Source organism: Carya illinoinensis, chromosome 1, assembly GCF_018687715.1.
Source record: "Carya illinoinensis cultivar Pawnee chromosome 1, C.illinoinensisPawnee_v1, whole genome shotgun sequence".
NCBI classification, from domain to species: Eukaryota; Viridiplantae; Streptophyta; class Magnoliopsida; order Fagales; family Juglandaceae; genus Carya; species Carya illinoinensis.
The window spans coordinates 49,272,837-49,402,659 of NC_056752.1; the positions used below are offsets into that span (position 1 = coordinate 49,272,837).

The following is a 129,823-nucleotide window of genomic DNA, read 5'->3' on the forward strand; positions in this document are numbered from 1 at the left end:
TTTGAACCTTAGACCCAAGACTAAGGCCCTTACCAGTTGAGCCAACCCCTAGGGGTTTGATCTGTTTGTTATCAGAATTGATTTGTTTTGAATAACTAGATGCATAACTTCTCTTCAGGAATTGGAGTAGATGGAAAGAATGGAGGCAACATAGACAGCTGCAGCAACACAGACAGGCTGCAAGTAATGATGCGGCATCTCAGATTGCAGCTGAGGAGGAGACAGGAGATGTTCCGGATGGAGAGTTGTGTGTGATCTGTCTGATGAGGAGAAGGCGATCTGCATTCGATCCATGTGGGCACCTGGTGTGTTGCCAAAGCTGTGCCAACTCAGTTGAACGGGAATCCACACCCAAGTGTCCCGTCTGTAGGCAGGAAATACGCAAATCATTGCGGATATATGATTCTTGAGAGAGAGAGAGCTACTGTTTGTTCAATGTGTGGCTGAGACTTTTCTAGTCTTGGAAGAGAGTCGTCGCTGTATTTGTCAAAGTTTCTCTTTATTTAAGGGGATAGAGCTTTAAGGAGAGGTATAGTAAAATTTTGCTGGTGAAAATAATGTTATAGGGGGAATCTGTTGTGAATATATATTTCAAAGTGATTGCCGAATGCTTTTTTAATAGGTAGGGAGTCGTAACTTGTGTAAATTATAATTTGTGCTCCCTTTGTTTTCAACGTGTTAACAACCGACCAGCAATCTAAAGAATGGATGAAGGCTTTGGTACTTTTAATATTATTTTTTTCGTGTGATTGGGGTCATTTTATTGACGAAAGAAACAGTGATTTTGATGAAATTCCGCCGGACATATCGGTCTGCTGGTTTTGGTTTGGGATGGTTGGCCAATGGCCTGGCTGGATTGGAGAAACGTTCATCCCTTGATATGTCCCCTGTTCTGACCTCCTGATACAGCGTACAGCTCAAATCTATCTCTACAAAGTTACAAACACAGTGGACGTTGTAGAGCACCTCCATTGTTCTCAATGGCAATGCAATCTAGATTATACATCACCTCCCCTGTCATTTTCCTCCTTTCTCGTACCCCTATATGATAGGAGATCCAACCCCATGTTTTTGTTCTTACTATCTGAAGATTATGTCGACTATTTTGGCAATCATCAAGCTGCATTTTATAACAAAGTATAAAGTAAGGCAAATGAGAGAAGAAGCACATCTGTTGAATCACAAACAAAAAAGAGAAGCTCCTTAGTGGACACATTTATTTCGCGTTTTTGGATATGGAAATATACAAAAAAGGGTTAAACAAGAAGAAAAGCGTGCTACTTGTAACAGCCCGCTAGAAATTCAATTGTGAAATTTCTATTAACTTTAGGAACCTCGTGAAAACCCCATAAGTTTTCACGAATCCATTAATCGTATAGGTTTTTGTCTAACTATATAGTTAGTGTTATTATTTACAATGGTATCAGAAGTGTGTTTTTGATTATTGGAGATAGTTAGAAGTGTCAAAATGTATTATGGTTTGTGCCATTAGACTCGGAGGGTTATTTAAAGTCTTATGGCGCAATAACATTTTTTCATATTTTTAGACAAAATGTCTGTTCAAAACTGTAGATATTATTGGATAAAAAGAAATATCTTGAGGTAATTTTCATGAATATTATTGGGTAAAAATATCTTGAGTTGATTTTTGTAGATATTATTAGGTAAGAGAGTCCTACACTCCACTCTCACTCCGGTAAGAGAGTCCTACACTTAACTCTCACTTCGGGTAAGAGAGTCCTACACTTAACTCTCACTCCAGCCTCATCTCTTCCATATCTTATCCACAAGTATCTCCAGCCACTTCTCCCCACGAAATTATCTTCATTTATGCTTTCCATTGAAAGAATACCAAACACTCTCTCTCGGACAGCTTTTCGGAGTTGTTTTGCACATCCATTTCGAAGCTTTTGTAAGTGTTTTATCATAAAGTCTCCTTCATATAAGTTGTTCCTCTTTGAGTCTAGTTTCCGTAGATGTATTTTTCGTATCATTCCATGGTCATTTGGTCGGTCAAAAGTATTTTTAACCATGGAAAGGTCATTCTGGGCGTGAATCTGGAGAGTATGTTATAGTTTGGAGTTTTTGACCAAGCTAATGGATAGATATTAGTCCGAAATTTTTATGGAGTATTGTTAACATGTATATATGACTATTGGTTGAGGATTTTTGCATGATTAAAGGTTTTGATGAAAGATTTTCTTAGATTTAGAAACTTAGAAACTGGAAGAGGAAAAACAGTTTCTGTTTTGAGAAAGTTTAACTCTTTGGTGGTCTAAACCTATTCTAATGACTTTAATAATTTTATTGGAGGATACTAAGTATCTTATATACATGTTATATTATTATTTTGAAGATATTTGATGTTAGTTTCAAAGATATGAAATTTTATGCAAAGAGATATTCAGATAAGCCAAAGTGTGGATATTCTTGGCTAAATTTATGTTTTGATTAATTTCTAACCATGTGATCTTGAATTAGAAGCTTGTATATGTTTTAGGACATCTTTTTAAACCATGTAATGGTTTGGTTTGAAGATCATATATTTATAAGTCATAGATCAAGAGATTTATCAAAACTAGTTGAGGAAAAAGTTTCTGTTTTTGGACTAAGTGTAAAACCAAAAACTCCAAATTTTATTTTGTGATTTTGGTGACTTTAGTTTGATGATTTAAAGCATGGTTGATGTTAGGATGATATTATGAATATGTTAGAAGTAAGATTTGATTTTTGAAATTCTTGGAGATGTTTTGATTTAAGGTCAAAACTTGTGATTCAAGTGCTTGGATATTTTTACAAAAAAGTTTGGTGTTGATTATTAGCTTTTTCTAAATGGATGTTTTAAGTATGGTTTTGAACTTAGGATTGGAAGATGTTTGTTGCAAAATTTTGGTTTAAGCATGAGTTTTGAAGTTGGAAGGAATTGCAACAAAAATAAAGGGAAATGGCCTATGGATGTTTCAACCATAGTGTGTTCTTCATAGTTGTGTTTTGTTTTAAATTTTTCTGAGTTGATATTTAAGTTTAGGATAAAATTTACATGAGGAATGTAAATTTTAGAAACTTTTAGAGTTAGTATGCAAAATCCTTAAGTTATGGGTAAAACGGTCATTTTTCCACATGTAGAGAGTAAAATGAAAATTTTACTCTTTAAGTTAGTATTTTCCATATTTCAAATTATTAGTGATTTAGTTCTAACTTTTAGAATTACTAATTACAGTTCCTCGTGATCGCACTTGAAGTTTTATAAGAAACGCGGAGATCGAGGTAAGTTAGCTTTTAACTTACTAGCAGTCTACTGTGTATGTGTGCTAAGTAAAAGAATTACAGTGTATGTATGTATGTTATCATATATGTCATGCCATGCCAAGATATCATGTAATTGTCTATTATACAGAATTTATTTTGTCATCAATTTTTATCTGTTACATAATATATTCTGTTATGTATTACTGTACATTACAAGTACGTCATGCTAAGTATGTCATCTATTACATGTAAGTCAAGTCATGTAATATTCACTGTTGCAAGTATGTCATGCTAAATATGTTGTCTGTTATATGTTATGCCATGTTACGAAATGTTTCTATCTCAAGTTGGTCATGTATTCTAAGTTATGTTCAAGTCACGTTATGTTACGTCAGGACTTCAGTCCTTTCGTATTCCAGTCACATTTCATCTTGAGTACATTATGATGTGTAGAATACATGGGGCCACAACAACTGTGGAGTATGTATTTAACTACAATTGTGATGCGTAAAATACATGGGGCCACAACAACTGTGGAGTATGTATTTTTCATGTTAAGTCAAGTTTGTGTAGAATACATGGGGCCACAATAATTGTGGAGTATGTATTTTTAAATGTTAAGTCAAGTTGTGTAGAATACATGGGGCCACAACAACTGTGGAGTATGTATTTAACTACAAATATGATGCGTAAAATACATGGGGCCACAACAACTGTGGAGTATGTATTTTTCATGTTAAGTCAAGTTTGTGAAGAATACATGGGGCCACAACAACTGTGGAGTATGTATTTACACGTAGAATACATGGGTCCACAACAACTGTAGAGTATGTATTTTTCATGTTAATTCAAGTTTCAGAGCAAGTTCATGCTAAGTCCAGTTCACTTTATGATTCAATTTAAGCTATGTCAATTATGCTATGTTGTACGCTAAGTTATGCTTTAATTACTTATGAATTTGATTATGCATTTATGCTTTTACTGTCATACATGCATCATTAGTCTGTATGGAAGTTTTTTGTTAACTTGCTGAGATTTGTAATCAAATCTCACTGTGGTAGTCCCAACTACCATTCCCCCCGAATGGTAGATCTTGTTACAGGACCTGAAGGAGGATCAGGAGCTGACCAACTAGACACAGTCGACTGAACGACGGTGCGTCGTTAATGTTAATATAGTAGTTAAATTACTACTTGTACAATGGAGTTGCATCTCCAGTACTTTTGGATCATAACTATTTTGGAATAGTGCTGTGATCTTAGTTATTCAATGGATCTTTATGTATGAAGTATGTTTTAAGTATTGGGATATTTTCAGTTTGGTGCATAGTATTGCTAAAGAAAAAAAAATTATCCGCTGCGAATATTGCATAATGTTAGATGCATGTTAGGATTATTGCATCTTATATGTCATGAACGGGGGCAGGTAACCTTGTGTTGCATATCTCGACGCTTCAAATGTCCGTCCAATCCCAAACGGAATTTGGGGACGTCACACTACTACATGGAGACAGACTTCAACGCAATGCTCCCCACCTTTGTGACCTAATTTTAGATTGACGCAGCTCAATACTCTTACAGTTTACATGGAATGCAGGAAAGAGAGAACTGAAAGCTATAACTGTTTTAACTGCTATTAGTTTTCATATCCATCTTTGATCTTCCACAGAGAACAAAATGAAACTGGCTGCCCTTTCCACCACAATCCCACACAACCGTCTTTCTCCTCCGGTCTCATCTCCCAATTACTATCGTACTTCCTCAATAGAGCTCGAGCCCCGTCAATGGCATCCTCTCCTAAGATCTCTCCTACAAACCCCACCCCTCTCATTCTCTCACACCACTTCTCTTTCCTTTCATTCATCTCTCCCCAATTCGTCAAAGCCTTCGCCGCCTCTCCTTCCATCAGTCTCCTATCATCGCCCTCTAGCCCCTTGAAAGCCGAGCTTGTTGAGTCCAAAAACCTCCACAAGTAATCCACTCGTCGAGAGAACCCAGTTGCAAAATCCCCACAATTCTTGCAGCTACATTCCATGTTGTTTTCGCTTAAAATCACTCCCTTTGGCTCCATGCTCCTCAGTAGTCTCAAGAACTCGGTTCTTTCATCCGGGGATTTGTGATTCAGGTGGTGAAGCCTAAATTGCGCGCAGACTATTAAGGTTTGATCACGGGCTATGTTTATGACTTGCGCACTCAGGCTTTTCAAGGGATGATTATCGAGCCGGTTGATCTGTAAATTAACGTTCATGAACTTGGCGAAACTGAGAAGCCGAGAGGAAAGGTTCTCTCCGGGTGGTCCTACGGAAAATGGGGTCTCTTTGTTTTGATCATTTTCAACTGTGGCAGCGATGACTGTCATGCGGACTAGTGGAGGCGGCCCTCCTGGTCTGCGGCTCAAGGCCTCAAGCAGGGTTGGCCATTGCACGCCATGAGAGACCCCAATATCAAGAATATGAAGATTTTGCGAGCGGTCAGGCTCTTCCGCGAGAATTTGAAGGATCGAAGAGTTTGCTATGTTGTTGGGGAAGGCAAACCAGGGACTGACCTCGTAAAATTTGAGTAGCGATCGTTGGAAGAATCGGGCATCCGTGTAAGCAAAGGTCTGCCCCACTGAGGAGGAGGAAGTGGAGGCGTTGGATAGGTGTTGTGCCAGTGCTCGGAGTCCATGGAAGGCGAGACGGTGGTTGGCATCGCCGGTGTCGTTGGCGAGTTCGTGGAGAACGTAGCGAAGGTGATGTACGCGTGACATATTGCCCATGCTGATGGCAGCCGCACAAGGGTTTAGTAGCTGCTCAGCCCATCTGCCTTCCTTGTTACCGTTACTTCCTGTGGCCTTGTTAGTGCCTTTCTTATTTCCAACTGATTTCTTAACCGCCACAACCTCTTCAACTGCTGCATCCCCATCGTCAGCGTGTCTGGTTCGACGGCTTTGGTTCTTCCGCGGATTGTGGTGGTTTTGGGATGGTTTGGGAAGGGGGTGATCGGAGGCTTTCCTCTTCTTGGATGAATCGGGCGGCGATGGATGATTAAAAATGGTGGGGTAAGTGGGTGTTGTGCTCGTGGCGGTGGCAGTGGTGTTGAGAGAGGTGACACTCGAGTCAATCAGATCTTGGCTTTCATCCCACCACTGGTAGCCGTTAATATCATCCGAATTGTACGGGTCATTCAAGAAAGATGGAAAGCATGAAACAGAGTCTTCTATCCAGTCCAGGATGTGATCTGGGGTGGGGTTCGGCTCTGGTTCTTCCATGATCATATTTTTGGTTGCAGACATGAAATGTGTTGTTTTAAGAGCTCGAGAGTAAAGAGATGGTATATCTTTTGTAATACGAAATCTGAGGTGGGCTAATGCTTGATCATTGACCAAAGGGGGGAGGATAGAGGTTGCAGAACTCTCTCTCTCTTAAATATAATACAAAAATGTAATGCAGCAGTGTTTTTGGAAAGAGACAAGAAAGGGCATTTTCCTAATTGTAGGCGTGCTGTTTGGTTGGATGATGCGATGGCCTCTTGTTGTTTAATTTAAGGTGCTGGGAGAGTAGAAAATAGTAACTCCTCTGTCCTTGGGGAGGTAGGATTATTCTGTTTTATTCGCGGTGGTTGAAATCTATTTGAAAAAAATGAAGGCCTAGGAGTTGAATTCGAGTTGTCAAGAGACGGCAAACTCTATTTCACTAATATAATACTGAAGGTCCTTGTCTGCTGTCGCTCTGTGGCCTTTGAGAGTCTAATATGTCATTGGAGATTTATGATGGAAGATGAAAATTTTATAAATAATAATATGATAGTTTGTGGATAGTAGTAAAATAGTTTTAATTGAATATTTTTTTTTTAATTTTAGAAAAGAATAGAGAAAAAGTTGAATAAAAATAATTTAAAGTTAAAATATTATTAGAATATAATTTTATTATATTATTTTTATTTAGAGATTTGAAAAAATTGATTTTTTTTTTTATTTTTTGTTTGAAAGTTTGAGAAAGTTGTAATGATTAATTTGAAAAATTTATAATAATTAGTTTAAAAAATTTGTATTTAAATTATATTTGAGAATGAAATAAGATAAAAATTTTAGGATGAAATCTATTTTCAAATAAATCCTTTCTATTTTTTTAGATGGATTTATAATTCTTGCGTACTCGTAGGACAGGGTTGTCTGAATTAGAACAAAGAAATAAGAAAATGAATAAAGAAAGAATGAGAAAAAAGAGGTTTTGTAATTTTCATCTGAATTTAGCATCATTGAATGGTCAAGTAATTTGAACTCGCCTCTTCATTCAAAACTTGGCCCAGAAATTTAGCATAGTTTGTATGTTGAGCTAAGTCACATACGAGAAGTTTGTAAATAGTAATAAAATAATTTGAATTAAAATATTTTATAAAATTATAAGAAAGAAGAGTAAAAAAATTGAATAAAAATATTATAAAATTAAAATATTTTTAAAGTACAGTTTTTCAATATAATATTTATTTTGAGATTTGAAAAAAGTTGAATAATTTATTGTATTTTATTTGAAAGTTTGAAAAAATTATAATGGTTAGATAATGATTAGATGAAAAAGTTAAAAATTTGAAATAAAAGTATTTATATGTATTTGAATGTTGAGATGAGATAAAATGAAATGATATGAGATGAGACCGGTCACCATCTTGCAATCCAAATGGAGCCTATGTCTTTCCTTAAATCGGCAAATAAAATAGCCCTCTAAGAACTGGCTTGAATTCAGAAATAAGATGAGATGAGATGAGATGGTTTTAGAAGAAAGATGAAAGTGAAATAAAATATTATTATATTATTATTTTTTAATATTATTGTTATTTTAGAATTTAAAAAAAATTAAATTATTTATTATATTTTATGTAAAAATTTGAAAAAATTTCCAGCACAAGCTCCATCATCTCCCCAGCTTTTTCATGGGAAGGTACCTCTCCAACTCCAAGTGCTTTCCAGCATCGTGAAGATTAATGTTGTTAGAGAAACGCTTCCCGACGGTCGGGCTGAAAATCCCACAAAAGCAGCCCTCCATTCAGCTAACTCCACGTAAGAAAATTCACTGTAAAAAAAATACACTCACCACAGAGAGTCATAGTCGTATGTAGCGTAGCCTTTTTGTCTTCTCATTTGCACCGCCCGCCCCTCTCTTCCTCACTTCATCCCTTTGCACTGCCCTCAATCCGCTGGTTCTCCTCCTACTACTACTTCGACATCACCGAGATCGACAGAGTCAACATCAACGAGCTCTACAATGCCGTCCAGCTTTACCTCAGCTCTGGAAATGGATTAAACTGAGTAAATTAACTTTTTTGGTCCATTTTCATGGCTTTCCAGCCACAAATTCTATCAACTTTAATTGGATTTTTTTTTTCAATGCAAAGGTGAAGTTCTGGGTTTGAGTTCGAATCAATCTTGAGAACTCTACCCAGTAGAACCAAAATAAAATCCAGAAAAATGAAAATGAAACTGAACAGTCTCACCCATGAAAAATAAAACTAAGCCTGAAAGAAAAGTCTAAAATGAAGAAGAAGGAAAAACAGTGAAAGCCAAAAAAAATAAAATATAAAACTAGAGCCAAAACATCAAAAAAAAAAAAAAAAATCATCTAAAGAGTTACCCAGCGTCCGCCCAACAAGAAACCAACACTGAAAGCAAAGTCTCCGGCAAAAAAATGAAAACCGAAAGAAAAGGCTAATGAAAGAAAATGAAAATTGGAAAAAAAAAATGAAGCCGCCGCACCAATACTGGAAAAAAATAAAACTAAGGAAAACTAAAACTAATAAAACCAAAAAGAAAATGAATGGAATGAAAATAAAACTCTACCCAGCAGAACGAAAAAAATAAAAACTACCAAGTGAAAAAGAGAAAAAGAAGAGAAGACAGAAAATGAGTTTGTCCTTTTTTAATATAGTGCTGCTTCAGAATAACTGTGGTGGAAGACCTACGTGTTACCATGTGATTGGCAGGCTATTATTTGGCTAATAGCAGCCGGACCGATCCTAAGGATTTCCCATGTTGTTAATATCGTCACATCATTCTCATTTCCCTGATTGTCCCATTCTTTTAACTAGAAGACAATTTGGTTAGCTATTTCAGATAAAAGCTTAGATAAAACATTGGAAATGCTCTAGCACCGATCCCTTTTATCGTCGCGGTTCAATCATAGTAAAACTTTTTCTTTAATAATCTGTAAAATAATGCAGAAATGGAAGCTGACAGCAAATAATCTGGACGATAATTTCAAACGGCCACGACCCTTTGGCTAATAAAGGCCTCAATATGATTTTTTTTAAAGCATAAGAAATGCTACAAATATGTCTTAGATCACACAGATCTATCTAACTAATATGTAATTTTTCATATCTGTTATTCTGCTTAAACACACGTATTTAAACATTAAGATAAAAAGATAAAAATGATAAATTATATGTTAATTAAATAGAATTGTACGATGTAAGGCTTTCATATAGAATTTCTCTTAAAACATAGAACTTTCTTATTTGCATACTAAATTCATTTAGAACAACATGGCGATGAGTCCTATCACCCTTTTTTGTCTCAAGTGGCAAGAAGTTATTATTAAGTGGATTCAAAATATGAACATGCGATAAAATTATTATTTTTTAAGACCTTATTTGGATTATTATAGCTTCTCAATTTATATCATTTTATCTAATTATTATAATTTTTTTAAATTTTAAAATAAAAATAATATTCTAATAATATTTTATTCAACTTTCAACTTTATTTCATCTCATCTCAACTCACTAACCAAGTCTCTCCTAAGTGATCAATGTTTATTCATCTCGAAATAAAACGAGAGTACCACCTCATCCGTATTCTAGATTGCCTAACTCGTTTGTTTTCACAGCATATCTCATCTTATTTCATTTAATCATTACAACTTTTCTAAATTCTCACACAAAATAAAATAAATAATTCAACTTTTTCAAATTTTAAAATAATATTAATATTAAAAAAATATTTTCTAACAATATCTTATTTAATTTTTAACTTTTATCTCTACTCATCTCATCTATGAAAACAAACAGAGAGTATTATCAAGTACACATAATTATAATGCTCAATTTCCATAAACCATAGAAAATAAATTTTTTTTTATAAAAGGAAAAAAAAACCAAAAAAAAAAACAAACCAAACCAATGGAAAACATACGTCTGAATGTGTTACAAAATATCAATAAAGCTTAAAGCGAGGGAAGCACCACAAATGTTCATCACAACAAGGTTACATCACACTTGTAAAGCTAATAAAACCCATTGCCAAAGAAACTGCATTTCCAAGAAACAAGCATCTCTAACCAGATTCCAAATGAACAGGTGGCACTCCTCAACTAGCGAAACCAACAAGCTCCGAAAAAGGATGTGGAAGAGGGGTGAACTAATGCCCGATAACCCAAAAATTGCAGAGACATTAAGTGTGTCACGAAGATATCAAATATAAAAGTCTCAAGATCATTTTCAATACTCTCTTGATAAATTTGGAATTTATAGTTCCAGTACACAAGAATTTATCCCAATATTTTGCCTTTAAATACAAATATATAACGGCTGAATAAGTGAATATCCCCTTAGATTCAAAATGCAATTGTTGTGAAAGACCGAAGGCTGAATCCTCAGACCAGGCCGTTTGTTTTATTGAGGTAACTTTCGGTATTTGGCAACATTTTGCGGAGGTATTGGGTTTCAGAACTGATGCAAACCAACTTTGGAAAGATAAGGTCATATTGGGGTTGAACAGAGGCACATCTGTTTCGCGGTTGGGCCTGGCTATTGGTTGATTACCTTTTCTTATAACTTGGTGTCAATGGACTAGGCACTGCAAGGCACGTATATGGGGGTGGGGGTGGGGGGGGGGGGGGGTTCTGGGTCGGGGGGTGGTTTATAAAATAGGAGAGAACAGTTGTTTGCTCCAAGGTGAGAAGTGTGTTGCTGTCAACATGCTAAAAGTTTCGAAGGTCAAGGTCTTGTGCAGTATGGACAGACTTGTATTAAAGCAGTTGGGCATTCCTGGTGTTGCTGTGAAGTCTCCATATCAGTCATGAATCATCCCATTTCATCAAAGGAATAATATAGCACCTAATAGAGAAGTCAATGGCCATGAATTAGGACAAACAGACGTTTTGATGGTCACTCAGGTCGTTATGTTGGCAAATGATGACCTGTGGAAGGTGATGAGCCAATTCTTAGCTCAGGTTATTATGATGACATCTAATGCATTGTTGTGTTGTTACAATAGAGATTATTTGCTTGGTCTTGCATGGTAGTATACCATGTGTTATTAGTGGTTTGCTTTGTTTTTCATGGTATTTTGTTCTTCAAGTGATGTACAAAGACAACTAATTTGGTCAGTAAAATTCCAATGTTCACTGTTGACAGAGAGAGAGTACCCTGGCGGTGAGCCACATAATAGATTCCACAGGAAGAAAAAATCTGTACAAAAGTCCCGTTGTAACAAATTCCACAGGTTGTTTAAAGATGTACAAATAGTAGTTAAGTTAGTAAATGGAATTAAGAGAAAATAATAATAAAGAAATAATTGAAAAAGATTATTTTAACGTAATAAATAAATGATAGGGAATGAAATGTAGTAGGCTTTTAAAGATGAGAAAAATGAATGTGAATGCTCTTAGTTCCATTGTTCAGCATCCTAAACGGTCTCGCGTCTAGTAATGCTGTTGTTTCTTGGACTTGCCCACATTTGAAAGTGGTACAGATCAAATATTTACGAGTTTTGTTACTCATCATTTCCATACACTATACACCACATTTTTTTTTAAAAAAAATTGTTGAATTTATTCTTCTTAAATTAATTAAATCTATCTACTCGTTATTCATATATCAAATATTTGGTAAAAGAAAAAAAATATATATATGGTATATAGAGTGTGAATATGATAATTAGAATTTTTCAATATTTACCTATGCCTATATGTATGCGAAACTAGCCTTTACCTATATCTAAAGGACGCTGCTAGCGTGACCAAATTCTGTGCTTTTTTTTCAACCATATCGATCGGTGTATTTATCTATTTTTAAATATTTGTGTGTATGTGTTTTTTTAATATTAAAAAAAAGCAACAGATACAAATGCTTTAAAAATAAATACGAATATATTGATCGGTACACTTAGTAGCGATTCGGGAGCTAAGCATTATCCATCCGAGTTTTGTTAGGTACAAAGATACTTCATCCACCAATTCGCATACCGATAATCTATTTTATTTAAAAAAAATATAAAAAAAATAAAATCTCTTATCTTATAAAAATTATTTTTATTTTAAATTTATATCGTTTTATTAAATATATATCAATATTAATATACGAATTGATGAACAAAATATACTTGCACAAGATCTTTCCTATCATTTTTAAAAGTAAGCAAGCCTGATTGGTCAAGACAAGAGATGAAATGGCCACCTTCAGAGCCATCACTATTAGCCTTAAACTTGAGAGCTAGCAGCCTAGTCCATTTAGATATAAGAAGTGTTTTATTTTATTTTATTATTATAATTTTTTTAAATCTTTACATAAAATATAATAAATAATTTAACTTTTTTAAATTTTAAAATAATAATAATATTAAAAAATAATATTTTATTCAACTTTTAACTTTTATTTCAATTCATCTAATCTCAACTCGCTGTATAAATAGCACCTAAGTCATCTCCTCTCACCGTTGACATAGTAGAATATATGATAAAAAAACTAACAGACGTGCAGAAATATTGTAGTTGTTATATTAACCTTCTACTCGTGTCATCCAAATTGATTATATTAACGAAGTGCACGCGAGACTATTAATTAAAGCATTTGTCATGCCAGGCTATCAACGATGTCAAGCGAATATTGCCTGTCTTTCATATTGTCTTACAAGTAGAAAGACTACACAAAACCCTCCCTTTCCAAGTCATAATGGAATAAACTCACGAGGACTAGAGGCTAGGAGTTCTTGAAGTTTGGATTGGAGAGATTGATTTGGAGTGCACTACTTCAAAACAGCACCTGATCGAGGTTAGATATCCTCTTGTCACACTTCTTCTAATTTCATGAAGTTTTGTTTAAACTAAAAATCCGAGACATGAAGTTAGGAGGACCTCACCTTTAGATATATACATGTTGCATTTGTGGAGTTCTATAGTGTTTATATTTGCAAAATTCAGTCACTAATAACATCTGCTCAATTAATCTACCTGGGAAGGCTCGAGTGCCCTCTTCTTGTCTACGTACATTCATGCTAGACTACATCAGAGCACATCCTAGTATAAAACTCCTGCAAGTAAAATGACAGTCAGCAACAAGATGTCAATCCATCAAGATATCACAAGTAAATCCTATACACAGTAGTATTGTATTGAGTGAGTTCTCAAGCATTGAAGTACAGGTAGACAGTAGACTATCTTCCGGCCAGTCTTTATTTTGGCGAAACCCAACCTTTCATATATCGTTTTCATGTCCAAAAAAGGACCCAAAGCCACCCCCATTGACTCATTAAAGTATATGTCTCTGACGCTGACCCACTGTTCCAGACACAGTCAAAACCATTTGAGTCTTCTCGGGGTAAGCTTTTAGGCCCGGTGTATAACTGCACTCGATCTGCCAACTAATGCTTCACAATGAAAGATGACTAGGACTAATATGGAAAGAGGTGCTCTCAAAGAAATGATAGTGGAGGAAGTTTTTGTGGTTAAGTCTGAGTTAGTTTTTAGGCACAAGAAAGAAAGAAGTAGGGCATGTGTTTTGGGTCAGAGTTACAGTGGGAACAGTCCTCGTCTCAGAGTGCACTTCCCTGACACCATCCTGTCAACTTTCAAGAGACGAAGATAAGTGCTTTCAAGTGCTAAAAAACAAACTCAAACCTCCCTTTAACCAACAGTCTCTCACCAGTACTTCCCCTACATTATGATGAACTCAAGAGAACAAATAAAAGAAAGTACTGTTACAGTCCTTAGTAAATTTAGGTTTGATATATTTTAAAATAAATAAAAAAATCATTGTTACAGTACTAAGTAAATTGCAAATATAAATTTATAAATTCACATAATTAAAATAGATCTATTTTAAAATAAAAATAATTTTATAATATAATCTATTATATTAAATAATATCAGTTTATAAATTTATTGCTAAGCAACTAAAACATTTATCAATAAATAAATGTAAGGGTAATTAAAAGACTTCAGAAAGATAAATATGACACAGTATTACCATTTTAATAAATAATAAAAATTAGAAGTTTAGACCGAAAATTAATTCTTCAGGCAATAGAGTTTGATACCATTTTTTCCCTTCCCTCTTTATATATAACTTGAGTTATGTTTGGATCTTAGAAAATCTATGAGAGAAAAGGAGAGTAATTTTCAATGTGCTTAAGAAGTACTCTCTTAATTCCTTGCATTCAATGTGTCCAAGATCAAAGAATGTTCTGATTTCTATTCAGGAGCATCTTCAATATTTAGTACTGCAAAACACACAAAGTACGAACATGTGAAGGATGCCATCCTCGCATTACAACAACATAAATTAATCAAAATACCTCTTAAATCCATTAGATGTGTCAGCCACATCCTCCTCATTTTCTCATCAGAATTACTAATATAAAGACCCTAAAAAAAAATCAACGATTTTTTTTTTTTTTAAACTAATGGAATCCTAAATTACGATTGACTTTCGATCACTTTCATAAAACTTTTCATCTTATCTAATATAACAATTACAATTTTTTAAATTTTTACATAAAATAAAATAAATAATTCAATTTTTTTAAATTACAATAGAAACATAATATTAAAATATATTATTTTAATAATATTTTATTTAACTTTTAACTTTAATCTCAACTCATCTGAAAAAACAAACGAGTAATTGACATTGAGAAATAGTTAGTTCACACATAAATTTCATAAAATAAAATAATATGTATGGTATATTAAATTATAAAATTATTATTTTTTTCTAAATTAAATATAATATATTTAGCCCCCCATTAACTTGCAAGTTTTATCTGATGTCTAGGTACTAAGGTTGGGTTATTTTTTTCTTATAATGTTTGATATAATTTTAAGATGTGTAAATTTTATGTACTTTTTTTTTAAAAATGTAAAATTCACTATTAAAAAATAAATTTTTTACTTAAGCTAAAATATGCGACACTTGCAAGCACTAGAACTACATCTAATATTATTTTTAGCCTTTTACAACCAAATGATACGACTGGGAGAACATAAAAAGACAGAGTACTGCTAAGGCGTGCCCCTAAGCAAAATCTATTTTTTTTTCACATTTTTAAATATTTTAAAAAATAAGAAAATATATCAATATGCTAATAGGTATTTTCTTAATCAATAAATAAAAGAAAAGTTAAAAAAATAAATACATCAACAATAATAGAAAATAGAGACATACTATCATTGTACAAGAGATATTAAAACCACCCATCAGAACTAAAAAACAGGCTGAGCTCATCAGCAAAAGAAAATGACATCTCTTACTCCAAGTTCCAGTAGCACCAGTTCTGAAAAAAGTTTTATTAGCACTGCATCGCAGAAGGCAGAAGACATTGCTGTACCCACGTTACAGACTATTAAATATATATTTTCAAACAAAAAAAAGGGCTATTAAATATATTTTATAATTTCTTGATCGAACTATGTAATGTTACATACAGTTATTTTTACGTATTTTTTGCGCACTCTACTGATATGATTGGCTGGATTAAATTTTTTCTTAATATCCAACCAATCATATTACTGGAATACACAAAAAAAATATAAAAATGACTACACTTAAAATTTTTATTTATCATATGAAGAGAGTGAGAAACACTAATGTTATACTCTGCCAGTGAGTAGTATAAAATCCTCAAAATTTTCATTATTTTGTTTATATTTTTACCTACCACCTGTAAAAAATATTTGAACCCAGGAATTGAAAGAAATCTTGATTACGTGATGTCATGGCACTCTTTTCCAGACCATGATTTGGAGACAGCAAAAACGAAGGTGCATGGACTAAACTAGGTTTGAATTTAATTTTCTTATTGCTTATTCTGTACAGTTGTTTATGGATTTCCGTGATGATGTCAGGGAGCAACAGAGGCAGCTGCAGGGCAAAAGCAGTGGCAGAAGAAACAGAGATGCAGTAATAATAAGAACAGGCTCATCAGGAGAGAGAGGAGGTAGCAGCAATAACATCCGAGCCATTAGTTTTATCCATGTAGAGAAAGATTCTGAAACCAGTGGTGTCTGCAAAAATACCTTTTGAAACTATCAGCCCAACAGGAACAAAACCTCTTTTCTTTGTCTCTGAAATCTCCTTTAGTTGTTCTTCCCTCTTGTTCTTGTTATCCTTCCTGATCTTTCCAAGAATTTATTTGATTTTCTTCTTGTTCTATTTAAAAAATGATGAGTGCAAGTGCAAGAAATAGATCTCCTTTCACATCAACTCAGTGGCAAGAGCTTGAACACCAAGCTCTTATATTCAAATACATGGTCTCCGGAATACCTATCCCACCTGATCTCCTATATGGCATCAAAAGAAGCTTGGACTCTTCAATTCCTTCAGGGCTATTCCCTCATTGTCCTAGTAAGCATGTAACACATTCTCATAGTCGTATGCCTTTAGCTCGGTTTCGCATATATTAAATATGGTGATAATTTTAAAATATCTTAACTGATTTCTCTTTTCCTTTATGTGGGGGCGCAAATGAAAATTTTGGTGTCTGGGTGTGACTCTGTGGCTGCAGTTGCCTGGGGATGTTTTGAGATGGGAATTGGCAGAAAAGTAGACCCAGAGCCAGGAAGGTGCAGGAGAACAGATGGGAAGAAGTGGAGGTGCTCAAAGGAAGCATACCCAGATTCCAAGTACTGTGAGAGACACATGCATAGAGGCAGAAACCGTTCAAGAAAGCCTGTGGAAGTTACCTCAACTGCAACAACCACCACAAACCTTTCACCACCCATCGCATCAACCAACCGAAACCTTACCATAAACACCAGCCCTACTCCCACAACCTCTTCTTTCTGTGTCTCTCCCCTACCTTCTTCAGTGAGCTCGGAAATCCATCCCCATCACCATCCTTACCACGAGAGCACTCTTTATCCCTTCCTGTATTCACATTCCTCCTCTTCCACACCTCCAGTTTCTGGTCTGTTTTCTCAAGATAACACTACCCATCAACTATTTTTGAACTCCAGATCTTATTCTCGGGGTGATAAAGATTACAGGTTCGTGTAACATACAAGAAAAACTACTTTCCTCTCCACTTTTACATTTTTCTTTTTATATAGCTTTTGTTGTTAGTGACCGTTCATGCAAATAGTTTTTTTCATGGAGCAAGGGAGGGTGTGGATGAGAAAGCTTTCTTCCCAGAAGCTTCAGGGACGGACAGAAGCCTACCTGATTCATATCAGAGATATTTAACAGTGGACTCCTGTAAAGGTTACTCCCACACACAGTTTCAAAGTCCTACTGATAGTGCAAAGCAACAAGAGCAACATTGCTTTGTTCTGGGTGCAGATTTCAAGTCACCGGAACTAGTTAAAACTGAGAAGAAAACGGAAACCCATAAGCCACTGCACCAATTTTTTGGAGAGTGGCCACCAAAGAATACAGATTCCTGGCTTGATCTTGCATCTGATTCTAGAGTTCCAACAGGTAATTTCTTCTCAATATTATTTTCACTTTTTTATATGAATTTTACCTCTTATACCAGTATTTTACATTATATGTCACTTCTACAGTTTGATTTTTTATTAGTATTTTTTCTTGGAGCAGGTGATTGAAGTCTCAATACTGAATATTTTGATCATGCCAAAAGAGTCCTTGTTGGTGGGTCAATACCTTCTTGTGGCTAGGGGAGCTTTCTTTTGCTAAAGCTGTTTGAGATGAATAAAGTAGGGTCACAGGGAGGATTTGTGTCTTTTGCTTTCTTGGTAAATCTATCCTCCTTACACCTGCCTGGAGAAACCTTTCTGGGATTTGTAGACCTGCTTGTTTCAGTTTAAGCATCTTTATGCTTTGGGTTCTTTTACTTCTATGATGAGTAGTAAAATCAAGCATCTTTTCATATGGATCGTGCTTATGCAAAGTTCATAAGTGTAAACCCATTCGAATAGCTAGCATGAACAGTGACTTGGCTTAAACACCAGCATCAAGATGGAGCCCCCTTGTGTTTAGCAAAGGGTTAGCATAATTAATAAATCGCTCCAACACCAGTTGTTAATACCTACTCCAATCTACTGCTATTTTTGCTTTTTTTGGATGTGCTGCTAAACACACTGAATTCCTAGATTCTGTATCTGTTTATTGCTTTATATTAATGAGTCACATGACTCATTAATCCGCCAGTATCGCTAGCTAGTTTCATCCTCTAAACTTTCATTGCTTTTGAGAAAATGGCATTCAATTACTAGACATTCTGATGTCAAGATTTGCTTGCATCTGACAGACACAAGCTCCAAAGGATTTTTTGCACATGCAATCTCGTGATTATGTTGTTAAAGAGAACTCTTTTAGAAACATGGTATGTACCTGTACTTAAATTGATAAATTGTCCAGCATATTCGAAAAAAGAAAACATAAAATACTATATACTAAATAATTTTCAGCCATTCAATTATCCCATGTGAATGTATTTAAAAAGCTGAAAAAAGGGATAAGGTTTTCATGGAGATTACGCCCACATGAGTCATGACTGGTGATTTGAATTGCTCCGTGCCGTTCAAATTTTTTTTTTTTTAATAATTTTTGAGAAAAAGTGGGGATGATTTATAATGAAATGAGATGAAATAAGATAAGATGAGAATTTTATATATAGTAGTAAAATGGCTTGTGAATAAAGTAATGATATTTTTACATTTCATTTATTATTGTTTTACTATTTAATTATTTTTTTTTTCCTTTTGCTATTTGAATCTGGATTAAAAATTTTATAATATGACCTTACATAATCTAGAAAAAAATAAATTTAATCAACTAACATAATCACGTAAATTAATTCAAAATAAATTCAATTTTATAATAATTGACTCAAAGAGTTAAATTCAATTTGATAAGAATTGACATTCTTTTGCTCTTTGAGTCAATTTTTATAAAATTGAATTTATTTTGAATTAATTTACATTATTACATTGGTTAATTGAATTTATTTCTTCTAAATTATGTAAGAAGATTATATTATGGAAATTTTAATCTAGATTCAAATAGAAAAAATATAAAATGGTAGTAAAGTAGTTATAAAAGAGGTGTAAGAGGATTTTTTTTTTTCTCTCTCGGGCTGAAGGCCCAGAGCGTAGGCCCAAATACAGGAGTCCTATGCTAGTCGGGCGACCCATCGGCCTATTAGAGGCCCCCGGCCTTGGAACAGAGGTCAGCCCAAGACTCTAAATACAGGGGAAATCCCTCATAATGCAAGGAAAATGAGACACGCCACCTTAGCATTCCCTATGAAGCCTAGGTGGCGCAAAATGTAGAGAGCCTTTGATCATCTGACAGGTAGAAGAGTAAGAGTCTGACAACATGCACCCGTAGGCTAGAAGGGTGTGACGCCCCCAAATTCCGTTTGGAATCGAACAGACATTTGAAGTGTCGAGACATGCAATACAAGATTACCTGCCCCCGTTCATGACATATAATATGCAATATGCCTAACATGCATCTAACATTATGCAATATTCGCAGCGGATAAATTTTTTCTTTATCAATACTATGCACCAAACTGAAAATATCACAAATGTTTAAAACATACTTCATATATAAAGATCCATTGAATAACTAAGATCACAGCACTAGTCCAAAATAGTTATAATCCAAAAAGTACTGGAAATGCAACTCCATCGTATAAGTAGTAATTTAACTACTATATTAACATTAACGACGCATCGTTGTTCAGTCGACTGTGTCTAGTTGATCAGTTCCTGATCCTCCTTCAGGTCCTGTAACAAGATTTACCATTCGGGAGAATGGTAGTTGGAACTACCACAGTGAGATTTGATTACAAATCTCAGTAAGTTAACAAAACAAACTTCCACACAGGCTAATGATGCATGGATGACAGTAAAAGCATGAATGCATAATCAAATTCATAAGTAATTGAATCATAACTTGACGTACAATATAACATAATTGACATAACTTAAATTGAAACGTGAACTGAACTTGACTTGACATGAACTTGATCTGAAACTTGACTTAACATGAAAAAAATACATACTCCACAGTTGTTGTGACCCTATGTATTCTGCGTGTAAATACAAACTCTACAGTTGTTGTGGCCTCATGTATTCTACACGTCATAATGCAGTTAAATACATACTCCACAGTTGTTGTGACCCCATATATTCTACGTGTCACAATACAGTTAAATATATACTCTACAGTTGTTGTGGCCCCATGTATTCTACATGTCACAATTGTTGTATGTCATGTAGTGTATGCAACACAATTGCTGTGACCCTATACTTCGTGTGCCACAGTTGTTGTGGACCCCACGAAACTGAATGTAACTCAAGATGAAACATGACTGGAATATAAAAGGACTGAAGTCCTGATGTAACATAACGTGACTTAAACATAACTTGAAAGACATGACCAACTTGAGATAGAAACATTTTGTAACATGACATATAATAGACAACATATTTAATATGACATATTTGCAACAATAAATATTACATGACTTGACATACTTGTAATAGATGACATTCTTAACATGACGTACTTATAATGTATAGCAATACATGACAGAATATATTATGCAACAGTTTTCATATACATGACATAATATATTATGTAACAGATAAAAACCGATGATAGAATAAATTCTATGTAACAGACAATTATGTGATAACTTGACATGGCATGACATATATGATAACACACATATATATATACACTGTAGTTCCTTTACTTAGCACACATATATAGTAAACTGCTAGTAAGTTAAAAGCTAACTTATCTCGATCTCCACGTTTCTTATAAAACCTTAAGCGCGATCACGAGGAACTGTAATTAGTTTTTGTAAAAGTTAGAACTAAATCACTAATAATTTGAAATATGGAAAAATACTAACTTAAAGAGTAAAATTTCCATTTTACCCTCTACATGTAGAAAAATGACCGTTTTACCCATAACTTAAGGATTTTGTATGCTAACTCCAAAAGTCACTAAAATTTACATGCCTCATGTAAATTTTATCCTAAACTCAAATATTAATTTAGAAAAATTTAAAACTAATCACAACTATTAAAACTCCATAGGGTCAAAATTCTCATATGCTATTTCTATTGATTTTTGTTTCTAACTTGTTTTGATTAACCTTTTCGATCTATGACTTATAAAGATGTGATCTTCAAATCAAACCATCACATGATTTAAACAGATGTCCTAAAACATATATAAGCTTCTAATTCAAAATCACATGGTTAAACATTAACCAAAATATAAATTTCACCCACACTTTAGCCTATCCAAACATCTCTTTGCATAAAATTTCATATCTTTGAAACTAACATCAAATATCTTCAAAATAATATTATAATATGTATATAAGGGGATTAGAATCCTTCAATAAAATTATCAAAGCTATTGGAATAGGTTTAGACCACCAAAGAGTTAAACTTTCTCAAAACGCAAACTGTTTTTCCTCTTCCAGTTTCTAAGTTTCTAGATCTAAGAAAATATTTCATCACAACCTTTAATCATGCAACAAATCCTCAACCAATAATCATATAAATATGTTTAAAATACTCCATAAAAATTTCGGACCAAGATCTATCCATTAACTTGGTCAAAAATTCCAAAATATAACATATTCTCCAGTTTATCTCCCAGAACGACATTTTTAGAGTTTAAACAATATTTGACTGATCAAATGATTTTCAAATGGAACAAATAAGCTATCCACGTAAATTAGAATAAAAAAGGAACAACTTATATGAAGGAGACTTTATGATAAAACACTTACAAAAGCTTCGAAATTGGTGTGTAAAAGAACTCCTAAAAACTGTCCGAGAGATAGTGTTTGATATTGTTTTAATGGAAAGTGTAAATGAAGATAATTTCGTGAGGGGTGGCTGGAGATACTTATGGACGAGATATGGAAGAGGATGAGGCTGGAGTGAGAGTTGAGTGTAGGTTTCTCTTACATAAAAATATCTATAAAAATCAGCTCAAAATATTTCTATCCAATAATATATACAAAAATCAGCTTAAGATACTTTTATCTAATAATATCTATAAAAATCAGCTCAAGATATTTTTACCCAATAATATACACGAAAATTAGCTCAAGATATTTCTTTTTTTTATCGAATAATATCTACAAAATCAGCTTAGGCTATTTTCTAAAAGTGGAGAGTAGACTTGGAAGAGTAAGGTGGCTAAAATCTTTCCATGTGTCTAAATAAAACTTTCTAACTATCTCCAATAATAAAAAACATACTCCTGATATCACAGTGAGTAATAACATTAGTTATACGATTAATAGATTCGTGAAAACTTATAGGGTCTTTACGAGATTCCTAAAGTCAATAGAAATTTCACCGTTAAATTTCTATCAGGCTGTTACAAAAGGACAGGGAGCCACGCCCCATTAATTGCGTCATCCTAGGAGCCATATCGCATTAGGAATTTGACTTAAAAAGCTGTTGAAGGGATATATCCCTTTGACACGAGATATAGGCAGTTGACTCCCAAAAACCAGGTATAAAAGTCAATCTTAAGTACAAAGAACTTCCTCTAAACTCTCTATTCATTCGCACAAAATACTAAGAGGTTACTGACTTTGGCATCAGAAACTCCCCAACCTCCACTAAGACCCCCATCTCTTCGTGTTTTCTTAGTATTTGTAGACCCAAGACGGAAGACTCGAGTTGGTTAGAGCTAGGCACAAAGGTGTACAAAACACAATGTTAACAGGAGGTGTAAGGGTATCATCACCCTTTTGAATAATAGTGATATAATTTGAGTTAAGTAATTTTTAGATTTTGAGAAAGAATAGAGAAAATGTTGAATAAAAAATATTATAAAGTTAAAATATTGTTAGAGTATAATTTTTTAATACTATTTTTATTTTAGGATCTGAAAAGGTTGAATTATTATTATTATATTTTTTTAGTTTGAAAAACTTATAGTAATTAGTTTGAAGTTGTTTGTGTTTGAGTGATATTTAAAAAGTAAATGAGATGGGATGAGATTAAAATTATTTCCAAAAATCTCCTTAATGATCACCTCGTTCACTTGTGTCCATTCAATTATTCATTGCTGTAATTATCAAATTATGGAGGAACCTTTGCACTTAAATCTGTCCGCAGCAGTGGAATAAACTAGTAACTCGATCCTATGTCTTATCCTAAGGACAAGGGGCAACGTGTTCATTGGAACCTTCTTGGAGCAGGTTATTTCTATGAGTTTTGCTACATATAAGTACAGTCGCGTACTAATCTATATATTAATACTGATTTATTCATACTTAAAATTTAAATTAACATTGTTTTTAATAAAATCTACTTTTTGACCAATCACATCATATTGGTGTACAGATTAGTACACAATTGTACTTGTAACTATATTTTTCCTATTTCTATTCCATGACCAGGAAGAACCATATGAGCCATTAGAGGATCCTGCATTGCTAAGTTGTATAGCTCTGTCATGCGTGTGGACTATATGGTGAGTGAGAACTACGAACACTTAATTGGAATAAAAACCAAGACCTTTGAATTGATCGAGTCTTTATATTATTAAGCGATCGTAGGCTCGTTCGTGTATATTTCAAATGTCAGCCTGTATTGATCACCATTCCCTGCTGACACGAATGTTTCCATCTCTAAGCCATGCAACTGCTGCAAAAATAAAAAATCCCCTGCACGCCTACAGCTCCAAGAAAGACCAAGAGGGCTACAACGTAGCTCATCCCCAAGTGTGATGGCCAACAAATGCTTGAAAACTGTAGTTTTCCAATGAATACATAATTCTAACCATCCATTATACATAAAATTATGTCTAAATACAGGATCCATACTGTCAAACCGTCCAAGAGCAGTAAACATCCTAAAAAAGTGGAGAGATACTTCCTCTCCCACATACCTTTTTGATGTATGCCTTTTTCCTTTCAAGTTCTTTTACAACTGTTGTGAATATCTTCTCCTGGAGAATCGAGCCTACATGGCCAAGCAGCTAAGAGCATCGGCAATGGCCTCGCCATTGCCAATTGCAAGTCCAAAATAAAGGTTGTTGGAAGCGTTTTTGGTCTGCAATGGCCTAGCGAAAACCAAAAAGTTTGACATAAAGTGTACAGTAAATGTAAGGTGCTCTCCATGTCTGGCGAGCAACTGTTCTGAGTCTATGAATTTTTTTATTCTTTTTCTTTCACCCGCTCTCTCCCCTTTCCCTCGGTTTCTCATTTCTCCCCAACAGATTCACTTTTTCTTTCTTTCTCCCAAACTGCTGAGCATTCGCCCTTCTTCTTCAGCCGCCGCCTTGAATCAAGTCCAGCGATCGCCTCCTCCAGCAGACGCCGTCGTCTCCGAGCGCTAATGTAAGTCGCTCTTCATCTCTCTTCCTCGCTCTTCTCTCCCTCTTCTCTCCCTCTTCTCTGTTGAGTACTCCGAACGAAACTCCAAACTCTTCTCTCCCTCTTCTCCGATTGCTTCCTGAAATGTCTTGTTTTTTCATCCATTTCGTGCTCTTATTTTCCCAGCCAGGTCGAATCAAAAGCATCGGCTTTTGATACCCGTCCCACGCCGAAGTCTCTTCCTCCACGAATCTCCCACTACAGGTATCGTATGTTCGCATGAATGCAATGTTTTTGGTTTTTTTTTTTTTTTTGTAGATGAAATGGTAAACGGTTGGCATTATTGTTTTTATTTTTTCTTGCATTTGGGTGAGATTCTTGGTTATATGTAAAATCTGTTGGTGCTTGGACCCTGATGCCTCATCTTGACGTTGCTTGATCATAAGATTTGGGTTTGTTGCTTGACATTGTTGTAGATGGAGGCTTGTTTGTCTATTTTATTTTTCTTCAATGTGTTTATCAATTCTTGGTCTGTAGTTGGGGAAATCAAGTGTATTTGGTAGACCACAATCTTGAAATGGCAGTAGTCGAACTCTGCCACTTGGGAAAAAAAACTAATATTATTAAAATATATAATATTTTATTATTAATTGGACTTTAAGATAGCTAGTCCAATGTGGACTAATATATCTAGAAATGTATTTTAGACTTGCAAGTTACCATTCTAGCTAAATTATGGACTTGACAATGGCTAGGCCATTGTGAATGCTCTAAGGCCACACGGTTGTGCTAGGAAATTCTAAAGCCATCTCCCTAGTGGAGGATTGCTAGGTACTTGGATTTCCTTCATTATAACTCTCAAACAGTACGAGACAATAAAATTGATAACCATCGGTCCGAGATGGTGTGAGGAAATTTCATCCGATTACAAATTTTGTTGAAGTATGAATAAATATTACTAGAGGACTAATCACAGGCTAACAAAAACAATCCTTTTGATGGATCCACATGGTTTTAGAACAGTAAATGGTGTAAAAGCAATACAAACACTATTTAACATGAAACTTCACTCAAGCTATACAACATGACAATGATACCCTATTCTGATAAGTGATAAAAATAAGTGGTGTATAACATCCTACATTGTTTAGAAATGGAGAATTTCTTACTCTTTGTAATATTTTAATAGAGCTCTTATTGTATCATTGACTAGTTTTTTTAAAATACAGACCTTATGACTTGAGTCTTCTATTGGAGCGTTATAAATAGTATCAGAGTATATCTTAATCAGAAATATAGAACTTGAATCGTGCTACCGACAATAGACTGGCCTAACGCCGACCACCCTGAGACGTCGAAGAACCACAGTCAACACAGAAATCGCCGGCTAGTTCAATTTCAACGAACCCACTTCCTCCAGTAAGCCACTGTCATCGCACTCACTCTCCTCCCTCTCTGCTTCTTTTCAGTTTCAGCCAATCTCACTCTAACTCATTCATTTCTCTCACTTTGTCGCATCACCCACCCAGAGAAGCCCCATAATGTCGTCGGTCAAACCCAGCCATCAGGGTCTTTGTCGCAACTGGTCCCTTCTCTCAGTGAATTACCCCTCTCGATGCTTAAGGCTTCTCTCAGGAGCCTTTGTTTTCACTGCTCAGCCCATGTGTTTTCCACACACAGGGCTTCATTTATCTAAATAAAAAAGTAAAACAGGCCTTCAAGCCGGGGGCCTTAGGCCCATTCGGCCTAGAGCCTTTTATTATATGAGAAAGCTCGGATGGCCTTTCCATGTGATGGACTCAACTTCTCTTTTTAAAGCTAATAGTATACTAAGTGGGCTGGTTCTTTGTGTACTGAAACTGTTTTAGTAAGTTTGAATAAGTTATTTTCTTTAGTTGGGGCTATGCTAAATTTTAAATCAGACCAAGTTTTACAATTTACTTTTATTAGAGTATATTTAAGGAATTTAAAGTATGTCTTAAACTATATTTTACTGAATACTATGGAACCTATTATTTTAGTCAATATTATAATTGGCCGGTCAAATTGGATTGTGTAAATTTATTATTTTTCAAATATAAAACCAATGAATATGTTATGAGTTTTAAATAATATTATATATATTAATTTTAGTATAGCTGAATAATTGTTGAATTAATTTATGGTATGATTTTTAGTACTTAGAATGCTATGACATATTTTCCTAAAAATATTGGTAACGATTAGCACCTCGTGTAGGTAACGCGCTACAAATTGGAAATCATGAAACATTGCTAAGAGGTAAATGGTATGAGCATATGAATGCATGTGTACTGTAAATATTATTATTATGTATGAAATATGATGTGGTTATGATGATTATTTACGCTACGCTAAGAGCCAAGTCAATGTTAAATCTCTTTCATGATCTTCTATGAATTATGATTATTTACAAGAAAGTAAGCTTATATATATTATGCTATTATGGATTATTGATTGATGGAAATCATGAAATAAAATCACATGGAATCATGAAATGTTCATGTACAAATTTTAAGTCAAGTATGCTATATAATAAAATAACTAGATCATGTTTGCCATGTTTATGTAAGTACTTTGATCATGTATGTCATGTTCATGTAATACTTAGATCATGAATGCCGTGAAATGTCATAAGTGTTTAAATCATATTAGCTCACGTTATGCTACACTATGCCATGTACAAGAAATGTCATTTATAAGGATATATCATGTTATGCCATGCCATGTACAAGAATGTGCCATGCTAGAAAAGTCCATGAAGTCTAAGAAAGTTCTCATGTATTAAGAAAGATAAATATTTTAAAGTAACACAAACTCAAGCGTGTTTACCACAAGTTATACTAAGACGGTACCATGGACTCAAGCGTGATTACCATAAGTTAAGCAAAATGCAGACTCAAGTATGTCTCACTCCATGTCATGCAAGTTAAGTAAGCGTGTTTTACTCCATGTTATGCAAATTAAGTGAAACATAGACCCAAACGTGTTTCACTCCATGTTATGCAAGTTAAATGAAACACAGACCAGCGTGTTTCATTTTATGTTATGCAAGATAAGTGAAATACGGACTCAAGAATGTTTTACTCCATGCCATGCAAGTTAAGTGAAACACGAATTTAAGTGTGTTTCACTCCATAATATGCAAGTTAAGTGAAACACAGACTCAAGTGTGTTTCACTCCATATTATGCAAGTTAAGTGAAACACGGATTCAAACATATTTCACTATATGCTAAGTTATAGGGTGCCACAGACTCAAGCGTAGTTTACCATATGATAAATGAAACACAAGATAAACAAGTTATTCATGCATTTACGTTATATGTTTACCATGATTATGTATTTTTTTTCGCTCATGTTAATAATGAATAAATATACCATATGAATCTGTGACGATATATGCATGTATTAAATTAAGTTATGATTATAAATCTGTAATGATATATGTATGTTTTGTAGGGTCTCTTTCAAAACTTAAGTTTATGCTAAACTAAGTAATCTTTTACATTATGATGTGCTATCTACTGAGTATTCGACTCATTTTATTGTTGTTTGCCTTTCTGTTTTCTTTTATGTTTTATTGTCACGGATGGTGATTATGATGACACAGAGCTGAATGGCCAAGAATAGCTCTGGTATAAAATCTTAGAGAGGAATAAGCATCAATTACACAATGATTAGTTTCTTTTACGTCATTTTAATAAAAAGTTTTATTTAAGACAAGTTTATGTTTTGTTTTATTTTCAGTTTCGAGTTCAAAAGACTATTTAAGTTTTTTCAATTAATATTTTTAATAAATGAGGTATATTAGAATATTGAGTCTCTTTACCGGACATTATGTTATGTATGTTAGTAATGTCTCTATCTTACGGGAACGAGATGTTTTAACTCCACCACAAGTGAGGGTTTTAACAAAATTGAGGTATCTTGTCCACACAGAGAGAGAGAGAGAGAGAGAGAGAGAGAGAGAGAGAGAGAGTACAAAATAGGGAATAAAATACCGAAAAAGTCTACTTACAACCGACTTGAGAAACCCCCACGTAACCGGTTCCTACGAGGCACGTTTCAAAACGACGTTGTCATTGTTTTAACTCAAATTCAAACTTACCTCGTCATTGTGTTACTGCATTTCGACAATTCTCTCTACTTTCTCTTCCCTCCAAGACCCTCCCCTCTTCCTCATTCCCATCGTCTTCCCCAGAAAGCCAAAAGCAGCTTTCCATCCAAGTCAAAACCATTCCCAGTTGAAGAAAGAACCCACAAACCCACGTTTCAACCTTGTACCGAAGAGCCTCGTAATGGACCTAGGCGCAAATGTTTGTAGAGTTCGGTGAAGAGGTGAAATCATTAAGGGAATTACTCTGAGCAAATGAAAAGGAACCATATTAGATGTAAAAGAAAAATGAATACTTCACTATTCGTCCACGCAAATTGAGAACCATAATGGTTCATTCTTTGGAAATATCTCCCTGCTCCCTCCCTGGTCTCAGTTAAACTACAATCCAACCAAATCTGGATGGCTTTGAACAAAGGAACAAAATAATGTCCCGCTTCACATCTCATTTCTTTTTATACTTGCAGCACAAAACGGTAGGAGAGGAAAAGAAAGCTGCTTTGAATCAGTACAAGTGTGTTTGGTAGCAAAGAACATTTCTGTAGCTGACTCGAGGTTGTACCAGTCGAGTAGCTTATTGATTTATTATTGTTATTAGCATTGAAACCAAATCGCAAGATGTCTAAACCATAGCTGAGAAGCTATAGTTTGTAGCTATAATCGCAAGATGTTTAAAGCAAGTAAAAGGAAAGAATAAGAACCATAGCTGAGAAGAGAAAAAAAATATTTGCCTTTACCGAATCAGTGGAAGAACTAAGTCTCGTTTATCCAACCCACGACGACGACAAGAAATTCAGATCTGGAACCTCTGACGAACGGCGACTGCAATAACCAATTTTCTCCACGTCGGTGACCTCCAGACGAGATTCAACAGAGGTCTAGGCATTGTTGGTTTTCTCTCTCCTTCAAATCGCTCAGCTCAATATTGTGTCATCTATTTTATTTTATTTTCCTCCATTTTTCTGTCTTTTTTAAATAAATAAAATAAAATATCAACTGACGTGGCATCCGGTTTTCGCACGCCGGTTGTATATAGAAGAATCGTAAAATACCGCAGCCCAATTGTGAAATTAACAAAGGTGCAGAACGATTTGAATGGTTTTATGCTAAAGCTATACTAAAAACTTAAGCCATTTCGAAATTGGGCCGTGACAACAAAAGCATCTTTCATCTCTTTATGATTTGACTTAAATTAAATCTCAGATTTGTTGCCTTTTCCTACTCTTCTGTTATTTGAACTCTCATGGTAGCTCACTAGAAGACTAAAGTCTTAACAGAACCAGTGAACCACGCGGTCTTTGCAACATCAAATGGATGCTGAACTCAAAAGGCTATATAGTTCCGCGCTGCACACAGAAACTTTGACAATGAACGGACGTGAGGAAGTTTTTGTCAAACAAACTACAACATAAAGTGAACTACAACAACAATGTGAATTAAACAGATTTATTAGAGCATCCCAACGGGTACGGCAAATGATACTTTTCTCCATAATTTGATAGAAATTTTAAGAATTTGTTTAAATTCATGTCTACATCCGGATCTCTATTTTGGAACAAATTTGTAAAATGTACAGTAATTTTTTATATTTGAAAAATCACTGTACATCCTCATATTATTTTTTATTAATATTTTATTCTAATCATTTACACTTTCTATTATATTTATCTACTTTCAATCATCTATACTTTCTATTATACTTATATTTATTATAGTTTTAAATAATAATTTTAAAAATAATTTAAATAATTACGAAAATATAAAAAAATAATTATTTTAATATTATCGTACCCACAAAAAATAATTTAAATTTTTGTTTAAAATATTCACTAGAGTAATAATTCAAAAAATAAGAAAAAATATTGAATAGTTAAATTTATAAATAGAAGTGAAAGAAAAAAGTAATAAAATAATAATAAAGAAATATTATTTTAATAGAATAGAAAAATAATACGAAATGAGACGTAAAAAGTTTTGTAATATGAGAAAAATATAAAAAAAAATATATTTAGAGAATATACTTTATAAAAAATTATATGAGAAATGAGATGCGAATGGCCTTATTTGATATATCATCGTCCTTATAAAAAGGAAAGAACACTGAGAATCTTATTACAGTTTTTCCATGATTCATATCATTCACACGTTCACATGCTTCAGCAGATAATCGTAAGGAAACAAAAAAAAAAAAAAAAAACAAACAAACAAACAAACAAACAAACAAAAAATAAAAAATAGGCTCCTCTAATATCAATCATCAGCCGTGTAGTCTAAACCAAATAACAAAGTGATAAACAGGAACTCAGAGAGAAAAATATGTAAGTAAATTCTAATCAGCATTTACCACATTTACAAATGCCCGATGTTTTCCAATCAACCTGCAACTCATATCCTTCCACCACCCACCAAAGAATCTAAATCCGATAAATACCCCTCAACTATTTAAGCTGAACAAAGACTTCCAATCTGATGTAAAGTCCAAATCACAATGCGTGCCGCCGAAATAAGAATCGATGAGGAAACTGACATCACCTAAATTTCAATTCAAGAACTGGTCTCGTAACTGTCCCTGAGCTTCAGAAGCTGTCTTCTCTTGAAAGCCAAGAACCCCACCACACCAATTTGGAGGATCGCAGCGATAACCACGAACAAAAGCCCAATCTTCTTCCCTGTATTGATAGTTTTTTTCGGAGGCAAAGGTGGCAGCTTTCTTTGGCGATAATTGGACCCTTTATTGTCCTTTCTCCACCACCTATCTTGTGGTGGTGGAGATGGTGGTCGTAAACGAGGATACGGCGGAGGAGGCAGTGGAGCCGGTGGTTTTGAACGATTATTCGACACAGAAGTCGGTAAAATTGGCAAATGAGGTGATGGCGGCGGAGGCGACATTCGCGACACAAGTGAACGTATTGCGGGAATGTTTACGTCATTTTGTGGATGCGATTCAGCAAGGAGAGCAAGAATGCTTATGGCAGAGCCAAAGATTTGGAACACCAAGACTGATAGTGGTATTTCCATGGAATAACAACAAGAACAGAACTACGAAAAAAATGAGTTTTTCTTAATTGGGACTTGGATTAGGACTTCTAGAACCTTGTTCCATTTGGGTCCAATCCCAAACGACTAAATTTCTCCTATTCAGCTATGAATCCAGGAGCCTTGCCTACCAATTTACCAAAGAGGCTAAGGACTGAACATTGAAATTGTTTTTTGAATCTGGGTCAGTATGATTTTGTGTCTCAAAATCAACCAAATGGGTTTGGTCCTAAGTGGTTGATATCTTGTATCGGATGATTCTATAAAAATTGATCAAATGGGTCTGGTCTTGAATGACGGATTTCCGAACCAAACTTGGTGGAATTCGTGATACTAGGGACATGAAGGAATCTGGATAGGGTTTGTATATGGAATTTCCTTTTTTTATTTGTATTTTTGCGAGGAATCAGAAGAATGGGTCAAGCGGGGGGTTGCAAGGCATTGATTGAAATTTGAATGGAACGTGTAAAGAGGTGGTTGTTGGGGGGGTTGGTGGGGGTTGGGGGGGGGGGGGGGGGGGGGGGGGGGGGGGGGTGTGGGGGAGGTGTGGAGCATTGAGGAGGTTTCTTCTTCACCTTCCCACAGAGAGAGAGAGAGAGAGAGAGAGAGAGTCTACGCGGGCTTCAACGGTTGGGGCCAGGGCTAATTTGGGGGATGGTCGCCTAGAAAAAGAATCTTTTTTTTACGAGTTGTTCATAACGGAGAGGGAGAGAGTGCTGTTTCCATTGCATGACGACAAGAGCATGTATTCATCTTATATTCATTTTTAAATTTACATAATATTTTTTAAATTGATCTATATTACATTTTATATTTTTTAAATCTTAGGTAATTATAAATAGTATTTTTTTTAAATTTGAAGAAGTATTTTTCACTTTCTAAATATTATTTTATTATTTTTTTCTCTTTTATACTCAGTAAAATCAATTTTATAAAATTTTTATTAGATGATTTTGATATATAAAATTTATATTAAGTTAATGATATAAAGTGTTTTTAATATATATTAATATTTATTGATAAAATTGATCATTTTGATATATAAAATTGATAATATTTAGATATATGGAATTGATATTTTTTAATACATTGTGTTAATTATAAAATATATAAAAATAAAAATTTTAAGAAAAAATAAAAAAATAATAATATTTTATTATTATTTAGTTTAAAAATGCATAATTTAATGTAAGAATTTTTCTTAATATGTAAAATCAATCTTAAAAAAATATAATTTTAAATATGAATATAGAAAAATCAATACTAATGCTCTGAGTTACTAAAATGAAAGAAAAATATAAATTCAGTCGTAAAATATATAAATACCGTCTTTAAAATATAAAAGTCGTAAAATATATAAATATCGTCTTTAAAGTATAAAGTACAGTAAAGGATAGTCATATCGGCTCTAGAGATTCAATTTCAGGGATATTAGTTAGGGGTTATGCTACACAACACTCCACCTATTTTTTAATTTTTATTATTTTATTTTTTATCAAATATTTAATATATAAATAATAAATTAATTAATTCAAAAAAATAAATTCAAAAAAAAAATATTAAAAAAATATTAAAAAATAAAAAAGAGGTGGGGTGTTGGGGGGTTGGGGGGTTGGGGGGTTGGGAAGATTTATTCATTAGTTAGTAACAAGCAAAACAATATGCTTCCAAAAAAATACGAGCAAAACGAAAAAGGAAAACTCTCCCGAATTCTCACACACAGGGTAGTCATCGATTTTTTTAAAACATTTTCTAATTTTATTTAATTGTTAATAAATTATTTCTTATGAGTTGGGATTTTTATTTATTTTTTAAAAAAAATTAAGAGATTTAAAGAATATATTTTTAAAAAAATTGTACAATTGGTGAAAATTTTCGATGACTTTTATACCCAAACAAAAAAACTCCGCCACATTGTTATAGGATAAATGATATGTACACCTATAATTTTATTTATATAAACACATATGTTTATATAAATAAGTGCTTATATAAATAAAATTATATTGTTGTGTATAAAATTATAGGCTCGTGACACACATGTTTATGTGGATTTTTATTTTTATTTTTTATCTTTTTTTTTTTTTTTTCTCTCAATGTGTGTGCTGTAAAATTGCTAAATAGAATTTTTCTTTACAATAAATTGAAAACATGACTGGCTAATAATAAAACCCCGTGCCACGTATTATCTCAACATTTTAGAAATAATATTTGTAATCATTGAGTGTATAAGTATCGTATATTCTTTTATAAAAATGAGTAAATATGAAATATACATAAAAAATTAATTTTTAATAATAAATTTCACTTTTTTAAAAAAGATTACGCAATATTTATACAAATTATAACAGTATCTGGCATTAAGGGAAGAATTGGATTCAAAACTCATTACAATTTATTTAATCTAATCATTATAATTTTTACAAATTTTTATATAAAATATAATAAATAATTCAAATTTTTTAAATTTAAAAAATAAAATAATACTACTATACTTATCCATTTTGTCCTTTCATTTTGACCGCAACTCATGAATATAATTCTTTTTATTTGTGGATTAAGGAATGAATATTAGTGTATTATATATTTTTATATTTTTTAAAAATATTAATAATGTATAAATAAAAAAAATTAAAAAAATAAATTTTACCTAAAAAGATGCTCCGGAATCACTACTACACGACATCTTAACATATTTATAAAAATAATATTTTATTGGAGTTTCTAACTCCGGCCCTCCTAAGCAACTCCGGCCATCTTTCCTGGTAATTGCGTTCCCTCTTCTTCCATGTCCCAACGAAAAGGGACTATTGACCTGGACAAATCAATGAAAAATTAAAAAATATGTGGGTCAGAGAAGGTATGGAAGCTGACAAATCAACTCCCAGCTCGAAATTCTGTGTGTAATAATTCAGAATTATTTAATTATTTGAAGAGAGCTAGAAATTTCCTCAAATACAAAAGTCAATCTGGCAATGATAAAATCTGCTAGCCCCACACACAAAGAAAGACTAGCAAAGTTCCCCCCAAATGGGTCCCTCAGGATCATCATCTTGCACTGCAGCTTCTGGTCTTTATCAAAGTCCTGCTGAATTTTATGAGATTAATAATAGAGTAATAATACGTATAGTCGTGGAGTATATAAATATTATTTAATTATTTTAAAAATAAGTATAATTTATAATTAAAAAATTAATTTTTTTTTATGTAAATTTTATATTAATATATTTTTTTTAAAGAGATTGTGCGGCGCTTGCATAACTATAATTACAAATATTATTTTTCTTGATAATATATGAAAGATATATATATTTATAAATAAAGAAATGTATTGCAGACTGACTGTCCAAAGTTTAAAAAAAGAATAATGATAGTCTTACCACTCTTTTACCACTTTTTTTAATTTTTTTAAAAATTTTTCTTTTACTTAATGATTAAGTAAGTGACTATCACTAAAATTATATATTTTTAAAATTTTTTCTTAATAGCTAGGGATGTTAAAAAAATACTTAAAAGAAAATGATGAAAAAATAAATACATTATAAACGGTAAAATAGTGGTAAAAGAGTGGTAAGTGTATCATTACCCTTAAAAAAATGGGCACACTGAATCCTGCAAATCAAAACTGCATTACTCTTTGTAAAGGTCTAGTCTTCCTTCACGGTAACACAAATTCAAGATATTGTCGCTTAGATCTCTTGTTCATAGCCGAATGAGAAAGCCTCTAGAAATACACACCGAGGAACAAAGTTGCACAAAATCTGAACCGATCTAAACTGATATTATTTTATAAGTTATGTTAGTTGGCACTAAATTAGTGGATGGCCCAAAATAGATTAAGCTAAGTTCAGTTGGTATGATCTATATGGTTTAACTAGTGGGCTGGCCAAGGCTGATCAAGCCCACCAAAAGAGTGACATGTACCTAGAATTTACCGTGTATTGGACTTGGAAGGAAAAGCCTGCCCATTTAGATCCAAGAATGGACTGTGGCCATGAATGAATTACGGCCCAATAAAAAAACATGACTAAAGGAAGTCGTACAAGGTAATACCAATGGCCCCAAACAATATTTGCAGAAAATCCAACAATTTGCTGATCTGATATCACATGCCTACCTCAAAAGTTCATGATATAAAATTAAAACAAGAATTTCCCTTATAACATTTTAAAACGAAGAGTTGCAATCCATGAAGAATGTAATGATTAAGTTCACATTAATTTAGGTGATCTATTTCCCATACGACGCCACTTAAGGAACAAATCTGCTTGCAAATTTATTATAAGAAGAAGATGGACGAGCACTTTAGGTCCTTAGGAGATGATCTGAGATGTAAATTGATTGATGAGCTGCAAGGCATTAACTTTTTTTTTTTTTTTTTTTTAAATTTCCCTGCCAAGTTGAGAAAACTAGTCCTGGAGGAGGAGGAGGAGCAGCAACAAGGTCACATGGGGGTTAAGGCTGCAGACTTTACTACTACTTAGTGCAGTGCAGCTTACAGCAGGAAGCATGTTTGGCCGGATCCAGGGCACCAGCCGCAGCATCGCAGTCTCTTTTAGACTTTTACAGCGTCCTAAATATGTCAGCACAAAACTGTCCTCTAGCTCAGCCAAAGGATCTCAGAAATTGCTTTGCTCTTGTCCGGGTTGTCCCATCATACACAACCTTCTCACCTCTCTCTCTCTCTCTCAAAAGTCCCACGGTAAATAATAAAAATAAACAACCCCCATAAAGAGACTGAAAGTGATGTTAGGGGCAAAATGGTACTCCCATCCCAGGTTGATTGCTTGCTTTGTAGGGTGAGAGATAAGAGAAATGTTGGAATTCTAGAGACAGGAAAAGGATAATAAGGATAATAAATGTTTGTTGGGGGGGGGGGGGGGGGGGGGGGTGTGTTGGAATGGTCCCTTATTTACATGTTGATGATAGATACTTTATGTGTAACGCCCTATGCATGCCTTGGAAATTGATGTATGCATGTTTTCCTTTTAAACCTAGCAACAGTTTACAGGATAAGGGTACGCACAGTAACCATTAGAAGGTAGACTTATCCTGAAATACTACTGCGTTCATGCACGAGAATTAATGGCCATGTCTGAGAGACACTGAGAAATAGCTATTCATCTACCACTTGGACAAATTTCACAGACGTACGTATATTTCTCAAGGATAACTTTCGAGTAAAACATAACAAAAATCGATTACTCTTCTCTCATGTTCAAAACATAAAAATATCAATTCACTGATCATTTCTCGAGTACCCCCTCGTATTAATTTGTTTGATCTGCGGATAGCTAGGAAGGTTCAGTAGTTATTTTGTCGGTTAACAACTTTATTTGCTTTGTTTTAGAACGCGAACATGATCAAAATGGTAAGAACACATGAATTAACCTGAGATCGAAATCCAAAGTAAAAAACAAAAAACACAAAAAAACAAAAGGGCGGGAGGGGGGTATTGAATGTAACTTTTGGACTATAACTATGACCCGTCTGCATGAACTGTCTACCATCAAAGCAACCAAAGCACAGAGCAAGAAATACCTATAGCTGGTAAAAGGGCTTGGCAGTTTGCAGATGCTGCTTCATGACCACAATCCCAAATAATATAACTGAACAACCCTAGTCCTACACTTACAGAGAGGGTACCTATATAGCGATAGCCCTAAATGCTGAGGCTACAAGGCTTTACAAATCATTCATAGATTACATAGGTGTAAACAGGTCGCAAGCAGCAGCTGCAGCAGGAGTACTGATGATGGAGAAATGTCTCTGCATGAAGTATCTTGTTCCGTAGATATTGTCTCTTTCTCTGCGTGTATTTTAACTCATTCGTCTCTCTGCCAGGTTTATCTGCTAGATTTTTTTTTTCTTATTTATTTATATTTATTATATGGATGCCTCCTTCTGCCCCGAATCTATCACTATATTTTCTCCCTGTCAGCAATCTCTTAATCCGTACATATTCTCCAACAGCTAGGAGTCACGGATATCAAAATTTGTACGTGAATCACCTCCTTAATTAATTAGCTACAATTTAAAGACAAAACGAAAATGAATGTGTCATGGTACGTACTGCTTTTACTTCAGTTTAATATTTCTTCTGAAATGAATCCGACAATGAAGTCCAATTTATTAGCTATTTAAAGGCAGAATTCCTTTCACCCAAGGAAGTCTAATATTTTATATATTTAAGTTCAATTTAAAGTTTAAATTGAATTGAATCAGGGTTGTTAAAGCTTGATGGTGGAGCTCCAACCCCATTAAAATGAGCCGAAGACATTACCTAATCCTTCCTCTACCTTAATGATAATGACTCCAAGTTATCCAACATTATCACTACAATGTTGTCCGAGGAGGAGCAAAAAGACAGATCAACAGGGCGAGGGACCGGAGCTTGGAGACTTATTATATATAGAGTTATAAAGAGGAAGTAGATGAGGTCGATGAGAGGGAGGGAATGGGATCCAAGTTGGTACAGGCAGGGAGCAGAGGTACATAGGGATGATCTATGTCCTTCAGAGACAAGGGTTAGAAACATTGATTCTCTGTGTTTTTTCAGTGTCCAATGTGAAATTTCATGATCAATGGCTTTTAAATATATTTAATTTCTAGAAAAAAAGAATTTTAAAAAAACATTTATTTAAAGGTTAATTAATTGTAACGAGAATTCTCGGACTATGTCATCTCAGTTATACGTTCATTTTGCTCCATTAATAGAGGTGCCATATAGATGATTAAAAAGTTTAAAATACAAACATAAAATGAGTAGAGACAACTTATGTTAGACTTCTTTATTTTTTGTTTTTGGACACTATTTCACTTTGAATATATATTTTTATTTTTTTTAACAAAATTACGTAATAGTTAGTGCCACATCAATAAGAAAAATTTATAGTGCCACTTCAATGAAAAAATAAAATGAGAATATAACAAATGTTCGTATTAAAAAATGAGAAAAAATAGTACAGTAACTAGGCAAACTTTATTATAAAAATAAATTATAAACTGAAATAACTTAATTTAATATGTCATATTATAAATTTATTTTTATTATAAAATAAATATACTAAATCTCACAAAATTATGAAAATTTATAAATTTATTTTTTATCATCACTTTTGTGTCCGGCACTTAATGCCAAGGCACGAAGAATGTGTTTTTTACCACGCGCCGAGAATAAGAGTGGGCGGTGGCAAACTTGCTTTGGATGAAAAGTAACGAAAGATAATTTTAAAAGAAAAATAAAGAAACGAAAAGAAGAAGAAGGAGAAGGAGAATACTGCAAAAAGAGGGGATGCATAACGTTAAAGGGCACGCAATTTAAGGGTATTATTACGCAAAGCAACGCAACAAATACAGTGTAAGGGGCTGTCTTGGGGCAGCGTTTGATTCTTCTTTGCTTTACTTTTTACCAAGTCGTACATATACAAAGAGTCAAAGGGCCTGCCTTTGCCCTCTTCTTTGACTTCTTCCTTGTAAATGCGCGCATTCATTACGTACACGGCGTATCTTGGCGACCTGGTTTTGTTGCCCTGTACTAGCGGTGATTCCATGCTGCGGCTCCCCCTGGCCACTCGATGGTCCCCACTAGCCACTCGCCACAGCTGCTGGCATCATGTTTTTGTAAATTTTTTCTGCCGCTTGTTATTTTGCATGAAAATAAACAGCTTGCAGCAATTTTTATGTAATTTGAGTAGGCATTTTGTGATGGCCCACTTTTGTTGGAACTGGACATTAATGTAATGATTGTAATTTCATTAAGTTCGTATGAAATACAGACGTATACATGATTTAGTTAGGCTTTTTCCTTTACATTCTTATAAAGATTTCAGGAGCCGAGTTTGCAACACCACGTGAAACCAAGTTCAACCAAATTCAAGACTTGAAAAGCTTAACCATACAATTAAAACCAAGTTTTCGAGTGAATAATTTGCTTAACCCCATGAAAAGCAAATTTTCTGTAAGCTGCTAAACCAAAGACATGATCAGTCTTCCCCACTTTCTTTTGATATCATGTTGAAAGAAAACCTAAAAGCATACGCTGCAATATTGCATAATGGAGAATCCTACGTTCTATCTAGCTATACCATGTAACAATTTCTTTTCTCAAATCTTAGTACCCATTTTTTCCCTTGCCCATTCCCACGTGCAAATGCAAACATATGGGGCTGAATCTTCTGATGGACCAAAGCAAGGCCACATTTCATCCCATAGGCATTCCATGTTCATTCCCACCACTATTGCCCATTTCATACTTCGGCCCTTGCAGGGAAAAGTAGACATGAGAATAGTCACTTGCACCAATTCCAAAATCACTACTATTACTTGTTCCAAAAGAGCATCTTGCAGGGCTTGGTGGGTTTGAAGAACTCCTGCTGCTAGAAGCCACAAAGGTTGCATCAGTACTGTTTATGTTTGTATTCTCATGATGCTGTTGTTCAGGTACATGTTCCTCATTGTTGTTCGATGTCCACAACATGTCGCCCAAATCATCTGAGGGCTCGCTGCTTGTTATGGCCAAAAGGGGTTGGGGAGGGGAGGTGGATGAGGCACGAGAATTGATCAAGTCCTCAAGAGCCGCCGGTGTTGAGTCTTTTGGCGAACGTTTTGCAAGGTCACCGGCAATCAGCGTCGAGCTAGAGCAAATTCTCTTCACGTCATACCTACTCATATCAAAATTTGTAACAGCACTTGTTCCCCTAAACTTAATTGCTGCAATGTCGTAAGCCTCAGCCGCTTCCTCTTGTGTGCCTACATTTATTAATTACGTACAACTCTTATGTAATAAATAAAACAAGTGAGAGCCAATTAATCAGTTGATCATGATCTACTGAGACGATCGACTTAGCCCCGAAAGAGAAATATGTAATGATCAGTGATCACTTCAAATATATTGTATTCATTTGATGTAAAAAATGATACTTTGATCATTTCACATTAAGTTTGGAGGGAAAATAACCAAAATATATGGATAAACATCATTGTTCAAAAGTACGACGCAGAATCCTTGGAGTCAGATGTGAAACTTAAAAATTTGTAGCCGGAGAAATAAGTGAATGTAGTAAGAGTTGAAAAATGAACTGGCTGGCCTGGCATGATTTCACCAATTATTGGACCAGTTAATGGATTATTACTACGTATGTGTAAGTTATTAATGATCGGGAGTACTATCGTTCCAGTCCTAGCTATATAGTATTCATGATCGAACTCCTATAATTCCGACATGTAATATATAACATTGTTAAACTTTAATGACTGGTGGTTGAGTAATTTAACGCTATGATGGCTGCCCTAAATGATTCAGTAAATACATACTCCTGAGGGACACCAATATATGCATCTAGCTAGCTAATAAAGATGCTCATAAATTGAACCAAAAACCATTTGAAAAGGAGGTGAAACTCACTAAATGTTCCAAGGTACAAGTCTTTGTTACCCGCAACCCTTCCAATTCTAGCTTGCCACCTCCCGTGCTGATGGTGTCTGCCAAGAGAAAAGAAAATAAATAGCTACAAGAAGAAAAAAAGAAAAGAAAAGAAAAGATATTTAAGCGAAGGAAAGCATGCATATATGCTTAACAGATACGGAAAGGAATGATAGATATCTTCGCCAAATATATGCTTGTTGCCAAGGGAAAAGAGAAAAAATCATATGCATGGCATTCATGAAAGTACTGTTGCCTATTATTGCCGCCTATGATAATTGAAAGGCTGCAGACGCAGTAAATAATAGTAACTCTATTATTAAAGTTCTCTGATATCTGCCATACCTTGTCACTCCTCTATACACAGATGCTCCTCTTGAAAACCCACTGCTCTTCCTGTCATACGTTTAAAGAAATTAATCGAGAAAGAAGGGTACGAAAACGAACATACTGATCTACCTAGTTTATTTGGGGAAATGTAAAAAAGGCACCTTCTCAAGTTGGCAACAAATTCTTGCCTAGTCATGTTCTTCATTTCTTCAAGTTCTTTCTCGTAGGTGCTTAGCTGAGATTGAAAAAAGGGGATGGAACAGAAGATGGATTTCATGAATATAGTGTTCGAACTTCTAAATATAGAGGTTATAGATTTTCATAAAGTGAAACCCAACGAATTACTTACTGGGAAATTTATGTGAGTTGTTGGACCCCAATATTTGAGTGCAGCTAAATCATAAGCCCTTGCTGCCTTCTCTTCTTTGTCATAACCACCTGATCATCATATACGAAAATAATTAAAAGAGTAATACTATATACAGTCACTTTTGCGTACTCCCTAAGCACTCCACTGATATGATTGGCTGGATTAAATTTTTTTTTAATATCAACCAATCATATCACTAAAGTGCACAAAAGAATGCACAAAAATGACTGCAATTAGAATTTTTGTAATTAAAATATTTTTTTTCGAGGACATGCACATCTTCCAATTCATCACATTCTAAATATAATAAACATACATGGAATCTTTCATTATAATTATTTTATATTATAGTTCTGAAAGAAAAGCAGGTCCACAAAGAATTAACGATGTGGGAGATTCACCTACCCAGATAAACTGAACAAATTCCAAGCCATCAAGGTGAAGACCCAAAAAGGCAATGAAACAAATCGTCATTATATTTTCAAAACAAGAAAATAAGAAATCAAGTAAATATAAAGATATGATGGCACTTGAAAATCTAATTCTCACCTTGCCTTCCTTTCCTAGTCTGCCCCTCTTTTCTGCAGCTGTTATCCCACAGATGGGCCTCGTATCTCCCAGTCCATCTATGTCTATAACACCATCACATAAAAAATCCCACCGCTTAAGCTAGTTTATTCCAAAGTATGAGATATTCAAAATAAATCAAATTTAAAATTCAAATCGATTTTTTTTTAATGAATAATTCAAACCAGGACTTTCATCAAAGTAAAGCACAGAAAAGTCATAAGAATATCTTCTTTTTTTTTTGAGAGAGTCATAAGAATATCTTAGTACCTCGTAACGCCACGATACTGAGAGGTTCTCTGCCCAAAAGTATCTATAGATTTCCGAGGAACTGGTTCTCTGGCAAGAGTCTTTGCCACGGGTCGCTTGCGGCTATCAGTCACTTGCAAAGGTGAAATTGCATCCAATCCATTCTGTGCACTCGGGCTCATGGCGAGAGATAGTGACTGAAAACCGCACCCATTTGCCTCGGCAAAAGATTTTCCATCGGAAAATAGTGTTTGGCCCAACCAAGACTTGTACATACCATTACCAGTGAGTAGGGTTTGTGGATTTTCATTGTACGGGTAAGGATGGAGTAAGGAAGAAGAGTTTGAAAGATTCTCTCCCGGTTCTATTTCTCCGTTCGTGTTGAAGCTGGGGGCTATGTTCACATTGATTTTGGAGACATTGTTTTGGTCATGGTCCTCTCGGGTTTGGCAGTAAACTTTGGTTTCATCAGGAGGAGAGCTGGAGTAACAACAACCTAAGAAATCTTCAAGCTTTGGGCCCTCTTCATTTGGATTTGCTGCACCCATGGAATTCTCAAATCTCCAATCTACAAAATCAATCACCAATGAGATGAGAAAATCAATGGACTCAGTATATACGATATTCGAAAATACGCATAAGTGAAACTCTTTCTTTTATATATTTAATCCGCACATGAATATTTAACTGAAGCATTAAGAGAAAAAACCAGAAACATTTGCATTAGAAAGTATGCAAAAATCTAAGCAAAACGCACACAGATACACACAAAGATCGAGCGAAACTTAAAAGTAAATTTATCTAGACTTTGGGTTGGATATTTTATCCCAAGCCGAATAAAAATGCGGAGAAAAAGAATTATTTTAGCGTCGAAACATGCGAAGATAGAGATCAAAGGAAGCAGATGTTATATATGCTTAGAAATTATTATGCTTCCGGTAGAGTTGAAAGTTCACATGCAACAATACCATCAGAGCCATTGGAACGCCTGAAAGGATCAGCAGCACAAAGAGAGCCATCAGAGCGCAAGGGCATGACAGACAAGTGAGCAGGAAAACCTCCATGGTCTTGGGTTTCTCTCCCAAACCCTTCATCAATCCTAAGGTGTGGACTCAAAGAAAACCCCAGCCAATTACTCATGTTATCCACAAGCTTCCAGACCACTCTTCTCAAGAAACAATCAGTCAAACCCAAAAGATTTTTTAGAATGTTTATTTCTCTCTCACACACGAAACTTCGGGTTTTGAGCTCAAACTTCAAAGCTGGTAATGCTGGTGGCCTGGGTGGAGTTAGATCTTTTTACCTCTCAGTCATCATGGAAGCTTGATTTGTCGTGGTGGTGACTCTCGTATGCATACAGAAAAAAGATTTCGAAAAATTACAAGCTCTCCTCGTCTTTATATTCCCAACTCTGTCTCTCATTTCTGTTCAATGTCTTGGGCTCCGTGCCTCTCTTTCATTTCTTTCTCAGATTATGACAGAGGTGGCCATGAAATGAAGACGGAAAAAAACAAAAAAACAAAATACAAAGAGAGAGAAACTCAGAAAGAAATTGAAGGCCGAATTGAATTGGGCTGTGATTCTGTGTACAAGTGTGAAAGTATGACCTGTAGATTTACATCATTCGATGGCCCACAAAATAAAGGAATTTTGATTGTATAAAGTCCATTAACAAGACTGCAGGAGTAGCAAAGCATGGGAGCCTGGGGACAGACTGAGACATCACCCTTCTTTTTTTGTTTAATATTAGATTGTTTGCAGCCGATTGGTCAACATTTACGCAAAGCCCATGCAAGTTGTACGTGCTGGTGTGTAAGTTCTGGGTATATCATCGATCTTGGAATTTAGATGATAGAAAACTTCGAAAACTCCGCCCTGAATTATAAAAAAATATTTAATGCTTTTTGTCAGATTTATGGAATTATTCAAGGCCACATTAGCATGCTTAAACTAATGGAGCTTAGCTTCTCTGAGCATCTTACACAAAAGAGAGGAGACATTGAGATAGTAGGAAAGAGGAAATCAACTACCATTTCAATTGGAAAAGGATCAGGTCCTTTGGGGGCAATAAGTGCGATCAATTAAATATTAAATGTTTGATTTATTAAAAAATATATATTATTATATAAATTGATATTATCCATAATAAAGCCTCTTTGTCTTTTGCTTTGTTGATTTGGTTGGACTCGATTGATTGGGCTAATAGCTCGTTAGCGTCTAAGCCCTATCCCTCTAATGCTTGTATTGGGCAGTGGATAGGCACCATCGGCCCAAACCCTTGCTTGTGTCTGCTTTCAGAATTGAGGGTGAACTTTCGACCGTTGAAACGGATTGGATACTTCCCTAGGCAGATAAATAGCAGCACTTCTCTGAAATCAGTTGTGTTAAATATATTTAAATGAGAGTGCTAACAAAGCATATTGGCCTTTTGTTTTACTTTTCAAAAAAAAAAAAAAAAAAGTCAAAATCCGACGCACCTTTGGTTCGTGCATAGAATATATATTATATATATATATATGTATATATATTAGAGAGAGAGAAGGGTAATGGGTACGTGGATTAAAGTGCTGTTTGGCCATTAAAATTTCTCATTTTATTATTATAATTTTTCAAAATCTCCATATAAAATATAATAAATAATTCAACTTTTTCTTAATTTTTTTAAATCTTAAAATAATAATAATATTAAAATATAATATTTTAATATTTAATTTTAAAATTCAAAATTTTTATCTAAGAAATCTCAGTGGCCAAGCAAAACCTAAATGTTGATTTGATATTTCTTTTTTTTTCTGGTCTACATTCTTAAAAGAAAAATGTTTTAATTATAAAAAAATTTCTTAAAAATAAACAAACAAATTAATGTGAGTTAATGCGATAACTTCGATTATAATTTTTTTATAAAATAAATTGTTAATTTATGAATTTATTTTTATAAAATTTATTTATAAGTGTAACTAAAAACTAAATGTTTCAAAAGTCCTAAAAATAGTTCGTAAAATTATCATTTTTTGTTATATTTTAGTCCTTGGATCCTTTGTTATTGTCAATTCCAAAAAGAAGGTCGAAGTCTCGGAAGTTTCTGCAAAAATACTGGGAGTCCATTTAAAAATAAAAAAAAAATAAAGACGAAAGAAACAAAAGAGCCCCAAATCTTTATACTTGGCCAGTTTCCTAATGGTCAAATAAGTGTAGTGTGTGAAGTGTGAGGATGATAAAAAGAATTTTTCTATATATATATATATATAAGTTCATGTATCTGAAAAATCGATCTACTTGAACAATTTATTTAATAATAAAAAATAAAAACGCATGCATTTTGTTTGCATATATAGATGGGCATGAAACCTCAAGCTGCTAACACATTAACTGAGTTTGGTTCATGCATGCACCGTTGTCAAGCTGCAGCTTAATTCACTTTGTTAAAAAAGAGATTAGAAAGTTTTATTTACCGTTTAAATTAGATGAGATGAAATATTTTGAATAATAATAAATATAATATTATTATAATATAATATTTTTTTAATATTAATTTTATATTGAGATTTTAAAAAATTAAATTATTTATTATATTTTATATAAAAATATGAAAAAATTATAATAATTAAATAAAATAAGATAAAAAAATTATTTAATTTTTTATAACCAATCCGAAATTTGCATGTCCCCATGCGAGTCGTGTCTTTCCGATGCAACATGTTCATAATTTATATAATATTATTACGATATTGTAATAAACGTCCAAATCCACTACGGTACGATCAATTATTGACTAAACATTAATAAATACTTTATTTATTTATTTTTTGTTTGGTCAAGTTCGTGTATGCATATCACTGAGTCATCTTTTACTTTATATCACAACCATGAAATGGTACGTACGTGTGTTAAGGCCATTTTCATATTTAAAAGATTTTTATGGACGGGACGTCCTCCACATACAACGGTCCACACCATTGTTCGTTGTAAATATAAAATACAAAAAGATATGCATGATTTGATTTCTTTATATTTTTGACGTACATGCATGGGTGGCCTTTGCAATTATTTAATTATTATTATCCTTATTTTGTTTGATTGATATTGATTATTGTAAAGGTGTGTCTTATCACTAATCGTGATCATTAAATAATAAATCGTTAGGTAGGTAGTACTATATGTTTATAATAATTTCAATATTTAAGTTAATAATAAGTAATAAATAATAATTCAAGAACATTAAATCAAATGATTCGAAAGTTATATGTCACCTTTATATATAGGTGTTGAGACTCGTTGAATGAGTATCATAAACATATTAACTTAATGTAATGTTTAGCCATTAGGGAGCTTATCCTTGATGTATTAGAATCATTTAATCACCATGTCGTTCATATTCATAAACTGAGAGTTCATCCCTCATAATAAACAGGACGGTTGGATTTGTATTAGACTACTTGACCTCCTTGAATAGTTATCAATAATGGATGATGGGCCTTGGGCTCTGATTTGAGCCAAACTAATATTCAATAATATTAACCCCTCCAATCATGTTTATAAAAAATATTCAATAATATTGCAAAAACAATAATATACATACATACATACATACATGCATACATACATATATATATATTGCAGACCTTCTGTAACAGTCGCTAGAAATTCAATTGTGGAATTTCTATTGATTTTAGGAACCTCGTGAAAACTCCGTAAGTTTACACAAATTGATTAATCGCATAGGTTTTAGCATGTCAACATAATTAGTGTTATCACTCATTATGGTGCTAAAAATGCGATTTTAATTATTTGAGATAGTTAGAAGTGTCAGAATACATTATAGTCTACACCACTAAGTTTAATTGAATATTTAAGATTTTTCAGTACTAAGTTTGTTACGTTTATTTTTGGAGTGAATAGTAACCTCGGTAAACGTACTAAGCGCAGTGTTTTTCAAAATCACAGTGTGTAATGTCCAAATTAGGTTAGCGAAATTTTATTTGGACACATGAAAATATTTTAGCCACCTTACTCTACCAAGTCTACTCCACATTTGGAAAATATATTGAGCTGATTTTTGTAGACATTATTTGATAGAATATTTTGAGATAATCTTTTATAGATATTTTGGGTATGAGAAAACAACACTCAACTCTCAACTCCAGCCTTATCACCTCCCTTATCTTGTCCATAAGTATGTCCAGCCAGCACCCATGAACTTATCTTCAATTACACTTTCCAATAAAAGATTATCAAACACTCTCTCTCAGACAACTTTTAGGAGTTCTTTTGTAAGTCCATTTCGAAGCTGTTGTAAGTGTTTTATCATAAAATCTCATTCATATAAGTTGTTCTTTTTTTAGTCTAGTTTACATGAATATCTTATTTGCCCCATTTGAAGATCATTTGGTCAGTCAAATATTGTGTAAACTATAAAAAGGTCATTCTGGGAGATAAACTAGAGAATATGTTATAGTTTGGAGTTTTTGACAAAGCTAATGGATAGATATTGGTCCAAAATTTTTATGGAGTATTGTTAACATGTATATATGACTATTGATTGAGGATTTTTGCATGATTAAAGGTTTTGATGAAAGATTTTCTTAGATTTAGAAACTTAGAAACTGGAAGAGGAAAAACAGTTTCTGTTTTGAGAAAGTTGAACTCTTTGGTGGTCTAAACCTATTCTAATGACTTTGATAATTTTATTGGAGGATCCTAAGCATCTTATATACATGTTACATTATTATTTTGAAGATATTTGATGTTAGTTTCAAAGATATGAAATTTTATGTAAAGAGATATTCAGATAAGCCAAAGTGTGGATGTTCTTGGCTAAATTTATGTTTTGGTTAATTTTTAACCATGTGATCTTGAATTATAAGCTTATATATATTTTAGGATATCTTTTTAAACCATGTGATGGTTTGGTTTGAAGATCACATATTTATAAGTCATAGATCAAAAGGTTGATCAAAACAAGTTGGAAACAAAAATCAATAGAAATAGCATATGAGAATTTCGGCCTTATGGAGTTTTAATAGTTGTGATTAGTTTTAAATTTTTCTAAATTGATATTTGAATTGAGGATAAAATTTACATGAGGCATGTAAATTTTGGTGACTTTTGGAGTTAGTATGCAAAATCCTTAAGTTATGGGTAAAACGGTCATTTTCCTACATGCAGAGAGTAAAATTTATATTTTACTCTTTAAGTTAGTATTTTCCATATTTCAATTTATTAGTGATTTAGTACTAATTTTTAGAATCACTAATTACAGTTCCTTGTGATCGCGCTTAAGGTTTTGTAAGAAACGCGGAGATTGAGGTAAGTTTGGCTTTTAACTTACTAGCAGTCTATTGTGTATGTGTGCTAAGTAAAAGAACTACAGTGTATGTATGTATGTTATCATATATGTCATGCCATGCCAAGTTATTACGTAATTGTCTATTATACAGAATTTATTCTGTCATCAAATTTTATCTATTACATAATATATTCTGTCATGTATTACTATACATTACAAGTATGTCATGTTAAATATGTTGTCTGTTATATGTTATGCCATGTTACGAAATGTTTCTATCTCAAGTTGGTCATGTATTTCAAGTTATGTTCAAATTACGTTATGTTACGTCAGGGCTTCAGTCCTTTTGTATTCCAGTCACGTTTCATCTTGAGTACATTCAGTTTGTGTAGAATACATGGGGCCACAACAACTGTGGAGTATGTATTTAACTACAATTGTGATGCGTAGAATACATGAGGCTACAACAACTGTGGAGTATGTATTTACACGTAGAATACATGGGGCCACAACAACTGTGAAGTATGTATTTTTCATGTTAAGTCAAGTTTGCGTAGAATACATGGGGCCACAACAACTGTGGAGTATGTGTTTACACGTAGAATACATGGGGCCACAACAACTGTGGAGTATGTATTTTTCATGTTGATTCAAGTTTCAGAGCAAGTTCATGCTAAGTCAAGTTTCAGATCAAATTCATATCAAATCAAGTTCAGTTCATGTTTCAATTTAAGTTATGTCAATTATGCTATGTTGTACGCTAAGTTATGCTTTAATTATTTATGAATTTAATTATGCATTTATGCTTTTACTGTCATCCATGCATCATTAGTCTGTGTGGAAGTTTTTTTTGTTAACTTGCTGAGATTTGTAATCAAATCTCACTGTAGTAGTCCCAACTACCATTCCCCCCGAATGGTAGATCTTGTTACAGGATCTGAAGGAGGATAAAGAGCTGACCAACTAGACACAGTCGACTGAACGACGGTGCGTCGTTAATGTTAATATAATAGTTAAATTACTACTTGTACGATGGAGTTGCATCTCCAGTACTTTTGGATCATAACTATTTTGGACTAGTGCTGTGATCTTAGTTATTCAATGGATTTTTAGATATGAAGTATGTTTTAAGTATTTGGGATATTTTTAGTTTGGTGCATAGTATTGCTAAAAAAAAAAAAAAAAAATTATCCGCTGCGAATATTGCATAATGTTAGATGCATGTTAGGAATATTGCATCTTATATGTCATAAACGGGGGCAGGTAACCTTGTGTTGCATGTCTCGACGTTTCAAATGTCCGTCCGATCCCAAACGAAATTTGGAGGCGTCACACCTTCAATCGATAATATGGATCGATGCTTAATTAATTCATAGTCGTAATTAGTATGCATGCAACAGTTCGAGCAAAGGCAACCACCGATGGTGAAACCATAAATTTTGACAAATAAAGCACGAGTGACGAGTGATATTAACTGTTAAAGTTGAGTTGGGTTGTTAATGGTATATTTTATAGATTTAATTGAAATGAGTTTAATTTTTTTTTAAATTGAGACGAGTTTAACTTTTTAGATTTGAATGTATAAATTAAATTGAAATATGTTTAACTTTTTTATGAAAAATTAAAAAAAATAATAAATCTCATTGATAATTAATTTAAGTTGAGTTTAGTTTAGTTCAACAACTAGATACAACCTAAATATTTCACTTTCAAGGTAATAGACTTGCTTGAAGAGTTTGCGTAGTGGTTAGATTATTGGAAGAAAAAAGTTGCAAACTGATTTGTTGTCATGGAAAAATCATTAATCCTGTGTTTTAGGTAAAATGCATGCAAACTTCTTAGATGCTTCGTAGTTCATTCTAGTCTCAGAGTCTGTACTACCTCTTTGATTTGAAATCAAAGAATTTTCGTTACCTCCAGTTTTTCAAATTTTCCATTTAGAAACAAAACGAATTTTCAACGTCAAACCAAACATCTTTCAATTTCAAACGAACAATTATAATTCTTTGAGCTTCTTATGTAATCATTTGTCTAAATTTCAATGCAAAGCAAGAACACATAGACGAATACATACAACTATTTATAAAAATTAAACAAAAAGATCTTAAAATGATAAGTTTTGTTATATATAGTTATTTTTACATTTACTGATGTGATTAGTCAAAATAGTTATTTTATATTAAAAAAATGACAACAAATCACACAAGTAGAATGCACAAAGAATACATAAAAGTGACTGCACATAAAATTTTTGTAAAAAAATTATATTTAAACAACTTATTCCATCTACTTTTACAAATCTTATTGCAAAACATATTTTTTTAAAAATTATTTAGCTATCTTCAAAAAATCCAAAATAAACATCACAATCTTTTTCTAAAAAATAAGCACGGAAGTTTTGTACGCATTGAATGATCACGGGTCTGGGCCGAAAATGCCCGTACAGATGGATGGTTGCGACTCGCGAGGCCCGACCAAGCCCAACAAAGGCCCATTTATTATTCAAGCAATAATAATACATCAGCCATAACATTGTGACTAAATATCAACAGTATTATTCGTTTTTGGATATAAATTAATGCTTGAGTTATAAACTTGTAGTATTATCACTACCAAAATTTTTTTATGATGTAATTATATTTTTGAAGTGGATTAGTGCGATGCACATGATTTAGATAATCAGATAAATTTAAATTGAATTAAAGCTAACAAAATGGTAGATAAATAAAACTTGCAGTTATAAATGTGCAAGCGCCGCATAATCATTTTAAAATATATATATATATATATACGGGACTTACATGAAAATAAAATTTATTCTTTAATAGTAAATCTCAATATTTTAAAAATAATTATATAATACTTGCACACTTTACTATTGTATATAGTATTACTCAAAATATTATTTACGGTACGTTGGTTCTAACATCCTCGTTGAAATGATGCGATAATTTTTATTAATTTTTGAGTTTATTATTTGAAAAAACTTTTCCTGTGGCTACAAGTACTTTCTAGTCCTCCATTTATTTGCCAAGTTTTGAGAGGCCTTCATTTGCTCGAAAATAAAATGATATGCTTTATAGTCATTATTTATTTGATTAATGAATTTGAAAGAGACGTAGATTTTATTTAAAGTAGTGGTTCAGGAATCAGCAACAATTGTCATACACCTACATACATAGCATTTATTTTATAATTTTTTTTTAAAAAAAAATATTGCAATTTTGTTTTTTGGTTGACTCGTGATTCATACGTTTTATTTGGATTTTTTATTTTTATTTTTTATCAGTATTCTTCACTAGTCGAATTATCTCTTTTCTTTGGACTCGATTGTAACTTTTGTTTTTTATTTATATTTGAAAACAAACAAAAAAATGTCATCACAATACCAATGATAATAATTGTGAAAATATTGAATAATTGTAATATGATATCATGGTACTGACAGTGATAATTATAACGATGACAGTAATGATACGTGGCGAAATAAGATGAGGGTAATGGTGATGATAATAATAAAGGTACCAATATCTATAAGAGATAAAAATATGGCTGTAGTAGTTGGGAAATGACGACAACAAATATACATTATATTTGATCCTTAAAAATGAGATTTTCTAAAGAATTGAATGAGGCTACTTCTCTTAAAAGATATTGTGATAATACCACTTTAATAAGTTATAAGAGTATGTGGCTTATAAGATCCAAGCACATTGTTTAAAAAGAAAAAAATTTTGCTTTTTATAATGTTTTAATGATACTCTAATTATATCATTAGTTAATTTTTTAGAATACAGACCATGTGACCTAGGTTTTTGTTGGACCGTTACATATATATATATATATCTAATATAGAATAATGTTGCATACAGTTATGGAATGCACAAGCGTCATGCAGTGACTTTGAAAAAGAATAGTGTGACGCCCCCAAATTCCGTTTGGGATCGGACGGACATTTGAAGCGTCGAGACATGCAACACAAGGTTACCTGCCCCCGTTCATGACATATAAGATGCAATGTTCCTAACATGCATCTAACATTATGCAATATTCGCAGCGGATAATTTTTTTCTTTAACAATACTATGCACCAAATTGAAAATATCTCAAATGCTTAAAACATACTTCATACATAAAGACCCATTGAGTAGATCACAACACTAGTCCAAAATGGTTATGATCCAAAAAGTACTAAAGATGCAACTCCATTGTACAAATAGTAATTTACGTCAACTACTATATTAATATTGACGTCGCACCGTCGCTTAGTCAACTGTGTCTAGTTGATCAGCTCCTGATTCTCCTTCAGATCCTGTAACAAGATCTACCATTCGGGGGGAATGGTAGTTGGGACTACCAAAGTGAGATTTGATTACAAATCTCAGTAAGTTAACAAAAAAACTTCCACACAAGCTAATGATGCATGCATGACAGTAAAAGCATAAATGCATAATCAAATTCATAAATAATTAAAGCATAACTTAGCGTACAACATAACATAATTGACATAACTTAAATTGAAACAAGAACTGAACTTGACTTAATATGAATTTGATCTGAAACTTGATTTAGCATGAACTTGCTCTTAAACTTGAATTAACATGAAAAATACATACTCCACAGTTGTTGTGACCCCATGTATTATACGTGTAAATATATACTCCACAGTTGTTGTGGCCCCATGTATTCTACGCAAACTTGACTTAACATGAAAAATACATACTCCACAGTTGTTGTGACCCCATGTATTCTACGTATAAATACATACTCCACAGTTGTTGTAGCCCCATGTATTCTACACAAACTTGACTTAACATGAAAAATACATACTCCACAGTTGTTGTGGCCCCATGTATTCTACGTATAAATACATACTCCACAGTTGTTGTGGCCCCATGTATTCTACTTGTAAATACATACTCCACAGTTGTTGTGACCCTATGTATTCTACGCATCACAATTGTAGTTAAATACATACTCCACAGTTGTTGTGGCCCCATGTATTCTACACAAACATAATGTACTCAAGATGAAACGTGACTGGAATACAAAAGGACTGAAGCCCTGACGTAACATAACGTGACTTGAACATAACTTGAAATACATGACCAACTTGAGATAGAAACATTTCGTAACATAGCATAACATATAATAGACAACATATTTAACATGACATATTTGCAACAGTGAATATTATATGACTTGACATACATGTAATAGATGACATACTTAGCATGACGTACATGTAAGGTACAGTAATACATGACAGAATATATTATGTAACAGATAAAAATTGACGACAGAATAAATTCTGTATAATAGACAATTACGTGATAACTTGGTATGGCATGACATATATGATAACATACATACATACACTGTAGTTCCTTTACTTAGCACACATACACAGTAGACTGCTAGTAAGTTAAAAGCTAACTTACCTCGATCTCCGCGTTTCTTATAAAACCTCAAGTGCGATCACGAGAAACTGTAATTAGTGATTCTAAAAGTTAGAACTAAATCACTAAAAATTTGAAATATGAAAAATACTAACTTAAAGAGTAAAATTTTCATTTTACTCTCTACATGTGGGAAAATGACCGTTTTACCCATAACTTAAGGATTTTGCATACTAAATCCAAAAGTTTCTAAAATTTACATTTCTCATGTAAATTTTGTCCTAAATTTAAATATCAACTCAGAAAAATTTAAAACAAAACACAACTATGAAGAACACACTATGGCCGAAACATCCATATGCCATTTCCCTTGATTTTTGTTGCAATTCCTTCCAACTTCAAAACTCATGCTTAAACCAAAATTTTGCAACAAACATCTTCCAATCCTAAGTTCAAAACCATATTTAAAACATCTATTTAGAAAAAGCTAATAATTAACACCAAACCTTTTTTGTAAAAAGATCCAAGCACTTGAATCACAAGTTTTGACCTTAAATCAAAACATCTCCAAGAGTTTCAAAAAATCAAATCTTATTTCTAACATATTCATAATATCATCCTAACATCAACCATGCTTTAAATCATCAAACCAAAGTCACCAAAATCACAAAATAACATTTGAAGTTTTTGGTTTTACACTTAGTCCAAAAACAGAAACTTTTTCCTCAACTAATTTTGATAAATCTCTTGATCTATGACTTATAAATATATGATCTTCAAACTAAACCATCACATGGTTTAAAAAGATGTCCTAAAACATATATAAGCTTCTAATTCAAGATCACATGGTTAGAAATTAACCAAAACATAAATTTAGCCAAGAATATCCACACTTTGGCTTATTTGAATATCTATTTGCATAAAATTTCATATCTTTGACACTAACATCAAATATTTTCAAAATAATAGTATAACATGTATATAAGATACTTAAGATCCTCCAATAAAATTATTAAAGTCATTAGAACAGGTTTAGACCACCAAAGAGTTAAACTTTCTCAAAACAGAAACTGTTTTTCTTCTTCCAGTTTCTAAGTTTCTAAATCTAAGAAAATCTTTCATCAAAACCTTTAATCATGCAAAAATCCTCAACCAATAGTCACATATACATGTTAACAATACTCCATAAAAATTTTGGATCAATATCTATCCATTAGCTTGGTCAAAAATTCCAAACTATAATATATTCTCCAGTTTATCTCCCAGAATGACCTTTCTATAGTTTACACAATATTTGACTGACCAAATGATCTTCAAATGGGGCAAATAAGATATCCATGTAAACTAGACTAAAAAAGGAACAACTTATATGAATGAGACTTTATGATAAAACACTTACAAAAGCTTCGAAATGGGTATACAAAAGACCTCCTAAAAGCTGTTCGAGAGAGAGTGTTTGATATTCTTTCAATGGAAAGTGTAAATGAAGATAATTTCGTGAGGAGAGGTGGCTGAAGATACTTATGGATGAGATATGGAAGAGATGAGGCTGGAGTTGAGAGTTGAGTGTAGTTTTCTCCTACCAAAAAAAAATCTATAAATGATTATCTTATAATATTCTATCCAATAATATGTAAAAAAAAATCAACTTAAGATATTTTTATCTAATAATATCTATCAACTCAAAATATTTTTACCCAATAATATTCACGAAAATTACCTCAAGATATTTCTTTTTATCCAATAATATCTATAGTTTTGAACAGACGTTTTGTCCGAAAATATGAAAAAATGTTATTGCGCCATAAGACTTTAAATAACCCTCCGAGTCTAAGGGCACAAACCATAATACATTTTGACACTTCTAACTATCTCCAATAATCAAAAGCACACTTTTGATACCATAGTAAATAATAACACTAACTATATAGTTAGACAAAAACCTATACGATTAATGGATTCGTGAAAACTTATGGAGTTTTCACGAGGTTCCTAAAGTTAATAGAAATTTCACAATTGAATTTCTAGCGGGCTATTACAAATAGGATCTATTATTAAAAAATTAATTAATTTTTTCATGTGGGTCCCATATTTATTAACTTTTTTCAAAATGTTTATGTAACACTTATACACTCATGACTGCAACTATCATTTCTTATATATATATATATATATATATATATAATCTTATGTTTTTCTCGTCTGACATTATTCAAACGGAGCTGTCACAGCATTTTGTCTTCTAATTGCGATGGTTTTGCTAATAAATCGACATTACTTGGATATTTACAGTGTCATCCTACACAGCACGTGATCTTTCCCTTATTCAGTGTCAGAAAATCTGGTATCTAAAAATATGCATTACGATGGACATTAGCAGGGGATTTGGTAAGCAGCAAGATCGAAGGGTCAGAACAAGAAGAATATGTGCATAGAGATGGGTAACACCAAGATTATTCTACTCCAGAATACCCAGCATGACATGCAGTTCCAAACATTAAGCATTTCGAGAGATGCAAACCAAAGGAATCACAAAGCTGAACCCATTCAGTCTTCCTCTGTATAAATCGTTTCGGGTCCGGAATTTTATTCACCTAATCCTTGAATTAAAAATAAACTTCCAACCTAATTCCCAGTTTTTGTCAAACCTTTCTTCTTGTCTGATCTCATCAAGAAATCACATGGGATTAATAAGCAAATAAATAATACATTTAAATCATGTAAAAGGGGGGTTAAGTAGTAGTTTTCAGCAATTGACATTAACTTCTGCCCATTAAAAATGCAGTAAGATTGAAAGGACCCCAAGAATTAATGCTGCAGCCTGCATAATTGCAATTAAGGCAGACATCTTAGTCAAACAACTTCAACAACTACAAGTTTTACACTCTGTGAGATTGATTTAATAATGTCTAAACAGTAGCATTTAGAGGATAATATATATATATATATGTATGTATGTATGAAGGATTATACGGTCTACGATGTAGACAAATCAGACACCTCGGAGCCTTACTGCAATGTTAAGAAGACCAACCAATCAGTTTAGTTCTTCATGCACAGATGCACTCACAATAAGGTTCTCTCCCCTTTACGTGGCTCTGAAAACGTCTCTTTTTTAGGGACAGAACTGTTGCTTGCAGCTAAATATTGTATTGATCTCCTTGCCTATCCCTTAGCGTTCCCCTTTGTCACGAACCTTTTAGAATCAATCTGCATGCCCTCATTATAATATTTTGCACATGCTTAAAGGAAATTCTACTGATTGAAATCACTGAGTTTTTTTTTACCTACCATAGCCACTACATGACAAAGCTATCATACTCTGGGGATCTAATGTCTTTACCACAACCATCTGATCTGTTTATCTTTCCTCACAAATTATGATGCTTTTGTCCCCCTTTTTTTGTTTTTTCACAAAAAGCTGGTACATGCGCACTAAGTATATTATACTCTTTGCTTTAGCAGCCTTTGTAGCTAGCAGTATAGAGTATGTAAAAACTTTATAGCACCCTTATTGCTCAATCATCAGGCCCATGATCAGAGTGACTTTCCCTTTATTCACCGCGAAATTCAGGCCTCTTTTTCACACGCACATATATATATATATGTAAGCGTTAGTTGAGGCTCTTCTCCTCCACCAAGAAAGGTAGATAATAGAAAGAACCAGAGCATCACCCTCTACATAAGTAGCAAAGCTCCCCAATCTTAAGAATTCTCTCTCTCTCTCTCTCTCTCTCTCTCTCTCTCTCTCTCTCTCTCTCTCCCGTACATATCTCACTCTTTCTCCAACTTTATTCTTTAGATATCCACGGACATAAGCTAATGGCACCCATGACCGATATGTCTATTAAAAGAGAAGTGAACCAAATGAAAGCCAAGAATAATGTTTCCATTAAGAAGGAAGCCAATAAGGGAGCATGGACAGCGGAGGAAGATCGAAGACTGGCGGAGGTCATAGCAAGCCATGGTCCAAAAAGGTGGAAGACAATTGCGGCTAAAGCAGGTCTTTTTTCATTCCAGCAGAGAATCCTAAACTCTCAACTTCAGTATCTTTGATTAGAAAAAAAGAAATCTTTACAAAATTTGATCGCAAAGGCTTAACAGGTCTGTGCTTGTTATATATTGAAGGTCTTAATCGTTGCGGCAAGAGTTGCAGGCTAAGATGGTTGAATTACTTAAGACCCAACATCAAGAGAGGAAATATATCAGACCAAGAAGAAGATTTGATACTTAGGCTTCATAAACTACTTGGAAACAGGTTAATTCTCGTGTGAAAAAAATTACTTTGTATCTCTGATCGAATATGATCAAGTTTTCTTATTTTGATTTTCGCTTTCCGATTATTTCTCTTAGGTGGTCTCTGATTGCCGGAAGATTACCGGGTCGCACAGATAATGAGATAAAGAACTACTGGAATTCTCATTTGAGCAAGAAAATAAAGCAGGAAAAACAGAGGGGAGCTGCAACAAGAGAAGACTGTAATGCTCGGGAAAATAGAGCGGAAGAGAGAATAAATGTAGCAATGAGAGTAGACGAGGAAAATTCATACAAAGGACTTGAAGATTCAGAAATCAACTTTGATGTGAATGAGTTCTTTGATTTCTCCAATGAGAGTCCTTTAAATTTAGAGTGGATTAGCAAATTCCTTGAACTGGAGAAGGGATTCAGTGATGTATTGTAAACTGCATAGCAGCATAGCTATTTGTTTTCTCCCCTTGAACTCGGTGAATTTCTTGCCATTCAGAGTTGTATCTAGTTCTTTTCATAATTTATCACCTCCTTTTTTCATCCTTTTTTATTTTTTCCCCTCTTGGTTTTTCATGGATTTGTTAACATTCACGTAGTGTATCAGCTCTCTGGTATGCTGAAACTGTAAATCACTACCATTGACTGATCCAAGTCAGTTTTGAAGGGGAGCACTAAACTGCGAATTTTGTCGATCGGTGACACAGATTATTTGGTGATAGAAAGTAGAAACGACGGATGGTGTAGAGAGCAGAGAATGATGATAAAAGTGAGAGAGGACTTGTTGACATTATTATGGGCTTGATAGAGATGAGACAAGGCCATTTGTTCTTTACCAAGTTCATTTTCAAGGAGAGACTTTTTGGGGAAAAAAATAAAAATCAAATATTTTTTCTTTTTAAAATGGAGTTAATATTTAGATTATATTTAGATGTTAAGACAATCTCATATGATTTGAATTGATATATAAATAATATTATTTTATAAATCTCATTAAGATGTATTTAAATATAAATAAGTTTATATATAATAATAATAGATATTAATTTAAAATAAATTGAATTGATTTCAACTCTGGAAAAACACCCTTAACTTGCAACACTGGACAAATTTACTCTAGACATAAAATAAGATGAGATAATATGAGAGTTAAAAGTTGAATAAAATATTATTAATAAATTTTTTTAATATTATTTTTATTTTAAAATTAAAATATTTATTTTATTTTATATAAAAATTTTAAAAAATAATATTGATTAGATTAGATGAAATAATACGAGAAATAATGAATTGAAATGATACGAAGGCGGGAAAAATAGCATAAGCAGAATTTATAGGCAGTGGCACCTTTTCCTGTCGGCTAGCTTCAGAATAAAAAGCAATTGAAGAGACCCAGAAAACCACTCCTACCACCAGAAGGTTCCAGCATTGTACCTTCCGATGCCAGCCAGCTAAGGCATATGTCTTATGTTATTAAACTTCAAATAAGTGTTATGCTTATTTTTTATTTTTTCAAAGGGTTTACACATATTAGATTCGTACGAAAATATATGAATTTTTTATTTAAAGAAAACTGTTATAGTTATAAAAAAATTCTATAAAAATAAAATTATAAATTAATATAATTTGATATAGTAAGTTAGATTTATTTTATAATAAAAATAATTTTATAAATATGACGTTAAGTCATCTCAATTTATAAATTTATTTTTGTAAATTTTTTAGGTCCAATTTGGATGGGTAACACAAATGAAATGTTTATTGAAAAACATTTCTTTAAATAAACAGTATATAAACAATAAAAGTCTGGCAAGAATAGTACATAAACAGTATATAAACAATGTACAAACAGTACAATCTGATATAAATAGTTCATAAACATTATGTAAACAGTAGACAATTTGGCTACTCTTATTAAATAGTGAGACCCATATCTTTTTAAATTCTAAAAATTAAAAATTATCTCATCTCATCTCACTATTTAAATATATATTTAATTCAAAAATTTTATTATTATTCAAAATATCTAATCTCATTTCATCTGAACTGTATATCTAAATGGGATCTTATCTTTTCTAAATTTACACGAACTTGCATATTCTCTGCTTGGATGCATTTCACTAGCCGCGTTGAATAATAAGTGATCTTTTGAATTTATAACAAGATTTCTTTTTTGATTAGGAAAAATATAATTACAAGCACAATTATACTCTAATCTATGCATCAATGTGATGTGATTAATCAAAAAGTAAATTTTATTAAAAATAGTGTTAATTTAAATTTTAAATATAAATAAATAAGTATTGATATATAGATTAGTGTGTGACTGTACTTATACGTAACAAAATTCTTTTGATTAACTTACAGTTTACTTGAACTGAGGTTATTTTCACAATGAAGACCCAAACTAAAAGGCAAAAGCTTAACGCTGGACGGGTGTCTTCTCAAGTTTTACACTAGCCAATGAGGCGCTGCCGTGTAGGAGGTGTAGGAAACTCCATTCCACACCCACATGCATGATAAAACAAAAAATTCATTTCTCTCACCTCTCCCTCGCGCGGTATTCCCTCTCCTTTCTCCTCTCCTCGTGCCCATTTCCTCCCCCAGTAGCCATTTCCTCTCTTTTCTCCCTCTCCCCATAAGCCATTTCCTCTCCCCTTCTCCATTTCTCTCTCTCCCCAACACCCCTGCAATAAAACGTGAAACATTTTGATAGGAATTGTTCAAATGCTTCTTGTTAGTAGAAGACTATGAGAAAAATTCAAACCAGCAGCAATTAGCAAAATATTGCTTGTAGAATTGCAATAAGAAACTAGAGAGACAGAGATAAGAGAGTTGAACACTATAAACCGATTTATTTGGAAATTTATGGTTTTTAGAAAATTGTTTGCTTCTTATGAGAAATGTATAATAGAGAGTAGAGAAAGCTGAAATGAAAAAGCTTTCATTTTTTGTTTGTTTACATTCAATTCATTTTCTTATTTTCTTCTTCTTTCTTATTTATTTTTTTCCTCCTCCTTTTTGCATCTTCTTAAACTCCCTCCACTAACCATAACCGACTACTCTGAGTACTCTCCTTCCTCTCAATTTAATTGCTATTTTCAAAACCACTCTTTCTGGGTGCTATATGAGAGGAAATCTGGTATCGGGGGAGGAGAAAGTAGGTGACGTTTTCACCTTTAACAGGATTTTGTTCAGGAACTCTTGAAGTTGGAGAAGATCAAAAAACCAAGTTTTAAAGGGCTCCTTTCATGGCTTCCAATATTAAGGCCCCCAGCCAGTCAACCCAAGTAAAGCAATAGCAATTGTAGCAGCAACGTAGGCTTTTGAGAGAGAGAGAGAGAGAGAGAGATCGCGACTGGGGTGAGGAGAAAGAGCACAGACAACGGTGTGTTTGGGGGGGGGGGGGGAGGTCGAGAAAGAGGGGGAAGATGTTGAGAAATTTTTTTTTATCATACATGCAAGTGTATAATAAAGTTTTCTACACCTCTTAGGTGGCAGCGCATCATTGGTAGGTGTAAAAATGGGATAAACCCCCGACTGGCCTGTAGCTTCTCCCCTAACTAAAATCCACCGCTCCCGTCTTGCCATCTTGTTGTTTGTAACTTTGTGCATTATGTCTTTGAGTTTTTGGCATTTTGTTTTATAAAATATTGAGTGGCTCTTCTTGCTTTTTGTTTATTTTTTCTTTCTATCTCGTAAATGCATGGCAAAGTTTTTACATAAAATAATACTACGTATAATAATAAAATATATAAACGTCATATAATCGTTTAAAAAAAAAATTTATTATTAAAAAATTTTATTTTATATAAATTTTATCTTTATTTTATATTTTAAAAATAATTACACAATATATATATATATTCACAATTATAACTAAAATTTAACTGAGCTTAGGAAAGCGAAACAAAATAGACAAATCATTCGTCTTCGAGAAGGACACAAAAACCCCGAATGTCTACCACAAATATTATAAATTTATATCCAAACTACAAAGAGAAATACTTCCCTACGAAAATATGTCACCCATGATTAATAAACTGAATCACACGCAACCGTACCGTCTGATCTCATTAAAGCTCAACCTACCCGACCACCGTCGACTCTTATTTCGTGGGGCTTTGGCTGCCTTCTTCCGCACCAATTATTCAGATCTGGCAGATGAGTAGGATGCATGCATGCTGTATTACCTCTGAGTTGCCCGTACCATGCATGAACCATGTAGCTCAATAATTATCGAGTATTCTCGGAATATCTAATAATGTTTTTGAATATACATCATTTTTTTTTCTAGTGAAATCATTATTTACATTAAAAATATAAAATGATAAAAAAAAGTAAATTTAATTATTTATATTTGTTTTCGTATTCTTTCTTACGTCTCTCGTTCAATAAGTAGATCCAACTCATAAAATTTTTAATTAAACGTAACAGAATATAAAATTAAGGTTCAAACTCAAGGGAAGAGTCTAAAAAACTTATACTCAAGAGATAGATTTAATTTTATATTATCTTTATCTATGTATGGTCTCTGATTATGGACACCATGCATGCATCTCCTTACATTTAATTCATCTAACTTTCTACAGTGATGATGATGTAACTTCTGGGTTTAAGCATCTGCAAGCTGCCTGCAAGCTAGACTGCGGGTCCATCCTGACACAGTCTAATTAAGATTAAACAACCGTCCTGTTTGCATGAGCTCAGCTCCAACCATCAGAGGGCCAGAGAAGTACTACAACTTGCATTATAGTAAAAAACTTCCCAATAGCTAGATCAAAATAATGATAATAATAATAGCAATATCTTCCCAGTTGGAAACTTGTTAAATTCAGCCACTACTATTTTGTCTATTCTGTATCTAACTCTTTCTAAGAATGAGCGTACCAAAGTGAAACCCATGCAAAGAAACCAATGTAAATGAGGCTCCAAGACATTTCCATGAGTGCAACAAAGACCTGAGTTTTGTACGACGTGCTACAGAACACGTACATCTAATCAATGGGCGCTTCGAGTCAAACGTATCCACCTAACTAGAACGGAAACAAATAAATATATATGATTGATTGCATGTTTATCTTTAAACTGCCCGTTTCAATGTTTGCATAGAATTATAAGAAGATTACTTAGACTTGTGAATTGACAGGGAGCATTGGCTAATGAAAGTTATACATCGGTGTGTTCAAGCTCTTGGGGCGGCCAAGTTGAAATGTGTGAGCCTTAAAATTCTTCAATTGAAATGCAAGAGCCAGAAAATCCATTTCTTTAATTCTTCCAGGTACAGAAAAGGCATTTCAATGGGACAAAAGGCACGTTATGTAAGACAAGAAGTGCTCGTGGACAAGTAATCCAGTGATGCTTGTTTCTGAAAGAATTATCAAGCTGAATAATTTCTAGCAATGGCACGCTATAATATTTGTTGTTTAAATTCTTATGAATAGATCATCACAATATATTATATATATATATATATATATGAAGAGATTCAAAGGGGTTGATCCAAGTGGTGAAGACTTTGGTCTTATGATATCACTCACTTTAAAGTTCAAAGTTCAACATCTCATGAGTGCAAACAATCATTTGGAGTCACATCACCTGGAGTGATTTAACCAATTTTGTTGTGTAGAGAAATTTCCGAAGTGTGGTGCACAGGACCCTAGTTTAGTCTCTAGGGGTGAGTCTGGAAAGCCCTGTCTTGGAGAAGTTTCTTGACATTAATATATATATAGATTTTCACAAAGATACAAAGTTGGTTTATCATGATTTTTAAACAAAATTATACGAAACGATATAAGTTGTTAATTTTTTTTTTCCCTAGATTTTGTAAGCTTGAGAAGGAAAAACTCCAAATTTTTTTTTTGATGACGAGGTATTCAAGAACTTTCACTGTCCTAAATAAGGCTTTGGTTCTCGACTAATCCCCGAAGTAAAAAATGTCTCTGCCAACAAATTTGTCACCTTCACCGTAGTGCCTTATTCACAAGAATCAAAGATCAGCCAGCAGCAACCCACCTGTTAAGTCTCCTTTCAATGCCTTCCTCGCCCAAATTGGGATTTCTGGAGAGCCTTTTAACCTACTGCTCAGGAGGGATAACCTCAAATTTAAGTCTTCTTTGAAGAAAATTAAAGTTTGACTATCTACTACTTACTCGGACTCAACTTGGTACTCATTCAAACTCGGATTAGTACACGGCAAGGAAAAACCAGCCTTAATAATTAATATTCCAAAAGAAAGTGGAGGTAAGAGTTGGCATGGTAAATGGTACTGCAACTCTTCCGGCCATATATCAGAGTTTATTCGGCTGTTAGATGGCAATCAACAGAAAATTACAGCATTTTATAACCATATCTTACGCGGTAACAATTATTGCCCAACTCAAATCATCACGAACTTTAACTTTTCAGTTCCACTCTTCATATCATAATCATAACCTTCAACTTACCAGCAAATCCTGTTTCCTTGCATGTACGGAAGCAGCAATCCAAAATTCTGCAAACACATGTACCCTCTTAAAATCATTGATGAGGAGGAACAAAAATGAGCGCTCTCTTTTACTCTTTTTTTTTTTCCCCTTGTTTCGCTTTGCTCTCGGGGGCTCATCTGAATCATATTATATTCCTCACGCTCCATCAAATGAACAAGAAATCAGAGGCAGTTATATTGGATGCATTCTGCAAATATACTTACCATATGAACAATTTTACAACAGCAGACCCATCACCATGAGTTAACCCCATGCCATGGAACAAGCATAATTGACCACCAGTTTACCATCAAAAGTTCCAAAATTCTGCAATGTCCAAGAAGATAATTGACTCGTGGTGAAATGTAAACTAGCCACGAACATTTAATAGATAAGCCCATAAACTAAATTGGTCATTCACAGTCAAATGAGCAATCTCAGGGAAAGACAATATTACTAACATTACAAAAACAATATAAACAAATAACTAGGATTTCAGCTCCTTGCTTATTACGAAAAACAAACATTATCTCACCAGAAACTTGCACCTCCCTTTCCATCTCTCTCTCTCTCACACCGGACGGTCGACATCATTAGCACAGACAAAGTACACTAAAGTAGAAGGAAAACGGATTGACTGTTGACATTATACATGCCAGCAAACAGATTCGACCCCCATGGTGGACTGCCATTCAAACATTTGTGGTCACCCAAAATATGGCTATTTAAGCATGTTGTCTGCAAAGAAAACAACCTTTAGTGCAATGCACCAAATGCAGCTCCCTTTTCCTCTTCCTAAGTTTTATATGATGCCATGCAACAGGATAAGAGTGTTAAAATACTGCATGAACAAATTCCTCCTAAATCTAACAGACAGCAGAAATTAAAATCCACAAAATAGAGTACTTATATTATAAATCAATGCATTCACACTCATAAAATAAATAAATCAATACATTTATAATGCATTTGCGCTATCCTTCAACATTAGTGAAATATAGAATAGTAGATTTTACTTTGGTGAAGGAAAATATAAGAATGAAACACGATGAAGTAAAATCCCAATATAGAAAACATATATCCACCCACAATTAAAAAAAGGTAAATTTGATTAAAAAGATAATAATAAAGTTAAAGGACCTTACATTATACAGATCGATTACCAATTCATCTGGGTTTGGTGAGAACGAACTGTTGACATAAACAAACTAACAAAAGAAAAACATTACTCTGAAGCCCAAGGATCATAACAAATACAAGAAAACAACACCACAAACATTTACCAATGTATCCCGATGAAGCTGCCGCCGAAGAAAGTCAATCACTTTGGCAAACTTGTCAGTTCCAAGTATCTGCCATAGAAAGAATATTTGACATGTGAATACCAAGATTTCAAATTGTAATATACAAATTGAAGAAATATTCAAAAGGTAAAGTTTAGAATTTCTAAATGAGACAAGAACGAAAATAAACAAATATTTTGATGACAAGGAATCATGGAGACTGAGCAAACGCAGTGTCTTTTACATGGTTAAACCCTAGAGCCGTGTAACACGTTCCCATCACATGGATCAAGTACTTCATCAACTTTTCACTGATGGGTCGTGGCCCCTAAAGATTGTTTGCACCAAAGGATTTGAACCTTGGACCTAGAGGGAGCTTACCACTCAGATCAAGGCCCTTACCACTTAGTCAACCCCTAGGGGCTACCTATACAAATATTTTTTCATAAGATACTACAAAACAAAGAATAATAAAAGAAAAGAAAAGAACTCATATGCCTCAAATCAAGCCATTTTGAGATTTGTAAATTAAAGTGATATCAAGAAAAGGGTCCAGCACATACGGAAAAGTTTCTATCCATTGCTAACACATTTTCAAAAAGAATGTGAGAGCAAAGCCACACAGACGGGGGCACAAGTCCATATATGTGTATTTTATTTGCACATTATATCAATAGAATTAATTTAAATCCTATCGCGTGTAAATTACAAATAAAAAGTAAAAGTGATAAATGTATATGTATATACACCATAGTTTTCTTTGAATGAAAGCATGCTACCCTTTTGATACACTAGTGAAGCTGGTGAAGGTGGAAACTTGAACAGTTTCAAGTTTCTGAACATGGCACGCACATATGTAATGGTCACAAGTTTCTGACACATCAATTGTTACTTGTCAACAAGGATTGTAATAACCCGAATTAAAGATATTTTTTGGGGGGTGATGATTCGGATTCTACATTGGCTGGGAGGAAAAGTTCTTGCCCCTTGTAATGATTCCAGGAGACTGCAATTGTAGCGTTGATTATTTCTTTAGTATAGGCTCAGTTTACTTGGATCGTCACAAATAGTATCAACATTAGGATATTTAAAGCGAGGGACTGTAAGACCCACTTCAGTATATGAGGGTGGTAAATGGGATCGCATAGTGCCCGCGCAGGAGAAGTTCTTGCATTTTGTAATGATTTCGAGGAGTTCCAATTATGATATTGACTGATTTTTTTACAGCATAGACTTAGATATCTGCTTCATGGAATACGTCCAAATCGCCACCATATTATGTGGATAAAGTTTTGAGTAAAACAAAATCCTTTCAAGAAATACCTTAAATTTGGCTTGTTTGAGTATAGGGGCATCGCCTGTGGCTCTGAGATGAACAACGACTGCAGAAAATTGAAAACCCCACAAACAAAAAAAGAACGCCTTTAACAAAGCTCAAAACTAAAAACTATCAAAGCTTGAACAATCAAAACCCTAACTAAGAAGCAATTACCAACGTTTTTTTCATGAAGGGCTAGGCTGCTCACCTTTCCGCGCAAAACTTGGAGACTGGGACTCAGCGGCCATCGTTAATTTCTGAAACAAACAAACACCAAATTTGGGGTCGGAGATAACTGCAGTCTGCATTTACTGATGCTTCCACAGTTTCTGGGCTATTTACGGTTTTTATTTGGGCCGTACCGCGCCATGGTAGGATTCCTCGCTCCCTGTTTTTAGGGCAACGCTCTCTTTGATGAATTAGGACCAAATGGGGCTTCCACAAAATAAGATTCAGGTTGCATTTGAAAGTAAGTTGGGCTTTTCATGTAGGTCTTTTCTCTCTTTCTTCTCGGTTGGTTCGGTAATGGTTCCACAGGAAAAGTCGTGCTCTTTCTTTTTTGTTTGCTTCCATTTTTTAGTTGCTGAAAAATGGCGAAGGCATCGTAAAGGAGGGAAATATAAAACAGAACTGCTACATACCCCCGGGGAATAACCCCGCCGCGGCCCCGGGGCTAACATGGCAATTAAAATATTAATAAAAATAAAAAGAATAAAGAAAGAAAGAAAGAAAAGTGAAAGAAATATGGGAGATTAATGAAAAGCAAAAGAAATGAGGGAGACCAAAAAGCAGAGAGGTAGATCAATGAAAAATGAAAGCTGATGTTAGTTTGAAACCAGAGAGGGAGAAGCTGGATGCGTCTCTCCTTGCCGTCGTGCGTTGGAGGGAAATCGAATCAAAAGATCTACTTTGGGTTGGATGCTGTAAAGGGAAACCAGAGAGCGAAACTAGAGAGGGAGATCAAAACTTATTCAACTCTGTACCTCTGCTTTGTGGGTTTAGCCTGTGGAATGTAACGTGGTTGCAACGGGGTTTCCAAACTAACCTAGATGCTCAAGAACCCAGTATTTGTGTAGCTTGGAGCATATTATTCTATCTTTCCTGAAGATCTCTCCAAAGATTGAACTGAAAAATAGAACAAAGAAAAAGAGAGAGAGAGAAAAAAAAAAAAGATTCGGAGCTTTGATGATAAATCGGTCCTACCCACAACGACGACGCCACTTCCCTTACCCACAACGATGACCACAACCACTCTCTAGTTTCAAAAAAATACTACGAAGACACTCTAGTTTCCAACAATGCAACTCAGAATTGCAAAAACAGACTTCTCGTTTTTTTATTCCTTCCTTTCCTAAGTTCATTCGTATCTAGGAAACAATCTAAACATTTCAAGGGTTTCAATTTTTTTTATTTTATTTTTTTTTGCACAAACACTATATTTCAGATAAAGAAATTTGGGATCGTTTGGCTATGGAAAAATCCCCAAAAATTGGATCTCTGTGAAGCTTTTTTGATATACTTTTTTGGCAGAATCGTCATGCAAAGAAGAAGACTAAGGTTCTCTGGCAGAAGAAGGGAGGGAGGGGGCGTCTTCGTTTTCGGTGGAAGATCAAATTGAGGGAGGGAGAGTAATTGATTGGGGAAGACGAAGGAACAGATGTACTTATTGGATTTTGAGATGAAGAAGCTGTGTTGAAGTACTATGCTAAAACGAATCGAAAATGAGAAGGAACGGTTAAGAGATATGAAGAAAGAAACGGTGCCGTTTCCATTTAGTGCCACATAGGCCACGAGGCAGCAGCGGGGTTACTCCTCGGGGGCATACTGACTTTTCCAATATAAAATCATCAATACTGCTACGTACCCCCGGGGTAGTAACCCCGCCGCGTCCCCGTGACTGACGTGGCAGTTGCCACGTCAGTCGGTAATAATAAATTATTTAAAAAAAAAAAACAAAAAAGGCGGAAAGAAGGCTTAGTGAACTCAACGCGGGAGGGATTTGCATTTGACGTGATTTTGACCTCGCAGAGCCCAAAACAGAACCTCCCATAGCCGAAGAGCTTGAGCTGGGTTTTGCTGTGATTTCATCTGTATTACTCAAGTAAGCAAACGGTTGCTTTTGAAGAATATTGAGGAAAACTGTGCAAAAAATCAAAATCGGAAACAGAGAACTGCCAAGGAGCTTTAACTGGCTTTTTGCTTGTTATTTCATCTGCATTTGTGGGTAAGACTATGGTTTTAACTGAGATTTTCTTTAAACATTTGATCTGGGTTGTTGTTACACATTTTCTCATATATTTCTTTGTTTTACCTTTTTTTTTTTTGTGTGTATTTGCTATTGCTTAGTACTGGGTGGATTTTTTGATAGTAGGTTGGTATTTTCTATTACACATTTGATCTGGGTTTCCCTCTACTCTGTTTGCTTCAAAACCCTCGATTCCAGATGATGTCCTAACTAGGGCCTTCCAAGTAGAAGAAAAGGTTGTCAAATCTGTAAAGTCGAACCTCAGTTCTTGAGCTAAGACCATCCACTCCGGATAATCTCCCCTTTATGTGAAAATTGTGTTGTAGTAATGCTTTTGATTTGAGGTTGCATACCTCCTATTCTTGTGTTGTTATTCTTTGTATTGATTCACTGTGTTGATTTGAAGTTCAGTTCTTGTAATGCTTGTGTTGTTATTCAGGTTGTTTATCTTTATAGTCATGGTTGCTTACGATTACATAAGGAAATAAAGGCTTTACAGTAGGGAGATGACAGTACTCTGGGTACTCTTATGTAACTGTGAGGGAAAAAAGGTCCATCCATTAGAATCTAGAGGCACCGATTGGTAAAAAGAGTTGGCATAAATCTACACAATGAAAGCCAATGAAATAGAAAAAAAGAACAAAGAAAAATAAAAAGAACAAAGAAAAATAAAAAAATAGGTAGATGACGACAAACAAAACACAGAAATAGGTTCTTGAGGTTATGCATTTTTTTTGTTTTTTCTCTCTTGTAAGAGAGCTAGCTGGGAAGTCTCTAAACATGAAGGAAAGATCATGATCGACAGTACTATCTGTGAGCAACCTATGCAGCAATATTATTGTTGATAGTGATGCCAATGGCTCACTTTGCAAAGGGCCTTTAATTCATTTCATGCCTTTGTCTAAATGGTCGATAAGTCAACACAACGAGAAGCTAGCTAGGTAGATGAGAGAAATATCGATGGTTCAGGTGCCCAACTGCTCGCTCCAGCATGCATGTGTCCGAACCATTTATATATATGTGGATAGTGACCGATATTATAGAATTAGAAGATGATCATGCATGTGTGCTTCATATATATATGCTTATAAACTGATGATGTAGACAATGATGCAGACTTTGAATCAAGCTTACCTTTTCTCCTTCTTAGAAATTATTATTATTAATGCACTGCACTGTAGGGTAGGGTTTGATTTTGGCATGCACGGCTCCATGTGATGCCAATTGGGGGTGGTGGGGGTGGTGGTGGTGGTGGGGTACATGAGGAAAGATTCCATTTGGTGTCATTCCTTATTTATTCTCTTTGGTTGTTACTTGAGGTTGTAATTAATACGTTGTGTTCATTTGATTAAATGCTTTTAATCAAGTATTTAATTTTTCATATTTATGTTTCCATACTTAATTTGTGGCAGTTCTATAATATTTTCGTAGCATGGGAAACGAGAAAGAACAGCAAACTACGCAAACATCATCTAGTCAAGACATTCCATCAACTAGTCAAGACATTCCAAGTTACATGCCTGGTTACTTTGGACCAGCGCCTACGTGGTCACCAACTTTTCTACCATATCCGACTGGTAACCAATATGGCATCAACATACAGGTAGTGATAACTTGTAGCTCGAATTATTGGATTATAATTAGCTTTTTTGCAACTACTAAAAAATGTCAGAGTTGGCGATATTGCATGCTGGAATATTGATGACCTTTTATAATTTGTTGCAGAATGCTAGTTACTCTTTTGAACATGTCATGGAACCTCCGACTCATATCAGCAATACAAGCTCTGCCACGAGCAAATTCACTGGTTCAGATCTCGATAATAGAGCTGATGGTGGGGAATCTGAAGCGCCACTTGGTTCTCCTCTAGTTGAAGAACATACTGAGGAACGGCCAAATCCCTTAGAATCTAATACTGGCAATCCCTTGAAATCTCATAATAACAAAGTGGTTGATGATGATACGATTGAGGAGCCAAAGTCGGGAATGGAGTTTAATTCCCTTGAAGAGCTATTGTGTTATTATAAGGAATATGGTAAAAAATACGGGTTTGGGGTGATGACAAAACGGACTGATAGGGAAGAAAATGATAGTGTTAGATACATCACTCTTTGTTGTGCCCGTGGTGGGAAGGCCCGGAATAGGACGTTGAATGTTGCCAACCCACGTCCGACAGGAAAGACAGAATGTAAAGCAAGAATTAATGCCTTAAGGCAAGATGGAGTGCTGAGGTTGACGACAGTACATAATATCCATAATCATGGCCTCAGTCCAAAGAAATCCCGCTTCTTTCGATGTAATAGAGAAGTTAGCGATGCCGTAAAAAGGGTCCTAGATACCAATGATTTGGCTGGCATCTGAGCCAGTAAGAGTTACGGATCTCTCGTTGTTGGCACGGGTGGATTCGAGAATCTCCCATTTCTCGAAAAAGATTGTCGCAATTATATTGACAAAGCAAGACATCTACGACTTGGCGCAGGTGGTGCTGGAGCCCTCCAACAGTATTTTTTATGGATGCAATACAAAAATTTTGGATTTTTTTATATGATGGATATAGATGATAACGGGAGGTTAAAGAACGTCTTTTGGGCAGACCCCCGTAGTAGAGCTGCGTACCAATATTTCGGCGATGTTGTGACATTCGACACCACATACTTAACGAATCGATATGGTATGCCCTTTGCACCATTTGTTGGTGTAAACCACCATGGGCAATCAATTCTGTTGGGAGCTGGCTTGATTTCTAGTGAGGATACCGAGACATTTGTGTGGTTATTCCAGACATGGTTGCAATGTATGGATGGTATCGCTCCGAAAGCCATTATCACTGATCAAGATAGAGCGATGAAAAATGCAATCGCTCTTGTTTTTCCAAATACAAGACATAGTGATGTGAACCCCAATCGACTCACTTTGAGACCCAACAACAATATTGGAAAAACAAACCCAAGAACGCCAAACTCAAGTCTATGGATGGAGAATCTAGACCCGTTGAGATCTCGTTTCAAGAACCTAGATTATATTAAAATCTAGACCCAATGAAATCTCGTCTCAAGAACCCAAATTACAAGGAGGAACGCCACAAAGGTTGTGATTTACCTTTGATAAGTTCAAGAGTTCAATTAAGAACAAGAGGAGAAAACTCACTCACAATGAAAATTCAATAAAAAATGTCTTACCTCTCAAATGAGGCTACAAGTGTCTTAAATAAACAATTCCCAAAACCCTAAAGGAATAGTGCCGCGGGTACTGTAGCGTGAACAGTGCCGCGCTACAGTAACTTCTAAAACCCTAGTTCACATAAATTAATAACTTTCCAAATATGCCCTTGGCCAAAATACAAGGCCTTCCCAAAAACTCTAGTTCATTAGAAATAAGACATATGGGCTAGACATCTCCCAAGCTCAATTATTCTAGAATAATTCTTTTGACTAATAAAATAAGTCATTTCAATGAAATAAATAAGTCTATGGTCTTTAATAACAATCGGCTCAAGTCGTGTCTTCCATAGCTTGGATCAAGTGGATCAAAACTGGTTCTCATTCTTTCAAGCCCATCATGTGTGTTGGGCTCTTGCTAGTTTCATCCCAATTGGATTGCACCAATTCTTGCATTGCTCCCTTAATCTTCATGGCTCTTAATCTTGTAATTGATCCTTAAGACTTGATCTGCCTTGGGGCCCATCATTCCCCCTCCCCTCAAAAGGATTCGACCTCGAATCTCCACCTGGATCAAAGGGAAAAAGATTAGTAATATTGAAAATTGCAAACACATGATACATACCTCCAAGATCCACAAGATATGAAATATCATTAATTTTATCAAGAATTTGGAAATGTCCATCCAAGCTACTTCTGTCATCCACAAACAAAAGTATCAGAATTAAATAATTATATGGATTAAAATCATAAACAACTTCAAAAGGAGAATATGAAGTAGTAGTATGCAAGGTCCTATTATATGCAAACTCTTTAAATGGCAAACAATCCTCCCAAGTTTTTAAATTCTTATGAAGAACAGTGCATAAGAGCTGAGTATTAGAAACAATACTCCTAGGTACACCATGAAGTCGCACTATCCCCCTGAAAAATAAGTTAGCTATGTTTGTGGTATCATCAATTTTATGACATGGAATGAAATGTGACATTTTGCTAAATCTATGCACAACCACAAAAATAGAATCTCTACCCCTTTTAGTTGTACGCAGCCCCAAAACAAAGTCTATAGATATGCCTACCAATGGTTTACTAGGAACGGGTAAAGGTGTATACAACCAATGTGGCAAAACCTTAGACTTGGCCTTCCTACATGTAATGCACATGCCACAAATGCAATTGACGTCTCTTTTCATCTTAGGCCAAAAGAAATGTTCATCCAATAATTCAATGAAAGACAAATGATACTCCCACAAATGTTCATGAGACACATCTAAAGTTTTCTTTGCACCAAAATGACCATTCCAATTATATGCAAACTCAATGAATGGTAAGTAGTACTCCCACCAATGGTCATCCAACACGTCTAAAATTCCCTTTATATCAAAATTTCCCAACAGACCACATCCATGCACAAGCAACTCATGCATAAGACTAGTAGGCACACAAAGTATTTTCTCTCTAAACAAGTACCAATATAGTCTATATAAATAAGAAAACGATGCTTTCTTACGTACTCCATACACACTAGCCAAGCCATCATCATTAGCAAACAAGTTCTTATCATATTCAAGTTTCAATAACTTTGCATCCAAAATAAAGATAAGGACATACCTTCTTGATAATGCATCAAACAGAAGATTTTCCTTACCATATGTGTATTTGATTTCATGAGGAAAAGTCTCAATACATTCCTCCCACTTAGCATGCATTCTAGTCAACAACTTACCTTGTCCCTTCAAGTGTATCAAGGACTCATGTTCTTGAAAGAGAGGTCGGTTAGTAATTGTCGCACCCGGCACAAAATCAATATAATGCTCTATCTCTCTACTAGGTGGCAATCCACTAAACACACCAGTAGGAATCATGATCTTATATCCCTGCAACAAAGAAACAACAATACTAGACAAAGGTACGTTAAGTTCATTAGTATTAAAACTTGCCTTAGCATAAAAACTCACTTTTCTTTTTGTTTTCCTCTCATTTTCTGCACTATCTCTTCTCTTTTCACTCTCTCTTTTTTCTTCAGTCTCTTTACCCTTTTCACTCTCCTTTTTCTTTTCACTTTCTTTTTCCTTTTCACTCTCTATTTCCTTTTCACTCTCTGTTTTTTCTTCACTCTCTCCTTCTCTTGAAGTTTTGGCCTCACTATTTCTTCTTTTCTCAATCTCATTTTCACTCTTTCTTTTTTCATCAATCTCACTTTCTCTCTTTTTTTTTTTTATCAACTTCACTTTCTTTCTTTCTTTTTTGATCGACCTCACTTTTCAACTTGAGTTGGTCCTCATGGACCTGTGTTGGAGTTAAAGGAGCAAGTTTGATTCTTTTTCCATTCTTTTCAAAGCTGTACATGTTTCTAAACCCATCATAGATCACTCTCCTATCACACTGCCACGGCCTCCCCAACAAAATATGGCCAATATGCATAGGCACTACATCACAAAGTACCTCATCCTTGTACCTCCCAATTGAAAAAGAAACTAGCACTTGCTTATTTATTTTAACCTCCCCACAATCATTCAACCACTGCAACTTGTATGGTCTAGGGTGTTTCAAAGTAGGTAAATTCAATTTCTCAACTAAAGTAGTGCTAGCAACATTAGTACAACTCCCTCCATCAATAATCATACTACATACCTTGTTGTTGATGTGGCATCTAGTACGAAAAATGTTTTCTCTTTGCTGCTCTATACCATCCATCTTAAATTCTGTATTGAGAGCACGCCTAACAACAAGAGACTCGCCATACTCTTCATTCTTATTGTACCTATTCTCAATACTAGGCTTACGTCTCCTCCTATCTCTCCCACTTTGTAAATTTTTAATCAATGCACCTTGTTGTTCCATCTTATCCCTCACTTCCCCCAACTTCAAATTTAACCTTTCACATTTTTGTTGCATGGACTGCAACAAAAAGAATGAATTGTCTGACATCCCCTTTAGTTATGAGTCACTTTAATGAGACATCGTATGAGCTGCACAAAAAAGAATGTTAGTCGAAAAAGACCTCACACGCTCTCCCTCACGTGTTTACACTCAAATAATGACACTCCACTCGTGTTTCACTCTTAATTGGCTTTTTCCCGATAATGATCTCAAACTCTCTTGCCTTTTACCTCAAGAGTTTTCACACTCAAGTTCTAAAAGAACTAATTGAACAAAATCAAGACAAAGCAATCTTGTTTAATCCCAACTTGCAATTAGCTCCAAGAAACAAGAACAAGAGAAACACGGAAGGAACAACAATGACACGAGAATCAAGGAAATTATTCGAGGGAAAGAGTAATTACAAAACAAGACACCAACTAGAAAAAATGTATTCAGCCCCTTTAAAGATAACGCTCAATCAATGCCAAACGACTGAATTTCATATGGCAAAGTATTTCAAACAACTATACCCAAAATCATTTTCTTTCTCTTCTTTTTTTTCGAATTTTGGATTTTTTTTTTTTTGCCTTTTTTTTTCGATTTTTTTTCTTTCTTTTCTTTTCCTTTCTTTTCTCTTCTTTTCCTTTCCCTTTTTTTTTTCTTTTCTTTTCTCAACAATTCAACCACAAACAGAAATATTCAATTGTGATAATGAAACAATTGAATTCAAATACATACAAATTGATAAGGAAATAGAAGGGAATCAATGAAACCTTAGAAATTTCAAATCCTAGATGATGCAAATTTTGACAGCTCTCAAACAAGGAATTTAGCCACCCTATGATGATGAACATGAAACCCAAAAGATAGAATAATTTGGCAACCCTAGGAAATTCGAATTTCTGCACTTTTTTTTTTTTTGTGCAACCCTAGAACAATGAAGCTCTAGAATTAACGATACAATAAATAAAGATAGAATCAGACCTGATTGGAAACCTTGCTCTGATACCAAATGATGTGAACCCCAATCGACTCGCTTTGAGACCCAACAACAATATTGGAAAAACAAACCCAAGAACGCCAAACTCAAGTCTATGGATGGAGAATCTAGACCCGTTGAGATCTCGTTTCAAGAACCTAGATTATATTAAAATCTAGACCCAATGAAATCTCGTCTCAAGAACCCAAATTACAAGGAGGAACGCCACAAAGGTTGTGATTTACCTTTGATAAGTTCAAGAGTTCAATTAAGAACAAGAGGAGAAAACTCACTCACAATGAAAATTCAATAAAAAATGTCTTACCTCTCAAATGAGGCTACAAGTGCCTTAAATAAACAATTCCCAAAACCCTAAAGGAATAGTGCCGTGGGTACTGTAGCGTGAACAGTGCCGTACTACAGTAACTTCTAAAACCCTAGTTCACATAAATTAATAACTTTCCAAATATGCCTTTGGCCAAAATACAAGGTCTTCCCAAAAACCCTAGTTCATTAGAAATAAGACATATGGGCTAGACATCTCCCAAGCTCAATTATTCTAGAATAATTCATTTGACTAATAAAATAAGTCATTTCAATGAAATAAATAAGTCTATGGTCTTTAATAATAATCGGCTCAAGTCGTGTCTTCCATAGTTTGGATCAAGTGGATCAAAACTGGTTCTCATTCTTTCAAACCCATCATGTGTGTTGGGCTCTTGCTAGTTTCATCCCAATTGGATTGCACCAATTCTTGCATTACTCCCTTAATCTTCATGGCTCTTAATCTTGTAATTGATCCTTAAGACTTGATCTGCCTTGGGGCCCATCACATAGATTTTGTCTTTGGCATATACTTAAGAAAGTTCCCGAGAAACTTGGTTCATATGGTTCCTACAAAACTGGGATGAAAAGTGCCTTGATGAAAGTCGTATATGACACCCAACGTGTTGATGAGTTTGAGAAGTGTTGGGATGAGTTGCTTACCACTTACAACTTGCATGAGAATGTGTGGTTGCAGAGCCTATACGTTGAGCGTGAACATTGGGTCCCAGCATTTTTGAAGGAGTGTTTTTGGGCTGGAATGAGTACAACGCAGCGAAGCGAGAGCATGAATGCATTCTTTGAAGGTTATGTACATTCTAGAACAAACTTAAAGGAGTTTGTAGACCAATTTGATAACGCCTTGAAAAAAAAAATTGAGAATGAAAATCTCGCAGACTTCCAGTCATTTAATGTCACAATTCCCTGCATATCTAGATCTCCGATTGAAAAGAGGTTCCAAGAGTTGTACACGATTGCTAAGTTCAAGGAAGTTCAGCAACAAGTCAACGGTATCATTGACTTGAATCCGAAGTTAGCACCAAGTGATGGTGCAATAAAGACATATATGGTTGAGGATGAAGTAGCTTTGGAGGAGTTCACTAAGTTGGTTACGTATTTTGTGGACTTTAGTGAGGTTGATGCAGTTGCAAAGTGCTCTTGTGGATTATTTGAGATGAGGGGAATATTATGTCGGCACATTTTGGCTGTATTCCGATGTAACGATATTAGATATTTGCTGGAAATATACATTTTAGATCGATGGAGGAAGGATATTAAAAGGCGATACACATTAATCCACAGTAGCTATGATGAAGGGGACCAACGACCCGATGCTAATAGATATTCAAGTCTTTTGAGCATTTATTATCAGATGATTACTCATGCAGCTAGTTCGAGAAAGCATACTGAGGATGCGAGAAGTAAGTTACATGCGATGATTGAGCTCTATCGTGCCAATGAAGAACCCCCATCTTTCACTTAAATTGGTTCTAATGCTAATGACACGGCAAATGACACTACGGTCGGGTGTTCTGGGGAAGTACACAGCCCGCGTGTTGTGCGAGGCAAAGGCAGACCTCCATCTCTAAAAAGAGTATCCAGGATGGAGATAGACATGCGGAAAGCAAAAAAAAAAGTTGAAGAAAGCACCAGCAAAGGGGAAGCGTAAAGAGGTGAAAATATTTTATGTTATTCGAGTCTTCCAGTCATTTTATTAAAAGCTTAATAACGTATATTTGTTTGGTAATTAGCGGGATGGAGGCGATACCCGGTCCGTGAGTAAAGGACATACATCTGTTGTGGAAGTATGCAGGAGTTTATTTGGCCCTTCTGAGATCGATCGAACCAAATATGAACACATGCAAGTATATTAATTAGTTTATATTTATTAATAAGTTTAAAAAGGTGGTTGTATATTGACCTTAGACCAATTTGCAGCAGGCTATTTCAGGTGTGGGTATAGACATTACTACAACACAGGCCCGACAAAGTGTGATGCAGAGTCAAGAAAGCGTAAGTGGATTTGTGCAATTTATCTTTGCCTACTTTAATACTTATATTTATTAGTACGATTAATATTTATGTTTATTATTTACAGATGCAAGTTGAGTTGGATGGATCACAATTGGATCGATATGGGTTGGACGGCTCACAACCGTTGCAATGAGAATTATATTTTATGGCTGGAATATTTGTATTTGGATTTAATACAGGTATTTCCTTTATCTCTTTGCAATGGCTGTAAAATATGAGGGTGGTGGGCATCAGAAATCCATCATGTTGGCTAGGCTCTTTTTGGCATGTTGGTTAATGGAATTACTATTTTTGGCATGCATGGCATTTATTGCATTTATAGCTTGGAATTTGAAGGAAAAGTTCAATTGCAATCATCCCATAACCACCATGAATCCTTATTTGGTGGTGCTGGAGAAAAAGATTTTGTTATTTTATAGGTGGATGAAGGGGAAAATTTTCCTCAAAATGATGTGTTATTTTTTTTCCTCCCTATTTTTCACATCTTTGCCTCTCAGATCCATAAACTAATTCTTATCTTTGTTTATCAATTTTACAGCCTGCTGGTGGTCAGAGTAATATCATGTTTACTGAAGAACCAGATATGAAGAAAAAAAAGATTGATAAACAATTACCATGGTGCTGGAAAGTGCTGCACGATTTTACGTGCATTACCATGGTTGAGGATGAAGTCCTCCAGGATTTTACGTGCTTTGTTAAAGGCAGAGACATTTACGTGCTTTACATAATTTGATGTAAAATGACTGTTTGATTTATGACTAACACTAAATTAGTTAGCCGTATGTATCCTTCAAATGGAAAATAAACCTATTCTATCCATAGGTTACAACAGATTTTACGTGCTGCTAGTTATTGATGTTGCATGAGGATCAACTGATGGTTATGGTAATGGTCAATTTTTGAATTATTCTGTCAAAACAGATAGACCTATTTGCTGCTAGAAAATATTAGCAGCTGGAATCCGAACCCCCTTCTAAGTTCAAGCACTATATAACATAAGAGAATGCATTCTAATGCCTACCAAAAAGAACATCTCAACTCCCTATATCTTCCATCACAATATAAAAGAAATAATGATACATATCCATGACCATAAGGAAAATTCTAAACATCCCTGGGGTGCACAATTTCATTCCAACCAAGCATTTGGGCAGAGTTACATTTTCTATTCTCTACCACAGAAACAAGTACCCAGCAGACCAAGCATTACATTGTACGAATCAGAGTTACATAACTAGGATTTACGTCCACAAAATATCATGTTACTAGTTAACAACAATCCCAAATTCACTTATATAACACTAGGTAAAATGCATGTACAAATACAAAACAACAGTAAATCCAAAATAGCGTGCACAACCCCCTTCTTCTAGCTTCTTGTGCATTGAGCAGCAACTCCTTTTGCGTAACCTCGTCGCTTTTATTGGACAGCATCATGCTTACCCTCTCGAGGCGATCCACTATCTTATGGAGCTCAATCTCCCTCTTTTCCAGCATCTGAAGTATGTTCTCTACATCTTTCTCTTTCTTTAAAAGTTCATCAATTCTTTCTTGAACTTGTAGCTCCATCACTTCATTACCATCCAACCACTTGAAAAAGCCACAATATGGTAAGCCCTGCACATTTTCATGTTTATATTAGAAAAGAGGAACTGTGCAGTTTATTAATGCTTATATAAAATATTTTAGGCAACAAACATTTTACTTACCTGGGTATTATACTTTGAACACCCTAAGAAGGGTCTTCTTGGGTTTTTTGTAGTCGTTGACCATTTCAATGTGGCTTCCAGCTTGCAAAAGCACAATTCTTTTCCCAAACTACGTTTGGGAAAAGATGATGAAGATATTGATGGCGATGATTTTGACATTCTAATATGAACCCCCATAAATCAATTGAATAACAGTTGAATAATGATGGAATAATTAATGAAGAGCGGGAAGTTTTGACAGATTAATGAAGAGCAGCAAGTTTAGAAAGTATTATTCATAATATAATTAGTTAGTAATTTTCAACTTTTTTTAATGAAGATAAGTTAGTGAAAGGAGGCCCGGATTTCAGAAATACATAAAAGACCCAGGTGGTTACTTCTAGGGAAATACTTGGTTACTGAACGACCATTCAAGTGCACATTTATAATTGAGATTCAATAATCACTAAACAGAAAAATTCTGGATAAACAAACCAGAAAAACTAAGGATAAACAGACCAATCAACTACCTTGAAGCGTTGAAGTGCAACTAAGGAAAAACCAAGCACTTAACGACCATTCAAGTGCACATTTATAAATGAGATTCAATAATCACTAAACATAAAAACTTAGGATAAACAATCCAATCAACTACCTTCAAGCCTTGAAGTGCAACTAAGGAAAAACCAAGCACTTAACGACCATTCAACTGCACATTTATAATTGAGATTCAATAATCACTAAACAGAAAAACTAAGGATAAACCATCCAATCAACTACCTTGAAGCCTTGAAGTGCAACTAAGGAAAAACCAAGCACTTAACGACCATTCAACTGCACATTTATAATTGAGATTCAATAATCACTAAACAGAAAAACTAAGGATAAACCATCCAATCAACTACCTTGAAGCCTTGAAGTGCAACTAAGGAAAAACCAAGCACTTAACGACCATTCAACTGCACATTTATAATTGAGATTCAATAATCACTAAACATAAAAACTAAGGATAAACCATCCAATCAACTACCTTCAAGCCTTGAAGTGCAAGTAAGGAAAAACCAACAACTTAACGACCATTCAACTGCACATTTATAATTGAGATTCAATAATCACTAAACAGAAAATTATTGTGAAAAACCATCCAATCAACAACCTTGAAGCCTTGCTGTTGCTAGTAAAACTAAGGAAAAACATTGACTTGAAATCAATAATTAGTTTCAGGCATATGGTAGAAAGGGGCTTTTATTTTCCTAGTTCTCCCAAACCTCCCTAATTTCATTCCTACCCGATGCTATCCTTCACATCAATATTTTTTTTCTGTAATGTAACAAATTTTCCACAAATTTTCGCAGCAGCCATATGCAGTAAGTATTAAAACCACTCATCTCAAACAGATCAAATAAATGAGATAATAAAGCTATATGAAATTTCTGTGCACAAACCATAAAAACACAAACATCAGGCTCGAAGAAATGACAGTAGCACATTCGACAATATTCAAAAGACACAATGATAGTTGTTCCCTCTTTCCCACATTCTCTCAGCAACCAAACAGAGCTACAGCAGCTTCTAAGATCCCAGTCCGCCAATAATACCCAAAACTCAATCCAATCAAACCCAACCAAGCAGAAAATAAATTCTAGAAAAACGTTAAAACAAACCAAAACCATTTCAAAGAAGTACATAAATTCGTGCCTTGAGGGTTCTTTGGGAGAGATTCGTGCCTTGAGGGTCGTGGGTTCGTGTCCCGTCACGACCTCAGGTATCAAGACGACAGGGATGGAGGTTTGGGGGAGAGCACGGGGTGAAGACTGAGTGGGTTCTCTGGGAGGACGATGGGGAGAGGGAGGGCGAGTGGGTTCACGGGTTCGTGTGGGTTAGGGTTAGGGTTGAGAGGGATGATGAGAAATGAGAGATGAGAGGGAGAGATGCGAGGGAGATGAGAGGGTTAGGGTTCGGTAGGGAGATGAGAGGGAGCGATGCGAGGGAGATGAGAGGGTTAGGGTTCGGTCGGTAGGGAGATGCGAGGGTTAGGGTTCGGTTCGTGTGAGAAGAGAGGACGAGAGAGAAGAGAGAGACGAAAAGGACGAGAGAGAAGAGAGAGATGAGAACAAACATTTGAAGTATGGGAAAGGGAAAGCCACCGATGGGATTCGAAAACCAAAACGGCGTCGTTTACATTTAAGTTGCCACGTAGGCAACGGGGACGCAAAGGGGACGCACCGCGGGGATGTTTAGCATTTTCGTAAAATCATATACGCAATCATAAAGTACGGATGAATAAATATGCAATTCACTATAGGCGTACAAGACCCGGTTAGACTGGCTGTCACTCATGGGGGCTGGTGTAGAACCGGCGGCTGGCGGTAGTAGAAATATAATTCGTCTGATTTAATTCAATTTTGTATAAAACTTAAAAGGTAACACTGATTTTATATTTTTTAAAATTAATTATGCATCGATTACTTCTCTAAATCATACTTTCGATTTTACAGATTTGGTACCATTTTTCGGTTTTAATATATTAAATATATTAGTATTATTAATTATTTATAAAAAAAAATATGTTAAAAATTTATTAGGTAATAAAATATATATATTCATATGACTTATATATATTACCTAATAAATATATATATTTTTATATTTAAAACATATGATTAAATAAATATTTATGTTTAATATTAAAATGCTATGTTATAAATTATAATCCATTATTTCATACATAATTATATATCTAATATATAAAAAATTAAAAATTAATAAAATATATCTAATATGTTGACCGGTCTGGTCTGATGTTGGAAAACGTAAAACTAATTCTGGATTGGATTTGACCGGTTTTTAAAATGAAGAAATCGATTATGGACTGAATCGGTCGAAAACCGGACTGAACCAACTAGTCTGGTCCGGTCTGGGCCAATTTTTTGGTTTACTTTTACACCCGTAGGCGGTAGGAATTTGCTAACACCGACATCGGCCGATTTGATCCCGATTTGTACCAATGTCAAATCGTTGAACCAACCAATAGTATATATATATATTTCTTATATATATCTTACGTAAAATGACAATGTTTAATAGTAAGTCAAATGATGTCGTTTTACACTTGAGTTTTAGAAAAATAATAATAATAATACGCAACGATGCCATTTGGTTTAATACATAAAACGATGTCGTTTGAATTTAGGGTTTATTACCTCTTTTCCCACCCCTTCCTTCTCCTTATTCTCTTTTTCTCATTTTCTCTTTTAGACTCTCTCTCTTTCTCATTTGGTTTAATACAAGCTGGCAACGTAGTGCCGCACATCCTCTCTCCTCTTTCATGCTGCTGGTGAGACCCACATCACCTTAATATCATTTTTATAGCTCACATTCGATCACTCTTTCTGAATTTATATATCCATATGTCGGTATGATTTTTATTTTTTGAGTTTGTTTCAAATGAAAGTTTACAATATAAATCAATGAATATGTAGTATATTTTTTAAATTTTCCATATTTGTTGCTTCTGTTACCAATCGGGGATCATGATACATTGCCGATTGTTTTGGACCTAGGTCATTTTCTAGGTTTGTAACTTTAAGTTCGTGTTTGCATAACCGACTAGAAACCGGCGAATTGACCAAAATCACACCGAGACCGACATTGCCTATTTTCTCCCCCTTAACCAACCTATTTCGGCCAGTTTTAAGCATTTATAAAATTAGTCGGTCTTAACCCCTAGGATTTACATTCTTTTTCAAAATAAGTATACAATACTTCACAACACATTTCTAAGTATATTAGATAGACATTTTTAAATATATTAAAATTTTATAAAATTTTGCAAAGTATATGGGGATTTACATTTTTTTGGAAGGCCATTTTATATATTTATAAAATTATGATTACAAACTAGGGTATATTTTAATTTTTCAAAAAAATTTGAGGGGCTTAGATCAAAATCGGTCTGCCATTGATGCCATACCATTTAATCATTATAACTATAATCTCAATATAAATGTCTAAATTTATAAACAATTTATTGGAATATATTTATATACGGAGTTATTATATTCTCAAGTTAATATGTAGAGCATATCATTTATATCATCTAAATTATAATACTTGATTCATAATATTTAAATTTTAAAATTTATTTTTCAAATAAAATTATATTATATAAGAGCACTACTAGTGAGATAGATATAGTCAAATTGTGGCCAAAATTTAGCTAAATTGCTTAAAAACCAGCTACGCCAAATAATTTGGCCATTCCCTTTCATCGCCAAATAACTTTTCATGTATAAAAAATTGCTTTCCGCTTGTATGTTCATCGCGCATAAAAAGGCTCTTCCACCATAAAGCATCTCTTGGAAAAGGCTCCCAAACATGCTGAAGTCACCCAAAAATTGAAGAACAATCATAGCCTTCTTTCTTCAAAACAGCCGTTGTTAACCCAATGCTAAAGTGTCCATCGTCACCGCCTGCAACAGTCGCCGTTGTTTGCCTGTTCCAGTAAGCCCATGCAACCGCTAGCTCTCATTTTTTTTTCTTTTTCTGTTATTTTTTTAGGTTTTTTTCTATTTCTACATGTTTCTAGATTTTAGATTTTTTCAAGTCCTTGTGGTTGTTTTTTCTTTCTCGGTTCTACTTCCACCATCGACCCTGTTTTACCTTTTCGTTCCTGAGGTTCTATTGGTTATTTGAGATTTTTTTTTTTGGTGGTCCTTGAGCTTAATACGAGCATAATAAGTTCCTTCCTCTTTTAAGGTAGTGTCAACTTGAATGTTATACACTGATGGTCCGTGACTTGAATGTTCCTTCATAAAACTTTTTTTTTTTTTTTTGGTTTCTTTTGGTGGTCCTTTCTTTTGATTAATTGTTGGTGCAACTTGATCAATGTTGTGGATTATGGATTTGGGCTGTTTGGGGAGATTATGAAGAGGGTCTTTGAGCCGAATGTGGTGATAGTAGGTACTTTGGTTAATGGTTTGTGTAATTATGATAGGGTTCATTGTACGCTTCAACTGTTTGATAAACTGTGTGAGAAGAGACTTGGAGAGAGTGTGATCATATATGGGGCTCTTATTGATGGACTTTGTAAAACGAACGAGATTGGTCGAGCTTTGTATATGCATAGAAGGATGGTGAAGGCAGAGTGTAAGGTGAATGAGCTAACTTATGACATGATCATCGATGCTCAGATGGGTGTATATTGAAGGATTTTGTGCATGTTGTTTGAACACACGACATGAATTCTATTTTTTCGTTTTTTGGTTATGGTATTTGGATTGAAAGAATATTGGTTAGAGATTTGTTTTTTTGTTAGAATATGACCGTTAGAAAAAAAGAACCGTAAAAAAATTATATCCGTTAGAATAATATAAACGTTAAAAAATTAATATGTACTTTTTAATAATGAATAAATATTTTAATTACAATTGGAATTAAAATAAATGAAAATGATAGAATCAATATTTTAATAAAATAGTGATAGATTTGAGAGTTTATTATTTGATATTATTAAAAAGTTTGCTAGTTAAATTTTCAAAAGTGAATTTCCTATTTAAAATTTGGCCAAATTTTAGTTAGGTTGCTACTAGTGCTTTTAAGTATTTTATTAAATGTGCTCTACATACCGAATTAAAAATATAATTTCTTCTTATATAAATTCATAATCACTTGTGTATGAAGTTTCTCAAATAACTTTCGCAACTTCATTCATGATGACTTGAATATACCTAGTAACGTCATAATCTTAACATAATTAAGTAGTTCACATAAGCTTTTAATAACAAATCCCATCGATTTAAGAAATAAATAAAGTCATAAGATAGCTCGTGAACGAGTTCGATTAATAAAAATAAAATAAATAGAATTTGAACATATATAATCGATTGCATGCGGTAATACACACGATTATGGTGATGCTCAATGATTACTACAAACTATTGTTGATTTGCACCTGGCATTGATAGCTGGGTGATAAGAACATGTGCATGGGAATAGCCATGTGGAATCATTACAGGAAGAGTACTTTAGTGTACCGATCATCAGGATGGAAGATGGTGTCACTGTGACGACTTAAGGGGCACCGAGTCATGAAAGGAACATTACTTTTAAGAGACATGAAAGGTCCCGTTCTTGTCAATGTCAAATTAACCACTACGAGGTACGTAGGTCCCTGTTTATAATGGGCAAATGTTTTGCAGTTGGGCATAGTCTTTTTTGAAGAGGTGGGGTTGGTACCAAAGTTTTAAAATTCGTTCCGTTCTGGTCGGAATGGTCGGAATTTTTTGTGCCAGAACAGTGACCAGAATGGGATTGATATCTGTTCCGTTCCGGGTCAAATTCCGACCATTCCGGTTAAATTCCGGCCGTTCCGGTCAATTCCGGCCGGAATTCAAAAAAAAAAAAAAACTTTTAAATAAGTTAAAAAATAATGAATAAAATTGTACTTTAAGAATTCAAATACCCATTTCCGTGCATTAGAAGTATTGTTACTTTTAATAATTTTTCTATTCTTTAATTTTTTTCCTTTATTTTTATGTCTTAACTCAAGTTTGTGAATTTTTTCAATATATATTCATTTTATAAATCTTTAATTCTTCTATATATATACACATATACATATCACACACTTACATATATGTATTTATTTTATTAATTGTTAGTTTATATATACATATAAATATTTATATATAATATATAATTAATCCCGAAACGGTACACCGAAACGTACCGGTACCGAAATATTCCGTTCCAGTACCTCAACCGGAATGGTTTCCGGAACGGATTTCAAAACTTTGGTTGGTACTATTATCTCGCAATCTTTTCGACAATGAAAAGGAAAGCAATGGATATTGGAATTGTCTCGTAATTAAGGTGGAATTAATGGGCAAAAATGTTTTCTTTGTTTTTAAATATCTAGCATTCGTTTACTTTTCTTTTTTTTTGTTGTTAAAAAAATATTCTTTTGGAGAATGAATGAAATGAATAGGGGAGAAATCATGATCGGAAGTGTGCAAATTAATGTATCACCTCATATTAGATGTAAATTCATTCATTTTTTAATAATGATACACGTACATACCACTATTTTTACAACCCATTATATAATAATATTTTAAAATAAAGGTATATAAAGAAATTGATTTTTTTATAAATTATTTTATAAAAATACTCATAATTTAAAATATAGTTGTATAAAGAATGATTTAAAAGGTCGTGTATGTGTAGTTTTACTTCCTTTTATATTTAATTAACTATTCAGTAATTTTGTCCAAAAACACAGAGAAAAAAAGTCAAGAAAATTGAAGTAAATTGATCAGTGTTGATGTTTTATATTTTCATACTAAAAGATATATAGATAAAAAAAAAAGAAATAATTTATACAAATTTTAATTAAACCAATTTTTTATAAGTCTTTATAAAAAAAAAAAAAATTATTATTTTTTAATGAGACTTACTTTTTTACGAAAGAATTTATATCTTTACCGAATAATACTGTTCGAGAAAATAGAGTAGTACATAAAGTTGACATAGGTAGGAAAGTCACGTGAGAACGTAATTATCGTTTGAAATCAAAATGTGAATTATATCAACTTTTTAAACTCACAAAGTGAAATTCCGTTGTAGTCAATTATTATAAAATTATTGCCATTATCAATAATAATAAAAAAAAATGCTGGAAATTAATGAGATATAATATCTTTAAACATCATGTGATTGATTCATTGTAATAATTGGTGGAGCCCCAGGCCTGTTTTGTAAATTTGTATTTATCTTATGTCGCACTGAAATTAATTAAGAAAATATATAAATTCTTCCAGGTTTTCTTAACCTAATTAATCACGTGCTCATTGCAATTATTTATATATATATATATATTTCCGTCGTTTTATTCTCAAATTATTTTGTTTTAATTTTAGGTCGGGGTCGGAATGGAGATAACAAAACAAACAAATTCAATAATTATGGGATATTCCTCCGACGTGATTTTTTAAATTAATAAATTAGGAATATAATCTGTAATTGTCATTATCAAAGCAATTAATTACTCAAGGGGGCTGTAACGTGACTGGTGGTTGTTAACTAACGAGTTATTGATTTATTAATCAACATATTGTTATTTTAATTTATTTTCTCTGCTCTGCTGTAAGTGCCATGTATTTTTCAACCCTTGGACAAGGACCGAGATGAGAGGACGTCATCTACGGGGACTATTCGTATCTACCCCCGAGAAAGGAGGCACGTGTTTCCCCAAAAACAACCACCAACTCACACAGCTCTTGTCACGTGATTTACTATTCCAAATCCGAGACGGACAACGCATGTGGTTCAATTCATGAGACAACACACCATGTTCTAGGTACGAGAAACAATGCAAAGGAAACGATCGATCTCTAACTGGAATTTTGTTCGGGATTTGTTTCCTGAATGCTGGCTATGGTATTTGTGTAAAGACTATTGTATATTACGGTAGCTATTGTATATTACAGAAGCACCCGTCAAATATTCAACAGGGTTCAAGAATGTTCCATGAGGTGCATGGCAAAAGTGAATGTTTCCTTTCCCAACAGATACTCATGATCTTATTAGCAACGACCATTATTTGATAAGCAATGGCTGGTAGTTGGGTCTACTTTTGGAGCCAGCGGCAGATGATCTCTAGTGTATGTGTGCAGAAGACGCGTATGTACGTGGTCATACATTGTTGGAAAAAGCTATTCTTACCAATAATAGTTCCTTTTTTTTTTTAATTTTTATTTATTTTTACTTTATGATTAAGAATATTTCTTTTTTAATGATGTTGTAATTTTTTTTAATGCATGGATTAAGAATATTTCTTTTTTAATGATGTTGTAATTTTTTTTAATGCATGAAAAAAAGTAAAATAAAAAAAAGGATTACACATTTCGGGACCCATTGTCAGTAAAAGTAGCACTGCGCGCCCTACATTGTTAGACTCGAATTATATTTACTATATTGTATATTAACATAAATAAAAAAAAGTTAAAAAAATAATTTTTTTTTCATGTATATTTCGTATTAATTCATTTTTTTCTCCATGACTACACGCTGACTGTAAAAAATATTTCTCTTATAATATAGGAAGATGTTAGATTACACATTAGTGGCTTTGTAGATGAGAAATGTTTAGGATTTCCCTAATAATAGGTTTCGAGCATTTCTCTTTACTATTTTTTGTATTTTGTATTTTTATTTAATAATTAAATAAGTATTTTTTTTATTGATATTATAATTTTCTTTTAAAAAAATTAAAAATATAGACAAAATGTATAAAAATACAACAGTTTGCATTATCGGAAGAATCCCTCTCGACGTGGCTGTAGTGACACCTTTTGTAGATAAAAAAATGTCAGCAACCACCCATGCACGCGACAAGTTTTGAGTGTTGAATATATTTCGAAAAGAACTAAAGCAATTATGAAAGAGCAATGCTACATACAGTCACTTTTGTGTACTCTCTGCGCACTCCACTGAAATGATTGGCTGGATTAATTTTTTTTTAATATCCAACCAATCATATCACTGGAGTGTACAAAAGAGTGGATAAAAAAGACTGCACATAGAATTTTTGATTATGAAAACCGGTCCCTTCAATATCAGTTTTTGTCACCTTGTCACCATTATGGGTCCACCCCAATTATACACACACAAACACACACACACACACACATATATATATATATATGTATTAAGTAGGATAAAATAAATTATATCTTGCGTATACATATATACCTATATTATATGTTATTTATTTTATATATATATGTACGCGTGTTAAGAAATCTTTAGTAGAATTCAAAGCAAAATTTAAATTATAGGCCCCATTAATGTGTATATTGCATGCCAAAATAGGACGGCAGGACAATCTGAAAGTAACATAATTCCTTGCAGAATTGCTGGACTTGACTGGCATATATATATATATATATATGTTTGGAATGCACAGCGATTTATTTTGGACACCCAAGATTCACATGCCCAGTTCAGAACTACTTTTAAGGAGATTATGACAGATTAATTACATAGTTTACAAGCCCAATAGATGCAATTTTGAGCGCAGTACTCCAATTCGGATTATATATATATGCATGCCACCCGGCACTCGCTACGTACTAGATAATTAGCTTGGAGTACTAACGTTTCGTATGTGTCTTAGATCCAATCCAATTCAGACTCAGTCAGAGGAGCCATGGGCTGAAAATCCGAGCCATGCATCTTTTCTTCTTCAGGAACCAAAAGGGTAGTAGTAGTACTCTGATGATTACATGTTGGTGATGGCTGGTCTTTGTCACCGGTGTTAGTAATAATAGTGTCCCCCTCGTTATTTTCGAAACAAGGAAGCTGCGAGAAATCCATGTCGAGAAAATCTGATAGGAAATTTTCATCCATCTCAAAGTCCTCCAGGAAGTTTGACGAATTATTTTCCTCCAATTTGAATTTTGAAAAATCAGCTGAGTCGACATGATCACCTAAAGTGCTGCTGGGTTCAATCAAATCATGAAGCTTAATGTCAAGTTGATGATCATGATCGCCCGATTGATCTTGTGGTCCAGAGGTGAGGACAACTTTGGTACACCTTGTTGCCTTGGTACGTATGACATCTGAGCCCATAATTGCTTTAGGTGGAGCAGCTGAGCCAGATTCCTTAGCGGGAATTAGGTTTCCTTGTGCTTGATTTGATGGTCTCCGTTTGAAGGTGGGGTCTGAGTGACCTTGGACTTTCTTTCCAATGTTGGTGTTCCAGTAGTTTTTGATTTCATTGTCTGTTCGGCCTGGAAGCCGCCCAGCTATCAAAGACCATCTACAATATACATCAGCCACACATACATTTTCAGGATGGATGTTTCTGCCTACATGCTGTTTAAGATATGATCGCTTTTGCATTACTTGATTTGAAACATTATGTTTAAGGGGAGACTGTTTTTGGGTTTTTTTTTTTTTTTTTTTTTTGGAGGGGCGGGGGGGAGAAGGGGGAAGATTGTGTTAAAGCAAGTTCAGTAAAATACTGACGTTTGCCTAGCTAACTGGTTAATTAATACGAGTTATTTCACCAAACCTGTTCCCTAAGAGTTTGTGAAGCCTGATAATGAGCTCCTCTTCGTCATTGGATATGTTGCCTCTCTTAATATCAGGTCTCAGATAATTCAACCACCTTAGCCTGCAACTCTTCCCACATCTCTTAAGCCCTGCATAACTCACCAATTTTTAATATTTTTTTTTCTCTCACTTGTTGAACCCAAAAAAAAAAAAAAAAAAAAAAAAAATTTCTAGATTTTTTTGTAATTGGAAAGAACAAAAAGAACTTTTCGTTAGCAGGAGTAGTACTATCTAACCTGCTCTTTTGGGAACGCTTCTCCATTTTCCTTCGCCATGAATTCTGACGTATTCTTTGAGTATTTTGTCTTCCATAGCCGTCCATGCTCCTCTGTTCAAGCCCTCCTTTGAACAACAAGGATTCCTTCCCATATTCTGAGTCAATCTCCAAGAATCCCTAGGCCTCTCTCTCTCTCTCTCTCTCTCTTTCTCACAGTGTCCAGTACTGGTTAATTTACTCTGGACATGAGAGAGAATACTGCGAGGCCCTCTAAGCTTGGAGATGAGGGATAGTAGATCGATGTTTTAATTTATATAGTCCCCTAGAATGGTAGAGGGCATGACCTTTAAAGGCTCCCACTGATATCGTCACCATGTCCCATCTTCAGAGTTTAGAAAAAATAAATAATAAAACGATAAAAAAAACCCCAAAATTCTAGTATGTAATAGGCTGCATGTGAATCAGGGGACCATCACTTTGTCCACCACATTGATAATTTACCTATTGTATTCGTGGGTGGTGATGGCATTCCTCCGAGCGTAAGGAATATATAATGAGTAGCTAGCTTTACATGTGAAAGCTAATAAAAACTCTCCATAAATAATTAATACATGATTTTGCACCTGCCCTTCTACCCCAGGCAAAGACACTCATGGCTGCTTTCTCCATCTCAAGCTAACTTTCTCACACGCTCTTGAAAGTTTGTTGAAATCTCCACAGCCACACGCGAATCAGATGGCTATGCTAGCTCCAAAAATATGTACGGATTATTATCTTTATGGCATTATGTTTCATGACTTTAAGTTACGAGATTGTCCACGAAGACTTGTATGCTGATGGGGATATATATATATTTATATATATAAACCTTCATAGTCATTTCATGGCCTCTTTATATATATATATATATATTTGTATATATTTGAAGATAATAATAATAATAATATATAAAATATCCTAATAAATACACGCACCTGCCCTTCTACCTATGTAATTAATAAGAGTAGTACTGGTCATGCATGCTCCTCCTTTATCTCATGGCGGCTAATTTCTCTCAAGCTAACCTTCTCACATGCTCTTGAAAGTTTGTTGAAATATGAAGAGACATGATCGTGAAGCTATGCTCCAAAAAAAAAATAAAATAAAATAAAATTGAACGGACTGTATATGATAGTTTATGGCACATGCACACTCATCTACTGTTTCAGCACTAGAAGTCACTAGAATGTCCAACACAATAGCTTGTATTGTGTACATTATTTCGTCACGTGGTGGCAGCAGTACTAACTTTGAATCATTGGACTGTTTTGAATATTCGATCTGATATTTGAGAAGATTCTCTGCATGCATGCCTATGTATATTATCTTCGTCTTCTTGCCAATTATCCTCGTCTTGACGGTTAACAACATTATTATTACATCGATCGCAAAACATATATAGGATAACACAGGCTTAAAACCTCATGCTCGAATATGTACTTGTACGTCCTTGCATTTCATCAACGAAACATACATTCTTGTCCCTTACTACCTTATTATTTGTGTTACTTTTTGCATTGTATACGAACTTGTCTTCTCCCTTTTGTTATATAAACTGGAAAATGGTAGTAACATCGAGCAAGTGTATCTATTATCTCTACCCTTTTTTTTTATATAGAATTTATGTTTATTTATTTTTTAATATTGTATTTTTTATTTTTTGATATTTAAAAAAAAATGAAAAATGCTTTTAAAAAAAAAAATTTGCACTGTTGATACCTTTTATGAGTTTGATCGGTACCTACTCCGGACCTTTGGTGCTAGATCTGCCACGCAATAGCCTAGAGTCTAGAATAGATGGCTAACCCGGTTGTCGTTCCCTGGAGGCTGCTGCTACCGTTCAACGATAAAAATACAAAAGTAATAACCCAAAAATAAAAAATAAAAAATAAAAAGGAAAAACACATGATATTTGTGTAGAAATTAGTATCAATTATCGTTTTCAACTTGCGGTGAAATGATGGCCTCCACATGCATTCGGGGGTCTTTTAGTTGACCCATGGCATAACATTAATTGGTAGTAAAGTACTGGACTGAGTAGTCAAGGACTCAATCCAATTTACCGCTCGAAACTTTAAAATTCAAAACTAAAAACAATGGCAACTTAGCAACATGCACGTCGTTTCATGGTTTCGAGATCAAAATTCTTAAAAGCATTCCGGTATATGAATAAATAGTAATAAAATAAAATGAACTAGAATATATTATTGTGTTTTTAAAAAAGAAAGAAAAAAATTAAATAAAAATAATTTAATGTTAAAAAGTCGTTTGAATATAATTTTTATTTTAAAATTTCAAATAATAATATTATTTTTATGCTTTATTTGAGGGTCTAAAAAAATTATAATAATTAAGTATAAAAATTTATAATTAAATAATATTTTATATTTAAATAATATTTACAAATACAATATCTAAAAATACTTAAAAACAATTTTGTTACCATATACATTATACCGTGCGTAGTAGTTACCCTTGAAGAACCCACAATGTTGGCTTAAGGAGACGACTTTTAACCGGCGGGGAGTAAGAAAAAAATGCACTTCAATTATATATATATATAGAAAAAATATAATTGTAAATATAATTATATACTAATCTGTATATTAATGTGATGTGATTGGTCAAAAAATATATTTTATTAAAAATAGTATTAATTTAAATTTTAAATATAAATAAATCAATATTTATATAAAAATTATAACAAAACTTATATATATATATAGCACGCGCGTGTGTATATTTATACACAGACAATGCGAATCTGACAATTATTGCGTTGGTAAAGTATATAATACGATATTGTCGGCAGGAATAGCGATAGCTTTTAAAGCGAAACCATACCAACAAGTATTGATAAATAGACTTAAATTAATGTAATAAATTAAGGCTCCAATATACATTTTTCAATATTTGGAGATCTATTTGTTTGAGTTTGTACCACATATACGTATAATAAACCTAAATGTGATATTCAATCCGACAATGCATTATATAAATAATATTGAGGTCTCGTTTGATTATACAGTCTATATGAGATGAGATGAGATAGTTTGTTAAAAATTAAATAAAATATTATTATAATATAAATTTTATTTTAAAATTTAAAAAAGTTGAATATATTTTATATAGAAATTTAAAAAATTTATAATAATTATATGAGAAAAGATTGCTTAGTTTTGTATAACCAAACCAATCTCGAGTGTTCAGATATGCAGTTTAGTTAAGAAAATTAAAAATATTCGAGATTCTTTTTTTTTTTAAATTCAGAATTGCTTTTTTATTGGGTTTTTATTGAATAATTTTTTTAGACATATCTTATACGCATTGCCATATTGGGGAATATTGTAAAAGTAGGTAGATAGATTTATAAAGTCATTTGAATATAATTTTTGTTTTTGTAAAAGTTTTATTTTTATTTTTTATTAAAATTTATGTAAATGATTTGATGAAAAATAAAAAATTAAAATAGAATATTTATATATATATATATATATATAAATATTAGGAATGAAGTTTAATTTTTTGAAATGATAATTGATAATTAATCTGTTAGATGGAAAAAATGGAATTAAAGGTTTAAATTTTTTATTTTTTTAAAAAAAAATCGTGTGTTAGGTCACAGATATAAACTGAGGAGAGTTGTTGGCATCATAGGTAGGCAATAAATCACCTTGAGATGAATTTACAAACACTTCCCGTGAAGACTATATAATAATAATATGTGATCGGGAGGAGATGGATTAACGGTAAAAGCCTTCTAATAATTGAATTTGAGGCCACTAACATGATCCTAAACAACACGTAAATGGATCATGAATCAAGACCTTGACATGATAAATCTCTTGTAATACACGAATTGTGATATAATGCCGTTGTCAAATCGACATCTCGACGATCTTGTCATTTTATAAACATGAAATTTTTGATAAATTAATTCTAATTAGGTCCTTTATATTATTTTTAAGTATTTGTTTCTTAATATATTTGTGCTTACGTACTTAGTTTATAATTCACTACAAAAAAATAAGTTATTTGTAATTAATTTTGATTATAAATATTTTTTTATTACAATAAATTAATTACAAAAATCCGTCTTTTCTTACTGTGATTATATATGTTTTTGAGGCCCTTTTATTTAATTTTTGAGACATCACGAAAAGATTGATCAATTGGTTGAATTTGTGCCATTTGGCGGACTAGCTAGCTGCTTTATTAATAAACTTAAATAGATTTGAAATCACATTATCAATCAACAATTAAAGCATATTCCCTGGAATCCCCATCCTCTCAGATAATGCATTAATTACAAATATATATCATGTATATCTGTATATATGCAAGATATATAAATATTAAGCTTTCATTTGGATTCTTGAATGAGCTCAATTCATCTCATTTAGGTTCTATTTTAAATCTATTTTAATATTAAAATACATAACTCCAAAATTACTAAACATCACTCAATTCAAAAAAATTTTACATGTAAAACTTGCAATTCTTTTCAAATCAACACCTACTTACACGTGAAACTCACAATACTTTTTAACTTTCTATAAATACATCTAAATCTATCTTAACATTCAAATAAATCTAAACTTATCTTAGGTAGACTTTATAAAACTCACTATATTATTTCAACTCACTACTATTTATAAAGAATTCAATTCATTTCAGTTCAGCTCAACATCCAAACGAGGATATTACTTGAGGTAGTGATTAAAGCTACATTTGATCTCTCTCTCTCTCTCTCTCTCTCTCTCTCTCTCTCTCTCTCTCTCTCTCTCTCTCTCTCTCTCTCTCTCTCTCTCTATGCATACCTAATCCATCTAATTAATTTCCTTCTCCAATATTGTAAGTCTACTGATCATCAGATATATAAATTGGATTTTGCAACAAAACTAGATCTCCTTTTTCTATTTGAAGACAATATCATATGTCCTAATTAACTGTTCTTTTTTCTTCTTTAAGATAAAAATATATATATATATACATTGAGAACTCGTTTTAGGTATATATAGAAGATGATCAAGTACTTGCAAAATCCTCTACGCCATCCTAATTACTAGCTACCTACCTTTTGCCAACCAAGAGACTTTTTTGTTTTTCCCAGCTAGAAACTCACTCATAAACAAAGCTTGAAGCTAAATTTTAAAGAGATGATTAGGTAGAACTTAGAAATTAGGCTTCAAGTCAAAAGTACTTCAACAATGAAACGACGCCACACCTAATCCCCTCCCGACCGAGCCCACAATTGCTAATTATGTTTGAACTTCCCAAAGAATGATACCCTAATTGAAAAGATCATATTATATAGTTGTAAACTATTACACCATATATATCTATATATATAAACTGATCAAAAACTGATAAAGCTCTTAATAAATTGGTTAATTACACAAGACTGAGTACGTACGTAACTTAAATACTCGACTTCACGATATATAAATCATTTTCATTAATAAAATCATTAATTGATTAGTTATTAATTTTTTTTTAGTATTATTAGATTGTTGGACTATAGATATTTCCAAATAACCTAAAACAACACGCAAGGAGATCCACTTTATTACAAAAAAAATTGTACAAAATTTATCTATTTAAAACTTATACAAATTATTTATTTTCATAATTTAATAACCTTGCACGTAAAGTATTATGATCAGCATGCATGCATGCATTATTACTGTATTATAACTTCGCGCATCAAGTTTAGCTAGCTAGCTGGAGGCTGCAATATTACTGTATGTAAGGACATGTCAGTAGTACTTGATACAGGTCACCATATTATATATAATTGCAATTAAGCATGCACGAGTTGTATATATATATATATATATAACTCTACTCAACCACGTACGTGCAAGTGCGCAAGATTATATATATATATATATATCTTGACACATGCAGATGCTAGCTCACCATATGTATATATGCAGCGTTGTCATGATATATATAAATATATACAAGTAGTACTCAAATTAGCAATTGCCGTGTACGCATATAAAGTTTTTTGAGTGTATATACTGTTGAGTTTGGCTTGATTTCCTGCTGAAAATGTGTTTTTTGGAGTTTGCTACAGTTCTGCTACAGTGCCGCTCGACCTCCGCTCGAGCGACGCTCGAGTGTTCCGCTCGACATCCGCTCGACAGTCCGCTCGAGCGAAATCTTCCAGAGAGTTTCGCTCGACCTCCGCTCGACAGTCCGCTCGAGCGAGAATGCAACCCTAACGTGCGCTCGACACTTCGCTCGACGTCCGCTCGAGCGAATGTTCTGATTAGCGCCTTGTCCTATCAATACATCATTTTCTCTTCATTTTGAAGTGTGTTCTGCAGCCAAGTTAGAGAGAGTTTTGAGAATCCTTTTGTATACAATCCTAAGAGTTCATTGAGTGTATTGGGGCTTTAGGATTGAGGATTTTGTGATCAATACTCTTGTACTCCATTTTTGTTCATAGTGAAATCGTTGAAACCGACCCCGACAGTGGACGTAGGCTCACATTGAGCTGAACCACTTAAATCTTGGTGTTCTTTGTGTGATTGTTGTTTCTTTTGTTGCTTCCGCTATTATTTGCTTCAACTTAGCCTTTGTTTGTTCGGTCCATTCCCAACATATACGTATACATATATATATATATATATATGACTTGTATTGCATGGATTCCATGTATAATATGTACATAATTGGCAGAAATATCTGATCTTGTTTAATTAAATAATTTATAATTTCAATTGTACTGTTACGAAGTTTGGAATAATAATAATTATCTTAATTATTCCTGCCTTTATAATTCATTCAACATATATCCATAGCCTCTTAAGTAGAATAAGTTAATTAATTTAGAAATGAAAAAGACAATGAACTCTCTATATATATATATATATATATGTGATCTTGTCCGGCAAGTTAATTAAGATTCATGCAATATGGGTCGTCTCAACGTGACAGATCCTTCATATAGTCGGTTTCAATATTAATCTCTACGTACCCACGCATGTTTAAGACAACGATCTCTCGCTTTACTGCGCGTCCTTCCCTGGCGCCCCTTCCGATTCGTGAAAGTTGTGGACTCTTTTGATCAGCGCGGCCTAATTATTTTATGATCTTTTGTAATTCAGTCTAATTTTAAATTAAATTTAATATTTAAATATTTAAATTTTAAATTATTAAATTTATTTTAATTTAAAATCTTTTGATATGCGAGATTTATAATATTTTTAATTCAAAATTTATTTACACGCATGACTCATAACTTAACATTTTCAATTCCATATAAATACATTTAAACTTATCTTAACATTTAAATATATCTAAACTCATTTTAGATGAATCCAACAAAATTTATTCTACATTCTCAACTTATTACTATTCATAAAAAACTTAACTTATCTCATCTCAACTTAACAAAATCCAAACACAGCCTTAACATCTTAACATCAAACCATGACCGGAATTAATTTCCAACAATCCATTTATCTCGTTTGAAAAAAAGTAATTAATAGTACTGCTTAACAACTAATTATTATAAGCTCTATTCAAACGAAAATTTAACCATAATTTAATCATATTTATAAGTCAATTGTCTACGAATATTATAATGAATTAATGCGGTTGATCTACCCACCGGCCCTCTATCATCTTATATATTGAGACCTTAGAATTAATATTTTTTCTAAAAAACAACATTAAACAGTGAATTGGAATTGATCATTGACTCACATAATATGATCGATTTTAATTTGTTGTTAATCATTTTGGTCATGACTCATTACAAGTTTCTCACATTCATATTTAATCCCACCGTATTCATTTTCATGTTAATTAATCTAATTTGCAAACAAAAATGGCCGGTATATAATAATATGTATGTACGTAGCACTCGAGCAATATATGCATTACGTACAGTATGTATCATATTATCATCGTATTTCGTACGTCCTTGGGCCGGGTCACTTAGCTGGTCCTGTTTTTGTTCGAGTCAGATCCTAAGACAAGAGAGGGATGATTCTGCGATGGTCCGAAGAACATCCGATGCCAAAGTTAGTGTAGCATATGAATCAAAGTGCTTTAAAGAAGAAGACAATAGTGTAGTATAATTTACAGCAGACTTGAGTTTATCCACTTTACCTCACAGTTCTGAACAACCTTTATACTTGGTCTTTTAGGTCAAATGGGCCATGCCCTGTGTTTTAGGGTTGAGGGACGCCTCTCCCCGAAGTCTTCACCACCATGCTGCATTTAATGTGGCATAATTTTTTGCGTCAATCATAATTTAATGTAGTGTGGGTGTCTGGTAGAGTTGTCTGATGCCGTCTCTGCCCATTTTTCCTTGATCATGATTTCTCACATCCTTTTGCAACGTCTTATCTTAATATTGATGATTATTCTCGACTAGCACGGGTCTGGAACCTACCCTAGGCTACCAAGTGGGGCCTTTCGGCCAGCATTCCTACCACTCATGAGGCCTGACAAAGTAATGGATCTGGGGCATATCGAAACCAACAATTTATAAATTTGTCCATGTTATGATATTAAATAATTTAGTTACATCATTAAAAAAGTATTCATTATGATCATCTTTTATTTATATATTTGCCAATCATTTAATACTATATTAAAAAATAATAAAAGAATAATAGCTAAAAGGTTGAGGAATATATATATATTTTTTTTCATTCTATATATGGTCTTAATATATGATCTACAGATTTTTTTTTTGTCTTGAGGCAGAAGTACTACTATATTGTATATCACTACAACAAAAAACCTTTTTTGGGACGAAAAAATTTCATCCCAAGGTCGTCCCAACATCACTGTCCCAGAAGATATATTGGGACGAAAATCACAATTTCGTCCCAAAATATATCTTTTGGAACGATTTTGAAATTGACCGTTCGATACCGTTCGAACGATGGATTTTTTTGTCACGGTTAAAATTCGTTCTAGAATAGCGTTCGAATGATTCTCATATTCCGTTCGAACATTAACGTTTCTTTTGAACGGTTAGCAAGATACGTTCAAACGATCAATAGAAATACGTTCGAACGTTAAATGAGCCGATCGAACGGTATAAGAGATCGAACGGTGATGATCAACGTTCGAACGATATGGTAATGTCCTGCGTTTGAACGTTTTTTTGAGCATCTGGTATCATTCGAATGGTTTGCGCATTGATGTTTGAACGCTACATTATCGTTTGAACGGCATGCCCATTAATGTTCGAACGTGAATCGGTCGTTCGAATGGATATTATTTTTATTAAAACCAATAATTATAAAAAAACTAAATAGACATCCATATTATTTGAAAAACATAAATTAGGAACTGTTTAATTACTCACAAAAGTTTTATAATAAGTGCGAAGAAATAAATAACCATAAAACTAGCATTGTTCATACATAATTAGATAATGTCATAAGCTAGACATAAAAAACCATCAGTTGGTTGGAGGCATGTACTGTTGCATAAGCTGTTGCATTTGGAGTTGCATCTCTCCTAAACTCTGCTTGTTCTTCTTCATGTTGTTTGAGGCGCATCTCCATGTCTCCTTGTCTCGCCAATTGAGCCTCTAACTCTTGTTGTTTTGCAACCAATTCTTCAATTCTACGATTCGCATTCTCTTGAGCTATAGAGGCAGACCCGGAAGAAGAGGAAGAGGGAGAAGGTTTTACACAGCGACCCAAACCCCTCAAATATCCTGAACGTTCACTCAGAACTTGTGTAAAAATCTCAACATCTGTATTTGAGAAATTTTGATCTGACGCAGATTCAGCACGCAGGGCAACTATTTTATCCTACACATAAGATAAAGAGTTAATATCATCATAAATATTCAAATATATTTATTTAAAACAAATTATAATACTTAAATGATTTTCACGGGCATCAGGATGACTCCACTCTCCATTACGATTAGTATGTGATGCAGCATATAATTTTGTCAGATCATAATTAGCATCTGAATCTTGCTATAATAAAGATTTGTTAAGATATAAAATCATTATGATTGATATATTCAGTTAACTATATAAAAATAAAAGAATAGCAATACCAATTTTTTAGAGAAGCGGTGGAAAGATCTTGAGCCTGCATGATGAGTAATCTTCAATTTTGATCTATTTGTTTTGTTTATAGAACTTCGCTCTACATAAGAATTGAAAATATTAAAAAGCAAAATTAAAAATAGGACTAAAATAATTAAATTAATTATACCTTATATGATAGATCCTCAAACATGTCACAAAATTTTTCCCAATCAAAAAGTTACACATCTTGAAAAGGATGTTGGCGTGCTTCTTCACTATTCTCAAACTTATTATAATGTTCATGACACCTCGCCTTATACTTGCGGAATGCATTACTCATAAGCTCATCCACAGTTTTACGCTCCTCTCTCCGACCAAAATTTAATTCGAAATCATCCTTACAGAAAAAAGTTTGGACAAAAATATTATCATTTATAATACTCTAACTTTAAAGTAAAATAAAATTATAAGTCCAATTAAATTTCATTTATTAAACATTACCAAACAACGCTTCTTGATAAGGTCCTTAACATCTTGGGGGACTTTCTTCCATGAACTTGTTGCCAAAGGTGCATAAGTTCGTGTAAGAGCACCCACATGCGATGCAAGCCAAGCTGCTGGTTGTTCTTCGCCTCCGGTATGTTCATCAAGAATGTTAACTTTGATCTTACCCACCTTACGATATTTTTCCAACGTCACGCCTCTCGTAGTGCCTCGACCTTGACGAGATTGTACTGTGAAGTCATCATGATATATAACATTATAATCAAATATCTATTATAATCTTAATTAATAACTTTTATGACTATTAGAATTTTACCTTATTCTGTAGAGTCAATCTCTAATGGTGAGTCTGAAGGAGAGCTAGGAACAGGTGGAGATGGGTTGCGCACTTCCTTTCTCTTCGGAGGCATAATTTCAAAAAACTGATACAATATTCATTAAGTAAAATAGTGCTCATCATCGCGTAAGGTGAAAATATAATTCGTCAATCACTATCTGTATCAGTATCATTTGACAATTCAGTCTCATCTTCTGTAGATATTTCAGATGAATCAACACTTTGCTCAAGTGTCGCATCAACAATTTCAGCCTCAATATCTTCTCTATTCAATGGAATCATCTCATACTGGCTCAAATCCACAAACAAATTAAAGACGGGCTGACTCTCTTGGTATGTTTCTTGAGTAGAGGCATCATCTTCTTCTTCATCTCGCCCTTTTGCCTGAGGGATAACATCATATATATTTCTTGGAGCATATTTTTGTACTACTCGCCATTGAGTTCCTAACTTCGGGTCATCTAAGTAGAATACTTGAGATGCTTGAGAAGCTAAAATAAATGGATCATCTTCGTACCATTTTCTTGATGTATTAATACTCAAGAAATATTCATCATCACGGACTCCAGTTCGAGGATTACTTAAATCCCACCAATCACACTTAAACAGATACACTGCAAGCTCCCACAAATATTTCATTCCAATTATATCAACAATCACTCCATAGAAATCAATATTTTCTCCATCATGACTTCCCTCAACTAGGACACCACTATTTTGTGTTTTCCTATAATGATCTCGATCTATTGTGTGATACCTACTACCACGAGAAATACATGCAGAATATCTTGTAGCCCGTCTCGATGGGCCACGCGCTAATGCATACGATTCATCTGATATATCGTTTGGATTATTGGCATACATTTGTACAACCTATATATTAAGCAAAATTTCTATTATATCAATAAAAAAACAATCAATATTTTCTATTTGTATTGAATGAAGTGTCGCATATGTAATGTCATTACCCGTTGTTCAAACCATCTCGGAAACTCTTCTTCATGTTTCTGGTCTATATCATTTACTCCTAGTTCCTTGAGCATGTTAATATGATCACTGAAATTGATGATTACCACATGTATTTTATATTATTAGAATTTTGCGAAAGTAAATGAGCGAATACTAAATTAAGAAAAGATTAATACTTACTTCAAGTAAATCTCTATCTCAGGGCAATTGTTCAGCACATACCACTGAGCTTTCTCAAACTCTTTTCCACATAAGTCATAACCACGCACTGCACCAAGTGGACGTACTTGTTGGGAAAACACGGAAAACACATTTCGTTGTCTTGCTCTGTCAACGTCAAAGTTTCTTTCTGGCCGATCAAACCTAGTGTCAACTCCGTGGAAATATTTGGAACAGAAGGTATGCCACTCATCATCAATATACGCTTCTGCAATTGATCCTTCTGGGCGAACTTTATTACCAACTGTTCGTTTCAACTTCCCAAGAAATCGTTCAATGGGATACATCCATCTATACTGAATTGGTCCTGCAAGTCGAGCCTCACGTGGCAAATGGACGGCCAGGTGAACCATGACATCGAAAAATGATGGTGGGTAAATACTTTCTAGCTTACACAATATTATGGGAATTTTCCGTTCCATTCGATTCAAAGCTTCTATATTTAATGTCCGTGCACATAAGTCTTTGAAAAATAAACCCAACTCAGTCAAAGCCACGCGCACGTCTCTAGTCAAGTACCCACGTATACCAATAGGCAAGATACGCTGCAAAAGGACATTACAATCATGACTTTTTAACCCAGTTATTTTCCAGTCATTTGTTCGCACACACCTTGTCAAATTCGAGGCATAACCATCCGGTAATTTAATTTTCATTATCCACTCACAAAAAGTAGCCCTTTCATTCCTTGACAATGTATACCACCCAATTGGCATGTAAACGGACGAACCATTTTCTTGCAACTGCATTTCCGGTCTTATTCCCAACCGCTTCAAATCCTTCCTTGAGTTTAATGTATCCTTCATTTTTCCTTCAATTGACATCAATGTTCCCAATACGGATTCGCATATATTTTTTTCAATATGCATAACATCAAGACTGTGCCGTAATTTTAACTTTGACCAATATGGAAGATCAAAAAATATACTCTTCTTAGTCCAATTCAACTCAGATGTAGCTCGTTTTCTCTTTCGTTGTTTTTTACCAAATTCATTACAACCAACATCTACAAATTGTGCAAGTAAATCTTTACCAGACAAATATGGTGGAGGTTGGCCCCATTCAACAGTACCATCAAAAATTTGTGAATTTTCCCGCCATCTATGATCACCAGGTAGAAATCGACGATGACCCATGAAACATAATTTCCTCCCGTAAGTGAGCCATTCAGATTTAGTATGTTTGTTACAAGTTGGACATGCCATGTTCCCCTTAGTACTCAAACCTGACAAGTTTCCATATGCTGGAAAATCATTTATTGTCCATAAAACGGCAGCATGCATCTTGAACGACTTGCATGTTGATGAATCAAATGTGACAACCCCATTCTCCCACAAATCTTTTAATTCTGCAATCAATGGCTGTAAATGTATGTCTATATCATTTCCTGGTGATCTCGGACCTGGAATGAGCAAACTCATCATGAAATATGGATCTTTCATACACTTTCACGGTGGTAGATTATACGGCATAAGTACGACTGGCCAAGTACTATGACTAGTACTCATGTCTCCAAACGGATTAAATCCATCTGTTGCCAACCCAAGTCTCACATTACGTGGTTCTTCTGCAAACCATGTATGCTCCTTATCAAATTCCTTCCACACTTGAGAGTCAGCAGGATGTGATAAAATATCATCGTTTCTAACTCTAGCTGATGAGTGCCATATCATGTCTGCAGCCGTTGCACGTGATATATATAATCGTTGTAATCTAGGTGTCAATGGAAAGTGGCGTACTACCTTTTGCGGCACATTTTGTTTGTCAGATGTCCATCTTGATTCGTGGCATATGGGACATCGTTCAACTGCTCGTTCTCTTGCCAAAATAATATGCAGTCATTCTTACATGCATGTATTACGTTGTAATCAAATCCAAGTCCTCATTTTAATTTTTTTGCTTCATAGAAGTTACGAGGAAGTGTATTATCTGATGGCAGTGCCTCCTTAAACAACTCGAGTAACATATTGACAGCCTTAATTGATAATCGGCACATTGATTTTATGTGAAGCAGTCTTACGGTAAATGACAACTTACTGTGTCTTCTGCATCCTGGATATAGTTCACGTTGTGACTCATTCCACAATCGTGCAAAAGTATTATGACCTCCATCATTTGAACTTGATGTGTCCGTGCCACCTTCATTCATAAACATTCCCGCAACGATGTCACCTAACATTTCTTCCATATCCTCATCATACTCATCTCCAACAACATCTGGTTGTACATCTTCATCGATCTCTTCTTCTTCATGTGGAGCATCGAATGAAGTTGGATATGGTTCCCCATGTAAGACCCAATCAGTATAACCCTTGTCAATACCTTTTAGAAACAGATGCTCTCTCACCAAGTCTATCTTATGAGAGCGCAAATTCCTACATTCTTTACATGGGCATCTAATACGTCCATCACTATCACATGTACCCAATGCAAACTCTAAAAATTTCTTAACACCTTCAGCATATACGTTGTAATTCTGACCCAAACGATCGCTAACTCGCATCCAACTCTTATCCATGCTGACTATCTTCATTATAAACAATCACGTGTGCATCAACAAACAAGCATGTATCATGTATCAATCAAGGAGCATGCCACCTTACACCGGGTAGTTGGTCCTATCCCATTCGGAATTGTAAGATCATAGTCGCAAACCTATCCTCTATAATATGTCACGCCCAACAAAATTTCGGCAGCATCTCCCCAATGTTCTCCAAATATGCTCGTCTGGTTGTGTGCACCGACTTGTTAATCGTCGATACAACATCACCGAAACTGCATATCTGGAGAACAAAGGATAAATCTGCCAAAATCTTAATGCTGGACGTATAACAGATATAGATCGATAGTTTGCGAGAATGATCTTACAATTCCAAACTGTCCACTCTGGACAATTCAAGAGTTATCAATCTTTCAATTAAGGCAGATTGATAACTCTCGAACGGGTCTAAGGCTAATATTGATGAACAAGCAATATATGATGGGACGAAATTTAACATGTATCAAACAAACAATGCAATATATGTTAATTAAGTATTTATGTTATTAAATAATTAGATAGTTGTTTTATATCTTTCAAAATATTTTGTCAATTATAACTATTTGTATTGTAATTAACAAGCATGTTAATAATTATAACTATTTGTATTGTAATTAACATTCATTTCATTAATTATAATTCGGAATTTATATTTTAATCAAATTCATTTGATTACTTTTAAGTTTTAAGTATTTAAGTATTATTAAATCCAGATTATTTGTATTTTATTTAAAATTCATTTTATTAATTCAAATATTAAGTATTTTTGTGTTATTAAAACAAAACAAATTGTATTAACCTATAGTTGAATAATTCAACATCATAAATAATTAAGTTTTGTAGCAAATCTTAGATGATTTGTAATTTAATTCATTCTCATTTGATTATTTGAATCTTTTAAGTATTATTAAATGTAGATTATAAATAATTAATTTTTAATTCAACTCATGCATTTAAAATGTTAATTATTTTAACACTGACCAACATAATGTTCAAACGGTGCTCGTCACCGTTCGATCTAAGGACATACGTTCGAACGGAACACGAATACCGTTCAAACGGATTACTTCCAGAAACCACTTGTCTTCAACCTCCGAAAACCCCAACATTTACAGTCCATATTACATCAAAAGATAGCAAACTATATGACGAACTCATGTAAGCAAACGAAAACACTTATATAAAAACTAAAATGAGGTCAAATTTAAGGAGAATACCTGATTTGGAGAGATAAAGTGGAAAATCCACCAAACGGTAAAAACAACCTCTTAATCCGAAAATATAAGTGATTGATAGGAGTTAGTAATATTTGAGGGCTAGATTGAAGAATAATGACGTTGGTTGGAAGAAAATGAGCATGGGAGTGATATTGAGTCGACTGGAACGAGTGCGAGATTGTGAGGTTCTGTCGTGTAAATGTAGAACATTTACGTTCGAACGGTTGTTTAATAAACGTTCGAACGTCAAATTGATTAGCGGGAAAAATTTCTCCCCCTTAATTTAACGTTCGAACGTGAAAATACACGTTCGAACGTTATATTATACGTTTGAACGGTTATATTAAACTGTTCAAACGTCAAATCGATTAGCGGGAAAAATTTTCCCGATAATTTAACGTTTGAACGTTAACATATACGTTCGAACGCTATGCGATGAACGTTTGAACGCCATTATTAAACCGTTCAAACGTTTAAGTTATATTGTTGCTTATTGTATTTTTTTTGCACTATACCTTGAAATATAATAACTTCTACATATACTATAGTTTAGAGACATAGTAATATAACTATATAATATATAATCAAACAAATATTATATAGTTTAGTAACATATATAGTATAAAATATCATATTACATCTAATATTATAGTCAAGTACATATATTAACCTATTATATATAACATATATATGGTACCATAGCATAGGGTTATATGCATCACATGCATATATATATAATGTTTAGTACTATTATATTATTATTATATTATTTAATAAATGGATATATATATTAATATATATAGTGTCATCTATACTAGTATATATATGTGATACTAGTTAATATCACACATAAGTTCGTGTATGTTATATAAATACATGAACATAGTTTCATGTATATAGTAGTCTATATTATATTAATTATATTATATAATATAACTTATACTATATACTATATAATATTCAATAGTATAATATATTTTAATTAAATATAATATAATATATACTATATATATATAAAATTATATATATAATACATAGTGTTTAATAATATATAAGTGCATTAAATATATTACATTTAATATATTTAACAGTTAAAATATATTATAATTGAATTAATTATTAAATAAAATATAATTAATACCGAATATTGCATTTAAATATTATTTATTATCATGAAAAACCGATTAATTAGGGAAGTGATTAATATTCAGTTAATATGTTCGAACGGTATAACTTACCGTTCGAACGGAGATGCATATATAAGCCCCCCATGTCACTTTCACCGGTGTTTACGTCTCCATTTCCTCCGTTCTAAGCCTCCAAACCGTCGATCTCCGCCGTTGAATGCCGTCTTCGCCGCCGTCAACAGTGCCCACTCAAAGCCTCTACCTCTAACTACCGGTATTTTTCATTTTTAAAGCATTTTACCGTTTAGATTTAGGTTTTTGATAGATTAATTGTTTAACTTAGCGTAAACCGATTTATACATCAAAATAATCGGTAGATTTGCATAAAACCATGTTAGGAACGTTTATTTAGGTTTCTATTGCATTTATTTTGGTCTAAAATCCAGGGAATCGAAGGATTCCATGGATTTCAATAGCCGAGTCGACTCGGCCTGGAATTCCGATCGACACGAAGATCGTTCGAACGCTATGCGTAGCGTTCGAACGATATAACATAACGGTCGAACGGTTTGTCTGTAACCGTTCGACCGTTACAGTAATACGTTCTGTGACGCCCCCAAATCCCCACGCCCGAACACGGGGAAATTGAGACGTCCGGATGGTGACAACCAGGGTCACCATCCCATCGACGGGTGCCGAGTGTGTGCAAGGCAACAGATGTGTACAGAGAAACACGCAGCGGATAACGAAAGTCATAACTAAGTACCAGAATTTTTCTTAACGTAATACAAGCTGTTTAAAACGTACATAGATAAAATATTACAAAACACAAATACAGTTTTAACAAATATATAAGATAGCATCAGTAACCCGGCGGAGCCGCATCCTCGGGCTCAGCCTCCTCCTCTTCGTCCTCTAACTCTGCACCAAAAGCTACGGAACCACGAATGGTACCGCAGGTAAGTAAAACCCAAACACTACCAGATAAAAACACATAAAACTCAAACAAGATGCATGAACCATGCCCAATGCACAAAGCCCATAAAACACCAGTTTTCCACACACGCCAAAAACCCCTTTGGCCCAAAAACACATCCTTTCCGAAAAAACACGCCAAAAGTCACATTTGGCCGCCAAAAGTCCATTTGGCCCAATATCTCGTCAGAAGTCCATCTGGCCCACGCCAAAAGTCCTATTTGGCCTCAAACCATTAACCAATTTTAACCGTATGCACCATAACCTCCCCTAGGGGTCATCCGCACACCCTGGCTCCAGTGTCACACCGTAGAGTACCACCACGCATGTGACACCTAACAAGCGATGCCCAGTTCCGCGCCCCGAGCGTGCGTAGCCAAGCATCCTCTAGCCCTCGCCAGCGAAGGGCCACGGAGTCGGTGAGTAGGGCGATGCCCGGTTCCGCGCCCGGTGCGTTCGTAGCCAAGCATCCCCTAGCCCCGCTCCCGTCATCGCTCTCGACAACTCAGGGGACATCACTCAGTTTATTCCGCTCCCGAGTGACCAGAGGAGCTCCACCGAGATAATAACCCATCCCGGCTTGGGCTCGTGATACACACGCACCCGCAATACACTTACGCCAATACACAGGCTTTTCACATAAATCCTCAAACACACGTGCATGCACCATGTAATGCCATAACAATGCATAATAAAATAATCCAACAATCATAAATCAAAAAAACAGGCAACTCCGTCCTCTATCCATCCGACCCCCGAAACTCCTCAGACTCAGTCCGGAATCAACAACCAACAACAGTAAATAATTGAATGAGCAATATATATTAAAATCTGAAAATAGGGTTTGGAAAATACTTACAGCGCTATATGGCAATTTTAGAAAACAAGCGGCGTTGCAAACGGCGGAAAAACAGCAACGTCACAGTGCAAATTCACTGTGGCCGTGGGTTTGAAAAACCCACTTTTGAACGGGGACAAACTAGGACACGAAATTGATAGGGAATGGTCTAGGGATGGTTGTGAAGCTATTGGAAGTGGTGGTTGGCCGTGGGTGGCGGCGGAATCGCCGGAAAATGGCCGGATTACCCAAAACGGAAAGCTAGCTCGTAGGAGCTGTTCCGGTGGTCGTTGGAGGCCGGAAATGGGTGGGTTAGGACGGCAAGGGACCGGTGATGAAGTGGTGAAGAAATGGTGGCCGGAGGTGGAGCGACGACGGCGGATCGGAGGAAAAACCGTGGAGGCTTTGGAGGGCTTTTCCGGCCAAACGGCCGGCCGGATGGGGGTGGTTTTCGGTGGGGAGGTGCGCCGGAGGTGGACGAACCGAACGCCGGTGGCTGTGTCGGCCACGCCGGTCGGCGGCGGCGGTCTGGGCTGAAAACAGCTCCGGCCGTGGGTGAGGAGAGAGAAGAGAGAGAAACCGGGGGGGGCTCGAGCGGGAAGAGGGAAGAAAAAAAAGAAAAGAAAGAAAAAAGAAAAAGGAAGGAAAAGAAAAGAAGGGAAAAAGAAAAAAAAAAAAAAAAAGAGAAAAGGAAAAAGATGTGAAAAGAAATGAGATCCAATCCTCACTCCGGGAAAACGAAACAAACCGCCGAAAAAGATTAAAAACCACAAAACAACTAAAAGAAATAAAACACAACATCAAATAAATTAAATTAAATTAAAAACTAATTTAAAATACATTAATTTAAAATAAATAAACCAATATATTAATTAAATTAAAAACCACCCTTCAGTGAAAATACACGTAAAAACGGGTCATCACACGTTCGAACGTATAACATAACGGTCGAACGGTTTGTCTGTAACCGTTCGACCGGTACATTAATCGTTCGAACGGTTTTTAATTTTATATTTATATTATTAATATTGATATTGAGAAATATATTTATTGTTGATAATGTTGTTCAGAATATCAAATATTATTAAATTGTTGTTTGTTTCAAACTACTGTAAATAGTTATTTATTGTATTTTTCTTGTTAATGTTATATATCTAGTTTGTAGTTATAAATTTCAGGTTAATTATAATGTCTACTTCTAGACCGGCACGTAAGCGACGCAATCTTGGTGAGAGTAGTAGTGGTCCAGTTCGGGAGAGGACAGTTTCACTGGAGCGACCAGTGAAGATTTCTGATTTTCAGAGTCTTCTCTGGGAGGGTCATTCATTGCCCTCAATATTCAGTGATCGTGGTTGGGGACCTATCTTGGATGAACGGGAGGAAGCATGGGAGCCAGTCTCCTACATTGACATTGTTGCTGAGTTCTATAGAGAACTCGGCAGTGCCAGCGCAGATGATTCTGGGGTCTACAGTATCACTGTCCGAGGAGTACCCGTTGTATTTTCACGAGATGGACTTGCTGAGCATCTCGGTATTCCTAGGCTGCCAGATGCATATCCGAATGTGGTGCCTAGAGAGTCTGATCCTTCAGTTGAAGCGGAGACAGCTGAGGAGGAGGCATCAGTTTATACTGATGAGGTCGATACCCTTGCTGATCACGAGGTGAGGGATTTGGTTGTCGGTCCAGATGCTCCACCGTATGACGGGACGAAGAGCATCAAACAGACAGATTTATCTTCTTTCTTTAAGATATTAAATTTGATAATTGCCAATAACATTGACCCTCGGCAGCACAAGACAGAAGTTGGCATTGATCGGATGAAATTTATGATACGGGTCGCTCGTGGCATTCCTATCGACTTGGTGGGGTATATATTCGATAGGATTCGATCAGAATCTCGGTACATTTCGATGGATATACTACCATTCGGAGTCCTGATCACCCGATATCTACTATGTGCTAGTGTTGTGTCAGATGTTGCTGAGCGTAAACGGGAGCCGATGGGACCGATAAACAGCACCACCCTCTCACGCAACACAGGACACTCGAGACTGCGTTTTCGTGCACATGTTCTAGAACCAGTTGATCCTCACAGAGATGCACAGCCGGGAGATCATGGAGTCTCAGCTGCAGCTGCAGAGACATCTACACGGGCCGAGGCATCAGTCCACAGTGTTACTCGTGAGGAGATGGCTGACATAGTGCGTGCAGCGATCAGCGAGCAGACATCAGCAGTGATCGATGCAGTGCGTATGGAGATCCATTCTGCTGTGTCTGAGCTTCATACAGAGTTTGCTGCCATGTCTGCGACTCAAGTCACCATCAGTACTCGACTGACACAAATAGAGGAACATATAGCTGCAGTCGAGGAAGTGTGCAAAGACTTGGGGTCTTAATTATTTTATGATATATTTTATTTATTTATTTCCTGTTTTTTGTATGGACAATATTTTGTGTTTTGTAAATACAAATTATAAGTATGAAATAGTATTGTTTTATATTTTCTAAACTAATTCTTAATTTAGATTATTCATATTATTTAATTAACCAATTTTTTATAATTATTAGTTAATCTAAATATAATTTGGCAAAAAATTTAAAAAATTAAAACCCTATCACCGTTCGACTGATTCAAATAACGTTTGAACGGTGAATATGCATCATTCGAACGGTTATTGTTTACCGTTCGAACGGTTTATCAATTTCCCTCCAAAATAATTTTGCCTATCGCGCCAATATTACGTTCAAACCGTAAAAATTAAACGTTCGAAGGTTTAATCATTAACGGTCGAACGGTTAACTTATTTGGGACAAAAAATTTCGTCCCTAGGAATAACGTTCGAATGCGTTCGAACGGTCTGGCTTAACCGTCGTCATTTTGGAACGAAATTCAAATTTCGTTCTAAATTCTCACTTTTTGAGACGATTTTCAATTCGTCCCAAACTAATTTCATCCCAAAAAATGTTTTTTGTTGTAGTGTATGCCTTCTTGTGATCTTCATATATAATACTAAGGTATCGATCAAATGGTCTGTATTTCTTTCCCCAAATTATATCAATCCGATAATTTTTCTTTCCAACTTGCACATAATAGTTCGGATCGATAATTAATGAATAATTGATCGAAACGCTGGGACAGACGTTGAAACGTCATAAATGAATATAAAGACGGACGTTTACGGGGGACAGGACAGCCATATATAATTGAGGGCCTGAGGCCATGATGGACCTCAATAACACGTGATCGAAAGCGAATTAACGGTGCCATGATTCCATTGTATCTGAAAAAGAAAAAAAGAGGAGTTTCAGATCATTTGGACCCCCACCGCGGCCCCGCGAGCGACAGCGGCCATACGCACACAAGATCTAAAAGTGTCAAGTGGGGTTTGTGCCTTAGCTTGTGGCCATCATACACTTGTACATATTATATACGTACATACATAAATGATGACGTACGCATTTATTACATACATACATTCATAAATACATTTACATACATGTATATAAATATATATATATATATATCTTATCTGGCCTTAGATATTCTGTGGTCCTTAATTTCTGTCTCTGCGATGAATCAATGCATGAAGGGATGGATGACGTTGCATGCGCTTGCCTGCCAAAGCTAAATTCACAGAAGAACCGTGCACCTCGCACATGCACGCAGATAGATATATATTTATGATATGGGCCTATGAAAAATTGTTTTGGACTCTATTTTGTTGGTATTACACCAAGCATGCACGAGACACCAAAATCGACTTGGTGTTGATTTTCTTTTTTGACATTTCAAACTTACGTGCCTGATCAATTATAAGGAGCCTACATAATGCTTTTTTGCTTGCACATTATATAAATATATTATATACACATGATATATATATATAATATGGGTGGTGCTAGTGTGCCGCCTAGCTTTGATCATTGGGCATGTTAGACAAACTTCTATTTCTATTTCTATTTTATTTTTATTTTTTAACATTTTTAAATATTTTTAAAAAATAAAAACATAAAAAAAATATTCTAATACACTAGAAGTCATTTCCTTAATTATTAAGTAAATATTTTTCCAAAAAATTAAATATATGAGTTGTTAAAATGAGGAGGCAAACGCAAGGGGCATACTAGCATTTTTCTATATATAAATATATACATATATATATATATATATATATAGAATTTCTCATATATTAAACAAGTAATATTGTTTTTTAGAGATCATAAATATATTATATGAGTCTTACAACTATTAATATTGTTTATATAAGATCGATTTTATAGTGTAAATCCTACATAAAAGTTTAATGTTGTATATATGATCTCTCCCTAAAGTAATGTACATTAATCCAAATTCTAGTTAATTTTTGGTTCTCCCATTAACAAGCTGTAAAGGATTACTGGATTAGTCCTCCACTCTACTTATAGATCAGTAGGTCTTTGTCAAATTAATAAGATGACTGACGTGGCAAACATATTTAGCCAAACGAATTAAGGAACAAATATATAAATGAAAGAGAGATCATAAAAAAACGTAAATGTTACTAGGATTCGGCAGTGGTGAAACTAGTAATTTTTGTTGAGGGATAACTTTTCTACCGAGACATATATATATATATATATATGTAAAATAAAAAGAAATTACAAAAAATTATAAAAAAATAATTAAATATAAAACTAAATCTTAATCATTTGCTATCTACACGTAGAAGCTAGTAGAATTATAAAAAAATGAAATTTAATATATGTTTTAGATTTTTGATGATAATGTTCAAGGAATAATATTTATTTATTAATATTTTGTAATAAAATATTTAAAATTTATTTTCATCATAGAAAATATCAAGTGATCTTTTAGAAGAATATATTTCATTCTAATATGTATGCTACTTTATCAAATTTCATGTAAAATTTAGATACTTTTGTGTCACATTAAGCATATAATGCTATTATTAGACCTGAAATAATTTTTTTCTTGTTTAATGAAGTTTAGAAGATAAAAACTTTAAACTATTTCTCATATAAACTATCAAACTAAAGCTTTTTTTTTTTTTTTTGTTTGCTTTCATGCATTCTATATTAAAAAACATAATATAGTATAACAAAAACCTAATATTAATAATTTTATTATTTCTTCTAAACTTAATTTTAATTTAATTTTGATGACGTCAAATCCTTGAAAATAGATAATATATTGAAATTATACAAAATTTTATCTAAGACTATACGCAAAAATTGGAGAGAGACATTTTTTTATATATTAAAATTTAAAAAATTTTAAAGAGCATATGAAAATTATAAATTTTTAAATTTTTTTTAATATATAGAATTATAACTAAAATCTAGAGGAGATATTTTAATTTTAATAAATATTACTCATCATTCTACACCATACATTTTATATATTTTAATATTATTTTTTATTTTTATTTTATTTTATTATTGATAAAATAATTGATTTATTCTACCTATCATCTATATATATTATATATTTATTATGAAAAAATGAAAATATATATGTATACGAATAATAAGTAAAATTATTTTTAAATTTGGGTAGGGCAGGCCACCGTTCTTGCGTACATTAGAACGTACACCAATAATGCTAGTCGATGCATGGTGGGCTCAACGAGATAACCCTTGAGCTTGTTAGTGTCGGTACAAGCACGCTTGAAAGTGCTCAATCATTCCCGAAGAACACGGACATATATTTTGTTTGTGCCCTCTATTTGGCGTTTTCGTTTTGTTTTTCTGTTTTCTTGGAAGGAATGTGGGAGTGGCCAATTTTCCAGGAGGTGCATGCATTCATGCAAAGCTCCAAAAAAGGGGAATGCCGAGAATTACAATATGTTGGTAATTTTATTCACCACGTTATCTCATTTTTATCTTAATTTAATAATGAAGTGATATTAAACATCAATCTTTATGTATATATATATATTTAAAATAAAAATCATCTAAGAGTAATAAAAATACTATTCTTTATATAATAAAATAAAAATATAACAAAAATATAATATATAATATTATTTTTATTTATTTAATTACATATTTGAGCTGACGAGATCGAGAGCCAGCCCATGATGTCAAGCAAGCACTTGGTGGGCTAATGATAATTAAGATATCCTTTGGTTATATATATAAAAAGAGATTAAATAATATTAAAGTTAAATAAAATATTATTAAAATATAATTTTTATTTTAAAATATTAAATTATTTATTATATTTTATATAAAAATTTAAAAAAATTATAATTTTTAAATCAGATAATTTACTAAAAAAATTGCAGGGCTAAGCCTATAGGTAATGCCACTTGAAAAAGCACCCGATCATTTCTCATGTTGCCATCTTGATTGGACATCTTTTTTTGGGATTCCCGGAGTGGTGCGGTTCTCTCTTTCTAAACTTCAGACACAAATTTCTAGGTTAATCAAAATTTTCTAAATTTTATGAAACAAATTAATTGAAACTTCTTGCGTTTTCTAAAAGCATCTTCTCTGGTTTAGTTAAATTGATTTTTAAAATTTAGTTAATATTATACTTTTTATATTTATTTATTTTATTTAAATTTAATTTCTATATTAGATTAGTTATTTACTATTTATATAATAATAAAATATTATTAAATTAATAATATTTTATTTAATTTATTTGTATCACATTTTATTCTAATTAAAAATAATAACTACCAATTTAATATTAATAATAACTATATTCTAAAATCTCAATTAAAAATCATACTTTCAAAAGTCATTCAATGTTAATAACTAAAAATTGAGATTAAACTCATCTAAAATTCTATTTAAGTTTCTAAATTACTAATCTAATATCTAACAACATACTCAATCCAATGTAGTGAATTCAATAAAAAATTAATATTTTAATATTTAGTGAATCGACCATAGTCCTCTATCTTTAACCAACTACTATAGTAGAAATTTAAATTATTTTAGATATGCTCAATTTAATGTGAGATTTTTTAACATAGATTATGTAAATTTTGGCCAACCTTCTCATTTGGCCAAGCCAATAAAGATACTTTAAGTAAAAAATACATATTTCTTTAATTAAGGTTGGGTTTGGATAGTGAGATAAAATAAGATGATTTTAAATAAAAGTTAAAAGTTAAATTAAATATTATTAAAAAATATATTTTTTAATATTATTATATTTTGATATTTGAAAAAGTCGAATTGTTTATTATATTTTGTATAAAAATTTGAAAAAATTGTGATGATGAAATAAGATGAAATACTTTCATTATCCAAACGGCTCTGAATAAGTTTTTCCCCTATATTGGCTAGGTCACAACTTTGACAACAAAATGGTTTAAATTTGAAAGTCATTTAATGAGATACTTACTCGTTTGAATACACAGTTCAGATGATATGAGATGAGATATTTTGAATATTAATAAAATTTTTTAGTTAAAATGAGATTAAATAGTTTGTAAAAAAATGTGTGTTTGGATTGTGAGATAAGATGAGATAGCTTTTAATTTTTGAGATTTGAAAAAAAGCGTGAGTCCCACTATTTTAATTTCCAGCTGAATTGTGTATTGTTCATGCAATGTTAATGTTAGATTTTAAATTATTCATATACTGTTTACTGTAAATTTTTACTGTTCATTACTATTTATTTAAGTGAATATTTTTCAATTTAAAGATAAAATATAATGTGTTTGAATTGAAAAAACATATCATCTATACCGTGTATCGTGTTTGGGCCTTATACAATACTATATATATGTATATACACTACTAGGCTTTAAAATAATGGCCTTGAAAGGTTTGAGCCAATAACACGTTAAAGAATAAAATGAGTTGCCTAAATGACTAACATAAGAGGGGGATGAATTGAGTTGTATTAAAAAAAAATTATAAATTAAATATATAATATAAAATATAAACAAAATATGAAATAACAATAAATATAAAGAGTAGGGGTAAGAGAGAAGCAAACTCAGTATGTTAACGAGGTTCGGCCCCATTGTCTACGTCCTCACCTCAAGCTATCTATTTAGAATTCTCAAATTCACTATTCAATCTCTTTTAGGTAGAGATAGGAACCTATTAATCTCTTTATGTTAATGCTTTATGATAAAATATTAATTTTGAACTTTAATCCTAATTTCGAATTTTTAAGAGATTTACAATATTACTCTATGATTTTAATGTGAACTTATTCTCTTCTTACTCATGCTTGTTTCTTTGATGAGTTTGACTCTACTGTGTAGACAACTTGAGTTTGAAACTTCTTTATTATTTGAATTCAGTTGTTATAATCAAAATCTATGTATAGATATATAATTACACAAAATTTGAAACTTTAAGTTCAACAAAAGGCAAGCATTTACCCATGTATAATAAACTAGATCAAGTTAAGTTATACAACAGAATAATATTTCAAATAATGATAGATTTATTATCTCTTATTATCGACTTATTATTCATTTTATTTTTATTTAATAGTTAAGAAAATTACTATTAATAAAGTTGTATATATATTTTTTATTTTTTCTTAATAATTAAAGATATAAAAAAATACTTATAAGAAAAAAATAAAAATTTGAAATACATTATAAAATAATAAATAAATAATAAACCAATCATTAAATATATTCCGGCAGTGCAGATCGAACATTAATATAAGAAATTAAATATCCCGACCGTCCTGTCACGTCTTTCAATAATCGAGTAGATTTATTATGTATTGTTATAAAACTATCGAAAAGGAAAGAGAAAGATAGATTTATTATAAAACTTTCTAAAAGGAGAGAGAGAGATAGAGCTCAGAGAAGTTATGAAACTTATGAATTTCTTAAAGAATTCAACGATATATATAGGCGTACAAAGGGAACTATACTAGCTTACTATGTAGTACTATGCTGGCACTGTGCATATGTCAGCCATTCACTATGCTAGTTACTATGCAGTACTATGCTGGCACTATGTTAGCACTATGCACTTGACTACTAGATAAATGTGGTCATACAATTCAAGATAGTTTATAACACTTCCCCTTTGGATGACCATATTTAAAGAATATGCCTCGTTAAAACCTTGCCAAGGAAAAACCCTGTGGGAAAAAACCAATGGCGAAGGAAAAAGAGTACAGTATTCATGTGTATCGCCGAGTGCTTTAGGATTGCCTCATTAAAACCTTGCAAAGGAAAACCCAGTGGGATAAAACCTTAGCGAAGGAAAAAGAGTACAATCAGCACAAGTCTTCAAGACATTACTTCCCCTGAAAAGTGCATGATAACAGGTCTTCAAACCTCCGCATTCCAATGTTCTGCATAATCTTCTTAAATGTTGAGTTGGTAGTGCATGATAATAGGTCTTCAAACCTCCGCATTCCAATGTTCTGCATAATCTTCTTAAATGTTGAAGTTGGTAATGCTTTAGTGAATAAATCTGCCAAATTTTTACTTGACCGTACCTTTTTGATATCAATTTCAACTTTCTTCTCATGAATTGCAATGATCTTATTGTGTGTATCTGAAAAATAAATCGCATATGTACATCCAACTAACTGTGGAATCCATGTTGATAAAATAATCTCAACTGGATCTTTCTGCTCATCACTACTCTTCTAGAGTTGTACTCTTCTGGAGTTCTTGTAAATAACACAGTTAGTGGAGAATTCATCAACATTAAACCGCTAACCTCATTTTTTAATAAAAACGGTGGCCAGCCTTTTAAGATCAGACAAGCACCGCGGATTTTCAACTCCTCTGTAGGTGTCAGGCGTGCTGTCAGGCACCGCAGCTGTCAGGCGTGTTGTCAGGCGCCGCAGAGCTATGAAGCTATATTCCATCTCTTTTCTCTTACTTCACGAGAGATGCTGTATCATAATTTGCTCTATAAAAGAGATATTCAGCTCATCTTCATTCGCATCTCATCTTCTTCACTTTTTTGTAATTATACTGCATTTTTATTCTACAATTTCTTTTTGCATTGTTATCCTGCAATCTCTCTTGCAATGGCTCAGCAATCTTCTCAGGGTCAATATATGAGGTATTCGGCACCTCGTTCATCAGCTGTTCCTGCTTCTACCACAGGTGCTATCATGCAATATAATGATCTGACTCGTAGGGCAGATAATGAAGCTATCTATGAGCTTGTGAGTCTCGGTACCTGATACTCATCATCCATTGTTGCATTTTCTCAGCGACTGCAATCCAGAACTTGTGGAGTTGACGATCTCCATGAGAATATTGCTATACTTCAGCGACTTCTTCTGGAATCCAACATGAAGATAGAATCAATAAAGAAAGAGAATATGAATTTAAAATCATTGCTTAAATCTTCTTTTCGATTGCCCACCCCTTTAGATAGGGATGCTATGCAGATTCTTGAAGAACAAGAGCGTTTGAAGAATGAGGCAAAGTGTCTCAAATTTTTGTAATTCTTGCTTCAAGATAATAAAATAATATTTCACAAATATTCATATTTGTGTTTCTATCTTTTGGTAGATGTTTTGTGTGCTCCCTTTTATTTCTTCTTTAATAATGCACACTTCATATCAAACCCATAATATGAATCTGAAATACTAATTGTATTAAAAGATGGTATTTCATGACTAATAACATCATCCATCTTTCCCTTGAAGCCGCAAGGGTTTCAGATTTATATTTCAAATATGTGCAGTTTTTATGAGCTCTTCTGGAACCTCAATGACATTTAAATCATATATATAAACTGCAATAATAGCTTATTTTCATTTGCGTTTGGATTGCTTTAGATTATATAAGGATCTTTGAAACTTGATAGAATACATATTTCCAGATGTATTCATATTAGAAGCTTCAGACATTTTCTATCCTTCAGGGATTTTCATATATATATCATAATCCAATGATCCATATAAATATGCAGTTAATCATGCATATCCAAACTCTCGATAACTTTCAAGCTAATAAAAATCTTAATATGATTTCAACCACTTTAAAATCATATCAATATTGTTTCTTCGAGAAACTAACTTGTGATTTCTATATCACATTTTCATATTAAAAGCTTCAGGCTTTTTATATCATGTATATAAATATCCACTGATATTTAACAAAAATCACATCTTTAGATGTTTGGACTTCAAGTCCATATTTATCACATTTTACTTAGTGATATCAATTCTGCAGGAATTGAGAAACTGACTCGTGATTTATATATCACATTTTTATTTCCTTTCCATAAATACCCACTGACATTCAACAAGTATCATCTCTTTAGGTGTTTGGACTATAAGTCCCGATGCATCATATTTTACTAGTGAATCAATTCTGCAGGAATTGTTTCTTTCAAATATTGGCCAATATTTTATGTCGGTATTCTTCGACGGTTCTTGATTCACTTTCTCCATTACTTCTGGTAATGTCAATTGCCATCTTATATGGAAATACGTTGTCGACAACGATTTTATTTCTATCCATAATTTCTGCATTATTCATGAAATGTAACGAGATCTCGTTATTTTCAGGTACCTGTCCCTCTTCAAGGGAAGACATTTTCATGAAAAACCTCTTCAGAAGGCACTCTTCAAGAGTTTATATAGGAGAATTTTATACAAAGAATTTGGATGGACTTTATTGTTTGTTTTGTGGATATGGCCTCTTCAGGAGCACCAAATTATTTGTGTCTTTCTCTTTTGAGATACTCTATCTTTTGTATCGATAAGTCTCACATGCCTTTATACATGTTTTTAGACTGCTGAATTTCTTAATTGTCCTACAGGGACTTCAATCCTCGCTGGGATTTTAGCAGCTAGAATATGAGACATTTTTATCTTATTGCATCCAAAATTTAATTATCATCTGAACTTCTGGTTCACATATGATAATCAAGATAACGTTGAATAATTTCATCTTATTTGCTTCAAGCAAATTTTTCTTTTCACTTCTGGTGGTAAGACTTTATAGTAAAAGAATCTTCTGGTTCTTTTATGGACGTCCATATGAAAATCATTCGACTTATCGTAATTGATTTTGGATGATCAAGATAACCATGAAAAGATATAAATATTTTGAATCATATCACCTTTTGATGCATCATAATATTTGATTCAATAATTTGTATAATATCATCTCAAAGAGAAAGCTTACAGCTTTTCCAATACGAGCTTCTGTCCCGAAAAGATATTCATTATCACATCCAATCTCTTAGTTTCTTTGAATGAAACGCATTATTCTTTTCACTTCAGGGAATAGAATTATATAAATTCATTATTATTCACTTCAGGGAATGATGTAGATCTAGTAAGACGTGAATAATGATTCTTATTAAAAGCTCATTATTTTGTTCAGTCACTGAAAGACCTGATACAAATTTATAATATATTGTGAACGTTTATATTTTATATTGTTACTTCAGAAGCATACTCGATATTGCTACTTCAGGAGCACATTCGAGACGTTCATTCAAATATATATTCTTTCCACAATTTCAATTATGCAACTTCAGGTGCATAAATCATAATGAGCTTTTGGTACAAGTATCACTCATATGAGATACTCAATAAAATTATTGATTTAGGGTGATCCTTCAGGGATGCTCCATTTCCATTCTCAGATAAATCATATCATCAATAATTTATAACAAGTATAAATAAATAAAACTTTTATTACTACAAAACATTGTAGAATATAAAAATATTTTATAATAAGATAAAGGAAATACATTAATTAAAAAGGAATACTTTCATGATCAACTCTACCACTAGAATCCTCAAAGAAATCAGAAACATCAAGACTTGTAATATCTTCTCCATCTATAGAATCTAAAGCATATGATGGTTCAGTAAAATTTGTTTCAAATTTCTTTGTTTTTTCTTTTATAGAAGATTGATATAAGTCAACCAAGTGCTTATCTGTACGACAGATACGAGCCCAATGTTCAGTCATACCACATCTATGGCATCCATCTTCATCTTTCTTTAAAAATTTGTTTTGGGGACCTTTGCCCTTCTCTGAGTTGAACCACTTCTGGTGGTACGGTGTATATCTATTATTGTCCCTTTTAGTGTGGTCACTTCTAGGACCTCTACTTCCATAGTTTTTCCTACCACGTCCATGCCCTCGTTTTCTTTGAAAAGATGCACCATTCGCTTCTGGGAATGATGTAAATCTAGTACCATTCACTTCAGGAAATGATATAGAACCAGTAGGACGTGACTGGTGATTTCTTAACAAAAGCTCATTATTTTGCTCAGCTAATAGAAGACAAGATATAAGTTCAGAATATTTTTTGAACTTTCGCTCTCGATACTGCTGCTGCAGGAGCACATTCAAGGCATGAAAAGTAGCATATGTCTTCTCTAACAAGTCATCATCAGTGACTTTTTCACCACATAATTTCAATAGCGAGCTAATTTTAAAGAGTGCAGAGTTATACTCACTAACACTCTTGAAGTCTTGCAACCTCAGGTGCATCCAATCATGACGAGCTTTTGGGAGGATTACAGTTTTCTGGTGTTCATATCTCTCCCTTAAATCATTCCATGAAATAAGTGGATCTTTCACCGTTAGATACTCAGTTTTTAATTCTTCATGAAGATGGTGCCGAAGGAAAATCATTGCTTTAGCACGGTCCTGCAGGGACCCTTGATTTCCTTCTTTAATTGTATCTCTTAGGTTCATCGCATCCAGATGGATCTCAGCATCAAGGATCCAAGATAAATAATTTTTCCCAGAAATGTCAAGAGCAACGAATTTCAATTTTGTAAGATTTGACATTTTTTACATATATAAATCAAGAATATAAAAATATATTGAAAAACTTACTTGAAATAGAGGACTATTAGCTTCAAGATCGTCAGAACTTTCGTACTGATAACGTGTTATAAAACTATCGAAAAGGAAAGATAGAGATAGATTTATTATAAAACTTTCTAAAAGGAGAGAGAGAGAGATAGAACTCAGAGAAGTTATGAAACTTATGAATTTCTTAAAGAATTCAACGATATATATAGGCGTACAAAGGGAACTATGCTAGCTTACTATGCAGTACTATGCTGGCACTGTGCATATGTCGGCCATTCACTATGCTAGTTACTATGCAGTACTATGCTGGCACTATGCTAGCACTATACACTTGACGACTAGATAAATGTGATCATACAATTCAAGATAATTTATAACATATATATATATATACATATATATATATATATAACTAATAACTTTATTAAATCAGCACGAGATATGAACAGTAATTTTATCTCTTATCTTTTCCCTGAATATGTCCCTCGTTTTGTCATCACGTGCCCATTTTGTTCTTGTATGTCAGTCCTGCCTTTTCTTCTCTCGTTCTTGCCGACTGTGTAAACTCTATTTCTACTAGTTTTAACTTGTCTCTCACGGCTTTCTGCAGTCCATTATTTTTTCATTGTTTTATTCCTGATTTTATGAACAAATTCAATTTTTATTTCTAGTTTTCCTTTGCTGACTAACTATATTGTCTTCTGTTTAGAAAAAAAAAAAAAAAAAAAAAACTATATTACCTTTTACATTTATGAAGTTTATCCCTTCCTTCACAAAGTTCAAAAGTCCTAAAGCCCATTGCCACAAGATCAACTACAACAAAGCCCATCAAGGAAGAACATGACTCTGCTGCTATAAAGGACCACTCTGTCAACACTGCAGCAGCAGAGCAAGGTGCAGTTCACTGGTGCAGCCACTACACTGCAAAAGCACTGTCAGCAGCCACCACATTGAGGCGTGAGTGAACTGCAGCCTACCTTATTACAAAGTGATCGTGCTAGTGTTTGTGCTACTGATGTACATTCTGATTGTGTACTGAAAATAGACACCTATATGTCTTATACTTTTCCTTTTGTTCTCTATATATATAGAAAGAATGTAAAGCAACAATTAATTAAATAAAAAGTGCAGAATTTTCTTCACCTCACGAGTTGTCTGTCTTCTCTCATTCCTTTTCCCACCTTCCTTCTTCCCAAGTTGAAAATTCTAACATGGTATCAGAGCGGGTCTGACCTGGATTTTTTCATTTCTATCATCAATCATCATTCCTTTATACTTCCCTTACCACTCTGTCTGTAACTCACTGCTTCCATGGCTGAAGCAAGCCCACAACAGCAGCCTCCTTCTCCATCTGAGGATCCCAACAGCCCCTTTTATTTGCACCACAGTGATAGTGCCAACACTGTGGTGGTCACACCTCACCTCATAGGGCCTAACTACCTCTCTTGGCATCGCTCATTCACCTTAGCTATTTCAATCAAGAACAAACTTGGTTTTTTGGATGGAACCATTGAGACCCCTGCACTTACCAGCACCCTCTATGTTCCTTGGCTCCGCTGCAACAACTTAATCCTATCTTGGATTCTCAACTCAATCTCAAAAGAAATTGCATCAAATGTTCTATATGTGAGCTCAGCCAAAGAAGTTTGGGTAAAGCTTAAAGCTAGGTTTGCACAACCTGACAATGTGCGCATCTTCCAACTGCAACAACAACTGGGATCTATCACTCAAGGATCACAATCTGTGAGTGATTATTTTACCCAACTTAATGCAGTGTGGGAAGAGTTGCACAACTATAGACCATTACCCCATTGTTCATGTGGCCTATGTACTTGTAAGATCTTAGAATCTGTAGGAGAAGTCCAACAAACAGATTCGATCTTCAAATTCCTAATGGGACTAAATGATACTTATGATGCCATCAGAGGACAGATCATCCTCATGAGCCCCATACCCTCATTAGATAGAGTGTTTTCCCTAATCTTGCAGGAGGAAAGACAAAGGCAAGCTAGATCCCTTGCGATGCCTCAAAATGAATCATCAGTACTAGCAGCTTACCATAGTCAAGCCAAAAAGAAAGACATTACCTGCTATCATTGTGGAAAGATAGGCCATACAAGGGAGAAATGCTATCGATTGGTTGGGTTCCCATCCAACTTCAAATTCACCAAGTCCAAACCTAGCTACTCAAATGCTGGACCAAACACTCACTCATTAAACCAGGTTACTGCTCAAAGCCAAGAAAACAGCACCTTGAGTGTCCCACAACTTCCCTTGACTGAGGCACAAATTCAACAGATAGCTGCCCTTCTCAATGCTCAGACATCTCAGCTCAACTTGAAGGAGAGGAACCTGACCTCCCATTCTGGCACCAACCTCCAAACAGCAACAGATACCAAGTCTCCCAGCCATCACTCCTCCAACATGGCAGGTATAATCCCTCACACAGAATCTGTCCAACAAGCATACCTTCATTTTTCTGCAAAACACAATAAAAAAGCATGCTCACAATGGATCCTTGACACTGGAGCCACAGACCACATGGTCTGCTCCACCTCACTGCTCACCACCATCACTTCTGAGAAGCAAACTCAAGTGCACCTCCCAAACAAAACTCAGGCTAAAGTGACACACATAGGCACTGTCAAAATTTCAGATAGACTCACTCTACAAAATGTCCTATGTGTGCCTAGTTTCACCTTTAATCTTATATCTGCCAGTAAGCTCACCCAAGATTCTTCTCTTTGCCTCATTTTTCTTGAAAAATCTTGCCTCATACAGGACCTATCTTCATGGATGACGATTGGTCTTGCTGAAGTTTCCAATGGACTGTATTTCCTCAGACCTCAATCCCCTTCCTGCCATGCTGTCCAAGGTCCTCCATCAATCACAGAATCTTCCAGTCAACACACCAACAATGAAGACTCGAGCTCTAACCAGCAACAAAACTTTGATCTATGGCATTTTAGATTAGGACATGTACCTCACCAAAGGATGAATGTTATTCAAACTCATGTCCCTAGTGTAAAATGTAATAGTGATATGCAATGCACAATCTGTCATTTGGCTAAACAAAAGAGAAAACCTTTCCATTTAAGCTCCATTTCTACATCTACTCCATTTGAATTAATTCACTGTGACATTTGGGGGCCCTACTCCTGTCCTTCCATTCAAGGACATCAATATTTCCTAACCATTGTGGATGATAAGACTCGGGTCACTTGGATTTACTTGATGAAGTTCAAATCTGAAACAAGAAATATCCTACAGAATTTTATCCACATGGTTCAGAATCAATTTGATGCCAAAATTAAACAAATAAGGTCTGATAATGGATTAGAATTTCAGATGACAGATTTCTACCACTCACAAGGCATTTTACACCAAAGAACTTGCATATACACCCCTCAACAAAATGGAGTAGTAGAGAGGAAACATCAACACATCCTCTCTACTGCTAGAGCCCTCCTTTTTCAAGCCTCCCTTCCACTCAAATTTTGGGGAGATGCTGTATTGACTGCAGCTCATCTCATCAATAGAATCCCCACACCTGTCCTCAACAATAAATCTCCATATCAAACCCTCTTCTCATCCATTCCCTCATATTCTCACTTAAAGGTCTTTGGATGTCTATGCTTTGCATCTACTATCAAGAGCCATAGAAATAAGCTAGATCCTCGAGAGGAAACATCAACACATCCTCTCTACTGCTAGAGCCCTCCTTTTTCAAGCCTCCCTTCCACTCAAATTTTGGGGAGATGCTGTATTGACTGCAGCTCATCTCATCAATAGAATCCCCACACCTGTCCTCAACAATAAATCTCCATATCAAACCCTCTTCTCATCCATTCCCTCATATTCTCACTTAAAGGTCTTTGGATGTCTATGCTTTGCATCTACTATCAAGAGCCATAGAAATAAGCTAGATCCTCGAGCAAGAAGATGCATTTTCATAGGTTACCCTTCTGGAGTCAAAGGATATAAAGTCTATGATCTTGAAGATCATTCTTGTTTTGTTTCAAGGGATGTAGTCTTTTATGAGTCACTCTTCCCTTTTCAGCAACAAACTGCACATGTCATCCCCCCACATCACAACCTGGTCCTTCCAACGCCTCTACCAGAACCCATCTCTTCTCCTTTCCCATCTCAACATTTCACTCCCTCAACCCCTACTGAAAACAATACAAATAACCTTGACTCACATGATTCTGAAATTGACCTGCCTGCCCTCTCTCCACCTCACACACAGTCACCTCCCTCTCCAATACCAAACATAACCCCTATCCCTCTTAGGAGATCTGATAGAGCTCGACACCCACCTGCTTACCTCCATGATTACCAATGCCAGATAGCTCACACCAATCCATCCTCACACCAACTTTACAACACCACTGCACACCCTCTCCATCAATACCTCTCTTACAAAAACCTGTCCCCTCATCATCAATCCTTTGCTCTCTCCCTCTCTCTACTTCGAGAACCTCAAACATACCAAGAAGCTGTTAAGTCTGAGTATTGGCAAGATGCCATGAAAGCTGAACTAAAAGCCTTAGAAGATAATGGGACTTGGACTGTTACTATCTTACCTGAAGGAAAAAGGGCAGTTGGATGCAAGTATGTCTATAAAATCAAGCTCAATTCTGATGGCACCATAGAAAGACCTAAAGCTAGACTAGTGGCAAAAGGCTACACTCAAAGAGAAGGATTTGACTACCAAGAAACTTTCAGCCCAGTTGCAAAACTCACAACTGTCCGAGTGTTTCTTGC

At 34.0% G+C, this 129,823-nt stretch overlaps 10 protein-coding genes across 16 annotated transcripts in view; 5 read left to right on the forward strand and 5 right to left on the reverse strand.

The window, feature by feature from the left end:
- Nucleotides 1-730, forward strand: part of LOC122280738 (E3 ubiquitin-protein ligase SPL2) — a 16,680-nt gene extending 15,950 nt beyond the window's left edge. Inside the window, exon 6 of the mRNA XM_043091749.1 lies at nt 119-730. Within this exon, the coding sequence (XP_042947683.1) occupies nt 119-410 (292 nt within the window). The 3' untranslated portion in view covers nt 411-730. The remainder of the gene's footprint in view (nt 1-118) is intronic.
- A 3,919-nt stretch (nt 731-4,649) lies between these two features.
- On the reverse strand, nt 4,650-6,575 carry LOC122303241 (protein NODULATION SIGNALING PATHWAY 1). Its single transcript, XM_043114914.1, has one exon. It carries the CDS (start codon nt 6,520-6,522, stop codon nt 4,885-4,887), a length of 1,638 nt encoding a protein of 545 aa, XP_042970848.1. The 5' UTR covers nt 6,523-6,575; the 3' UTR covers nt 4,650-4,884.
- A 9,792-nt stretch (nt 6,576-16,367) lies between these two features.
- Nucleotides 16,368-18,489, forward strand: LOC122280748 (growth-regulating factor 5). Of its 5 annotated transcripts, none has more exons than XM_043091788.1 (5): nt 16,368-16,844; nt 17,005-17,485; nt 17,599-17,699; nt 17,778-17,915; nt 18,018-18,489. In XM_043091788.1, exons 1-5 carry the CDS (start codon nt 16,661-16,663, stop codon nt 18,041-18,043), a joined length of 930 nt encoding a protein of 309 aa, XP_042947722.1. In that variant the 5' UTR covers nt 16,368-16,660; the 3' UTR covers nt 18,044-18,489. The 5 variants fall into 5 exon arrangements, with proteins under 5 accessions (XP_042947722.1, XP_042947705.1, XP_042947714.1 ...); XM_043091780.1 differs by having other exon boundaries at nt 16,374-16,844; nt 17,581-17,699; XM_043091771.1 differs by having other exon boundaries at nt 16,373-16,844; nt 17,599-17,915.
- A 12,647-nt stretch (nt 18,490-31,136) lies between these two features.
- On the reverse strand, nt 31,137-32,436 carry LOC122280773 (formin-like protein 14). Its single transcript, XM_043091795.1, has one exon. The coding sequence runs from the start codon at nt 31,924-31,926 to the stop codon at nt 31,453-31,455; it is 474 nt and encodes a 157-aa protein (XP_042947729.1). The 5' UTR covers nt 31,927-32,436; the 3' UTR covers nt 31,137-31,452.
- A 7,372-nt stretch (nt 32,437-39,808) lies between these two features.
- Nucleotides 39,809-44,356, reverse strand: LOC122280783 (AP2-like ethylene-responsive transcription factor AIL1). Its single transcript, XM_043091807.1, has 9 exons — nt 43,853-44,356; nt 42,906-43,452; nt 42,618-42,700; nt 42,474-42,482; nt 42,048-42,136; nt 41,860-41,933; nt 41,714-41,764; nt 41,351-41,427; nt 39,809-40,695 (listed from the first exon to the last, which is right to left on the reverse strand). Exons 1-9 carry the CDS (start codon nt 44,022-44,024, stop codon nt 40,148-40,150), a joined length of 1,650 nt encoding a protein of 549 aa, XP_042947741.1. The 5' UTR covers nt 44,025-44,356; the 3' UTR covers nt 39,809-40,147.
- A 13,830-nt stretch (nt 44,357-58,186) lies between these two features.
- On the forward strand, nt 58,187-59,358 carry LOC122280791 (transcription factor MYB114-like). 2 transcript variants are annotated; one of them, XM_043091819.1, is made up of 3 exons: nt 58,187-58,571; nt 58,673-58,826; nt 58,922-59,358. In XM_043091819.1, exons 1-3 carry the CDS (start codon nt 58,391-58,393, stop codon nt 59,247-59,249), a joined length of 663 nt encoding a protein of 220 aa, XP_042947753.1. In that variant the 5' UTR covers nt 58,187-58,390; the 3' UTR covers nt 59,250-59,358. The 2 variants fall into 2 exon arrangements, with proteins under 2 accessions (XP_042947753.1, XP_042947763.1); XM_043091829.1 differs by having other exon boundaries at nt 58,193-58,571; nt 58,697-58,826.
- A 5,640-nt stretch (nt 59,359-64,998) lies between these two features.
- LOC122280801 (ubiquitin-like protein ATG12) lies at nt 64,999-68,512 on the reverse strand. 2 transcript variants are annotated; one of them, XM_043091844.1, is made up of 6 exons: nt 68,090-68,475; nt 67,887-67,945; nt 66,564-66,632; nt 66,426-66,488; nt 65,505-65,607; nt 64,999-65,306 (listed from the first exon to the last, which is right to left on the reverse strand). In XM_043091844.1, exons 1-5 carry the CDS (start codon nt 68,187-68,189, stop codon nt 65,545-65,547), a joined length of 354 nt encoding a protein of 117 aa, XP_042947778.1. In that variant the 5' UTR covers nt 68,190-68,475; the 3' UTR covers nt 64,999-65,306; nt 65,505-65,544. The 2 variants fall into 2 exon arrangements, with proteins under 2 accessions (XP_042947778.1, XP_042947772.1); XM_043091838.1 differs by lacking the exons at nt 64,999-65,306; nt 65,505-65,607 and adding an exon at nt 65,642-66,018 and having other exon boundaries at nt 68,090-68,512.
- A 9,727-nt stretch (nt 68,513-78,239) lies between these two features.
- LOC122300788 (protein FAR1-RELATED SEQUENCE 5-like) lies at nt 78,240-78,935 on the forward strand. The gene has a single exon (XM_043111677.1). The coding sequence runs from the start codon at nt 78,240-78,242 to the stop codon at nt 78,933-78,935; it is 696 nt and encodes a 231-aa protein (XP_042967611.1).
- Nucleotides 78,936-85,475: 6,540 nt separating this feature from the next.
- Nucleotides 85,476-86,471, forward strand: LOC122303247 (pentatricopeptide repeat-containing protein At1g77405-like). Its single transcript, XM_043114926.1, has 2 exons — nt 85,476-85,677; nt 86,171-86,471. The coding sequence occupies exons 1-2, from the start codon at nt 85,622-85,624 to the stop codon at nt 86,379-86,381; spliced, it is 267 nt and encodes an 88-aa protein (XP_042970860.1). The 5' UTR covers nt 85,476-85,621; the 3' UTR covers nt 86,382-86,471.
- Nucleotides 86,472-91,144: 4,673 nt separating this feature from the next.
- LOC122280813 (transcription factor MYB1-like) lies at nt 91,145-93,010 on the reverse strand. The gene is made up of 3 exons (XM_043091856.1): nt 92,529-93,010; nt 92,252-92,381; nt 91,145-91,996 (listed from the first exon to the last, which is right to left on the reverse strand). Exons 1-3 carry the CDS (start codon nt 92,659-92,661, stop codon nt 91,348-91,350), a joined length of 912 nt encoding a protein of 303 aa, XP_042947790.1. The 5' UTR covers nt 92,662-93,010; the 3' UTR covers nt 91,145-91,347.
- Nucleotides 93,011-129,823: the final 36,813 nt, after the last annotated feature.

Coding starts and splice junctions, on each gene's coding strand:
- LOC122280748 (XM_043091759.1), top strand. CDS start 16,661: ATGATGAGTGCAAGTGCAAGAAATAGATCTCCTTTCACATCAACTCAG. Junction 16,845..17,004: donor GCTATTCCCTCATTGTCCTA/GTAAGCATGTAA, acceptor CTGTGGCTGCAG/TTGCCTGGGGATGTTTTGAG. Junction 17,486..17,580: donor CGGGGTGATAAAGATTACAG/GTTCGTGTAACA, acceptor TCATGCAAATAG/TTTTTTTCATGGAGCAAGGG.
- LOC122303247 (XM_043114926.1), top strand. CDS start 85,622: ATGCTAAAGTGTCCATCGTCACCGCCTGCAACAGTCGCCGTTGTTTGC. Junction 85,678..86,170: donor GCCGTTGTTTGCCTGTTCCA/GTAAGCCCATGC, acceptor TAATTATGATAG/GGTTCATTGTACGCTTCAAC.
- LOC122280773 (XM_043091795.1), bottom strand. CDS start 31,926: ATGGAAATACCACTATCAGTCTTGGTGTTCCAAATCTTTGGCTCTGCC.
- LOC122280813 (XM_043091856.1), bottom strand. CDS start 92,661: ATGGGAAGGAATCCTTGTTGTTCAAAGGAGGGCTTGAACAGAGGAGCA. Junction 92,382..92,528: donor AAGCGTTCCCAAAAGAGCAG/GTTAGATAGTAC, acceptor TGAGTTATGCAG/GGCTTAAGAGATGTGGGAAG. Junction 91,997..92,251: donor CACAAACTCTTAGGGAACAG/GTTTGGTGAAAT, acceptor TGTATATTGTAG/ATGGTCTTTGATAGCTGGGC.
- LOC122280783 (XM_043091807.1), bottom strand. CDS start 44,024: ATGAGTAATTGGCTGGGGTTTTCTTTGAGTCCACACCTTAGGATTGAT. Junction 41,428..41,713: donor GTGTATAGAGGAGTGACAAG/GTATGGCAGATA, acceptor TTCTCTTGGCAG/ACACCATCAGCACGGGAGGT. Junction 40,696..41,350: donor CTTGTACCTTGGAACATTTA/GTGAGTTTCACC, acceptor TAATAAATGTAG/GCACACAAGAGGAAGCGGCT.
- LOC122280801 (XM_043091838.1), bottom strand. CDS start 68,189: ATGCAGACTGCAGTTATCTCCGACCCCAAATTTGGTGTTTGTTTGTTT. Junction 67,946..68,089: donor TCCAAGTTTTGCGCGGAAAG/GTGAGCAGCCTA, acceptor AATTTTCTGCAG/TCGTTGTTCATCTCAGAGCC. Junction 66,489..66,563: donor AGCTTCATCGGGATACATTG/GTAAATGTTTGT, acceptor TTCTTTTGTTAG/TTTGTTTATGTCAACAGTTC.
- LOC122300788 (XM_043111677.1), top strand. CDS start 78,240: ATGAATGCATTCTTTGAAGGTTATGTACATTCTAGAACAAACTTAAAG.
- LOC122280791 (XM_043091819.1), top strand. CDS start 58,391: ATGGCACCCATGACCGATATGTCTATTAAAAGAGAAGTGAACCAAATG. Junction 58,572..58,672: donor GACAATTGCGGCTAAAGCAG/GTCTTTTTTCAT, acceptor AAGGCTTAACAG/GTCTGTGCTTGTTATATATT. Junction 58,827..58,921: donor CATAAACTACTTGGAAACAG/GTTAATTCTCGT, acceptor TATTTCTCTTAG/GTGGTCTCTGATTGCCGGAA.
- LOC122303241 (XM_043114914.1), bottom strand. CDS start 6,522: ATGTCTGCAACCAAAAATATGATCATGGAAGAACCAGAGCCGAACCCC.